General features: G+C 42.8%; 3 protein-coding genes across 9 annotated transcripts in view; 1 reads left to right on the forward strand and 2 right to left on the reverse strand.

Moving 5' to 3' along the window:
• Nucleotides 1-22,302: 22,302 nt before the first annotated feature.
• Nucleotides 22,303-48,987, reverse strand: LOC137514693 (THAP domain-containing protein 3-like). Of its 6 annotated transcripts, none has more exons than XM_068234228.1 (6): nt 48,796-48,987; nt 43,908-44,066; nt 29,439-29,529; nt 24,044-24,111; nt 23,748-23,959; nt 22,303-23,033 (listed from the first exon to the last, which is right to left on the reverse strand). In XM_068234228.1, exons 3-6 carry the CDS (start codon nt 29,504-29,506, stop codon nt 22,743-22,745), a joined length of 639 nt encoding a protein of 212 aa, XP_068090329.1. In that variant the 5' UTR covers nt 29,507-29,529; nt 43,908-44,066; nt 48,796-48,987; the 3' UTR covers nt 22,303-22,742. The 6 variants fall into 6 exon arrangements, with proteins under 6 accessions (XP_068090329.1, XP_068090330.1, XP_068090328.1 ...); XM_068234229.1 differs by lacking the exon at nt 48,796-48,987 and adding an exon at nt 48,599-48,640; XM_068234227.1 differs by lacking the exon at nt 43,908-44,066 and having other exon boundaries at nt 48,796-48,986.
• On the forward strand, nt 48,710-101,397 carry LOC137514667 (zinc finger and BTB domain-containing protein 49-like). 2 transcript variants are annotated; one of them, XM_068234225.1, is made up of 6 exons: nt 48,710-49,128; nt 52,842-53,948; nt 66,758-66,927; nt 94,471-94,597; nt 96,457-96,565; nt 100,939-101,397. In XM_068234225.1, the coding sequence occupies exons 2-6, from the start codon at nt 52,897-52,899 to the stop codon at nt 101,278-101,280; spliced, it is 1,800 nt and encodes a 599-aa protein (XP_068090326.1). In that variant the 5' UTR covers nt 48,710-49,128; nt 52,842-52,896; the 3' UTR covers nt 101,281-101,397. The 2 variants fall into 2 exon arrangements, with proteins under 2 accessions (XP_068090326.1, XP_068090327.1); XM_068234226.1 differs by having other exon boundaries at nt 52,849-53,948.
• A 13,776-nt stretch (nt 101,398-115,173) lies between these two features.
• ZCCHC7 (zinc finger CCHC-type containing 7) overlaps nt 115,174-118,581 on the reverse strand; it is a 227,553-nt gene continuing 224,145 nt past the window's right edge. The window contains exons 9-10 of the mRNA XM_068234233.1: nt 117,823-117,972; nt 115,174-115,555 (exon numbers count right to left, since the gene is read on the reverse strand). Of these exons, the coding sequence (XP_068090334.1) occupies nt 115,194-115,555; nt 117,823-117,972 (512 nt within the window). The 3' untranslated portion in view covers nt 115,174-115,193. The remainder of the gene's footprint in view (nt 115,556-117,822; nt 117,973-118,581) is intronic.

Genomic DNA, 118,581 nt, shown 5'->3' on the forward strand with positions numbered 1-118,581 from the left:
TGAAGCACAATGTATAGCGCAAATAAGTGAACTCCCCCTGACCCTGTCCACATTTTTGGATGCTGAAGTGAGGTGACAGGCAAAATCGGGTTTCTGTATTTCAATATCCCAATTTTGAACATCAAGACTACTGATAAATGGGTGATTAAAGGGATACTGAGCACCTACAAAAAAACTCAATTGGTACTTACCTGGGGCTTCCTCCAGCCCATCATAGGCTACGAGGTCCCCTGGTGTCCTCCTTACTCTGGTCCCGTTGGCGGCTCCGTTAATTGGCTACTTACGCCAGAAGTTGCTAGTACGAGTCCCCGCCGCACATGTTATAATTGACTGACCCGCCAGCAGGACCGGGAGAGGTGCCAGGACGACGCCGGGGGACCAGCCTACGGTGGGCTGGAGGAAGCCCCACGTAAGTACCAATTGTGTTTTTTTGTAGGTGCTCAGTATACCTTTAACAACTGCTAGAAATGATAAAAGTTAAACACAGACTATCTCAATAACGGAGGTGTTATTCTACAAAGAAAAAAAATCCAAAATGTAACATACATTTTTTTAGATTGTACATAGTGAGTGCAGATAGTCTGGATTTGGCCCTTTATCTTCCCCTGGATGGACTCAGGCACCAGCTATGCCTACATGTTTGCTCTAGAACAGGCATGGGCAAATTTGGCCCTCCAGCTGTTAAGGAACTACAAATCCCACAATGCATTTGCCTTTATGAGTCATGACTGTGGCTGTCAGACTCCTGCAATGCACTATGGGACTTGTAGTTCCTCAACAGCTGGAGGACCAAATTTGCCCATGCCTGCTCTAGAACCAGACTATCACTGATTCCTACAGCTAAGTATATATCCATTTCCCAAGGATGGAAAACACTTTATAAAAAAAAACCCTTTATATACTTTAAATATTTTATCAAGCTATTTTATACATATATACCTGTGTTTACTCAGGTGCATCCCAGTGAAGCAGGCAATTTGGGCAAATAGGGCTCTTAGAAACATGGGTGCTACCATATTACACAATGTAAATTGCAGCTATAGTGGCCCCCAACTGGAAAATTTAGACGATAGTGCCAATTATCAGTTTCCCATTTTCAAAACAGTGCCCCTCAAACTCATGATTAGATATACTAATCATTTCACTGCAGGATTAAAGTAACACACAAAAAATGAATATACATGTAAACAGATAAATATAAGAAGCACTATAATTTTTCTCCAGATAAACTATACATTTTCTTAAAGTAGGTAGTCCATCTCCTCATGGGGGATTTCCAATATTTACTTTATTTTTTACAATACACTCACTAGAAAGAATCTATACAAAGTTGATGGCCGTTGGCCGACCTCTCTACTCAGTTGCATGCTATTTAGCAACTGGACTGAGCAAATGACATTCAGTAACTGCCCTTGAAAATAAAGAAAACACTGACACCCCCTCCCCCCCCCCCCCCCCCCCGTGAGGAGGTGGACTAGTCCAAAATCAGTCTGATTTGTCAGCTTTATATTTCCTAGTGTAACTGACAGCAACACAGTAAAAAAAAATTGCAGTGCACTTCACTCTGGGACAAATGTACAGTGCATTTTTAAGTATGCATAGACATGTATTTACATTTTACATTTTATTTTTCAAGATAGTGGTCCTGTAGGCTTTTGTCTATCAGTTTCCTGACAGTTTTGCATTGCTGTCAATTGTTTTTCTGCACGTGAAAAATGCATTCAAGTGTGAACTAGCCTATTGATTAACATTGGTTCTCAGTTGTCCTATGCAGAAAATGCCCAGAAAATGTATTATATGGTGTGTATATGGTGTGTCATGCGGTTAGTGATTTTCAGTCGTTAGCTCTTGACCCTTTATAATGTTTACTGAATTAAAAAAAATCTACAGCAAAGCAACAGGTATTATGGGGTAACCTTTTGTTTTGTTTTTTTATGCACAACCATGTATTGTACTTGCCAATTTTGTATCCAATAAATCCAAGGTGTCACCTTCCAGGACTCATAAGCTGTCAGTTATACTTCATCAGCCACCTTGTTTGAAAAAGGAGATGGAGTTTGTTGGTTTGATGAAGAAACAGCTATTATGTGCACATCTCTTCTGTCTGAAAATCTGAGAATAGCTGTAAATAATGCAGCAGATTTTACGCATACACAGAGAATTGCACTATGCAAAGTTGCATTGTGCAAATTCCCATTTCAGTTCCAGCCAGAAAACTACATTTGAAGCAACATTTGCGCCATGTGTTTTGAAACATGCATTAATGTATCAGCATTTCTATAAAGGCTGCTGTATAGCAGAAAATAATAAGCACATTATTAATTTAGAATTGCATAACAGATGTTAGCTGTGATGCTGCAGCATTTGCCATCTCTCTCTGGTAATTACATGTTTGCCATGTGTTTAGAAAGATTAGATTCTACACAATGTGGCCTTTGTGATGAGTACAGTGGCAAGCGTCCATGTAAAAACAGAATAAACACAAAGGATGGAAGCATCGTTGTGGGCATTTCTTAATAGCCAGAACAAGGACAATTACATTTTACATTGGTAAAATAAATCTGTTCAACATGTCCCCTTGTGTATTCTACAGGATTGAACAGCTCTGACTCTCATGACAGGAAAACAAAAACACTGTTTTACACGGTTTATAGGGAACCACAAATCAGGAATAAAATTGCTATTAAAATGCCCTTTATTTTCTGTCCTGCAGTCACTCTTGAGGTGACTTTTGGCTTGCTTCTCACAAATATGAGCATCATAAACCAAGTGCATGATGTCAAAACACTTGACAAAGGTTAATTAAAATGAATTTGTTTCAAAAGCACAAGTTACTGATCCAATGGAAAAATACAGGAAGGTTCTCAGCTTCCCTTCTGGTTGATGAAGACATTCAGCACATAAAAGGGAGTCTGAAGCCATTTTAAAAACAAAAAAACAGATACTTACCTAAGGAGAGGGAAGGCTCTGGGTCCTATAGGGCCTTCCTGGTCTCCTCGCGGTTCCCGCATTCCCCCCATTAGCAGTGTATGTCCCATGGGTTGTAGACTGCCCTCTTCTGGCTTGGGCTGGTTTTGGGAGTCTTTCTGAAGCACTCTGGCTTCTGAAGACGGGTTCCTGCATACTGCACACGTACGAGCACCCTCTTGCGCACTCGCAGTACAGAGCCGCCTGAGAGCTTCCGAAGACTTTTGAAGTCTCCCGTGGCAGAAGATTCAAATGGAGGAGCCCGCAGGGGAACGAGGACACCGTGAGGAGAACAGGAAGGCTCTATAGGACCCAGAGCTTTCTCTCCTTAGGTATCTGGTTTTTTTTTGCTTCAGACTTGCTTCAAACATAGCCATACATCTAGCGATGATGGGCAGATTAAAAAAAAGACACAAACCTCTCTTTGATCAAATCTGATTAGAATGAGATCTGTCGGCGGCTCGTACACCACAGGCCAATTCCCGATCAATTTCAGCATGAAATCTCTCGGGAATCAGCCAAGACCACCGCATCTGCCACATCGCCACTGCTTTCCTAGTGAATAAATGTACATGTATATGTGCATTTATGCATTACCCATCCGGTGTCCTGGTGTCCATGCATCTTCTGAATCTGCTGCTTTTTGATTAGCTGTATACATGGGGCCGGCGCTGCATCAGTTTTTTTTCTGGCGCTGCGTCAGTTTTTTTACACGAGTTGTCTGACAGTGCTGCTTTGCTGTCAATTGTTTTTCTGCATATGAAAAACGCATTCAAGTGTGAAGTAGCCCACTGATTAACATTAGTTCTCAGTTTTCCTGTGCAGAAGACACACAGACAAAATAAATCTGACAAGTGTGGATCCAGCCTTAAGTAGCATAACATTATTATGTACAAATATTTATTTACCCCAGCAATTCTATTTTGTGTTCATACAGAACCATATATTGTTACACCCGTGGGTATGACATTTCTGTACATGCTAGAAAACTTAGTTCCATAGGCCCCAAACAGCAAGGCAGACAAAGGTAAGATTTGCACATGAATGCATCACTGCTGATGATGTAAATTGTACAAGTTTTTGGAATGGAGACAACAACATGAAGTGGCAAGAATGTTGTGTCAGTTTTTTTGCACAGTCAGCCTGTATATTTTATTCTTTCAGTAATAAAGATCAAAATCATATTGTTTAGAGATTAATACTAGAAATATATATCTTTTTATGCAGTTACATATTTTTAAATTCATTGTTATGATGGCCACGGCTAAAAACATACAATACAAAATCCAAAAAATTCTCACTAAAATTTTCACCCTGAGGTGTAGAGCCAGAATCACAGAAGAAAAGTCTACACTTGACTGACTTGACTTTAGGCCTTACATATGGAGTAGTCCTTGCCTAGCAACCAAACAGCTAATCCCTTTCCTGTTACTAAGGTTTGTTAGAACATGTAAGATATGCAAGACCGAGTGGTTACTTGCAAGGCAGTATAATATGCTCCACACGTAATTTAAGTCAGCCTTCACACATACTGTATCCCTGCGATTTTCCATATATGAAATTATGTGTTTTGCAATTTTTCAGTTCAGAATCATCTTTTTGTTTGTGAAAGTTTTTATGCAAATTTTCATAATGTGATCTTTCATGCAAACCAATAAAGTTAATTTACATGAAATTGTATGTAGTTCACTTAAAATTTGCATGCCAATTTTCTCATTGGGAATGCAAGAATTTGCAATTCCTATTAGCGTGCAAAACTATGTGAATCACAAGTTTGTTGCAAAAAAAAACCATACATGCTAGGCAACTTTTTTTCTGTAGAAAATACAACACAAATCAAATGCAATGCCACTCCCTTGCATTACAAATGCAAATGCCAGTTTGCAAAAGCAGAAAAGCAGAAGCTGCACATTCATCAGTTTCTTCAGCCACTTTCCTTAACTTCTTTAGTGTAGAAACTAAAAATCGCTAAATAAGTTCTTGATCATGTGTTTATGCCTGTAAGAAGAAGACTACCAAGATGCATACTGGGAGATTTACATTATTAGAAGCTGCGGGTGGCTTCGCTCTCTCCCACTTTTCTACAGCTCTGTATTAAATGAAGCTGGCAATATTTTGTCAAATCTTTATTGAATCTTAACACAAATATTGTGTCCTTGATTTAAAACAGGAGAATTAGATTACATACATGGATACAGTTAAGGTAGATGATGAATATATTCTGAAATTATTATCATCTTATTGGCAATCAAAAATAGACCTTGCATGATAAAAAGCATACGATGAGTACAGATCTGTAAAAAAAAAAAGACGAGTTGTCAGCTTAATTTTTTTTTTTTTTTTTAGAAGAGAAACAAACATCTTGGAGATATTTAATCCATTGAAAGACAACTTCCCACCCCCGGAAAAATAAATATTTCAGTCATAGCAGTACAGCTACAATGTATCTATACAGTACCAATAAAAACGATCTTTGTGGCAGGGTTTTATGAAGTTGCTTCACTTCGTTTGCACTCATACCAGCCAATGTCATCAAACTTTCAGGTAAAAGCATCCTGCTGAAGTACTGGCTACTTGCATATTCCACCTCTGCATTTGCTGTAAATCATTGTAGTACAGTAAATGTAACTAAAGAAGAATTCCATGAGGAGCCATTGGCTAGGAATAACATTTGTAATTAATTGCAACATCATTATAATTTCCAGAATTACAGTTTAAAAAAATCTTTACCCCCCAGCTGTTTCCACTATGAAATGTTTGCCAAGTGAACAAAGGAGGGTACTTTAACCACTTGCCGACCGCACGCTTATACCGTGCATCGGCAAAGTGGCAGCTGCAGGACCAGCGACGCAGTTCTGCGTCGCCAGCTGCAGGCTGATTAATCAGGAAGCAGCCGCTCGCGCGAGCGGCTGCTTCCTGTCAATTCACGGCGGGGGGCTCCGTGAATAGCCTGCGGGCCGCCGATGGCGGCTCGCAGGCTAAATGTAAACACAAGCGGAAATAATCCGCTTTGTTTACATTGTACGCGCTGCTGCGCAGCAGCGCCGTAAGGCAGATCAACGATCCCCGGCCAATCAGCGGCCGGGGATCGCTGCCATGTGACAGGGGACGTCCTGTCACTGGCTGCACAGGACGGATAGCGTCCTGTGCAGCCCGGATCACCAGGAGGGAAAGGTAGGAGAGGGAGGGGGGGAATTTCGCCGCGGAGGGGGGCTTTGAGGTGCCCCCCCTGCAACATGCCTGCAGGCAGGAGCGATCAGACCCCCCCTGCACATCATCCCCATAGGGGGGAAAAAAGGGGGGCGATCTGATCGCTCTGCGTGCACCCTGATCTGTGCTGGGGGCTGCAGAGCCCACCCAGCACAGATCCCAACAAACAGCGCTGGTCCTTAAGGGGGGGGGGGGGGTAAAGGGTGGGTCCTCAAGTGGTTAAAGTGACTGACGGCTGCACTGATGCCAATTAGAGTTGCTGTTGAGGTGTGGTTTTGGCAGAACCAGAACTCCAGGAGCACGTGTTATGGCAGTGGTAATTAGCAGAAGTCAGTGTACAGTGAAAATCTGTGCTTGTGTTACCTGCATGTCTATGAATATGTAGAAATTCACTTTACATCACACTGGCTGAATTTGCATGTGAATGTGGAAATTCAGTCAACACAGACCGACTTTACTGCATGCTGAATTGCTATAGCAAGAACCCCTTAATTATTTATTGCACTGAAGTACCCCCTGTCAGGGGCGTAGCAATAGGGGTTGCAGAGGTAGCGACCGCATCGGGGCCCCGAAGGGCCCTCCCTCAACTATAGTATTAGCTCTCTATTTTTCCTGTGCTCATAATAATCACTTCTATAGATACTTTGAATTGTGGTAATCATTAAAAAATATTTCCCATCCCCTTCTTGTACCTCTGACACTGTAGTTGCCATTGGCAGGTTTTGGTGCGCTGTATCAATTGTTATGTATAGAGTGCTTGGGGGGCCCCATTGTAAAACTTGCATTTGGGCCCACAGCGCCTTAGCTACGCCACTGCCCCCTGTTGAGCGTGACATAATCTCAAGTACCCCTTGATGCACACACACATTATATATACAGTCCTGGCCAAAAGTTCTGAGACTGTCAAAAATATTGGAAATTAGAAAAGTTGGTGCTTAAGTTTTTATAATAGCAATTTGCATATACTCTAGAATATTATGAAGAGTGTTCAGATAAATAGCATAGTCCTTCTTTACCATGAAAATGAACTGAATCTCAAAAAAACCTTTCCACTGCATTTCATTGCTGTCATTAAAGGACCTGCTGAGATCATTTCAGTAATCGTCTTGTTAACTCAGGTGAGAATGTTGATGAGCACAAGGCTGGAGATCAGGCTGATTGGGTTAGAATGGCAGACTTGATATGTTAAAAGGAGGGTGATGCTTGAAATCATTGATCTTCAATTGTTAACCATGGTGACCACCAAAAAAACGCAAGCAGCTATCATTGCGTTGCATAAAAATGACTTCACAGGCAAGGATATTGTGGCTACGAAGACTGCACCTAAATCAACAATTTATAGGATCATCAAGAACTTCAAGAAAAGAGGTTCAATTCTTGTTAAGAAGGCTTCAGGGCGTCCAAGAAAGTCCAGCAAGCGCCAGGATCGTCTAAAGAGGATTCAGCTGCGGGATCGGAGGGCAACCAGTGCAGAGGTTGCTCAGGAATGGCATGCACAGTGAGATGAAGACTTTGGAAGATGGCTTGGTGTCAAGAAGGGCAGCAAAGAAGCCACTTCTCTCCCAAAAACAACATCAGGGACAGATTGATCTTCTGCAGAAAGTATGGTGAATGGACTGCTGAGGACTGGGGCAAAGTCATATTCTCCAATGAAGCCCCTTTCTGATTGTTTGGGGCATCTGGAAAAAGGCTTATCAGAAGAAAAGGTGAGCGCTACCATCAGTCCTGTGTCATGCCAACAGTAAAGCATCCTGAGACCATTCATGTGTGGGGCTGCTTCTCATCCAAGGGAGTGGGCTCACTCACAATTTTGCCAAAAAACACAGCTATGAATAAAGAATGGTACCAAAACACCCTACAACAGCAACTTCTTCCAACAATCCAACAACAGTTTGGTGAAGAACAATGCATTTTCCAGCACGATGGAGCACCGTGTCATAAGGCAAAAGTGATAACTAAGTGACTCAGGGACCAAAACGTTGAAATTTTGGGTCCATGGCCTGGAAACTCCTCAGATCTTAATCCCAATGAGAACTTGTGATCATTCCTCAAGAGGTGGGTGGACAAACAAAAGCCAATTCTGAGAAAGGCAAAGAAGTGATTATGAAAGAATGGGTTGCTATCAGTCAGGATTTGGCCTAGAAGTTGATTGAGAGCATGCCCAGTCGAATTGCAGAGGTCCTGAAAAAGAAGGGCCAACACTGCAAATACTGACTCTTTGCATAAATCTCATGTAATTGTCAATAAAAGCCTTTGAAATGTATGAAGTGCTTATAATTATATTTCAGTACATCACATAAACAACTGAAACAAAGATCTAAAAGCAGTTTAGCAGCAAACTTTGTGAAAACTCATATTTTTGACAGTCTCAAAACTTTTGGGTGCTGATCACTGAGGGGAGATGTCAGCTGTCATATGACAGCTTAATCTCCCCTCTCGGGTGTGCACGATCAGGTCGGGGAGCGGTAACGGCGGGTGGCGTAGATCCTACGCCACATCAGGCTAGAACAGCCACAAGTGCGGCGTAGGGATCTTATATAGGATCTCATATAGGCGGTCCGGAAAAAGTTAAAGTGGACCTGAACTCAGAACTTCCTCTCTGCTTTAAAAAGATAAGCAACAGTATAATAGAATTAAAAAAAAAAGCATTTCTTTGTTACAGCTTACAGAATTCAACACTGCAACACAATAAATCTGCAGTGTGTCTACTCCCTGCTTTTCTGGAAGCAGGGAGTCTGGGGCGGTCACTACCTGGAAAGTAGGTGTGTTTGAGGCAGGGTTACCTCCTGGCAGTCAGGTTGCCACCCACAGACTTGGAGCAAGGAATGTACCAATTATTAATAATTTGTGTAATTCCGCCCCAGATGGGTGCATCGCAAATCCGAGACCATATTCATAAGCAGCATGCGACTCTGTATTAAATGAGACTATACACGCCTAGTCTGTCGAATTTGCTCTACGCAGGCCGGATAAAGTGGTCTCTCTATTGATTCCTGATAGCCAGAAAATTAAAAATCATGTGAGTGATAGAACGGATTTCTGGGTATCAGGAAATGTGTTTGTTGTCTTTCTGTGCCAAACCCATCTTGAATTATTAATAAAGTAAATGTTCCCACTGTGTGAAGCTATAAGCTTGGAGGGAAATTTGAAGTTCAACCAGTTTGAGCTGGTTTGGTGGAACATGAGCTGTGTGACCAAATGGCTGCTGCCCAGGTGGTCTGGCCACTTGTGAATTCTTTCCTGACCTGAACAGGATGTGGGGGAGGGCTGTACTCCTGCATTGCTCTCAGAAGAAGAGCAAAGAAAGGCATTTGTTATTCTACCCAGGGCTGACAGGAACTGTGTGGGGCCATACGAAAATCGTTGGCGTTTACGCGCACGACTTTTCATATGTTCGTCACATCTCTCCCCTACCAGACGGACGCACAGAGTGGGTCTGCCAGACCTGCTCTACGCGCCGCGTAGCTACCGAACGGGTTCTCGACTTCTTATCCGACTGCCCTTTAGACAACTCACCAGAAGCATAAGGCCTCATGGTCCGGTGTGTCCCAGTGTCCGCTTTGCGGACGGTGCGATGCACACCCACAGGCTTACCTCTAAAGGCCTGCCTGGGTTTGCGTAGCGCTTCCTGTAAGAGAGAAAGTCGTTGGCTGACATCCGGGTCACTTCCTGACTCTCGGGTGTCAGCCTGCGAATCTGGAAGCAGCGTGGCATACCCCTGCTCTAACTGACTACACATTGGCACAACATTTTGGTCAGCACAACCTAGGTGGACATTAGAGCACATTTTAAAAAAACGAATCAGCCTTTACCGGGGTGGCGAGGCTTGCCCCTTCTCCAGGAAGGATAGAGGGTGGACCTCTGGGCAGTTTTGCACTGGGTTGCTTCTGCAAGGGGAAAACATGCAAGGGTGAGACAGGGAAGGTGCGGCCTGTTTCCACCAGCTGTTTGTTAACAGCAGGCAATGGTGGAGCACTCTGGCTGTCATAGCAGGAGGGGAGGTCTAGGCCCCCAGCTGCCTGCTCTGACACCTGGCCTGCTTCCACTGCCAAGCACGGATATGACCCAGGCAACACAAGACTGTTACCTCTTAGGTTAGAGACAATCACACTTAAACATAAATCATTTTTAGTAATAGGAGATTCAGCATGAAATCTATTAGCAACATCTGGTACAACATTAACATCACAGTTACGTTCATTTTCCACATCATGTACACAGGTATCTGGAACAACAGTGACAGGTTTAGAATCAGACAAACCGTGATTAGACAGCTGTCCCTTAGAAACAGGTACCGCTTCCTTGCCTCCTTCCCTAGGAGGGCTAGGTACCATTACCCCTGCTGCCTCCCTCTGTCCCACCCCAAGCTTGTACAGTACCTGAGTGGGTCCAGACTGGCAATCCGGGGTGTTGATCACAGGTTCATAAAAGGATCGTAGGGTGCCAAGATCGGTGCCCAACAGCACCGGCACTGGGATGTCATCTGTCACCCCTACAACTTTTGACTGGCGGCCCCTTCCCCAATCGAGAACAACACGAGCTTTGGCGATGTGTGCGTGTGTGCCACCAACTCCCAAAAGTGTGACACGCTCCTTAGGCAGGAAATTCTCCCTGGCTACAAGATGAGAGCGAACCAAGGTAAGCTCTGCGCCTGTGTCGCGGAAACCAACAGCGATCTGGTCGTTAACTTCCATGACTTGATGATTTCCGGAAAGTCGAGGATTTGCTGCTCCCATGACGAGGTAGGCGTGTGCAGTAGAGGATGCGCTAGCCACTTCTGCGCTAGGCTCTGGAGACGGCGTCCTCACCTCGGGGCAGGCAGACTTGAGGTGTCCTCGCTGTCCACAGTGGTAGCACTTCGGAACATATGTGGCATCAGGCGGATGAGTAGCAGGTGCAGCATCCGGCCTCTGTGGCTGTGGGACCCGATTCCCACGGTTAGCAAGGGGAGGAGAGCTGGGTTGCATAGGTCTCCCCCCTCTCCAGCTCTGGGCTGGAGGTTTGCGGCTGTCCGGCACACGGGTGGCCACAAAAGTGTCTGCAAGTTCTGCGGCAGTTTTGGCGGATTCAGGCTTCCGCTCCAAGACAAACTGCCGGACGTCTGGAGTGCAGCAGTTCAGCAACTGCTCCTGCACGATGAGGTCCTCCAGACCTTGGTGAGAGTCTTTTTTGAGGCCCCGCGACCACTGCCTGAACACGGTCAGCAGGCGACTCTCCAGGTCGGTGTAAGAGTCGGTGTGGCCTTTCTGCAGGGAGCGAAACTTTTTGCGATAGACCTCTGGGGTCAGCTGGTATTTGGCGATAATTGCAGCTTTTATCGCCTCATAGTCATTGTCCTTGTCAGCGGGTAAGTCCACAAACGCCTCAAGCGCTTTGTCCCGCAAGTTGGGTGTCAGATATCTCGCCCACTGCTCCTGGGGCAGATGATGCTGACGACAAGTCTTTTCAAAGGAGTGTAAATAAGTGTCCGGGTCGGTTCCCTTCTCCATTTCTGGGAATTTAAACTTTGGAGTCCCAAACGGGCCTGCTGTGGGCCGGGGTTCCAGAGCACTTTGCGAGGGATTTTGGCCTTGCGCTCGCAGTTTTGCCATTTCAAGGTCATGTCTGCGTGCGGCTTCTCTCTCCTCTCTTTCCGCTACTTGCTCAGCCCGCCACCGGCGTTCTGAAGATTCCCGTTCAGCCTGGCGTTCTGAGGCTTCCCTTTCCGCCTGGCGCTGGCGTTCTGCGCGGTCAGCATTTTCTCTGACGATCTGCATGTACAGCTCAGGATTTGTCTCCAACAGCCTTTGTAATCCAGGTTGCATTCCATCATCAGGAACACAGAACAGGTTGGCATGGGCGGGCTCCTGCCGGCCACCATGCTCCTCAGCAGTTACAGCGACCGGTTCAGACGCGGTCCCGTTTTCCTCTGGGTCTGGAAGTGGGTTGCTTTGCTCCAACCGCTCACTTTCCTCTGCCCCAGTTACAGCACCGTCTGAACCAGGAGTGTGCTCTCCCAGCATCTGCTCCGGCTGGGTATTCCGTCGCAACAAGTCCTCGATCAATTGCGATTTCTTTTTTCTATATGTCATAATGCCTCTTTCCTCACACAAGTTTACTAGGTCTGCCACTGACATTTTCTTGTATCTTGCTGCAGCCATTTTTGCCAAATAAAAGATAGGATAGGAAAAGAGATTGGGGGGGGGGGGAACTCTGTGCTACACGTTTAGTCTATATAAATGGTAATGCACCGGTTATCGACCACAGATTTTTGATCTGTTCTGGCAGGTTAATCAAATAACGTTGCCGTTGATGTTCTGAACATACACAAATCCCAGTAAGCTGCCAACCAGGGCTGTGGAGTCGGAGTTGGAGTCGTGGAGTCGGGCAATTTTGGGTGCCTGGAGTCGGAGTCGGAGTCGGGAAAAAATGCACAGACTCCGACTCCTAATGAATTTGTAACTGTAATTAAAATAAAAAATATGATAAAATGTTCTATTTCTCAGATAATAGTCATTAAAAATAATGTATATATACAGTATATATACAGTAATAGCTGTGCTTAGTCCACAAAAATGAAATAAACCAATCAAAATTAGTTACTTGTGCTGCTTCAATAAAGCAGTCCCCGTATTTTTAAGGTCAGATATACATATCTGATTGTGACTGTATATATGATGTGTACACAGGAATCTCTTATATATGTTACGGCCAGAACCCGAAGTGTGGCCACTTCTAGTTCTGGCCGGCCACTTCGGGTTCTGGCCGGCCAATATGCGAAGTGGCCGCAGCGCTGCGGCCAATGTGAGAAATGGAATGTTTACAGCCGTCTCGCCCGGCCAAATTGATGACAAACTTGCTTAATTTAATGAAATGTAGCCGGCGGCAATGTCATAGAATAGATGAAGCCGCCGGCTTTCGCGCACTGCCTCTCCCCGATCCCCCCTCCCTCCTCTCGCCGCCTCCCATTACAATACGTAGCAGCCGGGCGGGGACATGCAGCCGGAGAGTCGTTCGTCGCAGCAGGGGCAGCAGAGCGGGGGAGGCTGCAGACATCGCTTCTGCCAGCACCCGCTCTGCATTCCCCTGCCGCGACGAACGACTCTCCGGCTGCATGTCCCCGCCCGGCTGCTATGTATTGTAATGGGAGGCGGGGAGAGGAGGGAGGGGGGATCGGGGAGAGGCAGTGCGCGAAAGCCGGCGGCTTCATCTATGACATTGCCGCCGGCTACATTTCATTAAAATTAAGCAAGTTTGTCATCAATTTGGCCGCGGCGAGACGGCGTCAACAAAACATTTCTCACATTGGCCGCAGCGCTGCGGCCACTTCGCGCATTGGCCGGCCAGAACCCGAAGTGGCCGGCCAGAACTAGAAGTGGCCACACTTCGGGTTCTGGCCGTAACATATATACTAAATAACATCTATGCTGTAAGAATAAAGCCTGATGTGTAGCTGTGTCACTAATAGAGATGGTCAACGAGATGGAAATAATTCTGCATTGATGCTGATTTATGCAAATGTATGCACTCCCTTTGCTGATGAAATCAAATAATTTGATATGTTGTTAAAATTTGGTTTGGTGACTACAAATTAAAGGGTAACTGAGACGGATGAAAAGTAAAGTTTTATACATACCTGGGGCTTCCTCCAGCCCCCTTCAGGCTAATCAGTCCCTCGCTGTCCTCCACCACCCGGATCTTCTGCTATGAGTCCTGGTAATTCAGCCAGTCAGTGCTGTCCGGCCGCATGCCGCTCCCACAGCCAGGAACATTCTGCACCTGCGCAATAGTGCTGCACAGGTGTAGTATGCTCCTGGCGGCGGAGTGTGTGCATGCGCACTAGGCCTGACTGGCTCAAGTACCTGGACTCATAGCAGAAGATCCAGGTGGCGGAGGAGGACAACGAGGGACTGATTATCCTGAAGGCGGCTGGAGGAAGCCCCAGGTATGTATAAAACTTTAATTTCATCTGTCTCAGGTTTACTTTGTTACACAGTAGTACTATACTCTACATATGCACTCCCCACAGAGCTGCAGGGAATCCACTGAGAATGCTGTGCACATTGAACACAGAGGTGTTGTCTGTTTACAATCTCCTCATTCCCCTGCAGAGTACCTGCACATCATTCTTACATGTACCCACACTTACACTGCCTAGGGCCTGATAGATGTTCTTTGTTCCGGTTTGTACCTTTTGTCGAGATTTCCATAAGGGGGAATATCATTTTTCCAATAAACTGAACCGCATATGATCAGATACAAATAAACATAATTAATTTCCTTCCCCTAAGGTACAGGAGACAAAGACTTTTTAATGTATGGTGATTGTAGGTTAATATATACATTGATCATTGAGAAAGGCAGAGCATATTTTCATATGGCGATATAATATTGCCAAGTAATACTGAATTGCACAGTATGTGTCCCTCTAGAAAGATTAGTTGGGAATAACAGGCAGTCAGCTGAGTGCTATTTGCAATAGGTAATCTCATTCACCTTACTTGAACAATGGAAGCAGACAAGTACCTTGTTTGACCAAACAATTGCCAAACAAGAAGAGTCTTAGGACAATGAAAGAGACAGACCAGACCTTAACTAGCTTTTGTCGGTAAATGAACCAGTTTTTGTAAACAATGGCTCAGACCTGGCTGTATTTAATGCATAGAAGCCTTGGATGGGGGTTGTTTTCCTTTCACAATGTATGTGTTTCCAAAGTTCAGACACAAAAACAAAGCTTGGGAAATATATTGACTGTGCTGTCAGCAATAGTTCATATTAAAAAGCATAAAGTTATATTACAATTCCCCATCTAGGTTAAGAAAACAGACAGCACATGTATGCATCATTGCATAACAATTAAGAATGAATATAAAAAAAAGGTTATGGCATTGTATTTGTATTAATATAAAGATTATTTGAATGAATATATCCAGGATGATATAGAGATGCTATATGTTTACCAGTGTTGTATGTTAAACAATAATGTTAGAGATATAAAACCCTGCTAACAAGCACAATGTGTTATAATGAGAGATCCATGGTGGTTTTAAGCATGCCAATGATTTTTGGATCAAATCCAATCTATCTTAAATATGGTAGAAAAGGTCACTGTATAATAAATAATAACCAGTGATTCCAGCAAGGTCAGCTATCCATAGAGGAATTATAACATTGATTTATTCACTGTTGGGTTATAATAAAACATGATTTTTGTTTTTAGTTTGCCAAATATCCCAGTAAGTCTGTGATTAGTTAGCCAACAGCACCTACAAAGGGTGAAAGCCAGTATTACACTTGGGTTAAAGATTAGTCACAGAAAGCTCCCATTGGTCACTCCCACTGCCCAGTGATAGGCTAGAAGATTTAATCTCCTGGGCAGGACCATAGGTAGTGAGGGGAATAAGATGAGAGGGGTCATTCAATGGAGGATGAGACCATCAGGAGATCTGAGCAGACCAGGACATAGAGGATTCATGCCATCTGAACACAGCCACGCCTAAGAGGAACACGCCCAGAGGCCATCTTGGTGACTATACTTGAACCCAGTTCTGATTTTTCTTTTTAGTCATATGGCTTATCACAGCACGAATATCTGAACTTTTGATTTATTGACGATTGTCTTTCTTAAGTTTATAGTCATTTATAGCCAAAGGGAGTGCGTTCTTCCAGTGCACAGGAATTACTCATTCCATATATTTGATAAAACCCATTCAGTGGGTATATTTTTCTGTCGTTTAACACAACCAATAGTTCGAGAATCGCTGACTGTGAATGCCATAACTTGTTTTGGATAAAAGCGCTAGATACTTCAAGCTACCTCCTCTAGATATTTTGATACTTTGCCGCAGCATGTGCAAGCCACACCTAGCCAAGTTTAGGACGACTCAATAGATATCTTATTCCAAAATTATATGTATTTTACCCGCTTGCTCTGTGTAGTATCACAGGCCAGCGGAGGTTAAAGTGTAGACAGTGGGAAAATTCCTGTCATTTATAGTTGATTGCATAGAAATTGTGGGGCAACGCCCAGTCGTTATATCCACTGAGTCATCCTAAATTAGCCATTTTGTTTTTGATAAGCCACCATTTTGTTTGCGATAGCACCATTTTGATAGCAGCTATTTTGATTTTGATAACAGCCATTTTGTTTTCGTTCAAGTCATCCATTTTGTCTCCAGACATCCTGTGGTAAATTGAGTAACAGGGCCGACGGCCATATTTGAGGAGTCACATCTATGCACTGTATTTGAATTGACTGCTGAATGGTTTAAGCCTTTTGTATTTGGTGATTAAGTATAATAACATTTTGATGTTTTACTGAAATTATTATCCAGCTCATTGCTTATTATAAGAATGACCTTATGAGTTTTGTTATATATCAAAAGTGCAATTTTATATTGTTTTGATATTGTAATATTTATTCGATATTAAATTGATATTTTTATAAATTGGTCTATGTTTATTTACATGTTTAAACCAGTACTGTAAAACCTCGAAAAACGAGCTCACACAGTTAGGCGTGTGTTTGTATCTTAAGCTCCTCCTATTTTTTCCCAGGAGCATTTTTGATTTTATAATTATTTTTAACAATTTATACAAACATTGACAAAACGCCCGACACTTTTACAAGTACTCTTACCAAGGACTAGTTTTAGTCTAAAGGGAATAAATATAGTAGTCTACATATCCTTCTCACTTCAGTTGTCTTGTAAAATTCCTAAGCGTTGGAAGTTAAGAGACGAATTTCATGTTACATACTTTTAATCAACAAAATTGTAATATGCAAATTAGAGGAGTCGTGGGAATCCTAAACTGAGGAGTCGGAGTCGGTGGATTTTTGGACCGACTCCACAGCCCTGCTGCCAACCAATGTCACAGACCGCTAGGCCGGTCTGCGGATGGGGTAAATCGATCAGCGTCAGAAATCCTCTTACACGGTCATTTGTTCATCACAAAGGGTAACCCGCGTTCGCAATTTGATGAACTGACTCGCGAAGGGAGCGTTCTGATACCAACCGAATCACTCCACACACATATACAATTCAAAGATCTGCCACCAAGCGAGTTACACAGCCCGCTACTGTAATTTTACTAGGACTTCGAGAACGCTCTATTAACCCTTAGCAGTATGCAGGAACCTGGGTCAGATCGTTATATCTGGGCCGGGTTCTCGCATATGGGTTATAAAGGTGTATACTTCTATTAACACAGGGTAGCGAGTTCAGGAGAATAGGTACGATTGTGTATGTTCAGCAACAGGTCATAACCGCTAAACGATTTTTAAACGTTTAATAACACAAATGCATTACATACAGTTATATACACCTATTAACATATAAAACACAGAGCTTAAAAATAAAAGGAATAAAATCAGAAAGTTTTTACTTAGTTAGCTGAGCAGTCCATTTGAAGCATGAAGAAAATAGTCCAGTTTAAAAGTAGGCATTCAGTTTAAAAGTCCTTTGTACACTGCAGGCGCTGGCTCTCCTTAGCGCCTGCATAGACGTTCCTTAGTCGATGGAATTTGGAGAACAGGGAGGAGTTCCTTGCAAACGCTTTTTACGACCAGAGTTTTGGGGCAGTCACTACCTGGAAAGTAGGTGTGTTTGAGGCAGGGTTACCTCCTGGCAGTCAGGTTGCCACCCACAGACTTGGAGCAAGGAATGTACCAATTATTAATAATTTGTGTAATTCCGCCCCAGATGGGTGCATCGCAAATCCGAGACCATATTCATAAGCAGCATGCGACTCTGTATTAAATGAGACTATACACGCCTAGTCTGTCGAATTTGCTCTACGCAGGCCGGATAAAGTGGTCTCTCTATTGATTCCTGATAGCCAGAAAATTATAAATCATGTGAGTGATAGAACTGATTTCTGGGTATCAGGAAATGTGTTTGTTGTCTTTCTGTGCCAAACCCATCTTGAATTAATAATAAAGTAAATGTTCCCATTGTGTGAAGCTATAAGCTTGGAGGGAAATTTGAAGTTCAACCAGTTTGAGCTGGTTTGGTGGAACATGAGCTGTGTGACCAAATGGCTGCTGCCCAGGTGGTCTGGCCACTTGTGAATTCTTTCCTGACCTGAACAGGATGTGGGGGAGGGCTGTACTCCTGCATTGCTCTCAGAAGAAGAGCAAAGAAAGGCATTTGTTATTCTACCCAGGGCTGACAGTAACTGTGTGGGGCCATACGAAAATCGTTGGCGTTTACGCGCACGACTTTCCGTATGTTCGTCACACTTGTGGTGCTACAAAAGCCAGCAAGCTTACTGTGTGCAGGTGAAGCCAGCAAGTTTATTGTGTGCAGGTAGTGCACAGCAATTGTACCGGTACAAAAGCCAAGGGAGGAGCGCCTGTTACACTAGTAGCACCACAAGCATTACTGGGGAAGCACTTTCATTGCTATGGTAATGCACATTATGCTGCATGTTATGTGCACCCCGGTGCTACTTGGTGCTGTTCAGGATCTTTTAACAAATCACAAATAAACTGGTAATGTTGAGGACCACAGACACACAAGGAAGGAATGTTGGCAAATGAAATACACATCACATTAAACTTGCTTTGAAGTCGGAAGATAACCAACAGAGCCATTGCTTCAAAACTGGCAGATACCTGTGGGGTTCAGATAATCCCATCTAGTGTCCAGAGAAGCCTGGGCAAAAGAGGGCTTCAGGCAAAAACTATGGCCAAAAAGTCCTACTTTGGACATGGAAAGAAAGCTTAGTGACTCAATTATGAATGAAAATAAATGAACTGTTGTACAGAAAAATTGCAGCTGGTACTTTGGCCTGATGAAATGAAATAAAAAAAAAAATATGGCTGTAGCTGAAGTCTGTTTTCCGAAGGGCTGGACAGTGTAGGCTCCTTGCAAGTGTGGGGCTGTTTTTTTTGCAAATGGATTTGGGGATTAGGTCAGGAATTATGGTGTCCTCAGTGCTGAAAAAAATACAAGCAGATCATGCTATACCAGCATGCAGGACAACATCCCCAAAGATACAGCTAACGTTGGTAGTAACTCTTTTCAGCCAAAAGATCATTCAGGAATCCCAGATGAAATGGCTCACACAGACGAGCGCTGTTAAAACAGCACAAGAGATTTGGGAAGGAATTACGGCTATAGCGGTGTTCAGTGCGTAACTTGGGCGCCGTCAAAAGACGGAGCTCAAATTACTTTTAAAATACTGTAATTCGGCCTCCAGCAATAGCTGGAAGCCAAATTACATCATTCCCCACCATCCACATTGACCTGGAGAGGGAATAGTAATTAATACCACCAATACTTGTGTAGGAGCAGGGTATGCGGTATATCGGCTTTATCCTGCGCCAGCACCCTGGCATCAACATCATGGAGTATGCTTGTAATGGGATTAAGAGCAAGAAGTATTTAATTTAGCCTACTTCCGAAGAAAATCTGGGGTTAGTTATCCAACATACTAGCCAAATTCCATCAAAAACTCAGTGCATGTGGACCTAGAATAATTTATGCTGTTTTGAAGGCATAGGTAACACCAAAATTGGTTTATTAAAAATTTCTATTTGTGAAAGCATTCTCAGTTTATAGCATTTTTCACACATATCTAGAACTTATGCACAGCATTGTGTATTGAGGATTTTATTCTGTTGCTATTACATGAATGGCTATAGTGGTATACATAATTTATACATACTGCATTTTCAATATTGTAGCTCTCTAAAGTGTCTAGAAGTTCAGTATTTTTTGCAAAAGCTCCTCAAAATCCCATAAACCACTTTTAAATCATTTGATTTTGCGTGGATCATAACTGAGATGGAGGGGGTGGGGCAAGTATCCCTTTAAAGCTTCTCTATGGGCCCTGGCCATGCAGTAGTATTGATTCCAGATCTTTTTTTCAGAAATTTAATTTTATTTTCTCAAATGGTAACATTTGAAATACTCTCAAGTTCCCAGACTAAGTTCATACCTCTATGAAGCTATTATATAAAAATGATCCTGGGAATGTAATGCTATTTTCATACTGCCACATTTTATTGTTTAAAGTGAACATAAACTTATAAGATAAACAATTTCCTAAAAATGACTTTTAGATATCCCAGTTTTGTTATAAAAACATTTCAAAAGTACATTTATTGTATCGCCTCAGCTTAATGACACAGTCAGTACCGTGTCTCAGAGAGCTAAAATATATGAACTACTGACCTATTTTTATCTATTGCCTGCTCTCAGATGCCATATTCTCTGCCAGCAAAGTGTTTTATGGCTGTATTTCCTTATTATTGAAGTGTGCTATATTCTGACTGAGGACTAGAGAGAAACTGTGAGTGGCATAGCTGAATATTAACTTTTTCAGACAGGGAAAGAAAAGGAACACAGCATAGATATTTGTATGTTTGCCACTGTACATACTCTGTACACTGTACTCATGTCATCTTATCATGTCACTTAAGGTTCCCTTTAAAGCACGAGGGTCAGCCATACTATCCCAGGGAAAATAACACATATATAAGTAGATAAATCATTGCTCTACTACATAACATATGTACTGTACTGTCCATGTTTATTTCAGTGAATTTTATATAGTAAATAAAGAGAAAACTGTTCCAGGCATTTTCCATCTTTACTGCCTCTGACTGAAGCCAATCCTGATGCAATTTCCTCCCTATTTTTTTTCTTCTTTTTACACCGCCTGAAATGATGTATGCAGAACTGCACTGTCATATCTAGTTTGTTTTGCAAATACATGTGAGCAGAGCATAGATCGGATTTCCGCAGCTTTTGCAAAGCGTTGATGGGATTTATCTTCCCTTCTCAGCATTGTGTTACACTGAACTACCCTTAGGCAATCAGCAAGGAGCAGGAATGTGCAAGAGGAAGAAGGGGCGATAACAAGCTTCCCTCTCCCCACGGAAATGTACGAGAAAAGAGCCAAGCTGACTGAGATAAGATTAATTACAGCAGACACATTTATGATTTTATTAGAATGCTTGCAATGAAAAGTCAGGATGTAGACTACATGATAAACACCGAGCAGTATGTAATATTAATTAGAAATATGGCTGTCAATCCCTCTTTACAGGGCCGTACCTAGAAATCACCGGGCCCCCCCTGCAAAAGTTTGGATGCCCCCCCGGGCCATTTTGGAGGGCCGGAGGGGTCGCAGCATGAGGGGAGAGCGTGGCCACCTACAGCGGCGGGGAGGGGGGACAGTTCCCCCCCCCTCCCTCACCTTGGGCTCTCCCCTCCTGCATGAATTGGTGGCAGCAGGTGGCAGGCAGGATCACATACCTCCATCCACCGCGGAGGTCCAATCTCTAAGTGCTACATGATACGTCCTGTATAAACAGTAAGTAGCGTCAGACACTTAGAGAGAGGAACCTCTGGCGGCGGATGGAGGAATGTGATCCTGTCCACCGCCTGCTGCCACTAATTCATGCTGGAGGAGAGTGTGAGGGGAGAGCCCGAGGTGAGGGGGGGGGGGGGTAGGAACAGGGCACAATGTCCCCTCTCCATGCGGATGTAGGTGGCCACGCTGTCTCCTCATGCTGCGACCCCTCCGCCCCCCCAAAAAAGCCTCCCCTGCGAGTGCAGGGGCTGCATCCACTATTGTTACACCCCTGCCTCTTTAACAGGCAGGTACCCAATTTGTTATATGCTAGTACTTTTGGTTGGCCAGAGACCTTGCAAAATACTTAGAATAATAAGATGTATATCTGTACCATCTAATACATTAAGATCCCTAAATTATTTAAAAATCTTAAATTTCATTTTTGAAAAAATTATTATTAACAACCCCTACTGAACTGTACATTTCATATGAAAGCCCATATTTTTTTTTGCCCCACCAATGTATCTGAATTATGAGCCAAGGAAATTCAAATAACTAACTGGTTCATGGGTAGGTAACTAAGCTCATTTTAAGGGTGTTACCCAATACCCAAAAACCATTGAACTTAGCTACAATTTGGTATGATTTCATTCAAGCATTTTATCAACAAGTAATAAAAAATAAAATTCATTGTGAAGACATTGCAAAAAAAGATGAAATACTGTGATTGACATGGAATGTTTCCAATTCTCCCATGTCTAATACACACATCTGTCAGATAGGGTATGATTTAGCAATGTTAAATCGGACTGTTCACAGCAGACAGAAATGATCCAAGTGTCACTTGTACACCCAGCTTTATTTCATAGTCCCTTGGGAAAAGGTGTTAGTTTTATTTCTTGTGATGTCTACGATTATCTATTCCAATGAGCAGCTATTTATTTCCCAGTGATTTTCTGAACTGCAGTATGCAATACAATGGCCCTAGCACACCAAGGATTGGAGTTATATTAAACTAAAAAAAAACTGTTCAGTGCACCAAACAACAAGGATGTCTTATTAGGTTCACAGAATAAATAAAAGACTTCTTTTTTTTGCTCATTGTAATTCTTGGCTCCTCAGTTTCCTCAATCTGTGTGTAATTACATTCAATGCCAGATTAATGAATGAGTCGTATATTTTCTGCCCAAGGAATATGTAGATATATGGGAGAAGCACAGTATCAAAACACTTATACACATACATTTCTCCATAAAGAGTCATTTGTAGTCCATTTTTCTCTACACCGGATCTTCAGAGAGATCAAGAGACTGAACCCTGAATTTTAGCCTTCTAAACTTTTGTTGGGTGATCTTCAGTCGTCGTTTGACATTGTGAAGGGTGCTTAATGCTTCATCAAGCCGCTTTTTCAGGGCTTTTGGGCTGTCCATAATACAATAGTCATGCTCAACTGTGACCCGTTTTTCAACTACATTTTGTACTGGTAATTGTTCTGGGAGAGGCGGTGGTGGAAAAGTAAACTGTTCATCAATGCCCTCAATCATAGAAGCTGGGTTCTGTGACTTTCTATCCTGATAAGAAAAACATTGGCATTAAATTAGCACTGCACTGTCTCAACAAAGCACAAAGACACATCCATAATTAGAATGGTAACAATAAGGTAATGTCATGTATCGCAATATATTCTGAAGGTGCAGATTAGTACATGCCATTAAATCGTATAGAAGTCCTACACACAACTATTTACATGAACAATGTATTTTAATGTTCTATTAAAAGATCAAATCACATTTCCAAATTAAAAGCACCAGTCCTCTTCAATGATTGTCTTAGATTTGAGCTAGTCCTTCTAGGATGTATCAGAATAATAATAAAAAAAGGATATCCAGAAGCATAAATTGATACCCCCCCCCCCCCCCACAGCTGCTTAGCTTCAGTATGGGAAAAGATGCTAATTGATGACATGGTAATGGGCCAGGTAGAAGGGTAGCTGGCACATGGGGGTTGTGACTTGGTTTCCAAAACAGGAAGTAGACCAAACACCTATATATCCTATGCTTTTGAAGTACTTAGTGGCAGCAGCTGGTACAGTTGAAGATAATCTTGGTGTCTTACTATTGGGGCAAGAGTAGGAGACGCCCAAGAGATTATAATATTTCACATTTTAAATAGGCCTTCTGCAAGGTTAAAGTGCAATGTGTCGTGTTAGGAGCGGAAAAAAAAATGGAACCAGTTTACCTAAGGTGTGCATGGATGTCTTGGTAATAAATAAGAAATGTAATCACCTTTCTTGCTTTCCCAGGAAAAGAGAAAACAGTTGGCACAGCATCTATTCTTAATCGGATTGTCTGACCGGTTCGATCAAAGCAGTACTCTTCAAAGTGATCTGAGCACAGCACTGCCTTGGAGGATGGCTTAAATGTGTCACGCCTCATGTTAATCACCCATTTCTTTAGTATTTCTGGTCGTCCATGTGGAAACCTGGGAACAGATTCATCTTTTAAAATATATTACAATGTACAGAACAACAGATCTGGATTATGGTAGAAAAATCAGCAAGTTAGAGATGGATGAAGTGTACCATCATTTGCAATGGTTTCCATGGCTTTCCATCCACTTATTTCAATATTTAGACTTGAATGTATGATGCTGAAATATACAGTGGACATAAACCATGCACGGTTAACATACAAGGTATTTGTGCGTGTGTATAGTCCATGCGCTGGTATATATATATATATATATATATATATATATATATATATACCAGCGCATGGACTATTACTGATTGTATTAAGACAAAGGGGGAAATCGAGAGCATACCATAGTGTATTATGTTAAAGGGAACCTAAACTGAGAGGTATATGGATGTTTCCTTTTAAACAATACCAGTTGCCTGGTTGTCCTGCTGATCTTTCTGACTGCAGTTGTGGCCGAATCACACACCTGCAACAGGCATGCAGCTAATCCAGTCTGACTTCAGTCAGAGCACCTGATCTGCATGCTTGTTGAGGGGCTGTGGTTAAAGTATTAGAGACACAGGATCAGTAGGAGAGTTAGGCAACTGGTATTATTTTAAAAGGAAAAATCCATATCCTTCTCAGTTTAGGTCCCCTTTAAGATCTATGTTGATAGGAGGTACTTTCTGTGAAATGATACTCACCAAAGTTAGGTTACCACTTAAGCAACCACTGTGGGTTAAGAAGTCACTCTCTGCAGGCAGCAAGGAAGGGGCAGCACCCTTTCAAAGGTGAAGAAACTTGCAGATAATAGTAAAACAGCGGTGCCAAAAAGTATAATATACACTAAAAACAGTTTAGCCACTTCACTTCTAAAGGTTTTTACCCTTAAAGAGAAACCATAACCAAGGACTGAACTTCATCCCAGTCAGTAGCTGATACCCCCTTTACCATGAGAAGTCTTTTCCCTTTCTCAAACGGATCATCAGGGGGCTCTGTATGGCTGATTTTGCGGTGAAAACCCTCTCACAGTGTGATGTCAGCGCCTCACAACTCTCAGGTCCTGACATCACACTGTAAGAGCCTTGTTGCATTGTGGGAAATAACAGCCATTTCCAACTACCAAAAAAGTAAGCAGCATCTCCTTCCAGTGACATTACCTCCCAGCAGTAAAAATGTCACCATGTGATAAATGTCAGCATGTAAATCAGGGAGAGGAAAGATTTTACAATGGGCAAAACACTGACTAAATCATTTGTACATAATTATTGTAAAAATTAAACACTTTTGTTCATTACGTTATTTTCACTGGAGTTCCTCTATCAAAACAAGAGCAGTTTTCACATTTCAGCACTGCGACCATTCATTCGGCAATAAATCTATCACTACTAATCACACCTAAATTATCCATACATTGGCCTCAATTCACTAAGATCATGCTGGAGATAATAAGGCAAGAGAAAGCTTACCACCACACATCAATGGTATTTTCAGTGTTAATTCACTAAAGAAGCTTGCCTTATTAAGGTGTAGAGATAAGTTTTCATTAACAGCCTGTCTTTAACTTTAGAATTCTGTAGTTATTTTAAGAATTGAAATGTTAACGTTAGAGATCTCTCCTTAACTTATGCAGGAAATACACGGTACGTTTTTGCCGCTTGATTGAGCCATTTAGATGGCTCGATTGATCATTTCCGACATGTCAGATCACCCGCCCAATTGATTCCGCATGGGGGACAATGGAAAAAAATAAGTAAACCGAGCGGAAGATAGGAGAATCGCCCGCGGAATCGTTTGGGGCGGCAGAATCGAGCCGCAAAAACGCACTGTGTATTCCCAGCATTAAAGACAGAAGAGTTAAGTTTACTACATGCCTTATCACCATGGTGATAGCACTAGAAACATTATTAAAGACAGGAGGTAAGCTTAGTGAATTGAGGCCATTGGGCTTTTTTCTTATCACCACAAATTAGGCTTTCTTTGGGTGGCACTTTTTGCTAAGAATTATTTTATATGAATTTTAAAAGGTAATAAGAAGGAAAATAATAAAAAAATCATAACTTCTCCGTTTTTGGCCAGTACAGTGGTTTGCAAAAGTATTCGGCCCCTTGAAGTTTTCCACATTTTGTCACATTACTGCCACAAACATGAATCAATTTTATTGGAATTCCACGTGAAAGACCAACACAAAGTGGTGTACACGTGAGAAGTGGAATGAAAACCATACATGATTCCAAACATTTAAAAAAATAAATAACTGCAAAGTGGGGTGTGCATAATTATTCAGCCCTGAGTCAATACTTTGTAGAACCACCTTTTGCTGCAATTACAGCTGCCAGTCTTTTAGGGCATGTCTCTACCAGCTTTGCACACCTAGAGACTGAAATCCTTGCCCATTCTTCTTTGCTAAACAGCTCCAGCTCTGTCAGATTAGATGGACAGCGTTTGTGAACAGCAGTTTTCAGATCTTGCCACAGATTCTCGATTGGATTTAGATCTGCACTTTGACTGGGCCATTCTAACACATGGATATGTTTTGCTTTAAACCATTCCATTGTTGCCCTGGCTTTATGTTTAGGGTCGCTGTCCTGCTGGAAGGTGAACCTCCACCCCAGTCTCAACTCTTTTGCAGACTCCAAGAGGTTTTCTTCCAAGATTGCCCAGTATTTGGCAATCTTCCCATCAACTCTGATCAGCTTCCCTGTCCTTGATGAAGAGAAGCACCCCCAGAGCATGATGCTGCCACCACCATATTTGACATTGGGGATGGTGTGTTCAGAGTGATGTGCAGTGTTAGTTTTCCACCACACTTTGCATTTTGGCCAAAAAGTTCCATTTTGGTCCCATTTGACCAGAGCACCTTCTTCCACATGTTTGCTGTGTCTCCCATATGGCTTGTGGGTCTTCTTATGCTTTTCTGTTAACAATGGCTTTCTTCTTGCCACTCTTCCATAAAGGCCAACTTTGTGCAGTGCACGACTAACAGTTGTCCTATGGACAGAGTCCCCCACCTTTGCTGTAGATCTCTGCAGCTCGTCCAGAGTCACCATGGGCCCCTTGACTGCATTTCTGATCAGCGCTCTCCTTGTTCGGCCTGTGAGTTTAGGTGGACGGCCTTGTCTTGGTAGGTTTACAGTTGTGCCATACTCCTTCCATTTCTGAATGATTGCTTGAACAGTGCTCCATGGGATGTTCAAGGCTTTGGAAATCTTTTTGCAGCCTAAGCCTGCTTTAAATTTCTAAATAACTTTATCCCTGACCTGTCTGGTGTTCTTTGGACTTCATAGTGTTGTTGCTCCCAATATTCTCTTAGACAACCTCTGAGGCCGTCACAGAGCAGCTGTATTTGTACTGACACTAGATTACACACAGGTGCACTCTATTTAGTCATTAGCACTCATCAGGCAATGTCTATGGGCAATTGACTGCACTCAGACCAAAGGGGGCTGAATAATTACGCACACCCCACTTTGCAGTTATTTATTTGTAAAAAATGTTTGGGATCATGTATGATTTTCGTTCCACTTCTCACGTGTACATCACTTTGTATTGGTCTTTCACCTGGAATTCCAATAACATTGATTCATGTTTGTGGCAGTAATATGACAAAATGTGGATAACTTCAAGGGGGCCGAATACTTTTGCAAACCACTGTATATTTTTTAAAATGAAATGTGCTACTGTGAATAAAAACACACACATTTTATTTTACCATTTTTTACAACATTTAAATTATGCCCATTAGTACAATGTATGGCGACAATAATTAATTTGGAAATAAAAGTGTATTTTGGTTTTCTCATTGTACTCTATCAATAATTATAAGCCCAGATTTGCAAAAATAATAGTAATACACTCTCATGGCATACATATTTAATCTCGTGATATACGTATTTAAAAAGCTAAGTCCCTAAGGTGACAATTTATATATTGTCTTTTAAATTCCATCGCTTTATTTATTTATTTTTACAATTGTGTTATTTGGGGCAGGGAGGCAGCAAAATGGGTTAATGGGAAAATGTATATTTTACTATTTTTATTGTAATATTGTTTTTTGGCCACTAGATGTCCCCACACATTTTCTTGTCTAGTTAGAATGCAGCTCCAGCTGCGTTCCAGACAGCAGGAATGTAATTCTGTCATTTACAATTTGCAATGATTACTGTTGCTCGTTGCAACAGTGATCATTGTCACTTCAGACACTTAGATTGGCTTTGGGAATGTATGTTCCCATTCACCAGTCTGGGCGCTAACGCGGGAGGCCACATGAGAGCACGTATATAAATATTAAAGGGCAGCATCTTTACCCCTGGGAGCTCAAGCGCGGGTTTTCCGGGTCATAGATACTAGGGCTGTGGAGTTGGTACAAAAATAATCCGACTCCTCAGTTTTTGAAACCACTGACCCCAATTCCAGGAACTCAAAAAGGCTCCGACTCCTTAGTCTGATACTTACCAGGGCTGTGGATTTAGTACAAAAATCATCTGACTCCAATTCCGACTCCAGGTACCCAAAATTGCTCGGACTCAGACTCCTCAGTCCAGGTAGATACTTGCTCCCAGAGGAGGGCAAGTGGCTAAAATGAGAGGTAGTGGTGGACTTACCTACCCACTGATGACTCAAATTGTCTATTCAGGTAAATTAACTTCATAAACATTGTATTTTCTGTCACTGACTAGGCTGATTAGGAGAGTGAAAGGGCAGAAGTACTTGCAAGAGGAAAGAGAGAAGCCTATCACTGCTCTCCCTAATGCATACTAAAGAAAGTTGCAAGAAAACACAAAAGCCCAGTATACAGAGACAGATAAACTGCGTCAGATTTTACTCCAGTAAGTTTGCTGTCTTTCACAGTGTCATTATACAGGACAGCGACTGTTAGGAATGTCAATGTCATATCTAAGTCCTTTGCAAAATATGTTGGCTGTTAAAGAGACACTGAAGTGAAAAAAAAATATGATATAATGAATTAGTTGTGTAGTAAAGCTAAGAAATAAAGCATTAGGAGCAGAGACATAAGTCTAATATTTATTTTCAGTAGGAAGAGTTAAGAAACTCCAGTTGTTATCTATGGAAATAGCCATTGAGCTCTGCGACTTTGAAAGTCCTGGAGAGCTCTGACTTCTGATTAGGTTATCTCAGCTGTATTGTGTTTTTCTTTTGCAGAAAACAGTTCAGGACAGGTCAAAAGTTCACTGCCTGTTCTGCAAAAACTTTTAGAATGCTGAGTAATGTGTAAACTACAAGTATTAGAGAATGATGCAATGTTATAAAAAAAAAAAAAAAAAAAAAAAAAAAAAAAGGGTGTATAACTGAAAATTAAAATATGAGAATATATTTTTTTTGCTACCAATGTTCTAGTAATTACCCCTACTACACAACCAATTCATCATGATATCATCATTTTTTTTTCGCTTCAGTGTCTCTTTAACAAAATAAATAAAAATAATACATACAAGTAATTGTAAAAGGGAATAAGAGAATGAAACTTAGTAACTTTTCAGACATCTTTTTAATTACCGGTGAAAGGACTTTCCACATCCACGTGTCTGTCGGCTTGTGCAGTTGATGGCAGCACATGCGGGCATTGTTAGATGCCATACAAGATAACCTGAGTTGTAGTAAAGAAAGAGAAGAGGTTTATAAAGCTATGGAACATTAACCTGAATGAAAACTGACAGAAAAGGTACACAAATAATTATAGTATGCCATAAAATTAGTACAGTAAGCAGTAAGAACATTAGTGGTTCATAAATATGTTAAATATAGGCCAATTAAAAGGTTTAATTCTATAAAATAGGGTGTCAAATTATCTTACTGATGGAGATTGGACGAGTTCACTCAGCCATCAGGGGGGAATGCAGGATTTTTTAAGTAGAAGGGATCTCCCTTTGGGTCAGCAGAAGTGTAGTTTGATCCTTCAAACACCATCCACGGCTCCCAGGGGAGCAATTGTGAAGCTGTCAGATTTTGTTGAAAGCTATACTGCCCCTATGCTGCAGTGTCGCATGTGTACACCCCAGACAGACACATTCAGGCACAGCCGTGTACAGATACCAGCTGAGTGTACTGCTTTCAACAGGAGCTGTCAGTTTCACTATTACTCCCATTGGGAGCTGTGGATGTCGATAGAAGGACCAAACTACACTTCTGCTGACCTAAACGGGGATCCGTTCTACCTACAAAGCCCTGCATGTTCCCTTCCCTGTTGGCAGTTTGAAGCGGTTCAAACTTCGTCAGTAAGAGGATCACCTATGCCCAATTTAATAAAATAAAACCCTTTCATTGGCTTGCTTCACTTCCATACAGTTTGGTAATTTTTTTTTTTTAATTTCTCCATACAGAAAAAGAAATATTAAGTAAAAATAACTTGAATGTCTTTATAGTAAACCTCTGGGGCCCATATGCAATTCACTTTTTCTCCATAGTTTTCTCCTAGGTGATATTTTTAAACTTGTCCATAAAATGCCTTTTAAGCCACTAGACAGCAAGAAAATACTCAAAATAATTTTGATAGTACTTATTCGCCTACTTTATGGTACGTTTTTAGTTGAAAAGTGCAGGAAAGTTATTTAAAATTGAAGATGAAAAATTATCTCCTAGGAGAAAACTCAGGTGAAAAAGAGAATTGCATATGGCCCTGGATACAGTAAACTTAGTTCTTAGGTCCCAGCCACGAGCCTCTATACACTGTATGACCAATCTTGATATAGGCTTTAATTTACCAAGCATTACCGCATGCAGTAAAGCAGAAAACAGTTGATATAACTGAACATTTAGTGAAATGTCTATTTATTAAGGCTATTACCGCATGGCAAGATGAAATTACCGACCAGTGAGGTAAATTACCAACTTTTGCGGGAAATGCTTCAATACATGTCAATGCACAAAGATTTGAGCATGCAGTAAAGCCAAGTGAGATATTCAGTATTTATCCCCAGCTCTGATCTGTTGGAAACTAGCAAATAGCATGCGACAGTATTGACAGAAAGCAGAGAGCAGAAAGCAGAGAGCCAATAGGAAGAGCCTCCCCCTCCTGCTTCTCACCTCATTTGATCTGATGCACTAGCGGGTGGGACATGACAGTGGCAGAGCAGGAAAATTAGACATTCAATGCTTTTCTGCATCACTTTTGATGTGCAGATCTATAGAATGATACACAAGAGAGACCTCTAGTGGCATGTAAGCACATCTAAAGTGATTCAGGAAACCTCTTCCTCTCTAGCAAGCTGTTACAGAACACAGGAACGGCTCATGCAGACTAGTCTAGATTGTAAGCCTTTGGGCAGGGTCCTCCTCCTTTTGTGTCCTACCTAATCTTGCACCTCCATTACTGTGAACCCATGCTATGCATCTGAGTGAACCTAACTTGCCTAATCTCCATGCTTCATCCAGTGACTGACTAAGCATTACCTGGTACTCATACTATGGTGTGTGATCTGGTTTTCTTGTATTCCTCACACACAAGCAATAGAACACAGCAGTACATGCATCCAGCTACATTTGAAATTGGTCAGCAGGTGCTCGTCAGCCAATCAGGATGCACTGTCATACACCCTTTACCTGCCATACCACATATAGCAGCCATTAGCATTCAGGTGGGAGGCTTCAGTTGGACGCCATCGCAAGATTGCGTCGCTAGCAGGACCGCCCCGTGCAGGCATCCCTCCCACAGGGGTCCCTCCCTAACCGCTCACCTATCCGCCATGTCCTAGAGCTGAAAGAAAACGTTTAAAAACACACGATTGGTTCGCACGATGACCAGGGGCCCCGGACCTCTCTCACTGGCCGGGGCCCCAAGGCCAATGTGCGATACCTGGAGGGAAGTGCAGGTGGGCCTGGACCTCTCACACCCAGGCTCTGGACCTCTCACATCCAGAAAACCCACCAACACTGCCTCCATACTGAATGCTAAATTCAACACACACAAGCAATAGAACACAGCAGTACATGCATCCAGCTACATTTGAAATTGGTCAGCAGGTGCTCGTCAGCCAATCAGGATGCACTGTCATACACCCTTTACCTGCCATACCACATATAGCAGCCATTAGCATTCAGTAAAGGGTGTATGACAGTGCATCCTGATGTCCGGGGCCCCTGGTCATCGTGCGAACCAATCGTGTGTTTTTTTTTCTTCCCTTGTATTCCTGTATTGTCATATTGCTGTATGTCACCCCTAAATATTGTCTGTAACCTAAACTAATGTTCAGCGCTGCGTAATATGTTGGCGCTTTATAAATACAATACATAAATAAATAAATAGTCCGCACAGCTTGCTGCAGACACCTACTCCACTGGTGAGACTTCTACCTACTGAACAGGGCTTGGTGAATTAAACCAGCATTTTTCATTACATTACCAAACTTCTACTGCACCTGTGAAAATCTGCAAGAATTTGCACAAAAAAAAAAAAAAAAAAAAAGTGATATTTTGATGACTTTTTTTTTTTTGTTAAATCGAACAGCCCTTTGTGAATTGAAGCCATAGTAAACATTTGATATAGTAAACTACTTGACCAGGTCTCGAAGTTTACTTAAAAAGATTTTACTGTAATCTGGCATTACACTTGTTCACTGCTACTTCTGGGACTGGAAAGTTTTTGAAGAGAATTTGCAGCTAATTGTGTACTCCCATTTAAAGCGGACCCAAACCAAACATTTTTTTAATTCAAAATATTTACCGTAGTTGCACCACTCTGACACATACGCAGATAAATGAACACTCCTTCAAGCCTATAAACATTTCAGTGCATGCTTTTCACCATTCTCTTTTCATAACTAGGGTTATACAGGTGGCAGCCATTACTTCTGAGCTTAGTAGGAGGTTTTAGATCATGGGTGTGTTTGTCATCAGCTACCCTCCCTCACAGGGGCATAGTCTATGTGAAATCTCACACAAGCTGAGATCACCTCCCCTGTGACATCATCAGTAGCAGCCTGTGTTTTGTTTTTGCTTTTTATCTCCTCCACCAGTCTGCCGGATTCTGTCCTGGCAATATGAAAGGAAGGGAGGGGTTCTTCCAAAAAAAATAAAATATTTTATATGTCATCATGCAGATGAAAAAAGGCTGCTATTTATTGTTATAAGTAAGAAAATAGATTTTATTTCTTGTATTTTTAATTTGAGTCCACTTAAACCACTTGAGGACCTAGGGCTTTCTACCCCTTAAAGAGACTCCGTAACAAAAATTACATCCTGTTTTTTATCATCCTACAAGTTCCAAAAGCTATTCTAATGTGTTCTGGCTTACTGCAGCACGTTCTACTATCACCATCTCTGTAATAAATCAACTTATCTCTCTCTTGTCAGATTTGTCAGCCTGTGTCTGGAAGGCTGCCAAGTTCTTCAGTGTTGTGGTTCTGTGATGCATCTCCCCCCTCCTGGCCCCTCTATGCACACTGCCTGTGTATAATGATCTCTTGAGATACAAAAGGAAGGGTGTATACAGCCTGCTTGTGTATGAATGTATTTTCTATGTGTGGACATGCTGTACATCAACCTACTTCCTGTTTTGGTGGCCATTTTGTTTGTTTATAAACAAACTTTTTAAAACTGTTTTTAACCACTTTTAATGCGGCGAGGAGCGGCGAAATTGTGACAGAGGGTAATAGGAGATGTCCCCTAATGCACTGGTATGTTTACTTTTGTGCGATTTTAACAATACAGATTCTCTTTAAGGACCGGCCACTTTTTTTCCATTCAGACCACTGCGGCTTTCACGGTTTATTGCTCGCTCATACAACCTACCACCTAAATGAATTTTGGCTCCTTTTCTTGTCACTAATACAGCTTTCTTTTGGGGCTATTTGATTGCTCCTGCGATTTTTACTTTTTATTATATTCATCAAAAAAGACATGAATTTTGGCAAAAAAATGATTTTTTTAACTTTCTGTGCTGACATTTTTCAAATAAAGTAAAATTTCTGTATACATGCAGAGCGAAAAATGTGGACAAACATGTTTTTGATAAAAAAAAACCCATTCAGTGTATATTTATTGGTTTGGGTAAAAGTTATAGCGTTTACAAACTATGGTGCAAAAAGTGAATTTTCCCATTTTCAAGCATCTCTGACTTTTCTGACCCCCTGTCATGTTTCATGAGGGGCTAGAATTCCAGGATAGTATAAATACCCCCCAAATGACCCCATTTTGGAAAGAAGACATCCCAAAGTATTCACTGAGAGGCATAGTGAGTTCATAGAAGATATTATTTTTTGTCACAAGTAAGCGGAAAATGACACTTTGTGAGAAAAAAAAAAAAAAAGTTTCCATTTCTTCTAACTTGCGACAAAAAAAAAAAATGAAATCTGCCACGGACTCACCATGCCCCTCTCTGAATACCTTGAAGGGTCTACTTTCCAAAATGGGATCATTTGTGGGGTGTGTTTACTGTCCTGACATTTTGGGGGGTGCTAAATTGTAAGCACCCCTGTAAAGCCTAAAGGTGCTCATTGGACTTTGGACCCCTTAGCGCAGTTAGGCTGCAAAAAAGTGCCACACATGTGGTATTGCCGTACTCAGGAGAAGTAGTATAATGTGTTTTGGGGTGTATTTTTACACATACCCATGCTGGGTGGGAGAAATATCTCTGTAAATGACAATTTGTTAATTTTTTTTACACACAATTGTCCATTTACAGAGATATTTCTCCCACTCAGCATGGGTATGTGTAAAAATACACCACAAAACACATTATACTACTTCTCCTGAGTACGGCGATACCACATGTGTGGCACTTTTTTGCACCCTAACTGCGCTAAAGGGCCCAAAGTCCAATGAGTACCTTTAGGATTTCACAGGTCATTTTGAGAAATTTCGTTTCAAGACTACTCCTCACGGTTTAGGGCCCCTAAAATGCCAGGGCAGTATAGGAACCCCACAAATGACCCCATTTTAGAAAGAAGACACCCCAAGGTATTCCGTTAGTAGTATGGCGAGTTCATAGAAGATTTTATTTTTTGTCACAAGTTAGCGGAAAATGACACTTTGTGAAAAAACACAATTAAAATCAATTTCCGCTAACTTTTGACAAAAAAATAAAATCTTCTATGAACTCACCATACTCCTAACGGAATACCTTGGGGTGTCTTCTTTCTAAAATGGGGTCATTTGTGGGGTTCCTATACTGCCCTGGCATTTTAGGGGCCCTAAACCGTGAGGAGTAGTCTTGAAACTAAATTTCTCAAAATGACCTGTGAAATCCTAAAGGTACTCATTGGACTTTGGGCCCTTTAGCGCAGTTAGGGTGCAAAAAAGTGCCACACATGTGGTATCGCCATACTCGGGAGAAGTAGTACAATGTGTTTTGAGGTGTATTTTTACACATACCCATGCTGGGTGGGAGAAATACCTCTGTAAATGGACAATTGTGTGTAAAAAAAATCAAAAGATTGTCATTTACAGAGGTATTTCTCCCACCCAGCATGGGTATGTGTAAAAATACACCCCAAAACACATTGTACTACTTCTCCCGAGTACGGCGATACCACATGTATGGCACTTTTTTGCACCCTAACTGCACTAAGGGGCATAAAGTCCAATGAGTACCTTTAGGATTTCACAAGTCATTTTGGTTTCAAGACTACGCCTCACGGTTTAGGGCCCCTAAAATGCCAGGGCAGTATAGGAACCCCACTAATGACCCCATTTTAGAAAGAAGACGACACCCCAAGGTATTCCGTTAGGAGTATGGTGAGTTCATAGAAGTTTTTATTTTTTTGTCACAAGTTAGCGGAAATTGATTTTAATAGTTTTTTTTCACAAAGTGTCATTTTCCGCTAACTTGTGACAAAAAATAAAATCTTCTATGAACTCACCATACTCCGTACGGAATACCTTTGGGTGTCTTCTTTCTAGAATGGGGTCATTTGTGGGGTTCCTATACTGCCCTGGCATTTTACGGGCCCTAAACCGTGAGGAGTAGTCTTGAAACCAAATGTCGCAAAATGACCTGTGAAATCCTAAAGGTACTCATTGGACTTTGGGCCCCTTAGCGTACTTAGGGTGTAAAAAAGTGCCACACATGTGGTACCGCTGTACTCAGGAGAAGTAGTATAATGCGTTTTGGGGTGTATTTTTACACATACCCATGCTAAGTGGGAGAAATATCTCTGTAAATGACAATTGTTTGATTTTTTTACACACAATTGTCCATTTACATAGAAATTTCTCCCACCCAGCATGGGTATGTGTAAAAATACACCCCAAAACACATTATACTACTTTTCCTGAGTACGGCGGTACCACATGTGTGACACTTTTTTGCAGCCTAGGTGCGCTAAGGGGCCCAACGTCCTATTCACAGGTCATTTTGAAGCATTTGTTTTCTAGACTACTCCTCGCGGTTTAGGGCCCCTAAAATGCCAGGGCAGTATAGGAACCCCACAAGTGACCCCATTTTAGAAAGAAGACACCCCAAGGTATTCCGTTAGGTGTATGGCGAGTTCATAGAAGATTTTATTTTTTGTCACAAGTTAGTGAAAAATGACACTTTGTGAAAAAAAACCAATAAAAATTAATTTCCGCTAACTTTTGACAAAAAATAAAATCTTCTATGAACTCGTCATACACCTAACAGAATACCTTGGGGTGTCTTTTTTTTCTAAAATGGGGTCACTTGTGGGGTTCCTATACCGCCCTGGCATTTTACAGGCCCAAAACCGTGAGTAGTCTGGAAACCAAATGTCTCAAAATGACTGTTCAGGGGTATAAGCATCTGCAAATTTTGATGACAGGTGGTCTATGAGGGGGCGAATTTTGTGGAACCGGTCATAAGCAGGGTGGCCTTTTAGATGACAGGTTGTATTGGGCCTGATCTGATGGATAGGAGTGCTAGGGGGGGTGACAGGAGGTGATTGATGGGTGTCTCAGGGGGTGGTTAGAGGGGAAAATAGATGCAATCAATGCACTGGGGAGGTGATCGGAAGGGGGTCTGAGGGTTTGGCCGAGTGATCAGGAGCCCACACGGGGCAAATTGGGGCCTGATCTGATGGGTAGGTGTGCTAGGGGGTGACAGGAGGTGATTGATGGGTGTCTCAAGGTGTGATTAGAGGGGGGAATAGATGCAAGCAATGCACTGGCGAGGTGATCAGGGCTGGGGTCTGAGGGCATTCTGAGGGTGTGGGCGGGTGATTGAGTGCCCTAGGGGCAGATAGGGGTCTAATCTGATAGGTAGCAGTGACAGGGGGTGATTGATGGGTAATTAGTGGGTGTTTAGGGTAGAGAATAGATGGAAACACTGCGCTTGGGTGGTGATCTGATGTCGGACCTGCGGGCGATCTATTGGTGTGGGTGGGTGATCAGTTTGCCCGCAAGGGGCAGGTTAGGGGCTGATTGTTGGGTGGCAGTGACAGGGGGTGATTGATGGGTGATAGGTGATTGGCAGGTGATCAGTGGGTTATTACAGGGAAGGACAGATGTAATGAATGCACTGGCGAATTGATAAGGGGGGGGGGGGGGGGTCAGAGGGCAATCTGAGCGTGTGGGCGGGTGATTGGGTGCCCGCAAGGGGCAGATTAGGGTCTGATCTGATAGGTAAAAGTGACAGGTGGTGATAGGGGGTGATTGATGGGTAATTAGTGGGTGTTTAGAGAAGATAACAGATGTAAACGATACATTTGGGAGGTAATCTGACGGCGGGTTTGCGGGCGATCTAATGGTGTGGGTGGGTGATCAGATTGCCCGCAAGGGGCAGGTTAGGGGCTGATTGATGGGTGGCAGTGACAGGGGGTGATTGATGGGTGATAGGTGATTGGCAGGTGATTGACAGGTGATCAGTGGGTTATTACAGGGAAGAACATATGTAATTAATGCACTGGCGAATTGATAAGGGGGGGTCTGAGGGCAATCTGAGCGTGTAGGCGGGTGATTGGGTGCCCGCAAGGGGCAGATTAGGGTCTGATCTGATAGGTAACAGTGACAGGTGGTGATAGGGGGTGATTGATGGGTAATTAGTGGGTGTTTAGAGGAGAGAATAGATGTAAACAATGGATTTGGGAGGTGATCTGATGTCGGATCTGTGGGCGATCTATTGGTGTGGGGGGGGTGATCAGATTGCCCGCAAGGGGCAGGTTAGGGGCTGATTGATGGGTGGCAGTGACAGGGGGTGATTGACGGGTGATTGACAGGTGATCAGGGGGATAGATGCATACAGTAAACAGGGGGGGGTGGTCTGGGGAGAATCTGAGGGGTGGGGGGTGATCAGGAGGGGGCAGGGAGCAGGGGGGGGGATAAAAAAAAAATAGCGTTGACAGATAGTGACAGGGAGTGATTGATGGGTGATTAGGGGGGTGATTGGGTGCAAACAGGGGTCTGGGGGGTGGGCAGGGGGGGGTCTGATGGGTGCTGTGGGCGATCTGGGGCAGGGGGGGGAGAAATCAGTGTGCTTGGGTGCAGACTAGGGTGGCAGCAGCCTGCCCTGGTGGTCCCTCGGACACTGGGATCATTAGGGCAGGAGGCAGCCTGTATAACACTTTGTAAACATTACAAAGTGTATTATACACTTTGTATGCGGCGATCGCGGGGTTAACATCCCGCCGGCGGAGGATCGCGTCACGGATGACGCGATCGCTCCGCCCATGCCCTTTAATGGACTGCCGCCTCTGTGGGTGAGGCCGTCCTGAAGGGCTCCACTTCCCCGCCGCCCCTGTGTAGTGGGCGGTCGGGAAGTGGTTAAAGCACGCTAACAATGTGTTAACATTCACTATATAAATTTGTAATAGCTTTTAAGACATCCATTTTCAAAATCGGGTATTTGGAAGCCACAAGAGGTTTTTATTCTGTCAGTTCTTCTGGGTAGCAGAAGTGTAAGCATGCCACATCCCTAAATGCCTGTTCCCACTGCAAATCATAAATGCTGCCATTCATCTGCATTTTAATTGCAACCGAATAGCACTCGTGGGCAGCAGACAGGACGTTTAAACAAGCATACATACCAGCTTCCTGTCTGAAAGAGGCCAGAGGGCTGGTTCACACTGGACAGATCAAAAACTGATCAAGCATTGCTTATTAGTAGGAGGGCTTTTCGGTCTCTTTTAGCCCCCTATACATTCCTAGTGGCTTGGGTGACCCCAAGCTGCTTGGTAACTCTGATGTAAAAACTCATCCACAAAATGATCAGTTTTTATTGGGCATCGGTTTTTGATCTCTGACCTTCTGTTGATCTGGAAGAAAAAAAAAGAAATCACCTCCCTCCCTAAACTTGAGGTCTGTTTGGTGGAGTGGACCGAACTGATCCGTTCCAACAGAGCAATGTGAATAGTTCTTATTGATTAAAATAGGATATGATCTGTTATGGTCCGCTAAACAGACCATATTTATTGCCAATGCAAACTGGACCTAGGACTCATTCTGAGGTAGCTAGGTTTTCAGTTTTTGGTAACAACTGTTTAAATGCTGTGAAAATCTGAGTATCTACTATGCAACAAGGAGCAAGTGCAAGTGGCTGAATGGCCATGTAAATGGTCCCTTAGCATGGAATTCAAGAGCCAGTCTATCCACTCCCAACACCCTGATCTGCCCATTATTACCAGGCCTTCAGCCTCATTTACATTAGGTAACGAGGTGGCCTTGTGTTTACAAAGCAATGCATGGCATCTGCCTTGCACTCTAAACTCAGTGCTGTCAATAATGAGATACAAACAAAAATGCATGTAGCAGTGTGGTACAGTAATGCACTGCTGCACAGCGCTTAAAGGAGAATGTCAGAAAGTGCAGTTTATGCACTTCTGATGTCCTTGCTTATAGCATGGTGGCTTAATAGATAGCACTCTGTACCTGGTTCGAATCCCAGCCAGGTCAACATCTGCAAGGAGTTTGTATGTTCTCCCAGTGTCTGTGTGGGTTTCCTCCAGGCACTCCAGTTTTCTCCCACATCCCAAACACATAGATAAGTTAATTGGCCCTAGACTACGATACATACACTACATGATATAGGCATAGGACTATGGTAGGGATTAGATTGTGTGCCCCCCTGAGGGACAGTTAAGTGGCAAGACAATATACTCTGTACAGCGCTGCAGAAGATGTCGGCGCTATATAAATACTAAATAATAATAATATAGTAATAGCATACTATATGTATTCCTGAAATGAGCACAGCAACACATAGGCCTGGTGCACACCCAAAAACGCTAGCAGATCCGCAAAACGCTAGCAGATTTTGAAACGCTTTTTCTTATTTTTCTGTAGCGTTTCACCTAGCGTTTTGCGGTTTTGTGTAGCGTTTTTGGTGTAGTAGATTTCAGATATTGTTACAGTAAAGCTGTTACTGAACAGCTTCTGTAACAAAAACGCCTGGCAAACCGCTCTGAAGTGCCGTTTTTCAGAGCGGTTTGCGGTTTTCCTATACTTAACATTGAGGCAGAAACGCATCCGCAATCCAAAATCTGCAGCAGCCCGGGAGTATGCGTTTCTGCAAAACGCCTCCCGCTCTGGTGTGCACCAGCCCATTGAAATACATTACCCTAGCAGATCCGCACCCGCAAGCGGATCGCAAACTGCAGCCGAACCGCTCTGGTGTGCACCAGCCCATAGTGTGAATAAGGCCTTAGACCCCAGTGAAACAATGGCAGCATTGTTTCTATAGTACATTCACAGCAATGTAAGACTTGCTGATCACGCCATGTCAAATCATTATTCTTAGAAGTGCACACTACACACAAATATTGTGTAAAATGCATGCAACTTATAGGTTCCGGTATAATACTGGTAGCTTATGTAAATCTGAAAGTGAAAAAAAAAATAACCTAAAATGTAGAAGTGTACTGTACCGTTCAAAAACAAGTCACAGTTTTTTTTCTCCTTGTCTATTTTTGTCAAATAAACTGGGTAGTACAAAACAGGTCAGATATTCAGACCTTGTGAATGTGTTGTCTGTCCATCTATTCAACAGCCATTAAATGTGAAAAACCGAGCATCTGACAGCACCTGTCAAAACAAGGGGAAGACGTAGGTTTCCAGGGCAAAAGCAAGCAGGTTTGTGTGGTTTTTTTTTCAAATTTTAAGGGAACGTGGGCCAATTGTAATCTGATCTGCAGTTATTTATTTACAAATGAAATACTACCGCTGGGTATGTCAGTGTCCATTTTCATTTTATTGTGTTCAATTAATTTTGGTTTAGACTTTACCATTAATCTGTACTGTTTAGAACTAGAGCTATAGCACAGTTTGTACAAACCACTGTTTTGTACAATAGTGGCATCTTTAATTCACCATTTGAATATTTTATGCAAGATCCTGATAAATGCAGGACATTGGAGCATATTATCCATTGCTTTATTTAAAGGTCAATAACATTTTTTGAAATATTTCACAATGTTTAAGTCTTCAAGCAGTACATAAACAGATGTAAAAACAGGGGTCTCTTTAACCACTTCCCTACCACTGTTTTTTTCTCCCTTCAAAACCAGAGCAATTTTCACATCACACTCCTCCCAGTCATTCGCCAATAACTTTATCGCTACTTATCACACAGAAATGATCTATATAATATTTTTTGTGGGACAAACTAGGCTTTCTTTAGACAGTACTTTTTTTTATTTTATTTTATATACATCTTACAGGGAAGAAGAAGAAAAAAAATTGCAAAAATTCATAATTTTTCAGTTATTGTAGTCTAAAAATAAAATGTGCTATTGTAGATAAAACAGACACATTTTATTTGCCCATTTGTCCCTGTTATTACAATGTTTGTGTCTCTGGTACAACGTATGGAGATAATATTTTATTTGGAAATAAAGGTGTATTTTTTCCTGTTTGTTTTTTATTTTTTTTTATATTGTAACAATAATTACAAGTCTTTATTTATGAAAGCCTTGCTACTGTACGATTGTATTGTGTGTGTGGCGTTCCCATATTTGGCCTAAAGCACAAAAGCTGACCAGAATCTGAAAACGCCAGACTGCGTGCAGGCCATTCAACAGCAGAGTGGGAATTGTTGAAGTGTCTAGCAGCAGCTAGTGGTGGCAGTGAGAAGTGTTTTGAGGGGTTACAGCCTTGTGTTAGCTCGAATAAGGCTGCTTCCCCTTGCGATCTGGTCAAACCCGCAGTCGGGAACCGTATCTGCAGGCTGGGCCGGTAATATATATTAAAAAAAAAAAAAGTCCCTAAGGTAACTATTTATGTAGGGTTTTTCTAAATGATGTGTTTTTTGTTATGTTTTCTTTTGGCAACTATGGGGTAGGGTGAAAGGGGTTAAAAAATAATAATTTATAAAAATTTTCGGTGTAAAAAGTGTATTATGGTGTATTTTACTTTTTTGGCCACAAGATGGCACTACACTTAGTTCCTGTCTGCTGTTAACAGTAGACAAGAACTAGTGCATGTATAAATTTGCTTTTGGTTTTGAGTGAGAGCTGCGTCTCATTGCTGCAAGTTACCATTCCTCACAGGCACATTGATGGGCGTTGGGAGCAGCTGTTTCTCATACCCCATCACGGAAAGGCACAAGTGCGGTGATTGCGAACAGAATTGGCACATGCAATTGGGAACAGCGGTGGTAAGTAAACAGTGTGTAGCTATACACCCCTGATACGCAAGTGAAGTAAACAGTACATATATATATATATATATATATATATATATATATACGTACCAAGGATCCGGAAGTGGTTAACAGAAATGTAGAGCTTGATGCACAAAATATTTTGCAAGCATTGTTCGTATTTGATTTATTTATTTTAAAGTGACACAAAAGCAAAAATAAAATAAAATGATATACTGAACTGGATAATTAATAGAACATTAGTAACAAAGAAGAGTCTCATATTTTTATTTTTGGTTTTACTGTATAGCTTTCTTTTTTAATACCATTGCATCAGTCTGTCATATTTGCAGTTTACAAACTACACTGTATTTTAAACCATGAAACAGAGCAGAGCGAATGACCCTTTTAAACCTTATCTAAAGTTGTCTCTCACTGTTTCTTTGATGTATAAATGCTACAGAAAACAGCACTGTCTTCCACCCAAGTTTGTTTGGAGAGTTCAGAGAAGCTATTTTGCCTAGATAACAAATGAAGTAGCGTAAGGGCCATTTCAACTGGCGTTTATGATGCAAGGCGATCACCGCATCGCCTTAAATCCCCCCGCAGGTACGTTACTCCAACCATCAAGTAAGCAAAGAGACTGGAAAAGTATGGCACAATTTTATTCCAGTAAAGTGTATTTTAAGTGACATCAATGCATAAACACAGGCTGTGCAAAACAAAGCATATAAAGATGTACTTATTGCAACTGTTGTTCACTGAGTGAAGGGAGGTGACAGTGGGTGCCAGAGAGGTGCACAGCCAGACAAGCATTTCACAGGGTGGTACCGAGCTTCTACACCAGTTGCGAGACGTACAACTTTATAGGCTTTATTTTGCCTGTGTTTATACGCTGATGTCACTTTATACACATCACACTTTACTGGAATAAATCAACTGTGCCAGAATTTTCCTATCTTTTTGCTTACATCATAGACTGTCTGCCCAATCTAGAGCACGTTGTTTACCTCTGAGGGTAGTACTGTCTGCAGCTACACTGTGAGTCCTGCCAGCTCTTTGTTTACCTTACTCCAATCATCTGTCAATATTGTGACATATTGCACTATTGGCTCCTTTATTTTTCCCTTTTGCATTTTCTCAGTCCTTGGATCGTCTGAAACTGTCCTTCTTCATGTCTACTATCTGCTTTCTAATTTGGATTTTCATTTTCTCATTAGGGAACAGGAAGTTTGTGATTCTGTATTTGCCTTTCTAATGTACAGAACATTACTGTCAGTTCCCCTGAAATGTTTGCTCTGCCTCCATTTATCATTTGTACAGTGCTGACCAGCAATTGAAACAAAACATATAAACAGCTGCCATGGGCAATCCTAATTTACTAATCCTGTCACAAACAACACATGAAAAGAGATGGTAACAATTGTGTATGTGTGTCAAACTGGAGAATGGGGGTGCCAAAAATTGTAAAACGATTAAAAAAGGAGTGGCAGTAGTTAGCTTACCTCTCCTGTAGGATATTGCAGCCAAACGACTAATTGGAAAGCCTGGAATGCTTTGGGCGAAATCCCGGCATTACAAAGTAACCTATCACGCTAGTGTTGACGTCATTTGCACGCAAATGTGTGTGTGTTAGAGGCTTTGTAGCACATGCTCTGATTGCTCTATAGAATAATTAAAATGTACAAATTAGCAATTTCTTACTGGTATATCACACATCATGTAGACCATATACTGTATATATACAATTTATTCTGCATGTTATGATTATAGCTTTTCAGTAGCACTTTTATGCTAAACATGAGATCTACCACAGGAGCTCTTATTTGGAAACTTCTGCTGCATATTTAAAAAGGGACAGTACTCCAGATAGCATGATAAATGATTTTGGTATTCAGTGTGACTAGTAAAATCGTGATTTACATTCTATAAATGATTAGTGCTGTTGTTATAGGGGCGTTCTTTTGTACTACTGCTATGTTGTTACATTGGATTAGCAAGCTCCTTGTGATGGCAAACTAATCACCAATGGTTCAAGTGTACTCAAGGTGGAGGGGGGGGGGGGGGGGGGGATGGGGCTCAGAGGCATGTTCCTGTCCCTGGGAGCGAGACTAACTCTGTGCTTCTCCAAGAGCACAGAGAGGAGAAGGGGCAGTAAGAGGCGGTGCAAGGGAACAGAGAGGTGGGAAAGGGGTGTTCCTAGCGAACGAATGTTCTGCAGGAATGCCCCTCCTCCAAAGGAAGTGTCTCAGGTACCATACTTCCTAAAGTCCCTTAAAGGGACACTTAAGTAAAAAAAAAACGAGTTTTACTCACCTAAGGCTTCCAATAGCCCCCTGCAGCTGTCCGGTGCCCTCGCCGTCTCCCTCCGATCCTCCTGGCTCCGCCGGCAGCCACTTCCTGTTTCGGTGACAGGAGCTGACAGGCTGGGGACGCGAGTGATTCTTCGCGTTCCTGACCACAATAGCGCCATCTATGCTACTATAGCATATATCATATACCATCATAGAGGGTGCTAATGTGTCTGGGAACACGAAGAATCACTCACGTCCCCAGCCTGTCAGCTCCTGTCACCGAAACAGGAAGTGGCTGCCGACAGGGCCAGGAGGATCGGAGGGAGACGGTGAGGGCACCGGACAGCTGCAGGGAGCTATTGGAAGCCCTAGGTGAGTAAAACTCATTTTTTTTGTTTGACTTAAGTGTCCCTTTAAGGCTGCTCGTCCCTTGCCGTTTCCCTGGGTGGCTCCTGTCCCTTGTAATTCATCCCAAAAGCCTTGCCGAGTTGCGCATGCGCAGCCAGGCAAACTCCCCTATCCGCAGCATCGTGACCCCAAGGTTTATTTTTCCAAAAACAAAACTTAGCAGTAAAATGCCGCACGTGCGGTAGTAAAGGGCTCTGCATAATGCGGCCAGCCCCCTTGATCAGGATGTATTTTTTTCCCAATAATCTGCTGGCTTGGATTTGCTTCAGAACTTTACACAAGACTTTTTAGATTTGGAAAGTAGATTAACTGGTTATTAATTAATCAAGTCACCCGTTTTTTGCAGAGTATATATAATCTTGTCATTAACTGTACCTTAGAAGGGCTCACAATCTAGTACCTAGAGTTCAGTGTTCTCCCCAGGCTCTTTTAGCTGGGTGCTCCACCCGGCTAGTTTTGGTGAGCACCTGGCTGTCATCAGCCCTCCTCCTCCAATGCTGTAAGCATTGGTAACTGCCCTGTATTCTTTCATGTCGCCCCACCCGGCTACTTTTTCATACCACCCGGCTGTAAAAAATTTGTGGGGAGAACACTGGAGTTATATGTCCATCATAGTGTAGGGCCAATTTTGGGAGAAGTAAATTAACTTATTTCTGTTTTTGGAATGTGGGAGGAAACCAGAGTGCCCAGAGGAAACCCACAAAGACAAGGAGAGAACATACAAACTAGTACTACAAGACAAGAGTGATAGCCACTATGCCACCATGCCGCTCAATAGCTTTCTGAATCTGATCAGCGTTCAATTCTGGTTTTGACAGTGCCGATTCCAGTAACTGTAGAATGAAAAAGCTGAGTACACTTTTTCATTTAAGTTGCATCTCTACCCAGTTAAACCTTTCCCATTCTATGTCGCACTATGTCCAACACTAGCATATTCCATTTCATGCCCAATTTCAGACATAGCTCACCATAGGAAAACATGGCGGGCGCTAGGGGCGTGCACGTTGATTAGCGCGTAGTAGATTTGGGTGCAGCCAGCGCCACCATAGACCATAATAGGAATTACAGCTATAGCGGTGCTCAGTGAGTAATTTCTGTACCGTCAGAAGACGGAGCTGTAGTTACTTTTATAACAATGTAATTCGGCTGCCAGCAATAGCTGGAAGCCGAATTACATAATTCCCACTGTCCACATGGACCTGGAGGGGAAATAATAATTAACGCTTCTCTTGTACGCACTAGGGGGGCCGGTGTAAATGTCTGATTGTGCTGCCCAGAAGCTACCTTCCTCACTGAGTAACACGTATGCTCAGTGGGAACTTTCATATAATCCCCTGAAACATCTCCGCAGCCACAATGCCTAGACTCCTTAAATTTGAGGGTAGAAATTACCAAATTACAGCCCCCAAGCCTCACTGGTTTCCAAGATAGATTACATAAACCTATCTTTTAAACCAGCGGGGCACGGGGACTGCAATTTGGCACAGACGTAATTCCCTCCCTACTCTGAAAATTTGGGGAGTATAGGAGGTGTGGCTACGGAGATATTTTGGGCGTTTAGCGCCGGCAGCATCACTTAATAGGAAATGTGGCAGCAAAGGATTGCACTGCGCATGCGAGGCAGCATAAATTTACAGGCAGCACAATCAAACAACACCGATGCTGGATCTAGTCTGGCACAGCGTCAGCCCATTTAGATCAAAGTGAGTCCGACACTTTGATTGCCGTCGGCTCGCAGCTCTGCCACGTAATTTAACCACTTGAGGACCCACCCTTTACCCCCCCTTAAGGACCAGCGCTGTTTTAGCTGATCTGTGCTGGGTGGGCTGTGCAGCCCCCAGCACAGATCAGGGTGCAGGCAGAGCGACCAGATCGCCCCCCTTTTTTCCCCACCAGGGGGATGATGTGCTGGGGGGGTCTGATCGCTCCTGCCTGCCTGTTGCGGGGGGGGGGCACCTCAAAGCCCCCCTCCGCGGCGAAATTCCCCCCCTCCCTCTCATCCCTGTCCCCCCTGGCAATCTGGGCTGCACAGGACGCTATCCGTCCTGTGCAGCCAGTGACAGGCTGTCCCCTGTCACATGGCGGCGATCCCCGGCCGCTGATTGGCCGGGGATCGCCGATCTGCCTTACGGCGCTGCTGCGCAGCAGCGCCGTACAGTGTAAACAAAGTGGATTATTTCCGCTTGTATTTACATTTAGCCTGCGAGCCACGATCGGCGGCCCGCAGGCTATTCACGGAGCCCCCCCGCCGTGAATTGACAGGAAGCAGCCGCTCGCGCGAGCGGCTGCTTCCTGATTAATTAGCCTGCAGCCGGCGACGCAGAACTGCGTCGCTGGTCCTGCAGCTGCCACTTTGCCGACGCGCGGTATGAGTGCGCGGTCGGCAAGTGGTTAAATATTACGTTGCCATATTTGGCCTTGCTGTTAGAGGCACGTTGGAGTCCTCCTACGTGGAACACAGTTCCCCTCTGGCACCTCGCTGCACTGCTTAAAGGGATACTGTAGGGGGGGTCGGGTGAAAATGAGTTGAAGTTACCCTGGGCTTCTAATGGTCCCCCACAGACATCCAGTGCCCACTACGCCACTCGCCGATGCTCCGGCCCCGTCTCCGGTTCACTTCTGGAATTTCAGACTTTAAAGTCTGAAAACCACTGCGCCTGCGTTGCCGTGTCCTCGCTTCCCCTGATGTCACCAGGAGCGCATGGCGCAGACCATACTGGGCCTGCGCAGTACGCTCCTGGTGCCATCAGTGGGAGAGAGGACACGGTAATGCAGGTGAAGTGGTTTTCAGACTTTAAAGTTTGAAATTCCAGAAGTGAACCAGAGGCGGGGCCGGAGCATTGGGGAGTGGCTGCGTGGGCACTGGATGTCTGTGGGGGACCATTAGAAGCCCCGGGTAACTTCAACTCATTTTTCCCTGACCCCCCTACAGTGTCCCTTTAATTACACAGGTAAGCGTGCAATGGGGCGGAGCTACAGCGTGTAAGCTGACATAAGCCCTGCCCCCTGAAGTTCCCCCCTGGCTCCAGTGGTAGAGAACCCACCAACACACGGTTATTTTTAAATCCAGTTCAGATGACCTTTGCAATCATGGTCGGTCCTTAGCAATGCGTGCTGTTCTATGGAGAGAAAAGGCGATGAGCCGCGAACAAGCAGTATCTTGCACCCTTAAATAAAAAGGCAATGCTCTTGTTTGTCTGAACACTGAACAACCAACGTGGGGCAGATGTACACACCAGATTCTTCAATGAGACAACCCAGCCAAGGATTACATAATGTGTGTCCAAGGCTTTAGTAAATAAGCCCCAGTTTTTTTTCCATGTTGCCTACAGCCACAACCAGACTGCAGCTGTCATCTTCCAGGTACAGCACAGACATAGGTGTAAATTGGCTACTAGGGACAACTTTCCTCACCCAACCCTCTCTTTCTATATGGAGAGAGATATAACATTTTTCGTGGTACATGCTCTGATCCTCTGAGCAGGAGCACATACTGATGAATGCTGTGATTTGTGAGACATCACTCTACGCATCCAACGTCATGCATGCACCGGCCCGCTGCTACGGCAGCCACCCGTCACTATGGTTACGATACTCACTCCCCGTTATGTGGGTAAATCACCCATACCATGCATTATGCATTACAGCATGTACACATTTTTCCTGCACACTGCGTCCACCTATCTCCTACCTCCAGTCCAAGATATTTCAGAACAGTAACTTATTCTTCACTGCCTTCTGATATTTCCATTGAATAATATAAAGAAAATTAGAGGACCCCTTCCCAGGGTCAGGGTGTACCAAAATGGCGACGGATCTCGATTAAAACGATACGAAGCAGTAGGCAATGGCTTCATGACGTTACGCCGCCGTTCCAGCCAATAAGCAGTGAATTGATCACGTGGCGCCAGTTTTTTCCCCCACATAACTTTATTGTCATTGAAACTGTGAAGCAAAGTCCACTTTTTTTCCCTTTAGCGATGACGTAATTTTTTCTTAGGTGAAAGCGAGGCGTCGATGAACGGTGAGTAGAGATGAGTTTATTAGCTGTAGCGTGTGTATGTTGTGGTGGGATGCATAGGAAACGTGGGAGGGGTTGTGCAGCTGGAAGTAAACAACAGGATAGGTTAGGTACATATAGTTCATCTAAGTTGTTAGTTTACGGACATAGCAGCAGTTCCCTACAATTACATCTCCATTACTGAAGGCTTTACATACCATGAGGTTAGAGAGGATTGCTTTATGCACCTCAATTATCATGCCCGAGCAAAGCAGTGTTTGAGAAATTATTATGAGGATTATTGTGTTCTTATACATCAGCCTTATCTTCCATAGAATATCTGACTTGGATAATTCATGTCACTTAACAGTCCCTCAAAAGAACTCACCATCCTTAGTCAAATGCGCCTACCTTAGCCTATTAAAATATGTTTAATTAGTTATAAAATATCTACATGTTGGGGTACTTTCACGCTATGCACCTTGCATTGAACATCCTAGAAAAAGGTTGCATGCTAGAAAAAACTCACATTGCATGTTTTGAGTGTGATGAGACCCATACAGTGAAGCATGCAGTACACAGGCGTATGCTTCACTGCAACAGTAATCACACAGTTGTTTGGTAAAGGCAAACTACATTTTTACAGAATCCACTGTGCCCTAGTGCAGAGATGTGAGCAGTTGATTGCAATATAATTGCGTTGCGAGTTAAAGATTCTAGCAGCAGATAGGTAGATTCTAGAAGCAGGCTAATATGATAGGCAAGTAGTGATAGTTATTAGGTGACAGATCGCAAAGAACAAGCAGTGGTAGGCAGTGTGCTGAGAAGTTAATTGGTGACGCGCAATGGAAGATGTGCAAGTAGTAGGTGGAAAGTAGCAGTGAATGCTAAGTTGCAGTGAGTGTGAAGCAACAGTAGGTGACACGTGTTTGGTGCTGAAGTGCAGAGGTTGCCAAGGTCCAGACAGTGCTAACTGCTAAGGTGTCATGGTCCAGATTGTGCTAGGACAGAGTGGGTGTCAAGGTCTAGTGGAAGCTAATGTACGGTAGTTGCTGAGGTGCATTGGGTATTAAAGGTGCTAATGTCCAGTCTGTAGATTATAGAAGCAGGTTGCTATGATAGGCAAGTAGTGATAGTTATTAGGCTACAGGTGGCAAAGAACAAGCAGTGATAGGCAGTGTGCTGACAAGCAGTAGGTAGTGAGTGACAAGCAATGGGAGATGGGACAAGTAGTAGGTGGAATATAGCAGTGAATGCTAAGTTGCAGTGAGTGTGAAGCAGCAGTAGGTGACACGTATTGGGTGCTGAAGTGCAGAAGTTACCATGGTCCAGACTGTGCTAAGGTGTCATGGTCCAGATTGTGCTTGGATGCAGTGGGTGTCAAGGTCTGGGATATGAATATTGCTCTCCCCTGTGGCAGAAAAACACCTCTGAGCACAAAAAAAAAAACTAGGAAAAAAAAGTCAGTAGTTCAAGATGGGAACTGTAAAACATAACAAATGATCATCATTCACCTGAGACAATAAAAAATGTTAAACTTGTGTGTTTTTAGCTTTTATACACAAAATAAGATTGTTGGATTCTAGGAAAGTCCTATTAACCATATAAGAGTATAAACAGACCCCCCAGCTTTTACCTAAAAAAACAAAACACTTGGAACAAATGATTGACTCGAATATAAGCCGAGGGGAGGAAATGCAGAAGTCTAAAGTCATTGTTTTTTTTTTGCCATACACTACACATCAAGCACCCAATCCAGCAGTTATAAACAGTAGAGCGTGCTTCTTTCACTTACTTCCTAAGTCCGTCCATGCTGTGGGAACACCGTTCTAGCTGGTCTAATGCAGGCTCATCTCTATGATGCCTGCAGTGGTGCGCGTAGTGAAAAGTGCCACTAGATTCACTTAACAGCTGATATTTACATGCCACTCCGCTCTGGTGGGGGGGACACAGTCATCACAAGAAGTCTGGCTAAACCACGCTGCATACACCGGTGGAGGGGTGGCACTTTGGGGACACAGCTGCAATTTAGATACTATGCTCTGGAGAAGGGGGGAATCCCCATGGCTGCATATGTGCCAAAACACAGAGTGATATGAAGAGGGGGATACTTGGGAGCAGACAATGGCATAGTGACTCGTGTATAAGCCGAGCCCGAAACTCTACACACACACACACACACACACACACACACACACACACACACACACACACACACACACACACACACACACTTTTGGTCCAAAAAGTTTGCTTATACTCGAGTATATAAGTTATATTTTCAGTTCAAGTTTGCTATTATGAAAAGTCACATCGAACAATGTGAATTTGGGAGTACATTTTTTGCTTGCTAGTGGCTGAAAAATTATTTAATTTTTAAGTAGTGAAATAATTTCCTTTTGAGAAAATCTGGGGAAGGAGGTGACATGGAAACCTTTGAAAAAAGAACACAGACAAAGGGAGCTCAAATGGTGAAGTTAAAGCGTATCCAAACCAAACATTTTTTTAATTAAAAATATTTAGTTGCACCACTCTGACACATACAAAGATCAATAAACACTCCTTCAAACCTATGATCATTTCAGTGCATGCTTTTCACCCTTCTCTTTTCATAGCTAGGGTTATACTGGGGGCAGCCATTAGCAATTCCTTCATTGCCAGACACCATCTACTCCACCAGTTTGCCGGAAAAATCCCGGCAATTTGAAAGGAAGGGAAGGGTTCCTCCAATAAATGTAAAATATTTTATATTTGTCATCATGTAGCTGAAAAAAGGCTGCTATTTATTATTATAATTTAGAAAATAGATTTTATTTCTGAAATCTTGTATTTTTAATTTGGGTCCACTTTAACCATGAGTGTTTTGTGGAGTGATAATGGAAGAAAGGTACTTACGCAGTTGGACCTCTAATGACGACAGCCAACCAAAGCATGCAGTTGGAGATAACAATCCAATCTCCACTCAGGTGTTCACAAGATCTTTTTGGAGTGGTCACTCTCTTGAAAAGAATGGGTACCAGCTGGCCAACTAATCAGGTTGGAGCCAGAAGCTATGTCCTCCCATGGAGGGTAAAAAATAAAAATGAGGGGAAAGAGGCACCCAAGATAATATAATATTAGGTTAAAATCAATAGAATAATGAAGAGGTGGCTTAACTCAAAAGATGACACTATCTGTAGTTTAAAAAACAAACAAACAAGGTTTTTATTTGACAGTATTGGCACATTTCGTGGACTCAACCCACTTCATCAGGCCGAATTCCTGTGCCAATACAATAATATGGCTGAGCAGCCCATCATCTTGGGCATCACTTTCCCCTATTTGTTTCTTTTGAGTAAACACAGGGGGAAGGTTTTTTGAATCAAGTCCCTGGTGTTCAGATATTTTGTGTGTGAAGCTTTCCAACAGAGATAGAGTCAACTTTGTAGAGAACATTGATGATTGAGATGGTTAGAGATAGAATCTCAGCTTCTACTGCTGTCGCTCACTTCCTGTCCATATGACCCCCTAGCAGCAAATTCAAGCCAGTGTTGTCACAAAGAATGAAGATAATTAGATTTTTCTCCAACGGAAACCTAGACAAGCAATAAGAAGTGGCAGACGTTCAAATTTTACCCAAATTTAGCCACAAGATAAGATTAGCAGGAGTTGGGCTTTAAGATATCAGTCCATAAAATCAGGAACATTCAATATCAATGTTTATTCTGTCTTTTTTTATTCCTTTCTTTTTTGACTAGATAACAGAGGGACATAACACAAAGCATCAAATATTGCTACTAAACAAAAAACAGGATGGAGCCAATGACTCCCGAAGCTCATGGTTGGTCTGTCCTGCAGAAACTGAATGAACAGAAATCAATGGGTCTTTTTTGTGATGTCTCCTTGATGGTGGAGGGTAAAATATTCCTTGCACACAAAAATGTTCTCTCAGCTTGTAGCGAATATTTCTATACGGCTTTAAAAAGAAATGAGCAGCAGCAGTTTTTGGTTCTTGATAATGTTAGCTTGGAGGGCTTTAGTCATCTTCTTGATTTTATATATACTTACAAGATACCAACTTGTCATGTACAAGACTTCATGCAGGCTGGACAACAACTGCAAGTTAGTCTTCCACTGACTAGTAAGGTAGTGGCAGTTTCCACCAGCCCACCGAATATTAATGCAAAGGAAGAAATTTGCATTCCTGATGATGATTATGAGATACCTGATCAAGAATCAGAAATCACAGTGGTTGACAATCCATCTTCAAGAAGAAGCCACAATGATAATCCTCCAAGCATCAACAGCAGCCTCTATAATGAGGAACGAAGACGGTTTGAGGACATGGACAATGCTAGGATTCAAACAAGACCTGCGTTTTATAAAGAGAAATTTGTATTGCAAAATCCTGGGTATTTCGTGAATAAACAAGTTGCTACCTCTGGAAGACTGGGTAGAACGAGTCCTGAGGAAGAGCCTAGAGATGGCTCTTTTCTCAGTCCTGGCTTTTCCAGGCAGATACCTATTACGATACACAATGATGGTTCTTCAGAAGAGGCAGATGACGAAGCTGCAGACATCTGTATCAATTTATGTGATGAACCAGACACCCCAGATAGTTTAGAACCAATCATGCTTAATGACTCAAATGAATCAATTAAACCTAAGATTTACACCACCATTGTTGGGCTACAGGGGGGTGGGGTGGTGCAGAGAGTGGACGCTGAGGAAAACCTTCCTGAGGTTGTACACAAGTGTGACAGGTGTGAACTATTATTACCGTATTCAGAATTCCTGAATCATCAAGATGATCCAGGGCTAAGCCTTCTCCAGTGCAGCTTCTGCGAAAAACAGTTTAGCTACAGGTAAGTGTTATAAGACTCTTCATAGCAGAATATATTGCATGTGTATGTCAGACTGACAGCTCTGTGCCATTAGTTTTAGTGCCAGCCCCATTGTGAATCCTTCTTCTCAAATCAAAATTAAATCAAAGATAGCTTTATTGGCATGGGCAACATTCATACAGGAATTGCCAAAGTAGGGAAGGGGGATGGTTCAGGGGTACAGTGGGTTACCAGTTCATGGATATTTTTTAGGTTTACAGTTCATTTATGCTCCTTCAAGTCTGTGGCATGCAGTGACAGTGTGCAGCGATTGTCACTGTGGATTGATTCTTCTTGTAGTAAAATGTAGAGTTTTCTTTCACCCTCTAATGTGTGAAAGCTTGGAAATAGTTCCACCAGTTTCTTGAACAAGGTTTCCCTGGTTGCGGTATATTTGGGGCAGTGCATTAGGAAGTGATTCTCGCCCTCAAGGGTCTTCTGCTCACAGTGTTGGCATAGTCTATTCTTTCTGGGTTTGCATACTTGTCTGTGTCTTTCAGACTTCTCCCTTGCTAATGGCCTAGCAGTCTTCCCTCTAGTGTACCTGTGTACCATCCACTATTGTAACCACTACTCCCTTTCCATATCCTAATAATCCCCCTTACTTGGCAACCAATCCTAACCTCCCTCCCAACTCCAAAACTAAAAAAAATTAAAGAACTTAAGTGGTGTATTCCCTTGCACCATCATCCTCCAAAGTCTGTGCTGAAACAAACATGGTGGAGAGTATAAAGCTGCTGTGTAATCAGCGCCGGGTGCTAAGGTAGCTTTGTTCCAGCTATGTTTGGCACCCCATTCAAATTAAAATAGCATCCACAGCAATGGACCCTGGTGCTGGATTAATCTGCTGCAGTAGATTGCTTCAGAGCATAGACATTTCTTTTTTTAAAAACATAGTTCTAATAGCAGAATTATGTGTTCATAATACAGACTAAGAATATTGCAGGAATTCTGAAATTCAGTAGGTCATCATCCAGATCAGTTGCACTTGGGAGGTAAATGTATCTACCTCAATGGAAGACAAGCAGGCAAAGGTTTAAACACACATCCCTCCCCCTAAGGCCTGGTACACACTTTCAATTATCATTGACCAATCACTGACCAATTTTACCACATTCATGTAGTATGAGACTTTGGCTATACAATCTGCTCATGGTATTCAATATCTATTGACCCTGAGGCATCATTCACACTTGAGTGTTTTGCCAGCGATTTCGGCAAAACGCTCAAGTGCTAGCACTTTTTAAAGCACTAGTGCAATAATACCCTATAGGCCCGTTCTCACTTGGGCGATTAACGCAAATTGCCAAACGCAAACGGGTAGCCTGCACCATTTTCAGGCGATTTCCCGGTGATCGCGTTTAGTGCTATAGAAGCGCTGAACACGTAAAAAAGTGCAAGTGTGAATGCCGATATTAAAATATACATTTGTCCCAGAGTAAAAAGCACTACTGTATAAATATTGGTAAAGTCTTATAAATCAAAACTGGATTTGTTTGAATAAATGTATGACAAAAACACTAGAGAGTGGAGAGATAATCATCATAATTTGAGGCCAGAGACAGCAGAGTGCTTTGCGATCTGCTTTTATTTTTAAAAAAACACGCCCATTGACTTGCATTAAAATCGATGCATAATTGCAGCGATTGCAATTTTATAGTGGTCTAACACCCAGCATTTCAACTTTGCTTTAAAAGATTGCTTACAGCTTATAAACTATTATGCCAGATTTTTTTTTTTAGCAGAAATTCACTGAATGGATTAAACATGACATTTTAGTGCTGCATTTAGCTAGAAATCCTCCTCCGTGCTTGCTTGTTTAGTTACAAATGTATCTATCTACAATGGCCTCAATTCACGGAGCATTATCAAACGTTTATCAAACACTTTATCAAACGTTTGATAATTTACCTCATGGGTAAAATCTCCTTTTAAATTCACTAAGGTGTTATATATTTATCGAATGTTTTACCGATAAAACGTTCAACAAATATATAACACCATAGTGAGATTTTACCCATGAGGTAAATTATCAAACGTTTGATAAAGTGTTTGATAAACGTTTGATAATGCTCCGTGAATTGAGGCCAATGTAACAAACAAACACTGCTCTAAGAGAACAAAGAGGGCTTCCCCAGCAGGCTTTTCAAAGGTCTATTTGTATTCCAAATAAAGATACATTTGTAACTAAAGATAAGAACAGATGTGGATTCCTAGTTAAATCCAACACTAAAATGTCATGTTTAACCCATTCAGTGAATTTCTGCTTAAAAAAAAATCTGGCATAATAGTTTGTAAGCTGTAAGCAATCTTTTAAAGCAAAGTTGTAATGCTGGGTGTTAAACCGCTTTAAGAAAATGCAAGTCAAAGGGAAAGTGTTTTTTAAAAATTAAAACAGATCGAAAAGCACAGTGTGTCTGTGCCCTAAATGTTTTCATAACTTTACATGGTCAGTGTGTTGGTAATATTTATGGTCTCATCAAGGTGCACTTCTAGACGCACTGGTCTCATCTAGACACACTTCATCTAGACGCACTCGTCTCATCTAGACACACTCATCTAAATGAACTTCGTGCCAATTTGTTTTTCTAAAATCTGTCAGATGATAGATCATATGTGATATGTTTTTCAAAACTATGCTTCCTAATCAAAGTATTTTGAATGAAAAAATGGCAGTTTTACAACAGAGAAAGGTGTCCTCTTAAAGCGATTTTTTTTTTTGGGTGGTACTGCTATACACGCTGTTACGCTTGGTGGTATATCCTCCACGGTCAGCACACAATGCGGATTCTGACGTGAAGGAGGTACACACGCTAGCACAAGGAACCAGGATATCCCCAGTTTAGTGGAGGAGAGGACTGACTCCAACAGGAGATGTGGCGCACAGAGCAGGCATAGATCCGAACAGCCACAAACAATCCTTCCACTGTAGTGGCTCAGCGCCAGGTAGCGCTGAGCACATAAACCAGAACTCAGAAGATCAGGACAGGTAACAGAATGAACGTTTGCTTAACCACTTGAGGACCTAGGGCTTTACCCCCCTTAAAGAGACTCTGTAACATTAAAAAGATCCCCTGGGGGGTACTCACCTCGGGTGGGGGAAGCCTCCGGATCCTAATGAGGCTTCTCACGCCGTCCTCTGTCCCACGGGGGTCTCGCTGCAGCCCTCCGAACAGCCGGCGACTGTGCCGACTGTCAGTTCAATATTTACCTTTGCTGGCTCCAGCGGGGGCGCTGTGGCGACTTTCGGCACGGAAATAGACGGAAATACCCGATCTCCGTCGGGTCCGGCTCTACTGCGCAGGCGCCGGAAACTTGCGCCTGCGCAGTAGAGCAGACCCGACGGCGATCGGGTATTTCCGCCTACTTCGGAGCCGTCAGCCGTCAGAGCGCCTGCGCAGGAGCCAAGAAGGTAAATATTACGTCACCGCTGCACGGAGGGCTGCAGCGAGACCCCTGACGGATGGAGGACGGCGTGGGAAGCCTCATTAGGATCCGGAGGCTTCCCCCACCCGAGGTGAGTACCCCCCAGGGGCCGTTTTGTCGTTACAGTTCCTCTTTAAGGACCGGCCACTTTTTTTCCATTCAGACCACTGCAGCTTTCACGGTTTATTGCTCGCTCATACAACCTACCACCTAAATGAATTTTGGCTCCTTTTCTTGTCACTAATAAAGCTTTCTTTTGGTGCTATTTGATTGCTCCTGCGATTTTTACTTTATATTATATCAAAAAAGACATGAATTTTGGCAAAAAAAAGATTTTTTTAACTTTGTGCTGACATCTTTCAAATAAAGTAAAATTTCTGTATACATGCAGCGCGAAAAATGTGGACAAACATGTTTTTGATAAAAAAAACCCATTCAGTGTATATTTATTGGTTTGGGTAAAAGTTATAGCGTTTACAAACTATGGTGCAAAAAGTGAATTTTCCCATTTTCAAGCATCTATGACTTTTCTGACCACCTGACATGTTTCATGAGGGGCTAGAATTCCAGGATAGTATAAATACCCCCCAAATGACCCCATTTTGGAAAGAAGACATCCCAAAGTATTCACTGAGAGGCATAGTGAGTTCATAGAAGCTATTAATTTTTGTCACAAGTAAGCGGAAAATGACACTTTGTGACAAAAAAAAAAAAAGTTTCCATTTCTTCTAACTTGTGACAAAAAAAAAAAATGAAATCTGCCACGGACTCACCATGCCCCTCTCTGAATACCTTGAAGTGTCTACTTTCCAAAATGGGGTCATTTGTGGGGTGTGTTTACTGTCCTCGCATTTTGGGGGTGCTAATTTGTAAGCACCCCTGTAAAGCCTAAAGGTGCTCATTGTACATTGGGCCCCTTAGCGCAGTTAGGCTGCAAAAAAGTGACACACATGTGGTATTGCCGTACTCAGGAGAAGTAGTATGTTGTGTTTTGGGGTGTATTTTTACACATACCCATGCTGGGTGGGAGAAATACCTCTGTAAATGACAATCTTTTGATTTTTTTTACACACAATTGTCCATTTACAGAGTTATTTCTCCCACCCAGCATGGGTATGTGTAAAAATACACCCCAAAACACATTGTACTACTTCTCCCGAGTACGGCGATACCACATGTGTGGCACTTTTTTGCACCCTAACTGCGCTAAGGGGCCCAAAGTCCAATGAGTACCTTTAGGATTTCACAGGTCATTTTGAGAAATTTCGTTTCAAGACTACTCCTCACTGTTTAGGGCCCCTAAAATGCCAGGACAGTATAGGAACCCCATAAATGACCCCATTTTAGAAAGAAGACACCCCAAGGTATTCCGTTAGTAGTACGGTGAGTTCATAGAAGACTTTATTTTTTGTCACAAGTTAGCGGAAAATGACACTTTGTGAAAAAACCAATAAAAATCAATTTCCGCTAACTTGTGACAAAAAATAAAATCTTCTATGAACTCACCGTACTACTAACAGAAAACCTTGGGGTGTCTTCTTTCTAAAATGGAGTCATTTGTGGGGTTCCTATACTGTCCTGGCGTTTTAGGGGCCCTAAACCGTGAGGAGTAGTCTTGAAACAAAATTTCTCAAAATGACCTGTGAAATCCTAAAGGTACTCATTGGACTTTGGGCCCCTTAGCGCAGTTAGGGTGCAAAAAAGTGCCACACATGTGGTATCGCCGTACTCGGGAGAAGTAGTACAATGTGTTTTGGGGTGTATTTTTACACATACTCATGCTGGGTGGGAGAAATAACTCTGTAAATGGACAATTGTGTGTAAAAAAAAAATCAAAAGATTGTCATTTACAGAGGTATTTCTCCCACCCAGCATGGGTATGTGTAAAAATACACCCCAAAACACATTATACTACTTCTCCCGAGTACGGCGATACCACATGTGTGGCACTTTTTTGCACCCTAACTGCGCTAAGGGGCCCAAAGTCCAATGAGTACCTTTAGGATTTCACAGGTCATTTTTGTTTCAAGACTACTCCTCACGGTTTAGGGCCCCTAAAATGCCAGGGCAGTATAGGAACCCCACTAATGACCCCATTTTAGAAAGAAGACACCCCAAGGTATTCCGTTAGGAGTATGGTGAGTTCATAGAAGTTTTTATTTTTTTGTCACAAGTTAGCGGAAATTGATTTTAATTGTTTTTTTTCACAAAGTGTCATTTTCCGCTAACTTGTGACAAAAAATAAAATCTTCTATGAACTCACCATACTCCTAACGGAATACCTTTGGGTGTCTTCTTTCTAGAATGGGGTCATTTGTGGGGTTCCTATACTGCCCTGGCATTTTAGGGGCCCTAAACCGTGAGGAGTAGTCTTGAAACCAACAATGTCGCAAAATGACCTGTGAAATCCTAAAGGTACTCATTGGACTTTGGGCCCCTTAGCGTACTTAGGGTGCAAAAAAGTGCCACATATGTGGTACTGCCGTACTCAGGAGAAGTAGTATAATGTGTTTTGGGGTGTATTTTTACACATACCCATGCTGGGTGGGAGAAATATCTCTGTAAATGAAAATTGTTTGATTTTTTTACACACAATTGTCCATTTACAGAGAGATTTCTCCCACCCAGCATGGGTATGTGTAAAATACACCCCAAAACACATTATACTACTTCTCCTGAGTACAGCGATACCACATGTGTGACACTTTTCTGCAGCCTAGGTGCGCTAAGGGGCCCAACGTCCTAATCACAGGTCATTTTGAGGCATTTGTTTTCTAGACTACTCCTCACGGTTTAGGGCCCCTAAAATGCCAGGGCAGTATAGGAACCCCACAAGTGACCCCATTTTAGAAAGAAGACACCCCAAGGTATTCCGTTAGATGTATGGCGAGTTCATAGAAGATTTTATTTTTTGTCACAAGTTAGTGAAAAATGACAGTTTGTGAAAAAAAACCAAAAATCAATTTCCGCTAACTTTTGACAAAAAATAAAATCTTCTATGAACTCGTCATACACCTAACAGAATACATTGGGGTGTCTTTTTTTCTAAAATGGGGTCAGTTTGTGGGGTTCCTATACCGCCCTGGCATTTTACGGGCCCAAAACCGTGAGTAGTCTGGAAACCAAATGTCTCAAAATGACTGTTCAGGGGTATAAGCATCTGCAAATTTTGATGACAGGTGGTCTATGAGGGGGCGAATTTTGTGGAACCGGACATAAGCAGGGTGGCCTTTTAGATGACAGGTTGTATTGGGCCTGATCTGATGGATAGGAGTGCTAGGGGGTGACAGGAGGTGATTGATGGGTGTCTCAGGGGGTGGTTAGAGGGGAAAATAGATGCAATCAATGCACTGGGGAGGTGATCGGAAGGGGGTCTGAGGGGGATCTGAGGGTTTGGCCAAGTGATCAGGAGCCCACACGGGGCAAATTAGGGCCTGATCTGATGGGTAGGTGTGCTAGGGGGTGACAGGAGGTGATTGATGGGTGTCTCAAGGTGTGATTAGAGGGGGGAATAGATGCAAGCAATGCACTGGCGAGGTGATCAGGGCTGGGGCATGAGGGCATTCTGAGGGTGTGGGCGGGTGATTGAGTGCCCTAGGGGCAGATAGGGGTCTAATCTGATAGGAAGCAGTGACAGGGGGTGATTGATGGGTAATTAGTGGGTGTTTAGGGTAGAGAACAGATATAAACACTGCACTTGGGAGGTGATCTGACATCGGATCTGCGGGCGAACTATTGGTGTGGGTGGGTGATCAGATTGCCCACAAGGGGCAGGTTAGGGGCTGATTGATGAGTGGCAGTGACAGGGGGTGATTGATGGGTGATCAGTGGTTTATTACAGGGAAGGACAGATGTAAATAATGCCCTGGCGAATTGATAAGGGGGGGTCTGAGGGCAATCTGAGCGTGTAGGCGGGTGATTGGGTGCCGGCAAGGGGCAGATTAGGGTCTGATCTGATGGGTAACAGTGACAGGTGGTGATAGGGGGTGATTGATGGGTAATTAGTGGGTGTTTAGAGGAGACAATAGATGTAAACGCTGCGCTTGGTGATCTGATGTCGGATCTGCGGGCGATCTATTGGTGTGGGTGGGTGATCAGATTGCCCGCAAGGGGCAGGTTAGCGGCTGATTGATGGGTGGCAGTAACAGGGGGTGATTGATGGGTGGCAGTGACAGGGGGTGATTGACAGGTGATTGACAGGTGATCAGTGGATTATTACAGGGAAGCACAGATGTAAATATTGCACTGGCGAATTGATAAGGGGGGGTCTGAGGGCAATCTGAGCGTGTAGGCGGGTGATTGGGTGCCCGCAAGGGGCAGATTAGGGTCTGATCTGATGGGTAACAGTGACAGGTGGTGATAGGGGGTGATTGATGGGTGATTGATGGGTAATTAGTGGGTGTTTAGAGGAGAGAATAGATGTAAACACTGCGCTTGGGTGGTGATCTGATGTCGGATCTGCGGGCGATCTATCGGTGTGGGTGGGTGATCAGATTGCCCGCAAGGGGCAGGTTAGAGGCTGATTGATGGGTGGCAGTGACAGGGGGTGATTGATGGGTGATTGACAGGTGATCAGGGGGGATAGATGCATACAGTACACAGGGGGTGGGGGGCCTGGGGGGGGGGGTCTGGGGAGAATCTGAGGGGTGGGGGGGTGATCAGGAGGGGGCAGTGGGCAGGGGGGGAGATAAAAAAAAAATAGCGTTGACAGATAGTGACAGGGAGTGATTGATGGGTGATTAGGGCGGTGATTGGGTGCAAACAGGGGTCTGGGGGGTGGGCAGGGGGGGTCTGAGGGGTGCTGTGGGCGATCTGGGGCAGGGGGGGAGAAATCAGTGTGCTTGGGTGCAGACTAGGGTGGCTGCAGACTGCCCTGGTGGTCCCTCGGACACTGGGACCACCAGGGCAGGAGGCAGCCTGTATAATACACTTTGTAAACATTACAAAGTGTATTATACACTTTGTATGCGGCGATTGCGGGGTTAACATCCCGCTGGCGCTTCCGTATGGCCGGCGGGATGTTGCGGCGGGTGAGCGGTGACAGGCGCCGGCGGAGGATCGCGTCACAGATGACGCGATCGCTCCGCCCATGCCCCTACAAGGACCGCCGCCTTTGGGCATGAGCTGGTCCTTGCGGGGTCCACTTCCCGGCCGCCTCTGTGCGTTAGGCGGTCAGGAAGTGGTTAAGTGACAGCAAACGTCCAAGACAAGACAGACTGGAATGAGGCAGCCAATGCGATTGCAGCGGTGGCGTGCCTCACAAGGACAGGACAGCATAGTCGGGAAATAGAGTCAAAGAAGGCAGACGTAATACACACAAATATACAATAGGTATGATTTCCTAGCGTATTACGGTTACAGCTATCAATGAACTACAAACGACTAACTGACACATGTATATATATATCGGCGATAAACCGATATATGACATAAGCAAGGAACACTAACTAAGAACTGGAGCAGGACTAGAAACAGGACTGAACTAGCTAAGCACGGGTGATCACGATATGCGCAACCTACCAAAATGTTCTGGAAACTAACTGACTGAACACAGGAAATAAACAGTTCGAGTACGTATATATCAGCGACACTGATGTATTAACGTAACACGAATACAAGGAAAATAACAAACGCGCTAGTATGCATATATATTGGCGATGAACCGATATATATGATGCAAGACTAGCAAAGTAACGATTGCTGATAACAAGAGCTGAACTGGAAGGACTCCCTGACCCCTTCGCAGGAGTCAGTACAGTCCACACGAGATCTAGGAACGGAGGGGCCTCGGACAGAGTAACAGACTGAATCTGAGACTATGATAGCCCATGGAACACTGTAGGAAGCAGTCCTTTATACTGAGGTCATCCAATGAGAGCAGACATGCAGATTCCCACACAGGTGAATGGTAATCAATCACAGGCTGACAGCAGGAAAGGGCAGACACTGATATGCAGCCTGCAAGAAAGGGATTGCAGCTCCAATGCAACAGACAATGTTTGTTTTCACAAAAGCATATTAACCCTCCTGGCGGTTTAATTCCCGCGGCTACGCGGCCGCGGGAGGGTTTTTTTTCACCGTTTTTTTTTTAAGCATGTAGCTAGCCTAGCGCTAGCTACATGCTTCCCCCCCTCCCCGCGGCATCCGCCCGTATGTTCCGATCGCCGCTGGCGCCGCTTGCCCATAAGGAAATCCCGTTCTGAACAGGATTTCCTTGAGGGCTTCCCCCGTCGCCATGGCGACGAACAGTGACATCATCGACGTCATGAACGTCGTGACGTCACGGAGTCCCGATCCACCCCATAGCGCAGCCTGGCGGCGATTGGCCAGGCTGCGCAAGGGGTATGCGGCGGGGGGCCCTGTATCCGCGGCGGGTAGCAGCGCGTCGGCGGCGGCAAAATGCTAGCTGCGTGTTTGAAAAAAAACATTATGTAAATCGGCCCAGCAGGGCCTGAGCGGCACCCTCCGGCGGCTTACCGAGTGTCCCACACGGGGTTACCGCTAAGGAGGTTAATCTGTCATTAACTTCAGAGCGACTGCAGATGGAATCAACGCTCAGTGTAAGAGCACGCAAAACTATGCGAGCAAATGCACGCAAAGAAATCAAAAACTGCTTGTCTTCAGTAAAACTGCAGCCAGCAGTACATGCTGCAGAAGTGATCATAACACACGCTATTTTTATCATATATAATTATTGTCATTATCTATGACTTAATTTGTATGTATCTTCATGTATCTTTGCATCTATTGTATTTCATGTGTAGAATTTGGATGGTATTTAAAGCAAACCTTTGAGTTTTTAAAAGTCAGATACTTTCCTTGGTAGATCATCCAGCGGCTTCTCTGATCCTCCTGTACCCTACCGATGCTTGGCAGGCAGGATCCTCTGCTTCTTTCCTGGACGGAAAGTCGGAAAACCCAATGTGCTGGAAAAGTCAGAAATTCAACGTTCCAGAAAGTGTGAATACCAACATTCCGGAAAGTTAAAATCGTGAAACCAACATTCTGGAAAGTCGGAATACTGGCATTCTGAAATGTTGAAAAACCAACATTCTGGAAAGTCGGAATGCCATCATTCTGGAATTTTGGAATACAGACATTCTGGAAAGTCAGGATATCAATATTTCAGTACTTCAGAATACCGACATTCTGTAAAAACGGAAAACTCAACGTACCAGAATGTCAGAAGACCCAACGTTCCTGGAAGTTAGAAAACCTTATATGGTATTAATTATTATTTTTTCTATTACAAACGGGATGACAGGCACACTAATGGCCTGCATAGAAGTCACTTGTGCACAGAGGAAAAAGCCATGCACAAGCAGCTTTTGGTAATAGAGGAGGCAGTGGTGGACTTACCTCCTCCAAGCAGAACACATGACTGTAGATTTTTCAGTCAAAAAACGTTTATTGGGTACTGCAAAATAAAGTGCAAACCTGCTTCCTCAGGCAATATAGGAGTAAAAAAACTGTGAATCATAGAGACCATGGAATCAATGTAACTAGAATGCTTGCATAGGAATCAATATTGTTATAGCTAGTTCATAAAAATATCACAGAACAATGGTGACGTATAGAGATATACATATATCTGTCATATATTGAATGGTGACGTATAGAGATATACATATATATATATATATATATATATATATATATATATATATATATATATATATATATATATAGTGTATTAAACACACACATTCATGATTACACAATGTAATCCCAAATAAAGAGCGTGATGTATAATGATGATTTGCACAGCCGTGATTAGCCCATGTAAAATTATTACAAGCAACAATAGTATTAATGTGTAAAAACAGGGCTATCAGTAGTAGGTGAGAAGAGGAGACAAGGATTGCAGGGATATATATCCAGGATAAGTTAGATGGAAGGCTGATAGAGCGCCCCCTAGCCGGTGGTTAAGGGATAGAATAGAATTGATTGTGGATTGGCAATAAAAATAAATATTTGCTAGTAGTGATATGTTGAGAAGGGGGGGGGGGGGGGTGTAATGTGATGTATTATATACCAAAATGGTTTTTAAAGTGAATGTTTACCGTTTAAAAAAAGAAAAAGTCAGATACTCACCTAAGGAGAGGGAAGGCTCGGTCCTAATGAGCCTTCCCTCTCCTCTCCCGGTGCCCGGTCCCGTGCAGGATCCCCCGTGGCAGTATTCGACCAGTTCGGTCAAATACTGCCACTTCCGCATGCCGAAGGGAGCTTTCGGAAGCCTTCGGGAGAACTCGGGCTCCCGATGACGCGGCCGCTCCATACTACGCATGCGCGAGCGCCCTCTATGACGTGCTCGCGCGTACGTAGTATGGAGCGGCCCGTCTTCGGAAGCCCGAAGACCTCCGAAGTCCCTGCGGCGGCGGACGCGAACGGGGGAGCCAGCGCAGCACCGGGAGAGGAGAGGGAAGGCTCATTAGGACCGAGCCTTCCCTCTCCTTAGGTGAGTATCTGACTTTTTCTTTTTTTAAACGGTACCCATTGGCTTTAAGCTCATTTAGTCCTTTTTATCCTTTTGGCGCCTCTGTTATCTGATTCCAGAAAGTCAGGATACTATCATTCAGGAAAGTTGGAATAGCAGCTTTCTGAAATCTGACATTACGAAAACTTGGAAAACAACATTCCAGAAAGTTCCACAAAAGACATTGAAAAGTTGGGAAACAGACATTCCAGGAAGTCAGAACGTTGATGCTCTGGAAAGTCGTAATGCCGATGTTCCGGCAAGACTGGGTACCGACATTCTGGAATTTTGTAATGCAGGCTTTCCATAAGCCAGGATACCATTATTTCGTAAAGTTGAAATACCAGCTTTCTAAAATGTGACATTACGGAAATTTAGAAAACACAACATTCCCAGAAAGTCAGGCAATAGACATTAGACAGTTGGTAAACCCAACATTACGGGAAGTCGGAATGCCAACATTCCAGAAAGTCGAAATGCCGACGTTCCAGAAGTGGGAGTGCCATTGTTCTGGAAAGCCAGGATGCTATCATTACGTTACATTACATTATTATTTTTTATATTACAAACAGCTTGACAGGCACACTAGCGGTTTGCCCAGTAGCTACTTGTGCTCAGAGGAAAAAGCCATGCACAAGCAGCTCCATGCTACTGCACATGGGCAGAGCGTCTTGCACCTGTCCAGTGTGGCCACGCTTCTACACAGTCAGAAGTGTGGCTGCACTAACCTATTTGACAAGCCCTTGGATCGGTGGGGTGGAGGAGGCTTGGGGAAGCCTCTGAACAATCCAGAGGCTTCTCTCTACAGAGGTAAGTATCTAATATGGGAATTTTTTTCCTTCAGGTACACTTTACGTTAATCCTGTTTCTTTTCTCAAACTCATTACAGTTGTCAGCTCTCCTTACACCAAACGAGCCATCATGGCAAGGAATACTACCAGTGCAGTCACTGTGGGAAAGAACTGAGTACACTCAAGAAGTTTCATGATCACATTGCATACCACTCAGAAGCCAGGCCGCACAAATGTCATCTGTGTGACAAGGCCTATAAAGTGAAAAGTATGTATACTGATATTATGTACTGGGGAGTAATGTTCATGCACATAATTGTTGATAATATCAAAATCTGTGTTTTTTTTTTCTTGGTTGGGTGATTGTAGAATATAGTTCTTGAGAGTCAAGCTTGTGCAGGTTTCATATGCTCTTTCAGAGCTTCCTCCAGTCTTCATTTATGTTCCAAGGAGACACAGGCTTTTGATTATATTACATTTTTTGTATTAAAGCAGCATAGAAAATACATCTACATTTTTGGCATTCTTAGTAGTAATACTAGCTGAAGACTGGACGTTGCTCGGGTATGTGTTTGGTTGTTGTTGGGTCTGCCCACTTTTGCTAACCTTGACACACAGTGAATGACCAAGTTTGCGAGCTTTGGGGTCCTTGACATCAATAATTTGACAATGGAAGCAGTTTACATTTTCTATTTGAAATCAATCAATTTTGCTGTTTGTGGCTCTGCCCATTTTTCTGAATTTGAATCACACTCACACAGCGACTGTATAAACCAACTCTTCAGAGCAATGAGTAATACATAATTAAGTCTCAATACACACAGGCTAAAGTTAAACTGAAACACTAGAAAAGTTGCCGTAATGTATGTATAAATAGAAGCAAACGCCTTGAAAAATGTAATCAAAATGCAAAATGTATTGGTTGAAATACGCTGACAACAAATTCTAAAATCATATAAAACAGAATAAAACAATGCTTCCAAAGCCGGATATAACCAGACAACCTGGAGCTCATGCTATAGTGTGAAAAAGTAATAATATACTACCACTGAGGTAAGTACCAATTACTGTGAATCAAGTCTAAAAATGCCTGCATACTGTATACCTATACATCAAAAGTGTCAAGGAAAAAAAACGCTATCAAATAAAATCAATGTGCAGAAAAAGCTGTAAAAAAATACAAAAATGCAAAAAATTCACAATAAATAAGTGCAAGAAGAAATGTCCATATATGTAAAAAAAATTGCATCCAATATGAGAAGGATGAATCTTCACTCAGTCAAAGTGCTAGTGCAAAAAGTATACTGTCATGATAGAACAGTGAGCAGTGAGGAATGGAAGCATACCTGAGCGGGATCCGCAGGCAGGGGAGCAAAGGGACGCCTGTGACTGTGTAACAATTTAGCAATAACAAGACAGTGGAAATGTTTGACACTACTGACAATAATTTATTGCTTCATTCACTTGACTTCACAAAGCATGCATAAAGAGTTCATCTTGTGCATAGCATACAGTATAAAAAGAGATAGTTATCGTGAGGAGTGTGGTGGGGATGTGGGATGACAGTGGGTGCCGCTGGGTGCACGGCCTGACGACTGTTTCGCCTAATCAGCTTCTTCTGAGGCTTTAAAGTGCACTGCACTTCCTTTGGGCTGACAGGCTAAGGCTCCGTACACAAATATAATTTTCACCTGCAGATAACTGGTACATTTTACCATTGTCATGTAGTATGAGGGCCAACAGATTCTGAATACTATGAATAGACTGTAGGTATGCTTCCATACTACATGGAAGTGTTAAAATTGGGCAGTCATCTCTAGATAAAAATTAGATGTGTGTATGAACCTTCACTTTAGTGCCAGCATTTCCTCCTGCATGATGCATAATTATATGTGACATGCAAAAGGTGATGCCGAGCACTAGAGTGAGCCTGTTAGTGGAGAGGAATGTCACTTAGCCTTGGACTCTGGCGGGGAGGGGAGTAGTTTCAGAGGTGTTGTCTATCACCTGGTTCTCATGGTACATAAAGAAATTGTAGTAGACAAAGAATACCCTAATTTATTTGCAGAGTAACTGCACATCATTCTTACATGTCCCACAGTTATATTGCCTACCGCCAAATTAATGTTCTTTGTTCCTGTCTGCACCCTCTATATGTACTTATATGCACACAGGACCATTGCCCAATCCAGAACAGCCAGTATGCTAGTGTAGCACTGCTATTGGCAGGGAAGTCTGTTCAGGCGGGCTTACAGAAAGCCCCTACGTAGTATATGCTGCATGACAGCATTTTGTGCCCATCACTTCTTGTGGTAGGAGCGGCTATAAATGAATGGGAAAGCATGCTACGCTGTACTACCACTCGGTGCTGTATTTAGCGGGCGTTGGTGTCATTAAGCTTGCACTGCTTTAGCAGCCCAGGTTAATGAATCAACCCCAATGTCTTTAAAGTATATGCAATCCTGTAGCTTAACCTATTTTGGTTCCTGGACGTAGAAACTACGTCCAGGAACCATGCCCGCTCCCGCGGCCGATCGTGCGCGTGCACGCGCGCTCCCGGCCCGCTGTTCGTTAGCCAGGCAATCAGTGAATCGGGCTATGGTGCCCGATCACTGATTGCTCTCCCCCGCTGAAAAAGCGACAGCTTCTCTCGGAAGCTGCTTTTTCTGGCTGTCGCCTCCCCCATGCGTCACTCTAAGCGTGTGTTACGCTTAGAGTGACGTCATGTAAACAAACTCATAACTGCCATCTTGTGGCCAAAAGGTAAAACTACAACTAAAATAAAAAAAAAAAAAATCAACACACATTTACATTAAAAACCTATAGTTTCCATCCCACCCTCCCAAAAATACCCACACAAAATGTTTAATATATAAAAAAAAACATTACAATAAAAAAAACAACATGTAAATATTTACCTAAGGGTCTAAACTTTTTAAATATCAATGTAAAGATGAAATATTTCTATATTTTTTTTTATTTTAAACTTGTAAATAGTGATAGATGCAAAACGGAAAAAATGCACCTTTATTTCCGAATAAAATATTGTCGCCATACATTGTGATAGGGACATAATTTTAACGGTGTAATAACCGGGACATATGGGCAAATACAAAACGTGAGTTTTAATTATGGAGGCATGTATTATTTTAAAACTATAATGGCTGAAAACTGAGAAATAATGATTTTTTCAGTTTTTTTCTTATTCTTCCTGTTAAAATGCATTTACAGTAAAGTGGCTCTTAGCAAAATGTACCCCCCAAAGAAAGCCTAATTGGTGGCGGAAAAAACAAGATATAGATCAGTTCATTGTGATAAGTAGTGATAAAGTTATAGGCTAATCAATGGGAGGTGAACATTGCTCAAGTGAAAACGACGGAACGCGAATGGGTTAAATAAATATATGTCCAACACAGTTCATAACTAGTCATCTCACTGAATTGTATTTCCATCTCTGTATTATCAAATCAAGTGCATTCTGACCTACAGTTGCAAATGCATAAAAGGCAGATGAGAATTTTTGGCTTTATGAGAAATTAATTATTCTGTTATTAGCCATGAATTATTATGTTATTTATGGAGTGTGAATTTAAAAAACAACAATACAATAAATAAGAAACTGAAAATACAATGGAAATACAAATAATATTGGGATAAATGGAGCGTAAAAAAACATAACAGTAGTAATCTGTATGAGTGTCTGCTCGTTTCATCCCTCTGGTATCGAGGTATGCAGAATGCAAGTCCAGAAATACTCCATTCACGTGAGGTTTCTTTAAATCTATTATGTAGGCGAGTTTAAAAAATAGGTACACTCTAAAAGGGTAACCGTGGTTAGTTTACTGTCAAATGTGTAGGCTTCTTTACATCTTGACACACAATGAAGCATGTATCCCTTTGTTGTATTTCTTCTGAGTTGCTTATGTTTGCTTCTGATGCTTTTTGTTGTGCAGCCTATGTAATGTTGGTTGCATGGCTAGCTGATAAGGTAGATAGCATATGAAGTGTCACATATAATAATTTGGTGTGTCATGAATGCTTGCTTTGTGATATGGGAATTGAATAATTAGTTATCCTCTTGTTTGTATTCACATGTCAGTCAACGATTGGGCATTTTCAATTTTATGCATACTTTAGTTCCTCTTGTTCTATATGGAGATATTTGGCTGTTAATTTGCTTGCTGATATATATATTTTAGGCTCCTAACTAGGTTCTTTTTTATGTTGCCTTTAAAATATGGTTATAAAATATTCCAGTGTAGTTTCAGAATTTGATGCCTGTACTACATAAGGAAAGTTTCAATTAATTCTGTAATTGTTTTTTTTTTTATGTGAGATCCTTTTGTTTTCGCTTTCTTGACTTCTTTTTGCATGTCTAAAAAAGGTGTTGTTGGGTATTTATTTTGCCTGTATTATATAAAATGTGGGCTTGGTTGCCAATGTACATCCATATAGAGATCCCATATGAAATGGAATATGTTGTTGATGAGTAATAATTTAATGCCTTTTTGGACATCCTAAATTTATGTTTCTTTAGTTAGAAAGATACAGATCCTAAGTTTTAAAGTAGAGTGCTGTAAAGCCGCATCTACACGCGTAGATGCGGCGGCGATGTTCCTTATCAATTGAGCCGCTGATGCGGCTCGATTGATAAGATCCGACAGGACGGATCTCCCCACCGCCGATTCCCTGCTTGCTCCCCGCAAGGGGACAATGGCAGGGAAACGAGTGGAAGATAAGCGGCGCCGGCGGAGCCAATCGGGGTATCGAATCCGGCGAGCGGGGACATGGCAGGCACTCGCGGAGACGCGGAAGAGGCGATCCAGCGGCTAATCGAGCCTCCGGATCGGAGCCTCATCTACCCGTGTAGATGAGGCTTTATACTGTATCAATAGACAGCCAGTTTTAGACTGACTTCCACGGGTGGTGGTGTAGTACAGAAAGTGTGTGGAATATTTGAAATGTGATGATAGTTAACCACTTCGCGTCCCTGGGGTTTTCCCCCTAAAAAACCAGAACAGTTTTCTACATTTCACACTCTTCCCATTCATTAGCCAATAACTTTATCACTACTTATCACACATACATGATCTATACCTTGTTTTTTTCGCCACCAATTAGGCTTTTTTTTGGTGGTACATTTTGCTTAAAAGTATTTAATTTTGAACAGATTTTAATGGTAATAATGGGGAAAAAAATGAAAAAAGGAATTATTTCTCAGTTTTCAGCAATTATAATTTGAAAATAATAAGTGGTACCATAGATTAAACCTACACATTTGATCTATCCGTCTGTCCTGGTTATTACAGGGTTTGAAGTATGATCCTAGTACAATGTATGGCGACAATATATTATTTGGAAATAAAGGTGCATTTTTTTCCATTTTGCGGCTTTGTATTTTTCTTTAATTGTTGTGGCACTTTTTAATCCTCCCCGCTCCATGGTTAGCAAGACGTGCTCCTTTATACCCCCCTCCCCCATACTTGGCCAGATGTGCCCCGTTACCCTTCCCCAGCCCCTGATGTGCCTCTGTAAACCCCCCCCCCCCACTTCAGTAAACCAGACGTGCCTGTTTATCTCCCCCCCCCCCCCATAGTTAGCCAGATGTGTTTTTTATTACCTCCCTCCTACCATTCATAGCCAGGTGTATGCCCTTTATGCCTCCCCCTCCCCCATTTATAGCCAGCTGTGTGCCCCTTTTAATTTGTATCCCCCCCCCCCCCCCATGGATAGCCAGGTGTTGGCCCTTTAAGAAATTTTATTTCCCCAAATGCCAGGTGTCCCCTCCACCCCCTCTGCAGAGCTAGGCGCAGGGAACCATTAGGAGTAAGAATCTCTCACCTGACCTTGTTCCAGCGCCGATCACGATCTCCTCCCTGCAGTACCACTGACAGCCTCACTATGCTGACCGAATCGGGTCCCGGCTTGATGACGTCATCAAGCCGGGACCCGGTTCACTCAGCATAGTGAGACTGACAGCGGGACTACAGGGAGAGGATCGCGATCGGCGCTGGAACAAGGTCAGGTAAAGATTGATACATTGTAATCCTCCATTCTGCCCGATCGAAGCATGGAGGGGGAAGGGGGGTATAACAGAGGATCGGGCGGGGGGTGGGAGGATCAGAGACCCGGGAAGGGATGCCAGTGTAGTGTAGTTAGGGGGAGGGGGGTTAATGAGCCCAGGAGCGTGCTAGCATGCCCGCTGTGCTCATTAAATGACAGCAACTTATAATCACGTCATGTGGCTTTCAGGAGCCACTTGCAATGACGTGATTATACTGTATGCGGGATGTAAACTGGTTAAACTACATGCTTCTGTGGATGGCAATCTAGGGGTTCTGATGAATTAGAGTCAAGGAATTTATCTATGCAGTTATCAGTCTTCCTGGTAGATTCTGGATAGACTTCTGAATGTTTACAATAATTTGCATATTTGGGATTGCTGCATCATGGGAAACCACAGTTGCTCCCTTACAGCTGAATTATCACAAATACCTTCTGTTTTTAGAAGGCAAAATTACATTTAGGAATGTTTAGATGATAGTGAAAGTGAGCAGTGATAGGTTCAGTATTAGTTATAAACTCCTGTGTTTTTGTAATAACATTTATGCAAAAGACTTATGAAATAGGGCAGCGTAATCCCAAAGTTGGGTTTCTTGTTTATTTTAAAGTGAACCGAAACCAAGAAAAAAAAAGTTTCACTTACCTGGGGCCTCTACCAGCCCCCAGCATCTGCCCTGTGCCTGCACCATCAAAGGACAATCCTCTGGTCCTCTGCAGTGGCGGAGTTTCATTTTTGACGACTGGACCAGTCGATGGCCATGGCCGCACGCATCCTGAATCACAATCCCATTGCAGGGAGCGCCCTGCGCATGATTAGTACTAGATTTTATCATACTGCGCATGCGCAGGATGCTTCCAACCGCGGTAGCCATCCACTGAGTCACCGACAACAAAACTCAGCCACTTCAGGGGACCAGAGCATTGTTCCGTGACGGTGCGGGCAAAGGGAAGCTGCAGGAGGCTGGTAGAAGCTTTCAGTTTAGGTTCACTTAAAGCAATATCTGATGCAATGAAGAATCCTGTATTCTGTATGTAACCTAATTCAAGGATTCTCTCTGAATGGGAATTAGAATCAAGTGTTTCAGTGACTGCAATGATAATCAGGTAGGACACCTTGCCTTGTTTAACCTATTTTGGTTCCTGGACGTAGAAACTACGTCCAGGAACCATGCGCTCCCGGCCCGCGGTTCATTAGCCAGGCAATCAGTGTATCGGGCTATGGTGCCCGATCACTGATTCCTCTCCCCAGCTGAAAAAGCGACAGCTTCTCTCGGAAGCTTTGCTTTTTCTGGCTGTAACGTACCCCATGCGTCGCTCTAAGCGTGTGTTACGCTTAGAGTGACGTCATGTAAACAAACTCATGGCTGCCATCTTGTGGCCAAAAAGTAAAACTACAACTAAAAGTAAAAAAAATAAAATTCAAACACACATTTACATTATAAATCACATGTTTACATCCTACCCTCCCAAAACTACCCAAATAAAATGTTTAACCACTTCCCGACCGCCCAACGCACAGAGGCGGCCGGAAAGTGGACCCCGCAAGGACCGCCGCATGCACAGAGGCGGCGGTCCTTGTAGGGGCATGGGCGGCGCGATCGCGTCATTCGTGACGCGATCGGCCGCCAGGGACTGGCTCCGCCCACCTCGCGCTGTAACCCGCCGGCCGTTCGGAAGCGCCGGCGGGTTACTAGCACCCGGATTGCCGCATACAAAGTGTATAATACACTTTGTAATGTATACAAAGTGTATTATACAGGCTGCCTCCTGCCCTGGTGGTCCCAGTGTCCGAGGGACCACCAGGGCAGGCTGCAGCCACCCTAGTCTGCACCCAAGCACACTGATTTCCTCCCCCCCCCGCCCCCTGATCGCCCACAGCACCCCTCAGACGCCCCCTGCCCACCCCCCAGACCACTGTTTGCACCCAATCACCCCCCTAATCACTCATCAATCACTATCTGTCAACGCTATTTTTTTTTTATTCCCTAAACTGCCCCCTGCTCCCTCCTGATCACCCCCCCACCCCTCAGATTCTCCTCAGACCCCCCCCCCCCTGTGTACTGTATGCATCTATCCCCCTGATCACCTGTCAATCACCTATCAATCATCTGTCAATCACCCATCAATCACCCCCTGTCACTGCCACCCATCAATCAGCCCCTAACCTGCCCCTTGCGGGCAATCTGATCACCCACCCACACCAATAGATCGCCCGCAGATCCGACGTCAGATCACCTCCCAAGTGCAGTGTTTACATCTGTTCTCTACCCTAAACACCCACTAATTACCCATCAATCACCCCCTATCACCACCTGTCACTGTTACCCATCAGATCAGACCCTAATCTGCCCCTTGCGGGCACCCAATCACCCGCCTACACGCTCAGATTGCCCTCAGACCCCCCCTTATCAATTCGCCAGTGCAATATTTACATCTGTTCTTCCCTGTAATAACCCACTGATCACCTGTCAATCACCCATCAATCACCCCGTCACTGCCACCCATCAATCACCCCCTGTCACTGCCACCCATCAATCAGCCCCCAACCTGCCCCTTGCGGGCAATCTGATCACCCACCCACACCAATAGATCGCCCGCAGATCCGACGTCCGATCACCTCCCAAGTGCAGTGTTTACATCTGTTCTCTACCCTAAACACCCACTAATTACCCATCAATCACCCCCCTGTCACTGCTACCTATCAGATTAGACCCCTATCTGCCCCTAGGGCACTCAATCACCCGCCCACACCCTCAGACCCCAGCCCTGATCACCTCGCCAGTGCATTGCTTGCATCTATTCCCCCCTCTAATCACACCTTGAGACACCCATCAATCACCTCCTGTCACCCCCTAGCACACCTACCCATCAGATCAGGCCCTAATTTGCCCCGTGTGGGCTCCTGATCACTCGGCCAAACCCTCAGATCCCCCTCAGACCCCCTTCCAATCACCTCCCCAGTGCATTGATTGCATCTATTTTCCCCTCTAACCACTCCCTGAGACACCCATCAATCACCTCCTGTCACCCCCCTAGCACTCCTATCCATCAGATCAGGCCCAATACAACCTGTCATCTAAAAGGCCACCCTGCTTATGACCGGTTCCACAAAATTTGCCCCCTCATAGACCACCTGTCATCAAAATTTTCAGATGCTTATACCCCTGAACAGTCATTTTGAGACATTTGGTTTCCAGACTACTCACGGTTTTGGGCCCGTAAAATGCCAGGGCGGTATAGGAACCCCACAAGTGACCCCATTTTAGAAAAAAAGACACCCCAAGGTATTCTGTTAGGTGTATGACAAGTTCATAGAAGATTTTATTTTTTGTCAAAAGTTAGCGGAAATTGATTTTTTTTTTTTTCACAAAGTGTCATTTTTCACTAACTTGTGACAAAAAATAAAATCTTCTATGAACTCGCCATACTCCTAACGGAATACCTTGGGGTGTCTTCTTTCTAAAATGGGGTCACTTGCGGGGTTCCTATACTGCCCTGGCATTTTAGGGGCCCTAAACCGTGAGGAGTAGTGTAGAAAACAAATGCCTCAAAATGACCTGTGAATAGGACGTTGGGCCCCTTAGCGCACCTAGGCTGCAAAAAAGTGTCACACATGTGGTACCGCCGTACTCAGGAAAAGTAGTATAATGTGTTTTGGGGTGTATTTTTTACACATACCCATGCTGGGTGGGAGAAATCTCTCTGTAAATGGACAATTGTGTGTAAAAAAAAATCAAAATTGTCATTTACAGAGATATTTCTCCCACCCAGCATGGGTATGTGTAAAAATACACCCCAAAACACATTATACTACTTCTCCTGAGTACGGCGGTACCACATGTGTGACACTTTTTTACACCCTAAGCATGCTAAGGGGCCCAAAGTCCAATGAGTACCTTTAGGATTTCACAGGTCATTTTGCGACATTTGGTTTCAAGACTACTCCTCACGGTTTAGGGCCCCTAAAATGCCAGGGCAGTATAGGAACCCCACAAATGACCCCATTCTAGAAAGAAAACACCCAAAGGTATTCCTTTAGGAGTATGGTGAGTTCATAGAAGATTTTATTTTTTGTCACAAGTTAGCGGAAAATGACACTTTGTGAAAAAAAAACAATTAAAATCAATTTCCGCTAACTTGTGACAAAAAATAAAATCTTCTATGAACTCACCATACTCCTAACGCAATACCTTGGGGTGTCTTATTTCTAAAATGGGGTCATTAGTGGGGTTCCTATACTGCCCTGGCATTTTAGGGGCCCTAAACCTTGAGGAGTAGTCTTGAAACAACAATGACCTGTGAAATCCTAAAGGTACTCATTGGACTTTGGGCCCCTTGGCGCAGTTAGGGTGCAAAAAAGTGCCACACATGTGGTATCACCGTACTCGGGAGAAGTAGTATAATGTGTTTTGGGGTGTATTTTTACACGTACCCATGCTGAGTGGGAGAAATCTCTCTAAATGGACAATTGTGTGTAAAAAAAATCAAACAATTGTCATTTCTAGAGATATTTTTTCCACCCAGCTTGGGTATGTGTAAAAATACACCCCAAAACACATTATACTACTTCTCCTGAGTACGGCAATACCACATGTGTGGCACTTTTTTGCAGCCTAACTGCGCTAAGGAGCCCAAAGTCCAATGAGCATCTTTAGGCTTTACAGGGGTGCTTACAATTAGGCAACCCCAAAATGTCAGGACAGTAAACACACCCCACAAATGACCCCATTTTGGAAAGTAGACACTTCAAGGTATTCAGAGAGGAGCATAGTGAGTCCGTGGCAGATTTCATTTTTTTTTGTCGCAAGTTAGAAGAAATGGAAACTTTTTTTTTTTGTCACAAAGTGTCATTTTCCGCTTACTTGTGACAAAAAATAGTATCTTCTTTGAACTCACTATGCCTCTCAGTGAATACTTTGGGATGTCTTCTTTCCAAAATGGGGTCATTTGGGGGGTATTTATACTATCCTGTAATTCTAGCCCCTCATGAAACATGTCAGGTGGTCAGAAAAGGCAGAGATGCTGGAAAATGGGAAAATTCACTTTTTGCACCATATTTTGTAAACGCTATGACTTTTACCCAAACCAATAAATATAGGCTGAATGGGGTTTTTTTTTATTTTTTTATCAAAAACATGTTTGTCCACATTTTTCGCGCTGCATGTATACAGAAATTTTACTTTATTTGAAAAATGTCAGCACAGAAAGTTAAAAAAATAATTTTTTGACAAAATTCATGTCTTTTTTGATGAATATAATAAAAAGTAAAAATCGCAGCAGCAATCAAATAGCACCAAAAGAAAGCTGTTATTAGTGACAAGAAAAGGAGCCAAAATTCATTTAGGTGGTAGGTTGTATGAGCGAGCAATAAACCGTGAAAGCTGCAGTGGTCTGAATGGAAAAAAGTGCCTGGTCCTTAAGGGGGGTAAAGCCCACGGTCCTCAAGTGGTTAATATAAAAAAAACAAAAAACATTACAGTAAAAAAAAAAAAAACATGTAAATATTTACATAAGGGTCTAAACTTTTTAAATATCAATGTAAAGATGAAATACTTTTATATTTTTTTATTTTAAACTTGTAAATAGTGATAGATGCAAAACGGAAAAAATGCACCTTTATTTCCAAATAAAATATTGTCGCCATACATTGTGATAGGGACATCATTTTAACCTCCTGAGCGGTATGGACGAGCTCAGCTCGTCCATCACCACCGGAGGGTGCCGCTCAGGCCCTGCTGGGCCGATTTTCTTCAAATAAAGTGCAGCACACGCAGCCGGCACTTTGCCAGCCGCGTGTGCTGCCTGATCGCCGCCGCTCTGCGTCGATCCGCCGCGAGCAGCGGCGAAAGAGGGTCCCCCCAGCCGCCTGAGCCCAGCGTAGCCGGAACAAAAAGTTCCGGCCAGCGCTAAGGGCTGGATCGGAGGCGGCTGACGTCAGGACGTCGGCTGACGTCCATGACGTCACTCCGCTCGTCGCTATGGCGACGATCTAAGCAAAACAAGGAAGGCCGCTCATTGCGGCCTTCCTTGTTTATTCTGGGCGCCGGAGGCGATCGGAAGAACGCCTCCGGAGCGCCCTCTAGTGGGCTTTCATGCAGCCAACTTTCAGTTGGTTGCATGAAATAGTTTTTTTTTTATTAAAAAAAACCCCTCCCGCAGCCTCCCTGGCGATCTCAATAGAACGCCGGGGAGGTTAACGGTGTAATAACCGGGACATATGGGGAAATACAATACGTGAGTTTTAATTATGGAGGCATGTATTATTTTAAAACTATAATGGCTGAAAACTGAGAAATAATGAATTTTTCCGGTTTTTTCTTATTCTTCCTGTTAAAATACATTTACAGTAAAGTGGCCCTTAGCAAAATGTACCCCCCAAAGAAATCCTAATTGGTGGCGGAAAAAACAAGATATAGATCAGTTCATTGTGATGAGTAGTGATAAAGTTATAGGCTAATGAATGGGAGGTGAACATTTCTCAAGTGAAAACGACGGAACGCGAATGGGTTAAAGAACATCTCTATGTAATTTCAACATCTAAGTCTAATATTCACAATTCAGGTTTGTGGTAGTGTGTCATGGATCTTATGCTGGGAATACACAATGAGGTTTCTTCGCAGATAGATGGCTCGATAGATAATTTCCGACAGGTCCGAAGTGATTTTGATTGTTTTTCTGACCAATTTTCATAGAAGTGGATGGAAATCTATCGGAAAACCGATCGGCCAGTAAATTTGCTGAAAAGACTTGTGTATTCCCAGCATAACGAGGGAGATTTCTGAGAACCTCTACCAACTCTTACCAAACTGCAACATTTAAAATACTACTTATTTGAGACTAATACCAGCCCACTGACAGACTGTGTATGAATGCAGACAATACAACAACAGTGCAGGATTCCCCAGGAATGGTCGACCAGCAAACATCCCACCAACAACAAGGGGCCATAAGAAATTCACTTTTTCACCTGAGTTTTCTCCTAGGTGATATTTTCACAACTTGCAAATAAAATGCCTTTTACACCACCAGCAAGCAAACAAATACTCAAAATAATTTTGACACTACTTATTCACCTACTTGTTTTTTTTTCCATTGCAAAGTGCTAAAAAGTTAATTTAAATTGAAGATGAAAAATTATCTCCTTGGAAAAAACTACGAATAAAAAGTGAATTGCTTATGGCCCCAGGCCTGTAATACTCCAAAACATCTAAACAACTGAGGGCTACTTTTGCGTTGAGGAATGTCAGCATTAGAGAGTCTACCCCTTCAGGAGAATACTGAACCACTATGATGTGCATGGCAAAGGGTGCAAGGAAAAAGCCACTTCAGTTCAGTAACAACACTACTGCAAGTTGCTTGGTTTCTCAATATCTAGCTTCATTTTCAAATTGTCTAATGCAGGGATGCTCAAATTCGGCTTCGGGAGATATCCGGATTTTTGCTATCCGGATATCTCCCATTAATGCTGTGCGGGCTGGGCGGGGGGGTCAAGCTTACCTCTCTGACGTCTTCTTCGGTCGTCCCTTGGCGCCTCCCACGATGCGCTCCATGCGCGTCACGTGATTACAAACACTTCCTCCTTCAACCCGGAAGGAGGAAGTGTTTGTAATCAGGTGACCGCCGCTTGGAGCGCATCGTGGGAGGCGCCGAGGGACGACCGAAGAAGACGTCAGAGAGGTAAGCTTGACCCCCCCCCCCGCCCAGCCCGCACAGCATTACTGGGAGATATCCGGATAGCAAAAATCCGGATATCTCCCGAAGCCGAATTTGAGCATCCCTGGTCTAATGTTAATCCCAACATTATTTCCCGTTCCTACCTTTTTCTGTGAATACAGAAGAGACTTGAGAGGCCCGGTTCACATTAGCGTTCCCTGTCCGGATCCGCCTGATCGGATCCGGACCGTATACTGTACAAACGGAACGTACGTTCCACATAGCAATGCAAAGTCTATGCGGACGTTCACACGCGTACGTTCCGTACAGAATGGAGCCGGATCGGATCCGGACTCCGGACACTTTTCCAACATGCGCAATTTTTCGGGTCCGGAACATCCAGCCCACGCACCCGGACCGGAGCCTGACTGCACCATCCGGAAATAGAAACTTATGGGGAACGGAAAGCACAGAACACACAGGATACAAACACCTGACGTTCTACCCCACTTCCTATGCGTATTCTAGCGGCCATTTCGGATGGGGACACATGGGCAGCAGTGGAGCAGCAGTGACCTTACGTGCTGGAGCTGTTTGGCAGTATGTCGGAGGTGGAGGTGAGGCCTAACAGCGGAGGACCTGATTCTACAGGTGCACCAGGTGCACCTTCTGCTGACCCCAACAATTTTTTATCATATTTTGCTGTTTTTACAACACGGATCCGGATGGCAGCCTGATGCAAACGGACCGGATCCGGATCAGGTCCTAATCCGATCCGGATCCGGTCCGTTTGCATGCCAAAATGCAAGTGTGAACGGGGCCTAAGGAGTGAATTTCTAAGGAGTATCTGGAAAGGAACCAGTAAAACTTGGCATCTGTGATATGTGGTGGGGCTGCCCTGTTTGGTTATTAGATAGCCAAACTCTGGACTTCAGCACTGGGTTTCAGCTATTATATTGCCAAACTCCAAATATCAGCTCTGTATGTGGCTGGGGTGCCAGGGGCTAGCTATTATTTAGCCTTGCTCTGGATATGGGCTCTGGGGCTCAGCTATTATATTGCTGAGGTCTTTATATACATTCCCAGGGCTACGCAATAACAGGCTCTGGATATTGCGATAGGGTATAGCTTATTATTAATGCTAGAAGGGTTAGTGTTTTAAAGAGCAGAGCCATAATGTATGCACAAGGTTCTAAAGGGGGCAGGGCAGAGGCATAAGGGGGTGGAAAGTTTTAAAGAGGCATAAAATCCAAATCATTTCTCTATTTGTAGCTGTTAAATAAGTAAAAAGGATGCTAAACAGATAATTCAAAAGTTCAGGGCTGATTCACACTACAAGAGCTTTTTAAACGCTAGAGAGTTTAATTGCTTTTGCTAATGCAATGTCATGGGGGATTTTTGTAAAATCCCATCGCTTAGGTGAGAGCAGACCTGGAGATCCTGTTTTTCTCCACTATGCCGATGGTAGCTAGGACGCAGGGAAGGGGGCCAGCACCTGTCCTCTCTCTCTGTCCTTGGCCCCCTCCTGTATTTTGCCTCTGCCCCCCCCCTCCTCACACTCCTGCCGCACCCCCCCCCCCCTCTTCTCCACTCAGCATTCGAGTGCAGCGGGGAGGAATAAAGGCAGCACACATAGACTCACCTCCTTATGGTTCCAGGCGCTGGAGTTCCTGTCTGTACTTTCTGCCCTAGGAAAGTATAGAGGGGAACTCCAGTGCTTGGAACCATAAGGAGGTGAGTCTATGTGCGCTGCCTTTATAATTCCCCGCTGCAATTTGCAATGCTGCGGGGAGGGGGGGGGGGCATAGTAAGGGAGGAAATTACATCTGAATTTGGCTTCACTTGTGAAACAGAACATTGGTGTTAGCGGCCACTGAAAAGTGGGTTAACGCACCCAGGTCGCCACCTCTGGCTGTCACACTCCACATCACGCTTCCTTCCAATAAATCTTCCTTTACAACTGTACACTCTGAACATGCATCTTGTAATATTGATATAATTTATACATACAGAATTTATCCAGTTACAAAGACGCTTTAACATTTTTTACATTAGTCGCTTTAAAAGAAGAGTAAACATTTGTGAAATGTGTTGGGATTTCCATTAGAAGTCACCCATGCACAATCCACTGTGGTACTTTTCCCGAGTTTTCTCATGTAAAATATTTGTTGTAAAAGCTGTTCCATGTTCATTCAAGATTTATATTACCTATTTTTTGCTACTTTTTTCACTTGCTAGGTGCTTAAAAGTTATTTCATAAAAATATGATGAAAAAAACATCATCTGCAAGAGAAAACAAAGGTTCAAAGTTTAATCAGGGCCAGTGTCTCTGCATTTGTTCTCTTCCAGGATGCAGAATCAGTATTGATTCTCAGACACAAAAAGTTTTTCACTTGCTCAGGAAATCGAGGCCAACTTTACATGGCAAAGGGCAATTAGATACAGTCAAACACTGCCTAGGTTAAAGAATATTTATTTTCCCACATCTGTCATAGTGCAATTTTTTGTTGCCAATGTAAACAATAATTCATTGTTATCCACAGTCTGCTTTTTGATATTTAGGAATTAAATTTGCTTTGGTAATGAACTGAGAAGTTAATAATCGTTTTGCTTTGCAAAAAAAAAAAGGCAATTACAGGCTGTCAAGATGTTTAGTGTCGGAGTTCATCCGAGTACTGCAGATGTCTTAGAAGAACATTTGGTAGGTGAAAGGGTGAATTCTAATTAGAAATAAAAAGGGGTTTTGTTACAGACATTATTTAGTCAGGAAGACAAAGGAAGCATTCACCCCTCCCCAAACCATTTGTCAGTTCCATGGGATATTGTACGACCATGAATGCTGTTTTTTTAAACCTGGAATCTTGTTTGGCATAGTATAGAATCTTCTTCCTCTGTGAAATTCAGTGTCAATTGTAAAAAGAGGGAAGAATTCACATGAATTCCCCTCTCACTACCCTTACTTTGGCCTCCCATGGGACCTATGTGACAGCCTCTTCCCATATTAGAAATCAAGGCTATTGTTTACAGTCTCAGAGATACAAAATCCTTGATAAAATGCCAAGTGTTTGTTTTCTCGACTGAATACATCGGAAATGCTAAACCAACACTTGGAAAGCTGCCTACGCATTGACCCTCAAATATTGGGCAACTGCCACTGAAAAAAACACTTGTACATTTTTTGACTGCTTTAATTTGACTAGCAATAGGGTTCCAGCGATCCACACCACATTTCAGATTAAAAACAAAATAGAGACTGAATGTTTGGCTTCAGTATACTGTGCAGGAAGCACAACACTAAATCTAACACAGAACCGTAACTGTGATAACGCTTTTTTTTTTTTTTTAAATAAGACCTAATAATGAAGAGATTAATAAGACCAATACAACAAAAGAATCCAATTGGCTAATATTTATTTTGTACCTTGAGCTTTGTTATTTATCGTATTTAAAGCAACCTGAAGTGAAAATAAACTTATGAGATAATGAATTGTATGTGTAGTACAGCTAAGAAATAGAACATTAGTAGCAAAGAAAAGAGCCTCATATTGTTTTCCAGTACAGGAAGAGTTAAGAAACTTCAGTTGTCTGTGCAGTTGTTAGCTATGAGTGTGGTTTGTATACTGCAAAAATGAGAGAATGATGCAATGGGTAAAAAAAAAAAAAAAAGCTATATAACTGAAAATAAAAATAAGAGACTTTTCTTTGCTATTAATGTTCTATTCACTATTGGTAGTACACAATGCAATTCATTATATCATAAGATTTTTTTTCGCTTCAGGTTTGCTTTAAAGCACATGCATTTTTAAATTGTTGGCATATAAGGACCATGTTCTTTAAAATGACAAAACAGAATTGTATTTAACAAAAAATATGCATGATACACATTAAAATACTCAATATGCCATATGTGTATGGTGCAGAGATGAGCAACAAAATTGATACGAGAGATGGAAGGTCTCACTTACCAAGAAAGGTTAGATAAACTGGGTTTATTTAGTTTATAGAAAAGACGCCTAATGCTACATACACACTTGAAAGATAAATGAAAGATATCAGACCAATTTTACCACCCTTCATGTAGTATGAGAGCCATACTCTACACAGTCTATTCTATGGCGCTGAACTCCCCATCAGGTAAAAATCTTTGCAAGATGCTGCACACAAAGATGCTGTACAGACACAAAAGATCTGTTCCTGCAAAAGATCCGTTCCTGCAAAATGCATTCATAGTCTATGATATCTGCAGATCCTCATACACACCTTGTTTAACAGACGTTCATCTGCATATCTGACAATCATCTGCAGATCTGAAAATCCATCCTGGTGGATATGATCTGCAGATGAATGTCTGTTAAATAAGGTGTGTATGAGGATCTGCAGATATCATAGACTATGAATGCATTTTGCAGGAACAGATCTTTTGCAGATACTGATCTTTTGAATGCGTACAGCATCTTTGTATGCAGCATCTTGCAAAGATTTTTATCTGATGGGGAGTTCAGCTCAATAGAATAGACTGTACAGTATGGCTCTCATACTACATGGAAGGTGGTAAAATTGGTCTGATATCTTTCAAGTGTGTACACACCATTAGAGGGGATCTAATTAACATGTTTAAATACATCAGAGGGCAATATAAAAGCTTGGCAGATAAGCTTTTTGTCCCTAGGCCTTCTCAAAGGACTAGAGGACATGATCTGCGCATGGAGGAAAAACGTTTTAGCCATTTATTTAGGAAAGGGTTCATTACAGTAAGAGTGATTAAGATGTGGAATGCATTGCCACAGGAAGTAGTTATGGCAAATTCTATATCTGCATTTAAAGGGGGCTTAGATGCTTTCCTTGCATTGAAAGACATCCATGGGCTACAATTACTAGGTAATGCCCAGCGGTGTTGATCCAGGGATTTTATCTGATTGCCATATGGAGTCGGGAAGGAATTTTTCCCTTTTGGGGCTAACTGGACCATGCCTTGTGGGTTTTTTTTCGCCTTCCTCTGAATCAACAGGGATATGTGAGGGAGCAGGCTGGTGTTGTACTTTGTTCTCTGGTTGAACTCGATGGACGTATGTCTTTTTTCAACCCAAATAACTATGTAACTATGTGTAGCATTTCTATTTTCCAGGAACAAAATTACGGGCCCAATTTACTAGGACATCTCCAGTAATTTCCAAGAATTTTCAGTGGGGATGTCTTAAGTGATCCAGCAAATCTGGACTTCATTCATTTAAAAATAACCTAAACTGAGAGGGAGATGGATGTTTCCTTTTAAATAATACCAGTTGCTTGGCAGTCCTGCTGATCTTTGGCTGCAGTAGTGGCTGAATCACACACCTGAAACAAGCATGCAGCTAATCCAGTCTGACTCTAGTCACAGCACCTGATCTGCATGCTTGTTGGGGGTCTGTGGCTAAAAGTATTAGAGACACAGGATCAGCAGGAGAGTCAGGCAACTGGTATTATTTTAAAAGGAAAAATTCATATCCTTCTCAATTTAGGTTCCCTTTAAACATTATTGCAATAAAATGATCGTTATTTGTTAACCTCATGTATGTCATAGGGTTGCAGTGAAGTTAAGAGAGTTAGTGGGCGTGTGATTATATTTACATAAAGAATCCACAGCATCCATGAAAGCCTGAAATGTATTACAAAAAGTTCACACTTGGGCACCTGCGTGAAATAGTAATCTCATGCTACTAACTTTACGGCATTCACTTCTATGTTCCAATGTGACTCAGACAAGGGCTGCAATCTTGTACTACATAATAGCAGACAAACACTAAAATGATCCACTTATGGTTTTCCTACTGGAGAGGTTCATAGATATGTGAAAGTGCCTTAGGCCCCATTCACACTTGAGCGTTTTGCCGGCGATTTCGGTAAAAAGCTAGCGCTTTTGAAAGCACTAGTGTAATAAAACCCTATCGGCCCGTTCTTATTTGGGCGATTTGCGCTAATCGTCGCAAATCGCCTAAAATCGTCAAACGCGTAGCCTGCACCATTAACATGCGATCTCCCGGATCACCTGTTTAGTGCTATAGAAGTGCTAAACGCGATCGTGGAGAAATCGCTGCACTGTTCAACTATTTTTTCCATGTGAAGTCGCTGAAAAATCACTCTCGCAAAACGCTGCAAAAATTGCCGGCGTTTTGCCCTTTCAAGTGTGGATGAGACCTTAATTAGCTTAAACCCCATGTATCCTTTAAATGACAATAATAGAAAAGATTAAAAAATAATTTTTGTCTAGAGTACTTAACCCATTCAGGTTCCGTCGTTTTCACGTAAGAAATGTTCACCTCCCATTCATTAGCCTATAACTTTATCACTACTTATCACAATGCACTGATCTATATCTTGTTTTTTCCGCCACCAATTAGGCTTTCTTTGGGGGGTACATTTTGCTAAGAGCCACTTTACTGTAAATGCATTTTAACAGGAAGAATAAGAAAAAAATGGAAAAATTCATTATTTCTCAGTTTTCAGCCATTATAGTTTTAAAATAATACATGCCTCCATAATTAAAACTCGCGTATTGTATTTGTCCAAATGTCCCGGTTATTTCCCCGTTAAAATTATGTCCCTATCACAATGTATGGCGACAATATTTTATTTGGAAATAAAGGTGCATTTTTTCCATTTTGCATCTATCACTATTTACAAGCTTAAAATAAAAAAAATATAGAAATATTTCATCTTTACATTGATATTTAAAAAGTTTAGACCCTTAGGTAAATATTTACATTTTTTTTTTTTATATTAAACATTTTATTTGGGTACTTTTGGGAGGGTGGGAGGTAAACAATAGATTTATAATGTAAATGTGTGTTAATTCTTTTTGTTTGTTTTTTTCAGGTGTAGTATTACTTTTTGGCCACAAGATGGCGGCCACGAGTTTGTTTACATGACGTCACTCTAAGCGTAGCACGCGCTTAGAGTGACGCATCGGGAAGGAGACGGCCAGAAAAAGCTCAGCTTCCGAGAGAAGCTGTCGCTTTTTCAGCGGGGGAGAGGAATCAATGATCAGGCTCCATAGCCCGATACATTGATTCCTTGGCTACCAAATCCGCGGCCGGGAGTGCGGTAGCGCGCATGGTTCCTGGACGTAGAAACTACGTCCAGGAACCAAAATAGGTTAAAGAAGTTTCCGCAGACATTATTGTGACAAAATCATCTAGTCATAGTACAAGTGCTTTTGACACCAGTGCTTTTGATTTATCACAGACGGTTCCAAATAGTAATTAGTACCACAATGACCTTGATTCATTAAAGTGAGTGCGGTAGTTCAGAGACGGGCGGGAAATTACCGCTAGCGGTAAATTAGGGTTTTTACAGTGAATTCATAAAAAAAAAAAATTCTGAGTGCGAGGTGATTGCGCTAGCAGTCGGTAAGTGTGCGGTGTGGTGCGGAAAGCTGTCAATATCATTTGCTGCGTGCGGTAGTTTGCTGCTGACTTCCTCATGACAAGGTGCATGCTAGGTAGAAGTGGGCAGTTTTAGACACACGTGACTTATTTTTTATAAATTAGAAATTATTATTATTATTATATTTTATTATATATATATATAATATTATTCTTATAAATTATCTAACTCTGTACGATTTCTAAAAGCCTGGGTGATATTACAACCAGCCTTCCTCCTCTGTTTCCTTAAAAATTCCATGGCATTAAGTTGAAAGGGCTCCATTTGTCACCTAAAATGCTACTGTGTAGAGCAAACTCGGCAGGTCTTTGTTGGCGATAACAAGCTGTTATTTATCGCTTCCTTACTCCCGCTTTTTTTTCTTTCATGAATACACTTCATTCAGTTTACCGACACAAATAACATTTTCATTACCGCATGCGGTAAATCCTGCGTTAAATTTTATGAATCCACTATTAACATACCATGCAGTAATTTACAGCTTGGGCGATAACGCATGCAGTAATGCTTTATGAATCGAGGCCAATGTGGAGGAACCAGAAAGCACATGGTTGATGGGTCTAAAGTCCCGTGCAAACAGGCAGAGGTGATAGTGCAATGTACCCAGACAGATATGTGCTAAACCAAAGATAGAGTCATACATACAAATCATAGAAGAGAAAGATCTGGCACTATAAAGTGGTTTTATTGCTTTAGATATAGAGCTGGTGCATAATTAGCATAGCAGGCATAATACACATACAATTGTAGTCATGGCAACGATCGGTGTACTTATTGTATCTGATGTGCAGGGTGATGGCAGTGGATGCTGAGGCCAGAGTGCACCACCATCTGAAGCAATAAAACAGCTTTAAGGTGGCCATACACTGGTCGATGTGCCATTAGATCGACCAGCTGACAGATCCCTATCTGATCGAATCTGATCAGATAGGGATCGTATGGCTGCCTTTACTGCAAACAGATTGTGAATCGATTTCAGCCTGAAACCGATCACAATCTGTTCAGCTGCTCCTGCCGCCTGTCCCCCCCCCCCGTATACATTACCTGAGGCTGGCTCCCGGGCGTCTTCTCCGCACTGCACCGCACCGCTGTTCTTGCTCCATCCCGGCGCTTCCTGTGTTACTCCGTGACCAGGAAGTTCAAATAGAGCGCCCTCTATTTCAACTTCCTGGTCACCGGAGTGACACAGGAAGTATAAGCGTACACTGGGACATGCGGAAATGCGGTGCAGCGAGGAGAAGAGGACCCCGGAGCCAGCTTCAGGTAATGTATACATGCTCGGATCGGGCCCGAATCGTACGCCGCAAGCGACGCGCTCCTACCGCCGGGCGATCGAGGGTAATTTCCCGCACGGCGCGATCGACGGTCCGATCCGATTTCGGGAGGGAATCGGATCGGCGGGTGCGTTTAGCGCAAGCGATTGGCAGCAGATCCGATCCCAGGATCGGATCTGCTGTCGAAACGGCCGTGAATCGAGCCAGTGTATGGCCTGCTTTATAGTGCCAAACCTTTCTCTTTTATGGTTTAAGTAACTAGAGGGTTAACATACACATAATGTATATTTTATTTGATCTTCTGTTCTCCCTGAAAGCAACACAACTGAAACCAATGTTAGTTACCTGGTAACATCCTTTTTAGTAACCTCCAGGACAGGTCCACCATGAGAACGACAGGCTCCTCCCAGGAACAGGAAACGTCCAGATAGAGTACTCTATAAATCTTTGTCCAACCCCTTGATCCTCAGTCAATTCCAAGTACTGTTCCTAAAAACAAAGGGGTTTTAATATTCATACTGCATATACATATACTTTTCTTGTACTTATATACTCATATAAATCCTTTACTTGGGTGGGTTACGGACCTGTCCTGGAGGTTACTAAAAAGGATGTTACCAGGTAACTAACATTGGTTTTTCCATTAACCTCCAGGACAGGTCCACCATGAGAAGATGAGCAAGAATCTTACCCAATTAGGGTGGGCCGACTGCCTGCAGGACTTTTCTCCCAAATGATTGCTGTCCTGCAGACATCAGGTTCACTCTATAGTGTCTAGAGAAGGTACTTAGACTTGACCACGTAGCTGCTCTGCAGATCTCTTCCGGCGTAGCACTCGCTCTGTAAGCCCATTAAGTGGCCGCTGCTCTAGCTGAATGAGCTCTAACTGTATATAATACCGTATCCCCTGTAATCTTATAGGATTCCTCTATACACCGTTTTATCCCTTTCTAAATAGCATCTAAGACATCTTCTGAAATCTAAACCCGGCTTGTATTATTTTCTTTAATCTTTTTATCTTTTCGCTTGTTAAGTACATTCTTTCTGTTTCTGAATTTATTATGACTCCTAGAAACTGAATCTTTGACGTTGGTTGTAGGACCAACTTGTCTCAGTTTACTATCCATCCGAGGGTCTGTAACTGATCTAGTACTTTTTCTTGTATTTCTCTCTGTTTTTTTTTTTTTTTTTTTTTTTGGTATGACTCCGCCACTACAAGGAGATCGTCTGGATATGGAATTATGAGAATTCCCTCTGCATGTAAATACTTTATCACTTCCGCCATTACTTTTGAGAAGATCCTCGGTGCTGATGATATTCCGAAGGGCAGGACAGTAAACTAAAAATGTTGAATCGTCTTCTTTTCCCTTACCGCAAATCTCAGGAACTTCTGAGACAACGCTCTTATTGGAATGTGCGAATCTGCGTCCCTCAAATCTATGTTTATCATCATGCAGTTTGTGGTTAACAAGTTTCTCACAGAGAATATTGATTCCATCCTGAATCTTTGATAAGACACAAAAGGTGTTTAAGCTTTTAAGATTAGAATTAACCTGAATTTTCTCGTCAGCTTTCTTACCAGAAAACCGTCGAATAAAATCACTGATAGCCAGTGATCTGACTGCCCGGAACCGGTCCGACGATGTTCTCGTCTAACATTGATTTTATGATGCTGGCTTTTCTCTCTGTCCTTTTGGAAGAGGAGTAGCAATAATTTTCTTGCTGGAAGGGACTGAAACTGAATTTTGTACCCCTAGTTTATAAAATTGTGGAAGAAATCGTTTTTGCTTATTTTCGTCCACTGGGAATAGAATTCCGATAGACGACCCCCAAATCTTTCTCTGGCGTCAATTCTTTTCTTGACTATTTTGGTTTCGAAAAAGAAAACTCTTTTTCGTTCCCTCTCTATTAATAGCCCCAGGTCTCCCCTTGCTACGTATGTTGTGGCTGCTGCTGGTTGAAAATTTGCCCCTGCTGCAGTCCAGGCCTTTTTAAGGGCAAACTCCACCTTCTTATCTTGTGGATCCTTCAGGTATCCCGGATCCTCAAAGGCTAATTCATTGTCTATATTAACCTGTGAGATGTTGTAGATCTTATGTATGGGAAAGTCAAAGATTCTTTTGGTTCCATTCCCTGATACAATCTATTGTGCATCGATAATTCTGATTTCTTAGATTCAATATTTAGAGTTTTATTAATAGCCCAGATAAGCTGCTCAGTCTCATCAGCTGGAATCTAAACCTGGAGATTTTCTGATTTCAGTCTGGCTGTCCATACTTTTAGAAGAAGAGTCTGACTCATCATTATCCTCCTCTTCACCCTCTGTATTTGGTATATCTACGGCCGGCCTGGTCGTACTAGTACCAGGGATTACTGCTTCTGTTGCTGGGATGATAGCAGAAGCAAATACTTCCCTTAATGACTTAATTGTCTCAGCCCTCTCAATTTTTACGGCTGACATTAATTCTTCCTTTAAGTCCTCTGAATGTTCCTACATTAACTTTACTTAAACCGGTTTGACAAAACTGCTTATTATAAGTATGGGTCATTTTTGTATCACAGAGCGGGCACCACCTTCTTGGCCTTGCTGGGTCAGTAGACTCTGTGCCCTATAACAATACAAACAAAAAATATAGTGTCATTTTTCTTTCTAAACCTAAAGAAAGAACAACCTGGTGCGCATCTGTCAAAGAGTGATAAGTAACCCTGAGCCCAGATGGATAAGAACATGTATAGAAATATCATATACATATGATTTATTTGAGGCCATCTATATAATCCCCCTATATATATTAGACAGGGGATGACACCACATATACACATATTGCCTGTACACTGATCCTATGTTGGCCCCTATGTTGGCACGCTCTGAAGAAGCCCCAAGGGAGGGGTGAAATGCATTAGCGATGGCCGCTGCTGGTGTGCATCCTGGATGATCTGAATGTTTGGGCAGTTCCCACGTGGCAATTATCCTCTGCTTACTACATCTTATGGCAGCAGAGCACAGTATACAGATAAGTGGAAATAGGCAGTAGTCTGCATACTTATATGAAGTGCTGAGGGAAATACATATTGCATTTCAGCAACCTTCTATGTGAACTGTCTGGAAGGGCATTACTGCTATCAGCTAACTGGATAAGGATTAGTGTGGCAAGGACTGATGATCACACATACAGTTTGCAATCATGCTGTTTGGTACGTGGTGCAGCTGCCCTTAAGTGATTTTTATCTACCAAGTCGTATGCTGCCTTTTATCATTATTATGACAAGTAAACCTTATTGGGACATTGCCTCAGCATTACATTGCATATTTATGAGTGGGAGATGTGAGTGTGGTTTCTCTCTGGTAGATGTATTGGGGCCCCAATTGGATCTTGTCATTTTTAGATTTATGCAACTTATACCCTATATTTATTGGGGGTTCTTTTGCTCAAATTTTCAAACAGTGAAGCATATTTTCGAGCAATAAATGGTTCTCTCTTATGAGTGCAGCTAAACTGGTGTTGGTGTTCTGTATATTGGGTGATATATATACATATATATACACACACACACACAACATATGACCCAGCAATATCACAACTGAATATCTGCAAAACATATCTCCAGCTATATGCATAAGTTTATACAGACCTCAGATCAGACGCTAAGCCGGCTTTATATTATACTGCACAGTCAGATAATAAGTAACAGACCTCCGTACAGACGCGGCATAAGGCGTACGGCTCATACCATATAGGTCCCCAAGCCTCCGCCACTCTCACCTTTCCTGGCTCCTGCTTAGCGTCCCTCCCGCTCCGTTCGTGACACGAAATGCCGAACCATGCGGGCTTCCGGCGTCTCTTCCCCGCGCCACCGGAAGTGACGCCGCGTAAGGGCGGAAGTACGTCACAAGGACGCCGCCATTGAGGGCAATCAGCCACCTTCCCTCCAGAGGCCTGCTAGACTTCCCACGTCACTTCCGGTGCGCCATTAGCCTCCGCTCTAGGGGAATCATGGACACCGCGCGTGTCCTCCGGATCCACCTGCAACTCGGGCAGCCAGGACAGCCACAGGAGAAGGTACACCTCGCTTCTCCTTACTAGACCCAAATACCTCTCTAGGTAGGTCCACCATTCGCCGCCAACCGGGTCCCAAACACACCTGGTCTGACGGACCGGCGAGCGACTAGAGCACTCCTTGTTCCTTGGAACTGGAAACGTCAACTGCGGAGGATCAAGGGGTTGGACAAAGATTTATAGAGTACTCTATCTGGACGTTTCCTGTTCCTGGGAGGAGCCTGTCGTTCTCATGGTGGACCTGTCCTGGAGGTTAATGGAAAAAGGCATTTGGTATGTTTTTTTGGTACTTTTCCGTTAGCCAGGCGCATCCACTAGGTGGCGATAATTACTATTCCCCCTTCAAGCCGCAATGGATAGTAGGGAAAAGTGTAATTCCGGTGGAGTTTTATTGCCACCTAGTGGATGCGCCCGGCTAATGGAAAAGTACCTTTTTTTTTTTTTTTTTTAAGAGAACTAAAGATGACCGATTCCTTAATACCCTCACATGTGGTGGGTTTGGCAAGGGTAAGTGTTGTGGGTGCTACTTTATTGTTGTGCTCAGAAAGGGCTTTAAAAGGTTAGTTTCAGGACTACTATTGGTGAAGTGTAGTGGCCGCATTTGTGAGCACCAGTATGGCATTCACACATTGCACACAGAATCTTTCCACCCCCCACACTGCCGGGATATGCCATTGCACACAAAATGACCACTTCCCTCACATACACTCACCATTTTCTGCCTTGTACTGCTGTGATAAATCATGGCATTGCACACAGAATGCACTCCCCACCAACACACACTTCTGCCTCACACTGCTGAGATATACCATTGCACGCTAGGGATGATCAGTGAGATGCAAATCTTTACAAATTCCTGCAGGATTCTGTAAATGTTTATGCAAATATATGCAGCTTGAAAATGGACCAATCAAGTCACACCCAGGTTTAAATCGATTGGTCCATTTTCAATCTGCTTATATTTGCATATTAATTTACATAAAACTGCATGAACTCGGAAATATTTGGTTCTCATTAATCATCCCTACTGCACACAGAATACCCCCCCCCCCCCCCCCACACCCACCTTCACCTTATTCTGCCTTGTACTGCTGGGATGAATCATGGCATTGCACACAGAATGCCCCCCCCCCCCTACCTTCTTCTTTGCATGTTTGGGATATACCTCTATTACTATATAGTAGCGAAAAAGGTCTGATAGCATGTATGGCCCTTCATGCAAGTGTACAGGTGTGCATTAGTGCCAGGGATCACCACACAGCAAATGTGCATTAGTGGACATACTGTATATGTGAGCAGCGGTGGATATGGTTATTATACGTATATGTATTTTTGTTGCAGGTGATCTGACTCAGCATGTCAGGGTAAAACATGTGGAGACCTCTACAGGAAAACCACCAATGCTTCAGTTGTGTGAGTTTTGTGGTCAAGCCGTGAAGCACTACAAAAGCCATAAAATCTTTTGCAGGTAGAGACATGACCTTTTTGTATAAATGTATGCCTTGCAGGTTTAGATTTAGCATATGGTTTCCATTGTTGGTTACTTTGAGAGACAAAATTGCAATAAATTGTTTCCATTAATATGGCTGATCTGAGATTCATTACCACAGTTTCCTAATTACTATATGAATTACAGATGTACTCATGCATCAAACTGATATTCCAGCAGAAAGGTCACTCCAGCCTGTGAAGGATTCAGGTTACTTGTCCTTGAAAAAGGGAGAATCCTTTCCAAACTGTATGAATAAGGAAGTGAGGATAAGAAGGCATTGGGTGTGCCCCGTTCACACTGTGTGTGCTTTTCTGCATTTCCCTGCATGCAAATAAGCATTAGATCTGACAGACAATGTTAATAAGGTTTATTCATGTCTAATGCATGTTTGGAGCGCAGAAAATATGACAGCTTGCTCCTTTTTTTTCTTAGGTACTTAACTTGGTTTTACTTTCAAAACAATTCTGTTTCCACCAGGAAAGGACACATTTTAACGTATTCAAACTTGCTATGCATCAGAAATGCAAATGCAGTAAAATGTAAAGAGTGTAACCTTAGCGGACACCAAAACGGACAACAGATGTTTCTCACTCCATCAGCTTCACATATTTTAGTTCAAAGGGAAACTGAGAGAAATCTAAAAAAATGGCATTGCTTTTGGTCATTTAGAATGTAATAAAGACAAAGAATCACAACAGACTGGCAAGCAGCATTTTAAAAAAAGAAGTCAGGAATGGCAACTGTATCCCCTTTGCTTCTGTTTTATAACAGGGCTCCCGGGCTGCCCGTGGCCAAGAGTGCACTGCGCATGACATCACTACGCCATGCACATGAGGTCATACGCATGTGCAGTGCACTGTCGGTAACGGGCAGCCCAGCCAGCACCTGCACAGTCACCCCAGCGACTTAGAATAAGTCTAAGCAGTATATGCCTGCTCCCCCCTCTTTCCATGTTTTTTTCGGCTCTGGTATCCTTTAACCTCCCTGGCGTTTTGATTACGTGCGGTGCATGACCGTCGGGAGGTTTTTTTAAATTTTTTTTTCATGTAGCTAGCCTAGCGCTAGGTACATAATTCCTCCCCTCCCTCCCTCCCACCCTTTCGATCGCCACCGGCATTAATACCCATCAGGAAATCCCTTTCTGAACGGGATTTTCTGTAGGGCTTCCCCCGTCGCCATGGCGACGATCGGACTGACGTCATGTCAGGGGGAGTCCCGATCAACCCCATAGCGCAGCCTGGCGGTGATTGGCCAGGCTGCGCAAAGGGTCTGCGGGGGGGGCGTCTTTCGCGGCTTATCGGCGGCAATGGGGAAAGCACGCAGCTAGCAGTTTTTTTTTTTTTAATTATGCAAATCGGCCCATCAGGGCCTGAGCAATCCGCCGCGGCGTTACTGGTCGTCCGTAATGCCCAGGTGGTTAAGGATGGCTTCTTGCCTCACATATTTAATGCAATTGTTTTGTTCGCCCAACTGAATTAAAGCAGAAAGTCTGCACTTCAACTGCATCTGAGTGGTTTCAATTAAAATTCATTGTGGTAATGTACAGAGATATTAGATTAGAAGAAATTTGTTTCTGTCCAAATATTTATGAACCTAACTGCACTAGATATGTCGATGCTCTGTTGTGAAAATGTATGTTCTGCAAAATTGCATTTTATTTCTGTGTACATGCAAAACGGCAGGGATACAAGTTGTATGGTGGTGATGATCTCTAATACTTCTCACTACACTTATGTATTTACTTTTTTATGAGATATCTTTAAATAGAACTAGTAATCAAAAGATATTCTAATTAACCATTTTTTTCTTCCCTTTTGTTCTATTCAATTGGCCAGTGGTGTGAAGAAATTCAAGTGTGACTTCTGTGTTCAGTCTTTCCACCGAATCTCAGAACTGAAGAGGCACACATGGACTCACACTGGAGAACTTCCATATCGTTGTAAAGTACGCTATATAAATGTTTCTGTTGAAAACTTGATCCAAAAATAATGAAAATAACTCAATCACCTGGACGTAAGAATTCTAGGAAAAGTTTCACTAATTGTGGCTAACATGAACTGAAAGAGCATGTTTGATTAATGGTAAAACATCTTCAAAAAAAAAAAAAAAAAAAACCTTTAAAGGGAAGGTTCAAGCAAAATAAAAAAATGAGTTTCACTTACCTGGGGCTTCTACCAGCCCCATACAGCCATCCTGTGTCCTCGTAGTCACTCACTGCTGCTCCTGTCCCCCGCTGGCAGCTTTCCGACCTTGGAGGTCGGCGGGCCGCATTGCGTACATTTTTACGCATTCCCGCTAGTGCAGGAACATTAACACATACATTTTTACGCATTACCGCTTCAATGCGTAAAAATGTACGCATTGAACCAGTAACGCGTAAAAATGTATGTGTTAATGTTCCTGCACTAGCGGGAATGCGTAAAAATGTACGCAATGCGTCCCGCCGACCTCCGAGGTCGGCAAGCTGCCAGTGGGGGACTGGAGCAACAGTGAGTGACTACGAGGGCACAGGATGGCTGCATGGGGCTGGTAGAAGCCCCAGGTAAGTGAAACTCATTTTTTTATTTCGCTTGGACATTCCCTTTAATGCCATGCTACAGACAGTGCAGGCAGTCAGTGGCAGAATTTGTTTATTTCTATGTAGAAGCTCCTTGATTTGCTAAACTGAAATAAACCACTATTAAAATGTGTGGTCAGGAGTTCCTTCACCAAATACCTCCTGCCCAGACACTGGTGTAAGCTGCAAATAACCCTGTGACTGGCACTGCAGAGTCAGCCATCAACAGTCCCTTCCATGGAGCTTAGTGTGAAAGCACACCTGAAGTGAGAAGGTATGGTGGCTGACAAAATTCCTTTTTAACAATGCACACTGCCTGGCTGTCCTGCTGATCATCTGCATCTAATACGTTTAGCCATAGACCCTGAATAAGCATATGCAGATCCGATGTTTCTGACAAGATTAGCTGTATGATTGCTTCAGGTATGATTCAGACACTACTGCAGCCAAAGAGAGCAGCAGGATGCTAGGCAACTAATTGTTTAACCACTTGAGGACTGCAGTGTTAAACCAAGCCCCCCACCAAAGGCTCTTTTTTGCTCAGTTGGGCTGTGCAGGCTTTTCAGCCTCCTGCAAAGCCCAGCTGTGGAGCCCAGCGATTGGACTCGCCTCCTTTTTTTCTCCTTTAGGGGACATGCCGCCTGAGGTGCTCGATCGCTGTGGCCGTGTTTTTTTTTTTCTTTTTACAGCCTGTACACGGCTGTTTCGACCCTCTCCCCCTCCTCGGTGCTTAGAATCGAACAGGACGGCGATCCAACCTGTTCCACCTCTCATAGGCATAAGCCTCTGAGAGGCCGGGGATCGCTGGTCTACGGCAGCGCTGTACGGAAGTAAACAAAGGGAATTTCTTTCCCCTTTCGTTTACAAACAGCCTGCGGCTAGCAGGCTAATCATGGAGCTTTGCTCCATGGACGGGCAGGGAACTGCAGCTCCAGGACTTGTCACCAATTGGCGTTAGGCGGTCCTGGGGCTGCCGTCGCGTTCACGCCCATTGGCGTGACACGGTTGTTAGGTAGTTAAAAGTAAATATGGGAGCCTCCATAAACTTCAGTTCAGATTTCCTTTAACATCTTAAGTTCTGCTGGTTGAGGTCATGTGACCAGATTTTTAAAACAGGTTTTCTAGCTGCAAAAGCTTTATTTATGCTGGTAATAGACGATGCGTTTTTTCGGCCGATTTTCTGTCCATTTTTGATTCGATTTCCTGCTCGATTTTCTTATCTTATCTATTTCCATTCACTTCTATGAGAAATCGATCAGAAAAACTATCGAAAATAAGATCGGACATGTCGGAAATTATCTTTCGAACTATCTGCCGAACAAACGTATGGAATATTTCCAGCATTAGGCTCACTGTGGAGTTTGACTAAGTTATCACATGGTCTATTAAGACACGAGCCTGGAGATATTCAGTTGACTCCCACTAATTATGATTAGATATACCATGCCAGAGATACAGTAAGAAATTATACAGTAAGCTTAGAGGTGTTGACCTTTCATGCTGGGTACACACGTTGCGACTTCCCACTCGATCAGCAGGAATCGATCGATTATTACCAACATGTTCGATCGATACAGCCGTCGATTTTGCATAGTTAAAGAGAACCTGAACTGAAAATAAAAATTCAAAATAACCATACACAGTTCATATATACCTCCTGTGTAGTCTACTCCTCAATCTCTTTCTCCTTTCCCGTGTCCTGTTGTCCACTGTGATCAATGGAATTCTCTGTCCTCCATTTTAAAAATGGCCATTACCCCATAACCGCTTCCTTGTCAACACACTGTTAAACTGTAATATCACCCACTTGAGCCATAGGGATACATGGACATTACCTTGCAACATTCAGTTGTACCTGACAGCCACTGATATATTTCAGTGCTGACAAAAAATTGTCAGAACTGGAAGGGATCACTGTAAGAAGAAAATGATGAGCTTCTGAAAGGAACTGATGGTGAAGTTAGCATGTAATATTCATTTGCAGTTACATCATGTGTTTATTTTAAATCATTTTACTCGCTTCAGGTTCCCTTTAACATGCAAAATCGACAACTGTATCGATCGAAACCCTGAAATAATCGATTCCGCTGATCAAACGGGAAATCGCAACGTGTGTACCCAGCATTACAGTGTTGTGTTCATTTTCTTATTATCTTTTGCCACCTTGATGGCATTGAAACTGAAAGAGAATGACTGCAATGGTCACATGCTATCATTTTTTTTTTTTTTACACATGGCCAGCAGTCAGCAAACCAGATACATGTTTAGTTCTGAAACCATATTGCTTAATTTTCCCTTTGCCCATACATCTGTGAGCATTAGCTTAATATCTGTATACCCAAGCTTATTCTGCCATGACTTGGCATATGCATACAACCAGGCAGAGCTTGGCTGACTAACTGGTAATTTACTGAGGTCTGGCAACAATTGTACTTGTAAGTGGCTTACAAACATTTTGTTCAGTCTTTGAGGGATAAGGCTACAATCCTCACATGGGAAGTAATAGGTAACAGAAACCTATGCTTTGTCAGGTTATGATTCACCCAGGGTTAGGTTGGTGCTAACCAACCTAACCCATGAGAGATCTGTCTCCTTCTCCTACCTCTGTTGACTCAACCATAATCTTTTATGCAGTAGGATGGCATGATCTTAAAAATTCTTTTGTTTTCTTAATCACACTTGTCTATCTTTGTCTATTATTATTGATTTATAAAGCGCCAGCATATTCCATGGTGCTGTACAAAGTAAGAAACGAACATAGGGTACAGAATTGGTACTTACAGTGACAAAGTTAACATGAATAAAATATACAATGAATTCCAAAACACAAAGGGGAAGAGAGCCCTGCCCTTGCGAGCTTACAATCTAAAGGAATGGGGGGAGGGGATGTGGGCTTGAAAGGTTTTTTGACAGCATATGCAGAGATTTATCCTCCCTTTTCTCCATGCTCAAGCTGTATGAGATATATAGACTGCTTAGGGAGTGCTGGGGAAGATCATAGCACTGGACACAGAAGGAGCCAAGCCTTATCTTGCCTATTTATTTATCTATGATCTTCCACAGTACTCGATAAGCACCCGCTGAAAAGTCTGTATAAGGAAGCATTGTATGGGTACCATTATAAAGGGACAGTATATTCGGGGTGCTGTATGAGGGCTCTGTAAATGGGGGAAGGCAGGGCATACCAAATAAGGGTTAGTGTATAAGGGAAAATAAGGGTTAGACTACACTAAGGGGTAGACTAAAATAATGGAAAATATGGGTTAGACTACATATGATGACACTATTAGGGGAATGCCATCAGGGTTGCTATATATTTGAGTACTATATATGGAAGCATTATAATGGGTGACACCTTAACAGGTGGTACTGAAAGGGAGAGACATGGTATGGTGACATTTAATATGGGTACCAAAATAGAGGAGATTCAGTTGGGACAAAATATGGGGGCTACTTTAATGAAAATACTGTATCAACACTTTATTGATCCATGCCTATTTTTGAGACCACATCATTGTCACAATACAATAAACAATTGCCCCCTCCAATTAACTTTCCTTACCCAAAGGTCGTCTTTCTCAAGCAGTGCACATACAGTTACTTCTGTATCTACACTCCATGAGTTAGAGAGAACTTGCTATACTGACCAATTTGCATGATCACTTCCATTTCAATTTCCCTGGATCAAAAAATAAACATACTGCAGCAATCTCTGCTTCTGTTTCCTGAGTTGCTAAAGTTTTTTTTTTATGTCTTACAGATATGTGGGAAAGGCTGCAGACACCCAAGTAACATGAAGAAACACATACGGACAGTGCACAAAGCAGACATGCGTGTGCAAATCAATAGAGAACATGCATCTCCTAGATACTGTAAGAACAGGAGACCAGTAGCTAAATTTTCAGACCAGCTGCAGATGCTGCCTGCTGACCATCCTCTGCCAAACCCTACTACTGCTACAGATCAAGTGGCCCAAACAGACTCCTCTGTATCTCCGCTATCTCTTTCCTACATATCTGTCTTTACTAGTGATGAACAATCAGCCAATCAGTTTCACCCATATGTTTCACAGAATGCATCATCTGAAACAGTCAAGTCATAATAGGGTCTCCATTTTTTATTAAATGTGATTTTTGTTAATATATATTTGTCAGAATATGATAAATCATTTCCACACAATTCTCTTACGCATTTCAGAATAAAATGTGACAACGTAAAATGTATAGTCTTCGTGCAACATGAATGGAGCATTATGTCTTGAGAAGAAGCCTTTGAAAATGTTACATTTCCAAAGTTTATGTTTTAAAAATAACGAAGTGTAAATGTAGGAACACCAAGGGTCTAATAGGGTATCAGACAAATAGGGTGCAGGCAGCTCATGGACAAACCAGGAGCCACTATTGACTTGCATAGAATTTGTCGGTAAGCCAGCGGGAAAGGGGAGATTTGGGTGCCCAGCGCCGTCCAATAGTTGGCTTACTTAGCAGGGTTTTTTTCAGTGTGGTTTAGGCACCCAATATTTTGTGCTTTTTTTTTTTAGGTGGTTCTTCGCATGGAAGATGGTTAAGGGATAGACATCGGGGGGAGGGTTGTGCATCAGGAAGGGGGTTTGTGTCATCATTTTGTAAATCCACAGAAGTAGCCCCTGGGCTGCCATCTGTGGATAATGCAATATTGACCTCCACCATCAATGTTCAGCATTTTCCCTTCAGCTGACTCCTTATAGTTATTGTATAAAGTTGCTCTGGATGTGTGGTGTGGAAGCTTATAAGCAGACCCTCAGGAGTTCTGGCTAATGATCCTCCTCCTGCCAAAGCTGTGGTACAGTGAACTGGCAGCACCACACAAACATATGCCAGCCAGGTGGCTGTTTCTGTGGATTTACACATTGCATTCAAATTAATAGAGCTACAGACCATCAAAAAGAGTCCCCTTTATATGGACTTTGTACCGGTGGTTTAATTGATGACTATCTGAAATTATTACACCGAAGGAGAAACTTCTGTTATAGTAAAACTGTTTTTTTGGGGACCCTGCAGTATTCTGTACTTGGAAAAACAAAGCAGATAGAGAGCCCCAATAGTGCAATTTGTCAAACCAATTGGTCATAAGAGTAAATATATGAGAATATACTCACAAAGGTGGGTTACCTCTGGTAACCACTCAGTAGGCAGGTAGGGAGATTAGCCCTGACCCCACTCGGGTTAAAAATGCTGCTCTCCGTAGAAGTAAAGGGGGTAACGCTCCTCCACCAAGGGTGGACACTCAGAATAAACAATTGTTCAAAACGGAGGCACCAAATAAGGGCTGGTTCAGACGGACGTTTGGAGGTGTCGCGGCGGCAATGCGTTCGGGCTTTCAGCAGCGTTCGCGTTGCGTTCGGATGCGGTCGCGTTTTTTCTTCCCCTAGGGGGACATTAACCCGTAGCGGTTAACCGCTTCCAGGGGCTCCTTTAACGCCAGGTAAAATCGGGACCCGAACGCCGCGTTCGTGCAAACGCACGTAAAATCTTGGTACAAACGCTCCCATTCACTTGAATGGGAGCGTTTTAACGCCAAGCCCCGAACGCTGGCTGTAAACGCTCTGCAAGCGTCCGTCTGAACCAGCCCCAAGTATAAAATTGTTAAAAACTGTTAAAAAAATGGGGGGGGGGGGGGGAGGTAGTGGTGGACTTACTTCCCACAAGTAGACACACAATCAGTTATTCACTGAAAATCTCTTTATTCAAATGGACTCCCTAAGTAATAGCAATGCTTTTCATGGGTAACATACCGCTTCATCTGCCAGTATATGGAGTTAGAAGGAACAAATATACATGCTAGGAACTTATATAATATAAAAAAACGAGATTCTGCATCAAAAATCTCAATATCCTATAAAATTATATACAACGGTAGACAATTCACTGTATGTGTATGGGGGGTCAATCTAAACAAATAGACTATGCTAGCTATACTGGGCACTATGCTAGCTATACTGGGCACTATGCTAGCTATACTGGGGCACTATACTAGCTATACTGGGGCACTATACTAGCTATAATGGACACTATACTAGCTATACTGGGACACACTGGGGGGATCACGCGGCCTGCACCAATCCAGCATTTCCTACCCCCGGCTTATATGGGGGTCAATCATTTTTCCCTGGTTTTTCAGGGAAAAGTTGGGGGTCGGCTTATGTGCGGGTCAGCTTATATGCGAGTATATACTACTGACTAGTGTTTCTAGAAATATGCATAGGTAACAGCTTGCAGCTACTTAAAATTATCAAAATACTTTATTTGTGCAGTAACATCAAATAGACATACACATGGATCCCTATAAAATCTTAAAAATCTTTAAATCCCTATAAAGCCCTTTAAAAACATACACAGTGAGGATGATGCTTAATATATATGGTATTGCCACTGATCCTAGCTTTTATATTTGCCGTATGTGCATCGCCCGGCATTAGCCTATGCAAAACCACGTGGTCAGTTTAGCATCAGAAAATCTATTGTGGCCCCTCCACCAACGCCGCACACCCAGGCCTCGCTCACACCAAAGTTCTGCAAGTTACAACTGCTTAGGTTAATATATGTCTAATATCACTGCTTGAATCTTCTATGTACTGTTAGTCTCTGTGAAACTTCCTTGCTCCTGTTCTATGGCTCTAAGATGCAGTGAAACAGTTGATGGGATGTAAAGCATCAACTTGAACTGTATTTCTCTGCATCTTAGTACATGGAAGATTGGCGATCCACATACAGCAGATATAAAAGCTAGGATCAGTGGCAATACCATATATATTAAGCATCATCCTCACTGTGTTTTTCGAGGGGAAGATTTTATAGGGGTCCATGTGTATTGCCTATTTAATGTTACCGCACAAATAAAGTATTTTGATAACTTTAAGTAGCTGCAGGGTGTTACCTATGCAAATTGATAAACACATTTACAATTGTGCAGCTCCTCTATTAGAGTATTATTGTATATTTGAATGGAAGGCAACTCACTAAAATATTGAATTGAACTAGTATTTTTAGAAAGGGGTCAGCAATGGCAGCATCCACATTTCTCCTATGACAGCTGTAGTTCAAGACCTTAGTGCTAGTAAACTTGCATTTACTTACTAGTGCTCCCTTGGGATTTGCTGTTAACAGCCAATGCAGTGACCTCAGAACTGTAGAGTAGTCCCTCATTTATTCATACCATGCCTCTACCAGTCCTCCAGTGGGTACATCACTGTGACTCTGAGATACAGCTCTGTGGATCTCTGTGTTTCTCCACCCCAGGCTTCTTCAGAGTGAAGACTGTCAGCCCTTCAAGAGAAACATTTCTATACAAAACATTAAGGAACAATATTTTCAGTGTTTTTAATAAAGTTATATTGAGCCGGTCAGATTTTAAATAATGCCTGTGCAGAAGCCATCGGAAGCTAGCCTTTCTAGTTTTTTTTTATAGTAATGTGGTTTGTTAATGTAATATTTATTTTGGTAAAGATAATTGTAATTATTGTTATAGTGTTAGGACAGTGTCCCATTTTATTCTGCCTCTGTTTCCCTCCCCATACATGAGTCACCTTGGATTAAATGTATTGAGACTCAAACTTATTCTAGTAGAGTCTTGAGTTCTCTCCAGTCCTTCCTGATTCTTTGCTTCCCACTTCCATTAAACATTAGTAAAATGCTAAAGTGTGACCGTGCACACCTTAGGGTCTGGAATGTATGTTGGGCGCTCAAACAGGATGGTGTACAACACACTGCAAAGTCATTTAAATGTAAATTGAATGTCACACTAAATGGTATTTATTGCAATACAGGGTTGTTAACCTGTAGCCGACCGCGTCACGCCGATGGGCATGGCCGGGGCGGTAGCCTCAGGACCGTTTAACGCCGTAAAGTCCTTGGGGCTTCAATGCGTGCGCATCTCAGTTTGGTAGGCGGAGCTCTGCCTTCAGCCTCCCAGCGGCGATCACTGCTAGGAGACTGTTACGACTCCTAGCAGTGATTTCAGCGCTGTAATTAGCTTGTACAGCGTTGCGATCCACGGCAGAGCTGTATTGGGGACAGCCATGTGACACGGCTGTTCCCTCTGTGGGCTCGGAGGTGATCCGCAGTCATAGGATGAAGCCTATGACAGCTTATCACGCTGATTGGCTGGCGGGGGAAGGGAGGGAGGCAGGGTACACAAAAAAAACATTTTACATTTCTATTTCAAAAATAACAAATATTTGAACAAAAAAAAATAAACATTGGGGTGGCGATCAGACCCCACACCAACAGAAAGATATGTTGTAGGGAAGAAAACGGGGTGGGGGGGGAATCACTTGTGTGCTGACATGTGCGTAGCTGCAGCGAGGCCTTCAAGCTGCAGTGGCCAGTTTATTGAAAAATGGTTTGGTCTTAAGGGGGTTTAACACTGTGGTACGCAAGAGGTTAATCCAATGTTTTGGGATGTCCACAGCATCTCTTTATTAAAGCAATACAATAAACTGGAATCCAATCCAGTCCAAAGTTTAGCACTTGCCAACAGGTGATGTTCTCTGTTCCCTGGCCTCTAGCACTCTGGCTGTTGGCGAGTGCTTAATTTTGGACTGGATTCCGGTTTGTCTTGCCTTAAAGGACCACTGTCATGAAAATCTTAAAATTTTAAATTTATGTGAAAACAAAAACAAAGAACATTTTTTCCAGAGTAAAATGAGCCATTAATTACTTTTCTCCTCTGTTGCTGTCACTTACAGTAAGTAGTAGGAATCTGACATTACTGACATTTTGGGCTAGTCCATCTCTTCATGGGGGATTCACAGCATGGCCTTTCTTCTTTATAAAGATACTCCCTGTAAAATATTTATACAAAGATGCTGGGCAGCCTCCCTGCTTGCTGTACACATTTTTGTCAGTTGAACAGAGTATCTGCCATTCACTAAGTGCTTTTGAAAATAAAGAAAACTGAGAACCCCACATGAGGAAAGAGGCTAGTCCAAAACCTGTTGATTCTGTCATATTTATACTCCCTACTGTAAGTGACAGCAACATGGGAGATATAAATCAGCTAATTAGCCATTTAGTGTGCCAACATTGGATTCCCATTAAATATTAGCTTGTTTAACAAAGCCACCTTTATTTCTTGATTGTTAAACGGTCTTACAGGATTTTTTAAGACTCCGGTGATGAAGAGAAAAGAGTAAAGAGAATTAGTTCTTCCTCAGATAACACTCAGATTTTGTTGTCTTTTGCCGGTCATCTGGGGTAGAGCTGTTTATCTCAGTCTTCTGAAGAACAGCTTTGCATGGCACAGAATTTATAGTTACATAGTTATTTCCAAGAAAAATGTAGAAAAGCCACAAGCAGCCAATCACAACTTGGCAGTCACTTAACTGTCAGCTAGTAACTTACCACATCACAGTAATAAGCAGGTTGTATTTTACTGCTCTATACCAGGGCTTCCCAACCTTGTCCTCAAGTTCCACCAACAGTGCCTGTTTTGTGGAAATCCAGAGGTAGTTGATCAGCACTGCTAAGAAGCAACTTATCCCACTTGTAAAGGTTTGTGGTTTCCTGCAAAACAATAATAGTTGGTGGTACTTAACCACCTGCCGACCGCGTCACGCCTCTTTTTCTCCCTCTGCTCACACCACTGATCCTCCCAACTTAGCACAAATACACATTATGCTACTGAAATAATGTAACATATGATACAGATCTCGTCTCATTTGTTCATATTTTAATTTCCCCCATGATGTATTGATATGATTGGTGAACTACGGTAAGTAAATTACACCACCCTGCTTTCCTGAGGTAAATAGTATGTGAAGATGAATATGATGCTACACTTAGGCACTGGAGTTTGATTGGGTTGTTCAGTGAGCAATCTAGCCCTCTCTAAACACCCCCATCCTGCCCATTTTAAACAACTGGTCTGCTTCTCAGAGGTAAATTTGATGGTACATACGATTTAATCCAACATACTACACTGCTATAATTGTAAGAATATAACAATGAACTCACCAATTTTATAGTAAAAACTTGGAATTAAGAGTATCCTGTCTGCCAGCAGTACAGCAGCTGTTGATTTGTGTTTTTTTTGTTTGTTCAACATCTGTTCAGGAAAATTAAGTTATACTTTTATTATACTAACATAATTTGGCTTCCTCAAATGGCTCAAAATAAGAAATACTGTAAACATATTTATAAATATCTGCCTATATACCAGGAATTAATTGAAAAACAAACACACACACACTGGGATGACTGGAGGAGTGTAGCTGGATGATAATAAAATGAGGGCAGGTAGCTAAGACTGATGGGGTGAAACTACCAGCTGCAGAGCATAAAGACATACATATAAATCTTATTGGCGGAAGTGACGAGTCCTGTACGAGTCCGCTGGCGTGAAGCAGGAATCTGGAGTTGCCGTCATTACTATTACGACTCATGAGGAGTGCTGAGGAGAATTATCTTTGTTAAAAACCTATGTGGACATACTTAAACAGGAACACGTGAGTTCTATACAGTTCGCTTAAGCATCAACAATTGTGAAAGCGCTGTGCATATGACTAACATTGTCGCAAGGAACTGTTTGTATATCATTGCTTTCAAGCTGGAGCATATAATGTTCATATAGGTACCGGATGGGAATCTGTCTTTGGCAAGGAAACTGCTATTGTCACCGTTAGCACGGTTAAAAGGACATTCCTGCAATTGAGATAAGCTCTTTATCTACATATTTTGTATTGCCAAATTTTATAGTTGAGTTTTTTTTTTTTTTTTTAGAAGGGCCCTTCTAAGTGTGTGTGGTATGGAGGAGTGACTGTTTCATGAGGGAGTGCTGATGATTCAAGTTTACTGTGGATTGTTTTAGATTGGTATTAATAAACGGATTTTGGGGATTATGTAGCGCGTGTCATCTGTGAAAGGCTTCTTGCACACTGCAAGCGATTCCGATTCAGATTCCGCTTTTTAATCAGTTTTTACATCCGATTCAGATTCCGATTTGCAGTGTGCAGGGAGCAAACTGCAAATCAGAATCTGAAGTAAAAACTGATTAAAAAGCGGAATCTGACTCGGAATCGCTTGCAATGTGCAAGAGGCCTTAAAACTGTTTTTTATACATATAAATCTGCTACACCTGCCTTGATATCCCACGCTTGCATGGAAACAATGCTGCGGAAGCAATGAAGACAGCATACTCAATGTACCACCAAAAAGCAAGGTAGGTTCTAAAAAGCCAGCTCAGTGGTAAAAATAGACGCCATCAATACATATGCCCATCAGATAAAATAACCAGTGAAGAGCATGGTGGCTGCCAATGGGAAGACCTGTAGGCTCCCTGTTCTATACAGAGGCTGTCTAACATGAATAGACTGTACACCAACGGAAAGGGGAAGTATTGAGTGTCAAAGGGCCGTCCTGGACAAAACCCACAGCATCCAAGAGTGCATCAGTAATGTGGCACCCAAAGATTAGCTGCCAAGACGATACATGAAACAGCTGTAGACATGGAAGGAAGACCAGGTAGAATTAGTACCATGACGAGACAAAACCCTGCATGGAATGCATCAATGAGACAGCTGATATGTCAGACAATTGCAAATCTTACCAGTGGCTGGGAAGTGTTGGGCTCAAAGACAGCATTGAGAGCACTGAGACACGGATGATAGCAGCATAAGAACAGGTGCTAAACACCAGATCCATGGGAGTTGTAGTCTACCACAGTACACAAGATCCAAGATGCAGGCCATGCGGAAAGACCTCATAAACAATCCAACACAAGGTGCAGGGCGTAATTGTGTAGGGCAGCATCTGCACAGTGTATGGGCTAAATCCTCCCAAGTCTAAATGGAATATTCCTCAGAAGTATATGGAGAATAACAGGAAATAAAATCCTTTGGGACCTTCAGATTCAAAAGAACGGAGAGGTAATGGCCAATCAACAGACATTGTTGTGATAGACAAGGACTAGAAGACAGCAGTTGTGATAGATTTAATAAGGCGAAGTGACATGAACATTAGGAAGGAGTATAAAGAACTAGAAAAGTTCCGGACCATGAAATAGGAACTAGAAAGGATGTGGAAAGTGAAGGCTTCAGTAGTCCCTGTGGTGGTGGGAGCACTCAGGTATGTGACTGAAGGAGTAGCTCCAACAGATCCAAGAAACAACATCAGAGCTCTCTGTGCAGAAAGTGTAGTGCTTGGAACCGCTAATAATGCACAGAACCCACAACCTCTCAGACCTCTGGAAGAGGATCCGCTGTAGGGGAAGACATACTCCACCTATGGGGGTGACAAGGGGAATATACACCCCAATGCATATGTATACCCTTACTGTGTATTGTTCATACTGAATGGTTTCTGATCTAAAGGTAATGCTACACAAAAACCAGTAACTGGGAACAAACTTATCAGTCTACATTTATGTTAATTTAAGTGGAGCAATCCTTTTGGTTGAAAAAGTAAAAACAATATGACATATACTAATATTAGAGAAGCCATTTTGTAAGTTAATATTCTTATTGTTGTGCTTTATGTGGAGATTTTTTTTAAACAATTTTAGTTCTACTTTAAAGAAATCTTACCCTCTGCACAAGACACAGGAAAAACACTTTGCTGGTTGATTTGTGTCGATCAAGAAGCGACAGGCTCCTTGCCCCATCCATTTGATTAGTCAGTCCTTATACCACATTAGTTTCCCATTAGAGGGTTTTCAAGTGCACAGCTGTGCTATTCAGTGCATGCCTCTAGACATAAAAGTCCCCACAAAAGTTCCTTTAAGATCTATATTATGGACCCAGCAGAGGAATGAGGGTGACAAAGCCTTACATCAATATAACGGGGGATAACACATACTCTTTTCTCAACAGTTTTGCTTTCCTAGTCAGGGTTAATAGCCCAGAGCTGTTATAATGCAAAACTATGTAAATGAATTCTTCTCATACCCTAATATGCTTTGTTTTATCTGGCGAGATGTTTGCAATTCACCCAAGCTAACACAAAACTTAATAGTTCATTATCAGGAAATTACCGGATGCTTTGTCAACCATATATTGTGTTAGGATCACGAGAAGGCTTGTGATATTTAATTTGCAGTAAACAGCAAAATCCAAATATACACAAAATAATTAATGACATGTAAAAATTGATTTTGTTTCACCGCAAAAACACTAAAATGATAACATTCAGATTCTGCTGCTAAATAAGATCAGCAACAAGAAATGGAAACAAACATGAAAAATAATAAAAAATAATAAGCATAATTAACCCTTGCAGACATTAGAATGGAGGATTGTGTCAAGCAGAAAACCCTGTTATAGTAACAAGCGCTGAATTATAGTAAACAGATGTGTTGTCTGCAGTGATAAGATTCCAAGCAAGGTCATCCTGAACTGGAGAATAGAAGTGATCCAGCAAACCTGGCCTGGGTAAAATAACAACGATAATTTTAAGAGCTCCAGTTACAGTATGCATTACCACCATCAGCCATATTACGTTCAAGGTAAAATAAAGAGGAAAAAAAATACTTACCATATGTGCCAAATCATGGTGATTCTGATAAGGGCAATGGTAGGTTTTAATGATTGGCAGTATATATTCTGTACACTTAAAAAGGTACCACGATGTTAACAGTAATCATAGTTTTTTATTATGAAATCCCATAAAAATACACAGTTCTTTTTATCATGTCATCACTTGATATTAAAAGGTAGTCCTTAAAGTAAACCAGAGACCTCACATTCTAAAGCTTTGATACTTGCCCGGGGCTTCCTCCAGCCCCATAAGCTCATCTGAGTCCCACTCCGTCCTCCCGCGGTCTGCCATTCATGTGCAACCAGCCCAGGTAACCGGCTCAGTTGCGTCAGTATGGGTCTACTGTGCATGCACTGAAGGTCCGCACATGCGCAGAAGACCCAGTCTGGACCCGACTGAGCCTGTTACCAGGGCTAATTGCGTCTGAACAGCAGACCGCAGGAGGATGGCGTGTGACTCAGACGAGCTTATGGGGCTGGAGGAAGCCCCGGGTAAGTATCAAAGCTTTAAAATGCGACTTCTCTGGTACACTTTAAAGCAAACCCGGGAGGTTAGCAATTTCCCAAAACGGATACTTCCCTGGGGGAAGCCTCTGGATCTTCTAAGCTTCCTCCATTCACCTCCACTGGCTTGCTCCAACACTGAGTTAAAAAGCTGAGCCAGGTGCAGGTGGCTCATGCATGCGCAGTAGCATTGACCCAGTCAGGCTTCACTTTCACCAAAGAAAGTTGAGTAGGTAAAGCTGAGCGGGTCCATGCTAGTGTGCCTGTGCGAGTTGTCTACAACAGTGCTTGAACAGGCCAGTGCAGAGCGGTGGAAGCCTCTGGAGGATCCACAGACCTCCCACTCCCGAAGTAAGAATGCTGTAGGGTCACTAAAGCTGAACTACAGGCACAGAGATAAACACACACAAATACACATTTCTGTAATTCAGATGGCACTAGACAGCCCAGCCTATGAGCACAGCTGGATTAACCTGATTTCAGCTTTCAGGACTCCACACAGGATAGCACAATGATGTGTTCTTCCTGTAGGCTATTCTTGTAAAAAAGTGCAGTGTTATATTGCATGACTATACTAAATCCACCTCCCCCCTTCCCACACCTTATCACTTTCACTATGCTATGAACTGCTGATTAAAATATTAATTTGTAATTCTTATTCAGCCAATTTTTTTGTAACAGTGTAGAGCCTCTACTGGGGTCCCAACAGTGCTCGAGTTATTCTTCAGGAGCATTTCACTCACTTCCTGGCACTATAACATCCAAAGCTCTCATGTAAGCCCATGGTGTCACCAGGAAAGAAAGCCAGTGAGAATAGTAAGATGCTGGAAGAAAATATACATTTTTCCCACTCAAGTTTCCTTCATTTGCTCTTTGAGTTCCAGACATCTGCCCATTTCTTATATGGACATGCCTGAATTACATGGTTAGGTTTTATATTTGTTTCTAAAAGAAATGGAAGCGCTCTATAGTGCATTACCCAAGGGTGTAGTTTAATCGCAAATAAAATTATACTCACAAGATTTAAGTGATAAAATCGCTCATCAGCGGTACAGTCCACCGTTACACTCTCAGTCGGATGGGCAACAACGCGCTGTGGCCAGCAGCGCGTTCTCCGGAACTCGGGGAAGCCGTCTCGTGGTGGGAGTGGGCGTGGCTGGGGATTCAGCGTGCGTATAGCGTCATTACGCGTTTCGGCGCCCTGCGCCTTAACGCGTAATGACGCTATACGCACGCTGCATCCCCAGCCACGCCCACTCCCACCACGAGACGGCTTCCCCGAGTTCCGGAGAACGCGCTGCTGGCCACAGCGCGTTGTTGCCCATCCGACTGAGAGTGTAGCGGTGGACTGTACCGCTGATGAGCGATTTTATCACTTAAATCTTGTGAGTATAATTTTATTTGCGATTAAACTACACCCTTGGGTAATGCACTATAGAGCGCTTCCATTTCTTTTAGAAACAGTTCTTCCTTGTCCAATACAAGTGGAGCAGCTCAGTGCATAGAGACCAAGGAGCAAGAGGATCCATTTGAAAGTACTTCAGGATAGGAGCGCAAGGTTATTGACTTTTTCTTAGGTTTTATATTTGCCTGGAGTTCAGATTAAAGTGAACCCAAGGTGAACTCTTGGGTACAAAAGTGCGTACTTACCTAAGAGGGACACCTCTGAATCATATAGAAGCTTCCCATACCATTTTCCAGTCCCCAGTTGCTGAGCATGGACCTCCCAAAGATTACCAACAAGGGCCTGTTGCTAGGAACATTGGGGCCGCTCCTCTTTAGGCACAAGCTCGGTTGTACTATGCCTGTGCATTAAGCTGGAACCATATGAGCGACTCTGTACTACTGCACAGACAGGACCACGCTCGTGCTAGAATAGGAGCATGACTCTGTGGCGGCAGGAGTGAGGAGGACCTAGGAAGCCTCTATAGGATCCTAAGGCTTTCCTCTTCTTCGGTAAATATTAACTTTTTTACCTAAGTATCGGTTAAGGTTCATTTTAAAGTTACCCTGAGGCAAAAAAAAGTGCCCCTAGGGGGTACTTACCTCAGTAGGAGGAAGCCACTGGATCCTAAAGAGACTTCCCTAGTCTTCCTCCTCAGTCCTGTTCCAGTGCTGGGATCCCCAAAACAAAGCTTGTTGAGAGCTCACGCAGGTACACTAGCACTGTCCCACTTGATTTTCTTCTAAAAAAAAAAGTCTAGCTGAATCAGGTCCATCCTAATGTGCAGGCGCAAAACGTCTGCACTTATGCAAAAGTACGGACCCGATTGGGCTTGGGTATTTTCACCGGAACCCAAGGGGGACTGTACTAGTACACATGCATAGGGAGGCCACTCTTCAGGTGTTCCCAGCCCTGGAACAGGCTGATGTACACTGACAAGGAAACCTCTTTAGGATCCAGAGAATGTCCCATCCCGAGGTAAGTATCCTTTTTTTTTTTTTTTGCTTAATAAAAGTCAGAGGTTAACTGTAATGATACCTATATTAACCACTTAACAACTGTCTAACGCCAATAGACGTCGACAGGTCAAAGTGGTGTTTCCATGGAAACGGCCGCTCGTTTAATTTGAGGAGCCCCCCTCCCCACACACACACTCGGCCACACAGAGCGGCGGCGATCAGACCCCCCCGCAGGACATCCCCCTAGTGGGGAAAAAAGGGAGGGGGAAGTCTGATCGCCCTGCCACACTCCTGATCTGTGCTGCGGGCTGGAGAGCCCACGCAGCACAGATCATCCAAAAATCCCCTGGTCCTTAAGTGGTTAAGAAGACAATTTCATAGATTGGCCCCATCTAACCTCACTTTAGAACTTCAAAGCAAACATCAATCACTTTATAAAATTTTCTTTGTTTTGTGCAGCAAAGTCTTTAACCACTTGCCGACCGCACGCTTATACCGTGCGTCGGCAAAGTGGCAGCTGCAGGACCAGCGACGCAGTACTGCGTCGCCAGCTGCAGGCTGATTAATTAGGAAGCAGCCGCTCGCGCGAGCGGCTGCTTCCTGTCAAATCACGGCGGGTGGCTCGGTGAATAGCCTGCGGGCCGCCGATGGCGGCTCGCAGGCTAAATGTAAACACAAGCGGAAATAATCCGCTTTGTTTACATTGTACGGCGCTGCTGCGCAGCAGCGCCGTAAGGCAGATCGGCGATCCCCGGCCAATCAGCGGCCGGGGATCGCCGCCATGTGACAGGGGACGTCCCGTCACTGGCTGCACAGGACGGATAGTGTCCTGTGCAGCCTCGATCGCCGGGGGGGGGGGCCAGGTAGGAGAGGGAGGGGGAGGATTTCGCCGCGGAGGGGGGCTTTGAAGTGCCCCCCCCCCCCCGCAACACCCAGGCAGGCAGGAGAGATCAGACCCCCCCTGCACATCATCCCCATAGGGGGGAAAAAAGGGGGGCAATCTGATCTCTCTGCCTGCACGCTGATCTGTGCTGGGGGCTGCACAGCCCACCCAGCACAGATCACTCAAAACAGCGCTGGTCCTTAAGGGGGGGTAAAGGGTGGGTCATCAAGTGGTTAAACACACAGCTTGAGATACAGTATCGGCTTTGTCACTTTTCCTCATGTGAGGTTTGCTTATACACCATGAGATGGGCTAACATAAAAAATAACGCAGGGTAAATCCCCTGCTCTCTCATTATACATTTCAGCTGTTATAGGTGACCAAGAGCTGGTTAGACATCACTCCCAAGTAGGACAATGCTTCTGTTTAGCAGTTAATTTAAACTTCAAACTTTTTGTTTATCGATAAATAATAGACTTTGTCACCCTGCTATGCTCATGACTAATTGTGAAGTGCCACTATGCGGCTTTGGAAATATTATTCACGTCTATTTTGTAAAAGTAAACATACATAGGCTCCAAAGTCTAATAAAACAAGGCGTCTATAGGAAAAACAATAAACCTTTTAGATCTTTCTTTTGGCATCTGAAAATGACATTTTAAATCAGTAATTCTGTTTCTATGTAAACACTGTGAAGATCCTGTTTTACATTTAGTCTTTATTTTCTAGATTTCTTTTTCTTTTGTTTAATTATCAGTAAATCAGCAGTTTCTCTGTTTCTCTTCTTTTCCTTGCGATATTCATAAAATAAATGTGTAGATTTCTTCCTGGCGTGATGCACTGCAGATGTACTCTGGTTCTGCTCAGAGTTCCCTCTAGGAAAGTCCTCCTCTTCTAGCTTGATACGTTTCCTTTTTCTTTTTTTCCTTTTTCTTTCTTCCTCGTCTTGCAAATTTTTGCTTTCTTTTCTCTTTTCATGTTTTGCCTTATTCTGCTTCTTCCTAATCTTTTTGGATGACTTTTTCTGGTCTGCCTTTGGCTCTGCAATCTCTAATGGTACAAGACCCGCCTCTTGAAGCTCTAAGCAAAGACAATGAAAAACATTCAATGCCAGTGATCAGGACATAGTCATTCACCCATAAGGTAAAAAAAAAATGAATAAGGAAAGTAATGTAGATCTCCCCCCCCCCCCCACACTATTGTTGGTCCTAGAGCAATCGATAGCCACGGTCGAAGGTCAGCCACCTATCAACACCTTTTTGTAAACTTGTGAGGACATTGGCGAGTTTGGAGTGAGGAAGAAGTTGTGTTGTGTTGCCCCTGGGCTGTCATGTGGGCCAGTGTTTGTGATTTTAAATTTGTACTGAAGATCAACAGATAATTGGTTGCAGTCTGACAATTAAATGTTGTATACAATCAATCAATCAATCAAAGAATTCCATTAACCGCTAAAGATTTTATGTGGCCTTAAAGTAAACTTATTCAAATAAGAAGAGTATGTGATAAACTACAAAAAGAGATGTTAAAGCGGAAATCCAGTGTAATTTAAAGTCAGTGTCAGGGAGACAAATTCCCTAAGTGCACCACCCATGCTAGGCCATACAAGGTGAGGGCGCCTCCCCCATTAGAAGCTGGATTACCTCCTCCACAGCCCAGCCTCCAGTTCTGTACTTTGCCCCAAGCACTGTGGCTGCAACATAATCACACAAGGTTCCATCTCTCCTCATAGAGGAATGTAACGCGATTACGCCGCAGCCACAGAGCTGGAGGCTGGGTTGTGGAGAAGGCAACCCAGCCTCCAGAAAAAAATACCATGGCATTTTCCTGTAATAGGAAGGAGCCTTCACGCTATATGGTGGAGCAGGGAAGTAAATAGAATTACGGCTATTGTAATCCATTATAATGTAGAGAGTTAGTGTCCCTGACACAAACTTTCAATTACACTAGATTTATGCTTTAAGTTTAGTGTAATGTGCATGACAAAACATTTTAAGTTCAGGTGGCAGTCCTACTGCATTTGGAGGAATTCTCACCCCATGGACCTTTCAACTATCCCTATGAGCCCAGCTTGTTGGCTTCAATGACTACAGGAAGGCTCAGTGTCAACTCATCTTACCCACACTTTCATGTTGCTTTATGTTATCTGCTCCAATCAATGGTGCTGCTGGAAATGTAAACATGCAGTTTTCAATGTAAAGCCTATATATTAAGGGGAAAATTGCCTATTCACCAGAAAAAAAGTGTCATAATGGCACAGTTTTGCTCTCCAAATCTATACAAGTAGCAATCAGCTGAATAGATTCCTACTGCTATATTACTGCTACTGTTGTTGTTAGATCAGACTGATCACCACATTATGAAAGGAAGGATGCCATGGCATATGCCACTTTCAAAGCAGCAGACACCATAAAACACAATGGAAAAGTGGTGGTTGTGTCAAACACCCTCTTTGTTATTTTTTCTGCATATCACCACTTCAGAAAGATTACAATCAACATCATTGGGCTGCTTATGCTGCGATGAAAACTGTTGCAAGTGGTGAAAAGTGAATGGAGATTCAGATCACCACTGGTAAATACAGCATAAAAATACTATAGTTGTGAAATCCTAGTCCCTGGGGAAAATATTTTTTACAAATATGACATTATAAAATTGTCAATCAGTATTTCAAAAACTGGACTGGCGAAACATTTTTTAATAATAAATAAGCTTCTCCATCCATTTGTTTACAGTGCAACCTGTTTGCCAAAGGACACTAACTATCCCAAAAAACATACCGGTAGAGTAATTGGATCATAGAATATGGCAGGGACATTATTAGGGATTATTGCAAATATTGATTCTTTCACAGACTAAGTGAAAATGCAGAAGATGGGTGAAAAACTAAGTACACCCTTTCCACTTGCATAGGAATTAAAAGAGTAAATGACAGCCCGTGTGTTGCGTATTGAATGCACTTGATTAACTCCTCATCAGTGTGCCCCCCTCTATAAAAGCAGGCATTTTGGCAGTTTGCTAGTCTGAAGTTTTTATGTGTATGTTAACACAATACCAAGGTGGAAAGATGTCAGTAATGATCTTAGGGAAGCAGTTGTTGCTGGGAATGGTTATAAGGCTATTTTCAAAAGTTTGAAGTCCATCATTCTACAGTGAGAATTATTGTTTACAAGTGGTATGGAATTAAGATAGTTGCCAGTATTCCCAGGAGTGCATGTCCCAGCAAATTCACTCCAAGCTCAGAAAAACAGCATCTCAGACTCTACAGACCATAGTTAGCATGGTAAATGTTTAAGTACAGTGCAATAAGAAAAAAGGCTGAACAAGCTTGGCTTGTCTGGAAGGGTTACCAGGAGAAGCTTCTTCTTGCACATTTTTGTTTGCTTTTTTCGTTTCATGTTTTGCTTTACTGTGCTTCTTCCTAATCTTTTTGGTTGACTTTTGCTGGTCTTTCTTTTGCTCTGTATTCTCTAATGGTACAATCCCCGCTTCTTGAAGCTCTAAGCAAATACAATTAACAACATTCAAAACATCCTCTAAAAATATAGTAAGGGAGCCTTAATAAACACAGGAAGGTTATGATCTTCACACTTTTTGTCACCCAGCCAGGATAATCATTCTACTTCACTGGAACCAAACCATGTAAGATGATATATAAGAGCAGAAACTGCTCTAACAAATTTGAGTGAATATGGTCTAGGTGGTGCGATCTGTTTATCACAAACACGGATATAGAAACTTAGTCTTTGATGTGCTGTTCTTACAGATGTTTGTTTCTCTTTTCTTTCTCTCTCTTTTGTTCCTCCTTTGAGTAGGAGAAAGTAAAGAGATACAAGCCTGTTAAATAGGCCTGCAGTAAAGACCTGCAGATAACCAATACTACCCTGTGACTTGTTGCTAACTAAGGAGTTTCTCAGGCAATCCCCAATAAACTACTGTATTTGGAAGGTGAACATTTTGATGACATAAAAGATAAAATAAGTTTGTGTACCTCATGTTGGGAAAGCTAATAAATACTATAACATTGCAATAGTGTAATAGAGTATTCTCTCCCCCCCCCCCCCCCCACCACACACTCACACCTCCTTCTCCCAGTCGCTTCTGTGGTT

The sequence above is a fragment of the Hyperolius riggenbachi genome, chromosome 1 (assembly GCF_040937935.1).
Source record: "Hyperolius riggenbachi isolate aHypRig1 chromosome 1, aHypRig1.pri, whole genome shotgun sequence".
NCBI lineage: Eukaryota > Metazoa > Chordata > Amphibia > Anura > Hyperoliidae > Hyperolius > Hyperolius riggenbachi.

What these genes read in the sequence shown, in the direction of transcription:
- LOC137514693 (XM_068234228.1), bottom strand. Translation starts at nt 29,506, where the DNA reads ATGCCCGCATGTGCTGCCATCAACTGCACAAGCCGACAGACACGTGGA. An exon ending in GGAAACCATTGCAAATGATG is followed by an intron (nt 23,960 to 24,043) that starts GTACACTTCATC and finishes ATATTTTAAAAG; the next exon opens with ATGAATCTGTTCCCAGGTTT. An exon ending in TTCCTGGGAAAGCAAGAAAG is followed by an intron (nt 23,034 to 23,747) that starts GTGATTACATTT and finishes TTTTCTTATCAG; the next exon opens with GATAGAAAGTCACAGAACCC.
- LOC137514667 (XM_068234225.1), top strand. Translation starts at nt 52,897, where the DNA reads ATGGAGCCAATGACTCCCGAAGCTCATGGTTGGTCTGTCCTGCAGAAA. An exon ending in GAAAAACAGTTTAGCTACAG is followed by an intron (nt 53,949 to 66,757) that starts GTAAGTGTTATA and finishes AACTCATTACAG; the next exon opens with TTGTCAGCTCTCCTTACACC. An exon ending in AACTTCCATATCGTTGTAAA is followed by an intron (nt 96,566 to 100,938) that starts GTACGCTATATA and finishes TATGTCTTACAG; the next exon opens with ATATGTGGGAAAGGCTGCAG.